The following is a 144,179-nucleotide window of genomic DNA, read 5'->3' as shown; positions in this document are numbered from 1 at the left end:
TGCTCCAGCCCAGATCCTGCCCTGCACCCAGCCTTGTTCCTGCCTCAGAACCAGCCCCGCTCCTGCCTTCCCTGACTCCTGGTAATCTGGTTCTGACCCTTGGCTCTGACTCCTCACTCTGCATCTGCCCCAACCCTTGGTTCCGGCATTGGATTCTGAGTTTGGCGCCGACCCTCAGGTCCGATACCTGACTCTGACCTTTCTTGACCTTTCGCTCTGGCATTTGGACTCTGATCACTAGGCCTGACTGGCTATGACCTGGTCCTATGACTGACACTCTGAAACTGTGAAGCCAGTTTGGAGGGATCGCCTCCTGCCTATCAAGAAGGCCTATCAAATGGGCGATTGTGGGACATCACAATACAAAGACTTTAATTGCCCCCTTTACACCCACAAAGAGGTTACATGTAAAAAGGCTTGACCTATCAGCTCGAATTGTGGAAGAATAAAAATAGTTGACAAGAATTTTTTTCTGTGCAGTGGTGTTGTAACCATGTCGGTCCTCACCCATCTTGTCTCTCTAAGAAATGTTTTCATCCTTTGCTCTTTGGAGTCTCACAGGGCCGGAGCTACAAATGGAAGCAGAGCCAGTCTCCAGGGTCAACCTGGGGCTAGCCAAAAAGACATTCAGAGCTGGCATATTACTGCAGCTCTGTCACCTTTTGAAACCATAGACTGTAACTCATTTGTGTATATGTGCATGCCTGGTTTAACCATGTAATAACACTCTAATTTCTTTTCTTAGCTGGTAAATCCTTAGTTTACTATAGGATTGGTTACAAGAGTTGTCTTTGGTGTGAGATCTAAGGTACAAATTGAACTGGGGTAAGTGACTGGTGTCTTGGGACAGGGAGCAACCTTAATATTTATCTTTGGTGTAGAGCAACCATCTATCGCTAAGTCCAGCTTGGGTGGCAAGATAGACTGGAATGCCCAAGGGAACTGTCTGTGACTCCATGGTACAACTGTTATAGTACTTAGGAGTTCATACTTGTTGCTGGGTTGGTGAAATCTAACTATGGAACATACTAGCAGTTTGGGGTCTCTGCCCTGATTCTTGACTGTCTGCCCTGATATTGGCACTCACGGTTGTGCGGCACTCCAGACAGCATGACACCCGGATCCGACACTTCTGCATGAATTTTCGAAAAGTTTTAGATCCAGATCTGAACATTGTGGCTCAGATCCATCTCTAGATTTTGAGCTCTAGGTTTAATGCTGAGCACAGCTAGAACTTTGAACTTCCTTCAGGGGAACAGTCATGGCTTGATTGGACAGTACTTTCCATCAACTAGCCCCAAATCCTGAAGTCCTCACTATTAATTATTTAGAGTGCAGTAGTGCCCAAAATGGGATAGTCCTTTTATAAATAGAGGGAAGAGACAGTCCCTGCCCTGAAGAATGTACAATCTCAGGCCCCAATCCTGCAAGCCACTCCATGTGGGTGGCCTCTTCTGCTCTCTTGGAGAGCCATTGAAATCACATGCTTGATTACCTTGAGCAGCTTGTAGGATTGAGTCCTTCATTCTCGCTCAGGCAAAACTCTTATTGAAGTCAATGGGAGTTTTGCCTTAGTAAGGGTGTTAGGGATTGGCCCATTTTTATTTAAAAAATAAATAATTATTTTTATTAAAAAAACACTTAAAATCCCTGGGCTGGGTTCTGATAGTGTGAGTGAAGCTGAGTACCATTTTGCTTCTAGTGAAGTCCATGGGACCAGTTGTAGAGTAGGATGCTATTCAGTGTCAGTAAGGCTACCAGAATCTGGCCCTCTGGGTAATCATTCTACATTTTTCTGGGTAATCAGCTGTTGTAGTAGATGTCTCTGCTGGATTGAGCAAGCCAATGGCTTAACTCAAATGTTCTTGTTTGTTTGTTTGCTTTGCTTGACGGAGCCTGAGTCTTCGCGCCAACATGCCAAAGAAATGGTATGCCCTTCCTAACACCTACTAATGTGTTTTGCTACATTAAATCTCATTGACATGAAGACTGTAAATAGGAAAAAAAAATGTCCTGGAAAGAAATTAAGTTTAAGCACTTCTGGAAAACGTTGCTCTTTGCTCATATGCAAATATAAGATTTGCTTTTTAACGTTATTCAATAGAATCCTTTCAGATAAGCAGTTTTTAACGTTCATAATTCTAATTTGTAGGGTCAGTTTTAGTTGCAGAAGAATCCATGGACATAAGCTGAAATGTGATTATATGTACCGAATCAGAGCTATGCGGCCACAGGTCTGAACTAGGAGTCAGGACAGCTGGGTTCTGCTCCTGGCTCTTTTACTGACTCATATGATTGCATATACATTTTCTGTGCCTCGGTTTCCCACCTGTAAAAACTGAGTTAATGCTTATACACAATGCTTGGAAATCTACAGATAAAAACCACCAAGTACTATAAAGACTTTACTTGCTTGTTCCCGTAAGAAACAGGGTGCTGCAAAACCGCTAGTAAAATACATGGTGTGTCATGCATAGCTCCTGTTCCATTTGCTTAATATACAGTACATACATCATTACCATGACAGGTGTGCTATTATTGACTAACAGAGCTCTGCCTTCAATATATCACATACACATGAGAGCTTTGCATTATGAAGTCATTAATATAACATGATGATCCCTGGCATTGTTTAGCACATTTGTTTTAGAATTGCTTTGATGGCATAGTCTGTTGTTGATAGTTATATCTGCCATACTGTGTAATTCATGGTGTCCTCCTCCTGAACATTTACTACATTTAGGGGAAATGAATGGTGATAAACTGGAGAAATATATTTAACCCTAACTGTTAAATTGTCATTCATTCACTGTTTCAGCTGTCACTAGCCGAACAGATACTTGCTAATGACTTCTGCTTTTAAAGTACAGTTTGATATTCCTTAAATCCATCAGAGACAGTGATTCAGGCAGTCACACTGACGTTTCTTATGGCAGTAAAAGGGACGGGAGGGAGAGGAATGAGCTTTTAAAGATCACATAAGAGTAGGGTGACCAGTTAGCAACTGTGAAAAAATGGGACGGGGTCAGGGGCAATAGGAGCCTATATAAGAAGAAGTCCCAAAAATGGGACTGTCCCTTTAAAAACGGGACATCTGGTCACCCTACATAGGAGATGCAAGCATCAGCAGCAGTTCACTTGCAAAGTCTGCTACTCTGCTCCCCTGAAACTGTGCTTTGGGGGTGGGGCCATTGATGATTGCTTAGGGGTGGGATTTTAGTCCATGCTTATCCAGGGAATGCAATGGGGCTTTCTGTGATATTTCTTGGGGTACCCAGGACTGTGAGTCATCTTGTTACCCCTGCCTCCAGCTAGAGATAGTCATTACTGTGTTGGGCTAGACTTGAACAGGGGACCTAGGGGGAAAGACTTCACCAATTTTTTTGTCCATTCAGTTCCACAATATTTATTTTTATTTCACGATGTTCTCGTATTGGTAGTTTTCTTATAGCATTATTTAGTACTAGTCTTACCTACCTTGCTTTCACTCAAAAGATTCCTGCTACAAACCAGCCATTCCTGCATCTGTTCAAAGTAATCACAGACTTACTGCTGATATAGGAGGTCAAAGTGTCACTCTGTTGCTGCTTTGAACAGAAGACAAAAAGACTATGTACCTGACAATGGGAAAAGCAGGAAGGGGATGAAGAATTTATCTCTGTGACTTGAGTGGTGGATTGGTGAAGGGGACCTTTTGTAAAGGACAGAGGGGAGAAACCTATAAATCAATATTTCTCTGTTCCTTCTGCTACTGTTTATTAAACGCCATTTGTTTTTCTGACATATTTCCCCTGTGGTTGGAAACGTCGTTTCCTTTGATAATATCAGCAATTGATGCGTTACGTTTGTTGAACAGCTAGGCAAAACCCTGGCAATGACTGACATGTCACTTTGATTCGTCTGCTGTTCAGGGCTTTTTTTTTTTTTTCCTAAATGTGACTTTTCACTTTCATCTTCCAACGGTAGCAATAGTGTATGTTATATTCTGAGCTCCATTGTGCAATGATGCTATTCCTGGGAAGAATGGACTGGCAGATAGAGAATGACTGAGGTATAAACACTATTTTCATTGCATCAAAGCTTTGACATTTCACTTGATACACGGCATCTTTTAATGAATGTCTTTAAAATCTAGCAGGTATGTTGCTGGTGCTCAGTGCCAAGCAGTGTTAGGAAAGCGGGAGCATCAGTAGTTATGTGTTGCTCTAAGAAGCAACAAAGTGTCATCATAATCCTGAGTTGTGTGTACACAACACAATGGAAGTAATATGATGAAATGATTAATACATACAGACTGAGATTTTCTAAGCCTCCTAGGCGATTTGGATGCCTGAATCCCATAAAGCTAATGGAAACTGGGTGTCAAAAACTCAGTTTTGAAAAAGCAATGGGAACAAAGTCATCTTTGCCACAAGAGGTGTAACTTCAATGCCATCCATAGAGTTCAACTTGCTGTTGCCAATGCTGAATTTAGCTCAGAGTTTTTTTATTTACTGTCACAGGATTCACTGCTTGTGGCCACATCTGGGGATTAGATTTCTCATGATCTAGTGTCCCTTCCTTTGGTTGTTCGCGCCATGGTGTCTCTCTGGACCAAGGATGATCTCTTTTTGTGACCCAGGTGCTCCTTCTTGGTGGCTTGGCCCTCCAGTGAGGTCAGTAAGCACCCTTCCTGTAAAATAAATAAATAAAATTGTGCCTTATTTCTAACTTGTGCCTTTTTTCCATTCATTGACAATTCATTGACTGCAGTGGAATTACACTAGGGGCTGATTTAGCCCAATATTGTTAAAATAAACAAAGAATAGAATGCAGGAATGAGGGGATAGTAGTAGAATGAAGTTTTGGAAATATATAGAAACTACATATATTGGCAATAATGGAAATAACATAGGGTTTTAAAATATGAGCTTTGAAAATATAGTTTAACTAGACCTATTCACTTGATGATCATCTACATAGGTATAAAGTACCAGCCATCATGGCCTTTTCTTGTGGGAGTTGTGGTTAATTGGTTAGTTCAGAACTGGATTCTGAAGTGTGTTTGAAGAGTAAGAAGGGAGGATAAAGTTCCTTTTCAGTATATTTTCTGAAAAGATATAATATTAATCCTAAAAAGACAACACATGCAGTAATAATTTTAATGACTATATGTCTATTTATGTGAAAATGTATCCCAGTTTCACACACACTCTCTCTCTCAAATGTGTAATTGTGGCTGGAAGAAGCAATTATAACTATTTTTTCAAGATACAATACAAGAAAAGCTTTCCAAAAATTTAGTGTATAAATCTTTTAATCCTGGTTTTGTAATGTCAAAACAGAACTATTTGTGTGGCATAAATCTTTTTATTGGGGGGTGGGTGGGGGAACATTTCCCTTGTGCATCTCTTGTTTTCAGTGACCCAGAAATATGTACTTTTAGCCTTTCCCTTAATTACTGGAATATCCATTTTTTCTTATGTTCAAAAGTGGAACCAACAGGAGATCTACTCAATACTTTGTCAAGCCTGAATCAGTATCAGGAGAAGAGGAGTGGGTTCTTTTCTTTGAGAAAATGGTCTCCCATGGTTGTTCCTATACAGCAGCTGCCTCAAAAGAGGACCTTTTAAATGTAATCCTCTATTTTCAGGAGGTGCTTCTGAATAAATCCTATACCCTCCCTAGTTGGATACCAGCCTCTTAAAGGGAATTCTTTTCTTTTCAAAATGAATTTGGTTGGATTGCAACCAGGAGTAACAGGAGTAGCAGCAGCTGCTGCAGATATTAGTTATTTCCTCAATTTGAAGGATGCTACAATAAGTCGATAAAAATGTAACTTATTGCCATTTACTTAGGCTTAGTGCCCACTGCTCCATCTCCCAGTGGAATAGTTAATCTGGTGTTCAGGTGTGTTAAGTCTGTGTTAATAGAAATATACCACATTCCACATCAATACTATCCACTGCCACTCTATTTGTCTGTTTTGTCTACCTCTTATTTCCTGTCTGCTACCTACCTGTACAGTAAGCTCCAGAGGGCAGAGACTCTCTACTTGGTTACTTGTCCAGTAGCGACTAGCGCAGTGGGGGTCGTGAACCTTGGTTCAGGTTCCTACGTGCTACTCTAATGCAAATAATCAAGAAGACTGTTATTCACTTTCCAACTATTCTCATGAAGCAGCAAAGAATCCTGTGGCACCTTATAGACTAACAGATGTTTTGCAGCATGAGCTTTCGTGGGTGAATACCCACTTCTTCGGATGCAAGCAGTGGAAATTTCCAGGGGCAGGTGTGTATATATAAGCAAGCAAGAAGCAAGCTAGAGATAACGAGGTTAGATCAATCAGGGAGGATGGGGCCCTGTTCCAGCAGCTGAGGTGTGAAAACCAAGGGAGGAGAAACTGGTTCTGTAATTGGCAAGCCATTCACAGTCTTTGTTTAGTCCTAAACTGATGGTGTTAAATTTGCAGATGAACTGGAGCTCAGCAGTTTCTCTGGAGTCTGGTCCTAAAGTTTTTTTGCTGTAGGATGGCCACCTTAAAATCTGCTATTGTGTGGCCAGGGAGGTTGAAGTGTTCTCCTACAGGTTTTTGTATATTGCCATTCCTAATGTCTGATTTGTGTCCATTTATCCTTTTCCTTAGAGACTGTCCAGTTTGGCCGATGTACATAGCAGAGGGGCATTGCTGGCATATGATGGCATATATTACATTGGTGGACGTGCAGGTGAATGAACCGGTGATGGTGTGGCTGATCTGGTTAGGTCCCGTGATGGTGTTGCTGGTGTAGATATGTGGGCAGAGTTGGCATCGAGGTTTGTTGCATGGGTTGGTTCCTGAGCTAGAGTTACTATGGTGCGTTGTGCAGTTGCTGGTGAGAATATGCTTCAGGTTGGCAGGTTGTCTGTGGGCGAGGACTGGCCTGCCACCCAAGGCCTGTGAAAGTGTGGGATCATTGTCCAGGATGGGTTGTAGATCCCTGATGATGCGTTGGAGGGGTTTGAGCTGGGGACTGTATGTGATGGCCAGTGGAGTCCTGTTGGTTTCTTTCTTGGGCTTGTCTTGCAGTAGGAGGCTTCTGGGTACACATCTGGCTCTGTTGATCTGTTTCCTTATTTCCTCGTGTGGGTACTGTAATCTTGAGAATGCTTGGTGGAGATTTTCTAAGTGTTGGTCTCTGTCTGCGGGGTTAGAGCAGATACGGTTGTACCTCAGTGCTTGGCTGTAGACAATGGATCTTGTGGTGTGCCCGGGATGGAAGCTGGAGGCATGAAGGTAGGCATAGCGGTCGGTAGGTTTTCGGTATAGGGTAGTGTTAATGTGACCACCACTTATTTGCACCGTGGTGTCTAGGAAGTGGACCTCCCGTGTAGATAGGTCCAGGCTGAGGTTGATGGAGGGGTGGAAGCTGTTGAAATCATGGTGGAATTTTTCCAGAGTCTCCTTCCCATGGGTCCAGATGATGAAGATGTCATCAATGTAGCGTAGGTAGAGAAGGGGCGTGAGTGGACGGGAGCTGAGGAAGCGTTGTTCCAGGTCGGCCATAAAAATATTGGCATATTGTGGGGCCATGCGGGTGCCCATAGCGGTGCCACTGATTTGGAGATATATATTGTCATTAAATTTGAAATAGTTGTGTGTGAGGATAAAGGCACAGAGCTCAGCAACCAGTTGTGCTGTGGCATCATCAGGGATACTGTTCCTGACAGCTTGTATTCCATCAGCGTGTGGGATGTTTGTGTAGAGCCTCTACATCCATGGTGGCTAGGATGGTGTTTTCTGGAAGGTCACCAATGCATTGTAGTTTCCTCAGGAAATCAGTGGTGTCACGGAGATAGCTGGGAGTGCTGGTAACATAGGGTCTGAATAGAGAGTCCACATATCCAGACAGTCCTTCAGTGAGAGTTCCAATGCCAGAGATGATGGGGCGTCCAGGATTTCCGGGTTTGTGGATCTTGGGTAGTAGATAGAATAACCCTGGTCGGGGTTCTAAGGGTATGTTGATTTGTTCCGGTGTTAGTGTAGGGAGTGTCCTGAGCAGATGGTGCAGTTTCTTAGTGTATTCCTCAGTGGGATCTGAGGGAAGTAGCCTGTAAAATTTGGTATTGGAGAGTTGTCTGGCGGCCTCCTTTTGGTAGTCAGACCTGTTCATGATGACAACAGCACCTCCTTTATCAGCCTCTTTGATTATAATGTCAGGATGGTTTCTGAGGCTGTGGATGGCATTGCGTTCTGCACGACTTAGGTTGTGAGGCAAGCGATGTTGTTTTTCCACAATTTCTGCCTGTGCACGTCAGCGGAAGCATTCAATGTATAGGTCCAGACTGTCATTTCGACCCTCAGGAGGAGTCCATGTGGAGTTCTTCTTCTTGTGCTGTTGGTGGGAGGGTAACTGTGTATCAGTGCGCTGTTCAGTGTTGTCCTGGAAGTATTCTTTGAGTCGGAGACGGCGAAAGTAGGCTTCCAGATCGCCGCAGAACTGTATCATGTTGGTGGGGGTGGCAGGGCAGAAAGAGAGTCCCCAAGATAGGACAGACTGTTCTTCTGGGCTGAGTGTGTGGCTGGATAGATTGACGATATTGCTGGGTGGATTAGGGGTATCACGGTTGTGGCCCCATTTAGACAGCTTACAGTCCTTTTTCCTTTCACTGCAGTTAGCCGTATGGAGTGGAAATCCATCAACCTCATGAAGAAACTTGCACAAATACAGACGGATATCATCTTCCTTTCCAAATGTAAACGGATGGACATCATACCTAATGAACTAAAGGTAAAAAATCCACTGCTATCTACATACTACACAGACCACAGTGAGAGATTATGCCGTACTCTATCTAAGAAACTGAGGAACCACCTGATCAGCATCCTATACAGCAAACAGGAAAACATCAAAAAAGAGCTCTCCAACCTAGAGACTCTCATCAATAACCAAACTTCCATACATACGGACTTCACTAAAATAAGACAGGAGATCTACATTTCCCACTTCACCTCTCTAAAAAGGAAAAAGGACTGTAAGCTGTCTAAACTCCTACCTGCCACATGGGGCCACAACCGTGATACCCCTAACCCACCCAGCAATATCGTCAATCTATCCAGCCACACACTCAGCCCAGAAGAACAGTCTGTCCTATCTCGGGGACTCTCTTTCTGCCCTGCCACCCCCACCAACATGATACAGTTCTGCGGCGATCTGGAAGCCTACTTTCGCCGTCTCCGACTCAAAGAATACTTCCAGGACAACACTGAACAGCGCACTGATACACAGTTACCCTCCCACCAACAGCACAAGAAGAAGAACTCCACATGGACTCCTCCTGAGGGTCGAAATGACAGTCTGGACCTATACATTGAATGCTTCCGCCAACGTGCACAGGCAGAAATTGTGGAAAAACAACATCGCTTGCCTCACAACCTAAGTCGTGCAGAACGCAATGCCATCCACAGCCTCAGAAACCATCCTGACATTATAATCAAAGAGGCTGATAAAGGAGGTGCTGTTGTCATCATGAACAGGTCTGACTACCAAAAGGAGGCCGCCAGACAACTCTCCAATACCAAATTTTACAGGCTACTTCCCTCAGATCCCACTGAGGAATACACTAAGAAACTGCACCATCTGCTCAGGACACTCCCTACACTAACACCGGAACAAATCAACATACCCTTAGAACCCCGACCAGGGTTATTCTATCTACTACCCAATGAGATTACCAGGCAAATGGTTGAGAACGTGTGAACAAGAAGGGGCTTGTTCAGGTCAGCTTGTGAGCAGTTTTGGTTGGCTCAACTTTACTGCATTGTATAGAAAAAGATTTCTTGCTTTGGATGCATTGGTATCATTTAATCTAATGAGCTTTTGTAGCGAGCAGTGTACTCTAGTAGACTGAGGCGGTATATACTCTGGGAACCAGGGCTGGTTGGAAACTGGGGGAAATTCACAAAAATGTTGTTTTCTCTTCCCCTTCCCTCCCCCCATTTTTGGCCAGTTTTAGTGGGAGCCAGAGTTTCAACCCTGGTTCTGACATCCAACTCCATTTGTGGCTTTGAGCGAGCTACCCGTCTGCCTTTGTTTCAACTGCCTCTGAAAGGAGAATAGTAAAACTTAGTTCACAGTAGTGTGGTAAGGCCCCAGTTCAGCAAAGCATTTAAGAACACAATTAACTGTAAGCATGGGAGTAGTCTCATTGAAGTCGCCTCATGGATAAATTTGGCTCATTATATGGGTGGCCAAGGTATCTGGAGGAGTCTCAGATCTGAGCCATATTTGGACAGGTGAATGCAGGAGACACAATGCGTGTTCTAGTCTGTGCAGAGAATAGGTGGGGTACACTGGGTTCTCTGAGATACAGTGGTTAGGAGAGTATTGTAACTGTTGATACTATGTGAGGTGTGATCTCTGGCCCATATCAGAAAGGTGAACTGTGGAAGATTGGCTTCAGATGCAAATACTGTACAGTCTCTCTGGACTGTATATTCCACATTTAAAAGAGATCAGAATCTGACTCATTTACTTTATTCTTCAGGTCTATTCTTTACATATTTTGCTTATACAAATAACCCAAAAGAAACCTAGAGTCACTTTTGTATTTGAAGCCATTCCAGCTGGCTGCATAAAGGCTGCTTTTATTAAGTAAATACTTTATTAATAGTGTTTGGTTGAATTCTGTGAAACAAATTAAACCCATAATAGTGATTTTTGCAGAGCAGTTAACTTATTTTATAAAGCAGCGTGTAGAAGTTCATTTACACAGTATGATACTTCACATTTCACCTCTGTGAAGAACACTTTAAGAAAGCCACATTAAAGATAATTAGATTTAATTTAGATTTCCTGCTACTACAGTAACTAGCCTGTAAGTGTTGGGTTTTTGTTTTTTTTTGGTATACTCTCCATCAATTGCAGCAGTTTTCCTGAAAAATTGTCATACATCTTATGCCAAGCAGGTAATAATATGTTATTTTTACTGCATTTTTCCAGGTGTCCAGTTGTTCATAGTAAATAGGGCCTTGGTGTCAGAATAGGTTTTCTTTTGTTGCTCTTACATTGTTTTCCATTTACTCTATTATTCTGCACTTCTTAATCCCAATTTTGTATCTTCTGTGATACTAACCTTTTCTTGAGCCACATCCTCAGGTGGTGTAAATGATTTTCAGTGAAGCACCAGTGAAATCAGTGGCTCTCCACTAATTTACACCAGCTAAGAAGCTTCTTGAGACTTCAGTGCTTTGCCTCCCAGAAGGTTAGCACTATTGAATTCTGTAATTCAGCTAGCAAAGGTTGCTTTAGAAAAGAGTGCTGGTTTGCATAGTTCCATTAAAATAAATTTGTTCTCAAACCAAAAACCACAAACTTCCACCACATATATGCAAAATGGGTTATTTTTGCCAACTGAATTGTGCTCTGACATCAGATGGGACTTCTATAAAGCCAAGGTGATAGGATACTTAATAAGAAACCAAATCTTTGATGGTAAATGATTCTTGGAGCCCAGCATGTGGCAGGAATGGGGAGAAACTCCGGTTGTCCTACAGCATATTTTGCTAACGTTGAATTGATTGATCAAACTATGGGTTACTAGTTTTAGCACTACAAGTCAAATTACTTGATGTCAAGTTGAATGACACATGACCCTAAAGTGTAACTTACTTTTTGTCATTTATGCTCTTTGTTTACATTTTGCATTTGTTAATCTTGGAAAATGAACTAGATTAGTCAATTTCACTCTCTTGCTCTCAGAAATTAGCACAATACGGTAGTTTCAGCGCTGTGGCAGAAGTGTTCTAAGTGGAGGAGGAGGGTAACTGTTTTCAATGGCATAAAAATGAGGTTTTTTTTCATATTGTAATCTCTTCTGCCCCACCCGCACCAACCCAAAAGCATCTGAAAAATTTTAGGCTTAAACTTCTTGACATTGTTCCTTTAAATAAATCCTATTTACTAGACTCCAAAATACTACTGGAGTTAGTTGTATTGTAAATCCTTTCAGAATTTTTTTCTTTATATAACTTTAATTGTTTTTGCATCCAAAGTCCTTTTAAAATTTTAATTGTTAGATTCAAAGAAAAAAAAACTGGATCTACAAAATAAAGAACCAAAATCATAGTGGTAAAGTGCTGGCAGATTCTCGGAAAGAAAATCTAACCTAATTTATTCCATGATTAAACTTTATTTTACCAGAACCAAAGTTGTTAGTTAAATGTTCATGCAAATCCTTCAAATAAGTGAGAAAAAAATGAAAAACATAAAGATACAAGAAAAAAAATCCTGTGTTCCTGGGAAGGCTAGGGTTTCCTTTTTGCTTTTAGTCAAGAAGGACTTGAATGATAAATGGTGTGCTTTTAGAAAGCTTACAATAGACTGGACACACAAATGAAGGTTTAGTAATGGCGAGGGAGATTACCAGGAGATAATGAAGCAAGTCACATTAGAAAACATGATGAAACAGCAGAAAATTTACATACTGTTTTGGTTGTCCCCCTGGGCAAAAATAAGACCACGGACATTATTATGTTTGTAGCGTTATTATACAGGAAAAAGCTGTGTTACTAGTTTCTGGCTGCTAATGACCTACAGAGCAGTAGCCAACCCCGCAATCACTCTAGTGAAATATGTTTATGCTTAATGTTAGGCCATAAAAAACAAGGTCACTTGGAATTTTGAAATATCATCTGTGGTACATTACCACATAAAACCTGCCAGGCTTTCATAAAGAATCTAAATTTGTGATGGGAGCAAAAATGATGTGTATATATATATAGGTTGGCCTAAATGAAAACACATTGGTGCCAATTCAGTTCCTCTGGAACACAGGTGGTGCATATTATGCAGTGAAATCAAGCCAACTCATTTTGATCAGGCAGGAGTGGGTCTAAGCCAAGCTTCTGACAGGCAGCTAGCCTTTCAGAATGGAAATCTGAATGAGAAACCTACAGCAGACTTGGTTTAAAGCTACTGATTTAAATAAAGTGTGTATGCAAGTTGCATAATGTACCTATTTTCATTTTGTATAAAGATGTTTCATTTCAGTTGTGAAACATAATGGCCCCCTGGTGGCAATGATTGATAACAAAAAATATGGAGCATGCTTTATAGTAGTCTAGTATTGCTCCACTGTCAATACGTTTGAGTTGAGTGTTTTCATGAAATATTTAAACCCGTTTTTAACGTCCAGCATGTTAACAGATATATTTGATCTTATGTTTTAAAAGAACTTACTATAAAGGACTTTCACTTTGTCTGATTATGCAGAAACCAAGATGGACACTCTGCTTTCAGCTATGAGCAATACATTGGCAGTTTCAAAAGCTTCCCCTCACCCTTCTTCACTTCAAAGCCCCAGAAGATCCCTGACCTATTACATATTCCAATCTTGGGCTCAGCAAAAAGGACCCCTGTGAGAATAGCTTTAATTGTTTTTGTATTTCTTTTTTATAATACATAAGCACTGATGTGCACAAGATAGCCTTTGAATATTAGGTTTTCACATACTTGATAAGCACTCAGCTGCTTTTGTAATTTATTGAACATGCCATGACTTTTCAATGAGTCCACTTTACTGCTTGTATTGGTCCAGTACAGTGGAAAGACAATATTTGTAATTTTTAATTATTATTAGGGCTTGTGGCAATGGATCTGTGTGTGGTTGATTAAGTGGCAAGATTTAAAAAGATCCAGTTTGTAAGAAATTAAAGTGAGATTAACAATGAATTAAACAACAAAATGTACTAACTATGGGCTTAATCCAAAGCTCCTATGAAATCAGCCTATGGGACTGAATGACACAGGAACAGAGGTGTGCAAAATATTTACAGCAAAACAGCATGTACTCTAAATACTAGAGCTTTTCACATTCCATTATAAATAAGAAAATTCATAGCTTATTCCTCCAAAAAAAGAAAAATATTGAGTTGAAATTAAACTATTGGAGGGCGGGGAGAGCTAATTTTCAAGTGAGAATTGAGCTTCTTTTTGAACAAAGGCAGATTTTGCAGTGAAAAGATCCTAACATCTTCAAAGGAGTTTGATATGAAAAAATAACCATTTTGGTGAATTTTTACAGAGTAGCACAGTTCAGAAGTAAACTGTGAGAACCTAGTGTATACAAGGCTACAAAATTAGCCTACAATGCAATGGCAAAAAAATTCACAAATATTTTTAACTTCGTATTCACACTTCTGCTCAGGAATCTGGCAAAAGGGATTGATATTGGCCTGAATACTCAGTTATGCTAAGGCCCCTTTGTGTTGCTGTGGTGGTGTGATGGGCACCCAACTTTATACCAGTGAAAAAGGATTTTAAAGGAGCCTTAGAATAAGTGAGAATCAGGCCCATTATATTCAGCTTAGCTTGGTTGTGAACAAAAGTTATCATCTGCTGGCATATGTGAAATGAGTTTGTGCAGTTCAGATCCACATCATGAAGACTCACCAACACACTTTGCACCCCCTGCTAGCAGTCTCAGCAGAGAACTCAGAGCTATAGACTAAGGGCTTGTCTCCACTACAGGAGATTGAGGCAATTGATGCAGCAGGGGTCGATTTAGCGGGTTTCCACGAAATCGACACTAGAGCGCTCTCTGGTCAGCCCCGGTAAGCCAGCTCTCCGAGAAGAGTAAGGGAAGTCAACCAGAGAGCGGAGAGCATCTACCGTTGACACAGCGCAGTGAAGACACTAACTAAACTTTCACTTCTCCTCACTACCGGGGTAAGTCGACCTAAGTTACACTACTGCAACTACGTGAATAACATAGCTGGAGTCGACATAGCTTAGGTCAATTTACCCCGGTGTCTTCACTGTGCTGTGTCGATGAGAGATGCTCTCTGGTCGACTTACCTTCTCTTCTGGGGGCGCTGGAGTACTGGAGTCGACCGGAGGGCACTCTGTGGTTGATTTAGTGGGTCTTCACTAGACCCGTTAAATCGACACCCGCTGCATCGATTGAGGCAGCATTGATCTTCCCGGTAGTGAAGACAAGCGAAGAGCTGAGGCATGCTGGCAGGCTTGGTGTGGGGAAACCTGCACTTTTACTGCCTTTGCTGTACTTATTCTGTGGATGAATTGAGGGTTGCAGTCTCTGGGGCTATCAGTTGGGTATCTTTCACCAGGGGCTCCATCCTCATCTTGGAGGTTGAAAAGACTGGTACTAAATTCACCAGTACTAAATTCACCACCCTCCAACAAATCTATCTCTCACACATATTATAGGTGGGGCTGGTAGCACCTCTTATGACCAAGATTGCCCAACACTTTATTTATAAGACCCTGTTTTCAGTTGATTATTACTTTCCCATTCTTTAACTGTTTGGGCTGAAATTTTCCATGCTGGATATCTGTCCCAGGCTGAATGCTTTTGGAAAATTTCAGCCAAAACAGTCCAGCCATTTATGAGAACAATGTTAGAGAAAAATATATTGTTTTGCAATGATAAAAAAAATTCAGATGACCTTTTATTTTGAGATGCTCTAGTGCCCACATGCTTTGGACCAGGGACTTGAATCTTCTCAGGGGAAGAGGATGACTTTGTATTAGGGATATGCCTTTTGCTGTTATTGTGAAAAATTGGCCAAGTTATAAACCTTTGAAAAAAAATCTCAGTTTGCACATGCTCAGGAGAGACCTCTTAGAGTTTAGCAGCTAAAATCGCCAAAGATTCCATCCTCACTGAGCATGCTCCATCCCCTCACAGCTCCTTTGTATGATCAGAGTGCATGTGCACCATGCCCACAGTGCTGAGTTAGCAAGCTCCAGACCAAGGCTACTGGTGTGAAGCCAGACTTTCCCTGTAATGGTTGCTCCTGCTGCTCTGGGCTGGGCACTGGAACTAAGAGCAGGGAGCCTGTCTCTCCTGTGTTCTCAATGACTGTTTTTTTCCTTCAGTTTGCTTTCTTAAATACCTAGGTAATTGTGTGTGCACACACACACTTCAAAAGACTACTTGAAAAGACTATTATTAATGTTGCAAAGCCAGACACTCCAAAGTCAGGAAATTCCAGGATTAAGGTTGCCTATGCAATTTGTTGGGCCAGTTATGCTCTAAATTTCCAAACAAATACAACTGTGGGCTGTGTGACAGTATGAAAAACCTCACCCCAAAAGAAATTTAAGAAAAGAGAAAATCAAATAAGGTGTTCAAAATGGAAATTGGAAGTAAATCTTAAGCACTGTGGGTCCTATAATACGCAACAGAGCTGATAGAGTAATCTCATTATGACATCCTTGGGTGAATGCATGCCAGCTGATGTGTGCCTCAGTTTTGATACTTGTCAAATAGGAATAATAATTATCTGCTTCACAAAAGGAACATGTAGCTCAATTCTTTAATGAACTGCTAAATTACGGCTAAATCTTATTAGTAATTCTTCTGTCACAGGGCTTGTCTTCACGAACACTTAGTTTGTGGCAAGCTGAGGTTTAAAGATATCCCGCAGGAGCCTGCTGCACACAAAATGTCTGTGTGGGCCCGCACTAACACTTCCCTAGTGTGATTTAATTTACTCCCATTTCAAAGCAGGGGTAGCTCAAAGTGCACGAGGGAACTTTTAGCGTGAGGCAGCTGGGTCCATACAGCCACTTAGTGCATGGCAGGCTAGTGTTGGGTAGAGTTACACCCCAGCTTGCGGCAAACTGTTTGTTTGTGCAGACAAGCCCTTACTAAGTCATAAACCAATTCCAAACTACAACTATTCCTTCATACTGGTGAATTTAAGTAGAGAGAGGAAATAATCCCTATGATTGATTATGACTGAAATAGGGGGGTTACAATGGAAGCTGGAACTCCACCCTTACTGTAGCCTCATTTTCTGTTTGTGAATCATCCATAGATAGTGCAGATAATTGCTGTATGCCCAGATGGAAACAGAAATCCTGTGCCCATGGGGCTGCCTAAGTGTGCTTAAGTGCTTTCTGGATCAGGGCCGCTGAGAAGAGAATAGATTTCTGCTGAATGAACCAGTCTCACTTCTGGATTAAGAGATTCAGTCACTCAGATAAGATGTCACTGGAAGTACAGGCAAGTCTCATTTTACGTGGGGGTTCCGTTCCACGGTTAGCGCGTAAAGCGAAAACCGCATATAGTGAAACATTCATTGAGTTAAATGGTGGGTGGAATCGCCCAGTACAGATGCAGTTTTTATATTGTTATTTTTCTTTTTTCCCCGTTTTTGCCAACCGCGCAAAGCTGAATTCGCGCATGTTAAATGTGCCTAAGATGCGACTTGCCTGTATTACATATAGTAAGCACGTGGCACATCTCAAGAGGGGATACGATTGCTCTTTGTGCTCTTCTGTCTCAGGGATGTCCCGCTGCCCCATCCATTCCAGTTATGGCAGTCAGGGATTGCTGAGGTACAAGGACTCGCATCCTGGCACGTGATAATCCAGCCTCAATTATTCACTGCTCTGTCACTTCTTGGGTGGACTATAGCAATGGGATATAGCGAGGTATGCAGCCAACTCCATCTAGTACAGCACACTGCAATGTATCTCCTCAGCAATACAGGCTACACAAGGACATCAGACCTGTTCTCCGCTCTCTGTACTGTCTTCCCATAGAATCTGAATCAAGCTCAAGGTCTCAATCCTTATTTTGAAGGTGTTCTATTGCCTGAGCCCAGGGTACCTGCCTAAAGCTCCAGGATGAAGACTGCGGTCAACAACTGCACTCCTCTGGCACAATGGAACTTTCTCTACAATAAAGGTGAAGTTCGTCGGTATAGGAGAGAGAACTTTTCAGGGAACTGCTCTGAGACTGGAATGAACTTCCCTAGGAGCAAAGGACCAACTTAAACCTTACCACTTTCTGCTCAAAGTTCAAGGCACATTTCTCTGACCTTGCCTTCTCTACATAAATACGTAGCCACACGTATAATGAAACAAAATCACCCCTCCCCCCAGATCCTACCAAAATAAGATGCCCCACTACACATGCTTCTCCACCTGGGGAGACTATGAGAGAACAACCACCACATGACAGGTGTGTGGTCATGTTGCTTATAGTACTGCTGGAAGGCATTCAGATAGTACAGTGATGAGTGCAATATAAGAGCATATATAAAATAGACTATATTAATATCAGCTCTAAAGGACAAGACAACATTTTTGTTGTATAGAGCTAAACAAGCAATGATATATCTATAGCTATCCATCCACACACACACACACACACACACACACACACACACACACACACACACACACACACAGAGTCTGTCATATCAATTTGTCAACAATGACAAATATTTATTTTTAAAGGCACTGTTCACCATAAGTGATGTGGTTTCTAGCCAGTTGGTGAACTAACATGTCAGTGTTTTCTCTTTATAAATTTGTGAAGGGACTTTATTCCTGGAAGTAGCTCTTGGGGCAGGAGAGGTCCCGGGCTCTTTCTATTGTCTTTGTTTTGCTAAGTTTAGTTTGCGGAATATTTATCTTTCTATGGGATAATAAAGCGGCTATTATCTTCAAGGAAGAGTAAATTAACAAAAACATACATGAAAAGGAATATCTAATGGAAAGTACTCCCCCGAGTGGATGCATGTATAAATTGTAAGAAAATAATCTCCAAATGCAGCCCCTGGGACTTGAATTATTTACACTCTTTTAATCCTCTTAACTTCAAATCAAGATAATTCATATTGCTTTAAAGTCAAGCTTTCAACTGTGTGTTCACAAATAATTTCCTTGTCATTCACTGCATTGAACAAACTTGTAATCCGCTCATATTTTCAACATGGAATCATTTGTCTGTTTATCCTACAGCCTAACAACTCTCATCTTCATCCCTACTTACTCTTCTCAAAGTCATGTTTTCAAGTTCTCTGCCCAAATTTCTTTATGCATGAATAAAACTGTCAACAGTAAATAGGAAACTAAATGCATTGCTTCTGTTTTAACCACACCTGATATGAAATAGCTTTCAGGTTGTAACATGTTCAGAAAATAGCTCAGGAATTCAAAGTTGGATTTGACAGTCTACCTTAAGAAAAGAAGCATTTTAGGGATGGTTATAAATTTGTATTGCTTAGTATCTGACAGTCTGGAATAGCCCCCAAACTGTTCTTGTTCACCGGCTAAATATGTTTCGAGGGGGAAAGATTCCTCTTCGTGTTTGGGGATTTGCATGTATAATTCCTCACACATCCAAGATGAGAATATGCCCTTTTGGCAGTTTTTACTGATTATTATTTATCAGAGACTAGAGTCTTTGATTAAATATGTATTTTAACACTTTTAACTACATTAATCTTAGAATGATTCTGGATGGTTAAATATATGATTTTGTAAGTACATATGGATTAACTGTTGAGTTATGCAAACATAAGTACATAAGACAAGCAGTAGGTGTACTAGGATTATACAAAAAAATCTCCTTATGTGACATAATTACATCTCACATATATAGCAGCTAGTTTTCAGACTGTTTGCTTTCCATTCCAAAAAGACCATATAATGTGCTTGCTTATCAAACAATGTGTTCTTCAGCTGTGAAAAAAGCCTCTTGAATAAAGAGTTCTTAAAACACTCACATAACTCAGAAACGGCTAACCACAGACTGTTTTTTAAGTTTGGAAAAAAATCATCGGTACTGGTCTCAGATCTGACTGCTATGTTTTGGGCTAAAGTGAAATGCTGTATTCCATATATAAGCCAGTTAGCTCACATCTTGCCCACAGCTGAATGAGTCTCAACTTCCCAATAATTTCAGTGGGAGTTGAGGACACCTAACCACCTTGCAGGATTATCCTCTCAACAGTTCTGAAGAAAAGAACCAACAGCCAGAGCATCCCGGCTGACTTATGCTGCCATAAGGAGACATGTAGTAAAAGATGGTTTCTTAGATAATTGAGTCCTAAACTATTCAGGGCTTCATATATAATCAACAATACACTGAATTGTCCCTGGAAATTAACAGAAAGGAAATATATATATTTGAGCACCAGTAATCAGTTTATGCCAGCATATCCCAGGAAGGAGACAGGCACAAATTTTGAAGGGTTTTCAAACTCAGTTTTAAGTAGAATGCATTGGAGTAGTACAGCATATAGGTAACAGGAATAAATAACTTTTGTGAAGCCTTCAGTAGAGAGGAATGGTAATACCACCTTGACAGCAGTAAACAATCAAAGGCATTATGGACCATTATCACTATCTGAGAATCTAAGAATAGTGGTGGATCACTAGACTTGCACACCATTTTGGCAAAAGGAAGGTATACATCAGGGGTCGGCAACCTCTGGCACGTGGCTCGCCAGGGTAAGCACCTTGGCGGGCCGGGCCAGTTTGTTTACCTGCCGCATTGGCAGGTTCGGCTGACCGCGGCTCCCACTGGCCATGGTTCACCATCCCAGGCCAATGGGGGTGGCGGGAATTGGTGCGGGCGAGGGATGTGCTGGCCGTGGCTTCCCGCCATCCCCATTGGCCTGGGACAGCGAACCATGGCCAGTGGGAGCTGCGATCGGCCGAACCTGCCGACGCAGCAGGTAAACAAACTGGCCCGGCCCGCCAGGGTGCTTACCTTGGCGAGCCATGTGCCAGAGGTTGCCGACTCCTGATATACACCCTCAATAGTTGGTACATGCCCTCTTTCAACTTCTTTATTAAATGCCTCCCTCTTCTTCCCACTTAGCAGTATTAAATCTTGTCCCTTTTTACTTACATTTAGATATCTTCCTTATTCGGTCCTGGGGGAAGTAGACTGTAAATCTGAGTTTGAGGGAAAGGAGACTTAGACCCAAGTATCTGCATGTTGATAACAGTGAAGCTCACAACGTCTAACAATCTCTCACAGTAGCTTCGCATACATGTTGAATAGGAGTGGTAATAAAATGGAACCCTGTGAAACCTCAAGCTTGAGAGCCCTTGGGGGAGGATTGCTTAGCATTAACTCTGGGGTCACTCAGAGACGAAGGACTAAATTCATTGAAGGGCCGTTCCATCCACCACACAGGAGAGTGGTCAATATTTCATGATCATGGTGTCAAGAGCTGCTGCTACATGTAATAAAAATCTAAATAGGCACCTTAACGGGGATCTATCAGTAGGAGGAGATCAATCACTGATATAAAAACAGAGTCTGTTCTATACTCATATGAAAAAAGCAAACCAATGGGAATCCAGGAAATATGCAGAATTCAGACGCAGATGGAGGTACCCCTTCACACCTTTTTTGTTACCTTCCCCCAAAAAGGAGGTTTAAGATAGAATGGTAATTAGCAAATTTATTAAAATCAAAAGATAATTTCCCAAGCAAGAGCCTAACTATGACCTGGTTAACAGCAGCTGGCATTTACCCTCCACAAACATGGTGGTAATCTTCATCACTCAAGCTCCCAAAGACTCTCCAGTGTCTTCTGCAAAGACAACAATACCAGGCATGTGCGAAAAGGGAAAATGATCTAGAGAAAAGAAAAAATCCCAGGAATAAATACATTTTGGGCTTGTTTTCATTTTTCACTTTCCTCAACATTGACAAGACAATTTATAAATAAACAGAATAAAGAAAAAATTATGCTGAGGACAGATATATTCCTAGTGCTCACCTTGGCTCATAATTTTTAAACGCTTGGCATTAGATCTGAGAGTGTTTAGCTAGATCAGCAGGAGAAATGACTTGATCTGCAGGGTAACAACACAAACACTTCCTAGTAGCAATTAAGATGTGCAAACATTATTTACATATCTTTATGATTACTAGAAAAAAGACACACTAATCTAGTCTAAAAATTGTTTGCTGATTTAGATTTCACCATAACATTCATTATAAAAGGTTCTCTTCATATTAAATATCACACACCACCTGCTGCACAAAGAAAGCTGTGATACAGAGACACAGTTCAAGTTAACAACAAACAAAGTAAATGATCAGTCCTTCATTTTGTTGTGGTCAAGACATAGCAACAGATCACCAAAATGGCATGGTGGGAGAGGGACCATTATCTATCAAAACCAACAAGGAGTCCGGTGGCACCTTAAAGACTAACAGGTTGCATCTGAAGAAGTGTTTTTTTTACCCATGAAAGCTTATGCCCAAATAATCTGTTAGTCTTTAAGGTGCCACCAGACTCCTTGTTGTTTTTGCGGATACAGACTAACGCGGCTACTCCGTGGTACTTGACATTATCTATCAGTAATCTGAGCTCTACAAGAGATATGCCAAAGCCATGTTTGGCCTTTGAATCAGGCCATGACTCTGGGGGAAACAGAGAAATTCCAGAAAGCTGCAACTACAGCTTATTGAACTTTGTTCTGAACAAAGCCTGATGGAGTCATTTTTATTTCTGCCAAACTGATTATACCTAGATCAGATATATAACAAAAAAACATCACTGAATGCATCCAGACCTCTCACAACAGGCTGGCTCCAATGGCCATTGTAGTCTAATTTTTTCAATAAGCATGGATCAGACCCAATGTCATTTAGGCCAAAAAAATGAATGGGCATGAATCCTGAAGTACCTTCACACCTCTCTAGAGATTATCTCACCAAGTTAGGATTTACATCAGTGACATGACAGTCAGGGGCGGCTCTAGGCATTTTGCTGCCCCAAGCACGGGAGGTCCTCCGAAGCCGCGGGACCAGCGGACCCTCCGCAGGCACACCTGCGGGAGGTCTGCCGAAGCCGCGGGACCAGCGGACCCTCTGCAGGCAAGCTGCCGAGGGTAGCCTGCCTGCCGCCCTTGCGGCGCCAGCAGAGCGCCCCCCCCGTGGCTTGCCGCCCCAAGCACGTGCGTGGCGTGCTGGGGCCTGGAGCCGCCCCTGATGACAGTGAGGAGCTGTTTGTACTGCTGCTGTTTGTGCTATATTTATTTTGTATATAAATAGGGGGCTTGCGCTTTTCATGTTGTCAACATGGACAAGCATTTAAGCAACTAAAAACCAGTGCTACTGAGGAATCATTATAGCAGGTAGGCATATATTGTATGTAATATTATTTATTAGAAGAATATTATAGAAGCTTCTCCATCCACACACAGTAAGACAATTCCCTCAAATAATACAATTCAAATAAAGACAAAGTAGGTTTCTAATAGAGATGCTAGAAAAATACCAATTGTTTTTCCATGGGAAATTTTGGGGGAAGAAAAAAGGGGGGTTCCTTTTTTTGGTTTTGTCAAACCTTCCCAAAATGTTTTTGGTTGCTTTTTCAGTGAAAAGTCAAAAAAAAATCATAATGTCTGCAGCTTTGGATAAAAAAATTATTTTCCAGTTTTCCACTGAAAAACAGAAATGTATTTGAAAGTTGATTTTCAATTAAAAATTTTTTTTTGCCAAAATTACTTTTTGACATTTTTTTTTCACCACTTCTAGTTTTAGCTCAATCTTCAAAGAAAAGTTCCAGGGTGCTCTACAATTCAAGTCCAAATACAGATGATTTGATGTACAACTTTTCTTTCTCATTTGTCTGATGTTGACTGAAGCCAACGAGGATCTGAAATGCAGTTGTGCATAAGCTGGTAGCAAAAGACACTACCTCACACTTCACCGCTGGAAACCAGCTTGTCAAGTACATCCTGAGAGATTCTAACAGAGATAAGTCAGTGGCACGTTCAGCCATGTCAGCAAAGTGAGTTTGGAGTCAGACACAACAACTAACAGCATCATGCCCTCACTCATTCATAAAGGCCCTCACCCTGTCTCAAGTTGGTGGCACAATTTGAATGACAGAGATTGAAATTTTCAAAGGACATGATCAACATAAAATGACAATTCTGTCTGAAATGTTTTACCTCCTGTCATTACTATGGCCATGTCTTCACCTACAGCGCTGCAGCGCATCTGGTGAAGACGCTCTATGGCGACGGGAGAGAGCTCTCTTGCCCGCATAAGAAAACCACCCCTGCGAGCAGCAGAAGCTATGCCGATGGAGAGAGTTCTCCTGTCGTCATTAAAAACACCCCCTCATGAGCAGCAGAAGCTATGTCAGTGGGAGAAGCTTCTCTATTGGCATAAAAAACATACCCCTGAGAGTGGCAGAAGCTATGCCACTGGGAGAAGCTCTCCTGCTGACATAGCACTGTGCACACTAGCGCTTATATTGGCGTAATTTATGTCAATCAGGGGGTGGAACATTCACACCCTAAGCGACGTAAGTTTTGCCGACATAGGTGGTAGTGTAGACATAGCCTTAGATTATAAACTCTTTGGGGCAGGGACTGTCTTTCTCTTCTGTGTTCGTACAGCACCTAGCACACTGGGATTCTGGACCATGACTGGTGCTCCTAAGCGCTAAAATAATATAAATAAATAATAATAATTGCAAGTAACTCCTAAGATTACTATAACTGAAAGAGATTGGAGAATGTTTTCTGTTTTGCATTGGCCAGCACTCTGTACATAGTCAGTGTCACTGTATCACTATAATCAGTTCCCAGTTATTTGTGTGGTTTTTTTAATATAGTAATATGGGAGTGGGGAAGAAAACATTAAAAAATAGGAATATTTTGAAGAAATGTTAAAATCACAAAAATTAGGAGGGAGACAAGCTGGGTGAGGTAATATCTTTTATTGGACTAAGTGGGTCCAATAAAAGTTATTACTTCAACCATCTTGTCTCTAATATCCTAGGACCAACATGATTAGAATAACACTGCATACAAAAAAACGGTAGGGGCTGTCTAAGGCTGGTATAGCGCCTAAAACTAGTTTAAACTCCGTTTTTAAAACGGACTAGATTTCAATTTCTCATTTCAACACTTACATAGAAATCATATGCCACCAGAGGGCAACCTTTCCAAATGGCCTGAAAATGAATCCAAAATGAGTCTTTTTGCTTCTAAATAAATGGGTTTCTGCAGGTCTTGAACTGATAAATACTGCTGGATCCCAGTGGGTGGAACTGAAAGAAAACTCCTGAAATTTTCCCTTTCCTCACCTTTCAAGTTAAAAACATAATTTCTTAGTTAACGGAGAAATATTAACCACCCCCCCAATAACTAGAGAAACCTTATGCTGCAGCTTGGAAAGGCTCTGAGCAGCAGCAAGGGCAGTGAGACTGTTTGTAGTCTCTTTAAGACAGTCTGCAAGTAGGGTTGCCAACTTTCTAATTGCACAAAACCGAATACCCTTGCCATGCCCCTTCTCTGAGGCCCCACCCCCACTCATTCCACCGCCTTCCTTCCTGGCTTGCTGTACCCCACCCTCACTCACTTTCACCATGCTGGGGCAGAGGGCTGCGATGTAGGAGGGGGTGAAGGCTCTGGCTGGGGGTGGGCCTGTGGATGATGGGTTTGGGGTGCAGCAGGGGGCTCCAGGCTGTGGATGAGGCGGGTGGGGTGCTTTAAGAAAACCACCCAATATTGTGAGAGGTGTGTTGAAATTGAGAGTGGGCAACACTGCATCTCTTTTGTCCACCATTGTGTCTTAGCGGGAAGCTAGGTTTGTATGCGCTCTGAAGCAGATAGCGCCTAGCCACAATGGGGACCTGATCCTTGACTGGGCCCACTAGGCACTACTGCAGTGCAAACGACTAATCATTGGATTACACTCCGTTCACATTTGGGAGGTTTTCTCTGCGGCTAGGAGGGTTAGAAATCCTTTTTAAATGACAGCTGAAATTCTGCAGCGGCTAGCACCCCTGGCCCAGCATTTCCTCCTCCAGCAGATTTTTCAAGCTATGTCCCAGGGAAAAGCACAAAGCAAAGCCCTTCCCAGCAGAGAGCCCTCCAGCAGATGGCCAATGGGGCGCGTCTCCCCCAGAGTAACAATCTCCCCACTTGGGAAAAGAGGGCTCCCCTTCCCCACCCATCACAACAGAAATAACTTGGCTCCCTGACATGGGGGGGGTCTCCCCTGCACAGGGTCTGTCTGTCCCCCAGTTCACAGCGAGGGTACCGCCCACCACCCCGGATGTGAGGCTGAGCAACTCCCCCTGGCCACGCCTTGGCCCTTTGCCTATAGTGACATGGCGTCGGGAACAATGCCCGGAGGCCACGTCACGTGATCCATCCTACCGCCTGCCCGGCCTGGTAGACTACGATCCCCATAGTGCCCCGCGGAGGCTCCGCTTCAGCCGCCGCAAAGTGTCGCGGCTTTGGAGCGGCGCTTTACGGCTGAAGCTTGAGCTTGCTTTTCCGCCGCTTTGCCCTGCCCTGCCCTCCTGAGCCCTGGGATGTAACGTGCAGGATGGGAGGTCGGTTGTGAGCCCCCACCGCCCCCAGCCGGACCGAGCGGGGCCCCCCTCCCCCGGGCAGGATGGAGGAGGAGAGCATGGAGGAGGAGGGGGGCAGCAGCAGCAGCTATGAGGCCATGATGGACGATCAGAACCATAACAACTGGGAGGCCGGTGTGGATGGCTACAGGCAGCAGCACCCTGCGGGCCATGCCCAGGCCCCCCTCGGGGACAGGGCCCTGCAGCTGCCCGCGGATAGGAAGGGCCACAGGGGGCAGCAGCAGCAGGAGGAGGAAGAGGCCCAGATGGTGCCAGAAGCCAATGGCCTGATGAAGGGCTGTGACTCTGCAGGGGCTGCTGGCAAGGGAGGAGCCGTCGCTGCTGCCATCATCAACACCTCCACCTCCAAGTTCTGTGAGTGACAGAGCCTGGCCTGCCCCTCTCCTGCACCCCACCCCGAGGCTGCCCCTGGGTCCCACCAGCTTCCCACCTATACACCCTGTGACCAGGGGGCCCTGGCCTGGAGTCTGTACCTGTGTCACCACACACACGCTCTGCCCCTCACATACTCACACTCTGGGCCTGGGCTCTCCCACCGTGTCCTCGTATTACACCTGCGAGTCTAGCCTAACTGCCACTCCCCCACCCCCTTCTGAACAACTGGGCTATAGCTGGGTCTTCACCTGTGTCTCTGAGCTACCTGTCCCTCCACTTTCTTGAGTCAAGGCTGAAACTGTCCTCTCTCCCACCATGTGCTTGCCTCTCTCATCCTACTGCTTAGCTAAAACTGTCACTGTCTTTCGCTCCTTCCTTTTGAACATGCTCTTTCCCCCACATACCTGGATAGGCCTTGAGTCTGTTCTCAAACTGGTCCACTTCCCTGACTGTCTCAGCCCTTGCCTGTATGTGAACTAAGAACAAAAATATTTGAACGGTTGACTGTGTTGGAAGTAGAAAGCATCCCTTCACACTCATGCTTCCCACTTGCCTCAGAGCTGGGACTTCCCATGCTGCCTGGCTCCTCACCTGGTGGGCAGTTGGGGCTCCAGGTAGTTTGGTATCAAGTATCAGAGGGGTAGCCATGTTCGTCTGTAGCCACAGAAACAACGGGGAGTCCAGTGGCACCTTAATGACTAACAGATATATTTGGGCATAAGCTTTCGTGGGTAAAAAAACCCACTTCTTCAGATGCAGTTGAAGAAGTGGCTTTTTACCCGTGAAAGCTTATGCCCAAATAAATCTGTTAGTCTTTAAGGTAGTTTGGTAGTTTCAGAAAGGTCAAAATGGAATGTCATTTCAGCTTCTTCTGAATGAAATTTAGGAATTCTGGTTCTGCAAGAAATCTTGGAATTTAATTTTTCATTCTATTTTGGAGCAATTTTGTTAAAAACAAAATTTCAGAATTTTCTGTGTAATGTGAATTCCAGTTTTCAGATAACTCTATTTTTTAGGTTTGAGGGTGAAGGAACTACTGTTTGCTTTTGTGTTGTGTGGGTCTTCTAAAATATAGATCTGTCATTAAAATGGTAGATTTCTTTTTTTTAAACATATTTGAGCATTTGTTCCCAGAGCTCCCATGAAATAGCTATGTGCTAGAAGGTATGCAGACCTTCACTTATCTTCAGAATTCCCTTATCCAGTACAGTACTGCTTTGTAAACTAGTGAAATGGTTTAATCGTGTTTGGTTCATTAGAACGCCTCAGTGTCATAGATCAGTGGTTCTCAACTGGGGGCCTGGGGCTCCCTGGGGGGCTGCAAGCAGGTTTCAGGTGGTCCGCCAAGCAGGGCCAGAATTAGACTCGCTGGGGCCCAGGGCAGAAACCCAAAGCCCAGTTGCAGGGGGCTGAAGTCTGGGGCCTTGAGCCCTGCCATCTGGGGCTGAAACTGAAGCCAAGGGGGGCCCTGTGGCATGGGGGCCCAGGCAATTGCCCTGCTTTCTATCCCCTAATGCTGGCCCTGGCTTTTATATGCAGAAAAACAGTAGTTGTGGTACAGGTGGGCTGGGAGTTTTTATAGCATGTTGGGGGGAGGAGGGGCTCAGAGAAAAAAAAAAGGTTGAGAACCCCATGAATAGAGCACCTTGGCCTGTCACAGAAAAACCTTGGTGATATGTGTACATGGTCAACATAGATCTTAGCCTCTGCAGCTGCTGCTGCTGAATTGGCATAATCTATAGAGGCACTGTGATCTGAATGCAGAGCCAGGGACTCCTGTGTTTTAATCCTGGCTCTGACACTGACTCCATTCTTGGCCTTGGATAAAGCATTTAATCTCTCTGCCTTAGTTTCCACATCTGAAAAATGGGGATAATAATTACTCCGCAGGTGTGTCCTGAGGATGTTTTGAAGAGATAAGTGTGTGGGAGTGAGGAGATGGAAGAGGAGAGACAAACCAACAGTTTTTCTCCTGCATTCCCCACCTCAGCAGCAGCTTACTGTCTAAACCAGGGGTTCTCACAACAAGTTTTTTGGTGGCCTCAGAGTGCGGCCACTAACTCTTGCTGGTGGCTGCTCTGACAATTTGTCCTAAAATACTTAATTAACTTTAGGAAAAACAAATAAATATGCACATATACACGTCCAAATCATTGTAATTTATTTATGCAGTAGGAAGGCGGTAGTAAATAGAGCTCCCCATTCAGCACACCCGGAGTGTGTCCAGGAGCGGGAGCCCCTCACCCTGCCGGGGAGCTGCCAAGCCTGTTGAACAGCTGTGGTACCTACAGCAATGTAAACAGTGAGTGCGGCCCCAGGCGCCGGAAGTGCCAACCCGTCTCTCTGTTCCTGCTTCCTCTGGCACTTCAGCGAGAGCCTTCCCCGGGGAAGGTGGGCTAGGAACTCACTGGCCACCGGTGGAGTCCCAGGCTTCCCGTGCCCCAGCTGGATGGGAGCTGCCCAGGGGAGTGCCCCAGCCACTGTGTGCCACAGCTGCTTCCACTGATGAGCTGCCTCCGGCACTGGCCCCACTTGTCTCCAGAGGTGCTGCCCGGAGCCCCCAAGGAGGTTGCGCAGTGCAGGGCACCGATCCCTGCTGGCAGCACCAGCATAAACCCCAAAGTGGTGCATCTCGCTGCCCTTGGTAACAGCTACTCAGAAGCAACAGCTGGGTGCTACAGGGAGGGGCTGGTTCTTTGTTCCCCTCCCCCCCTTTTCCCCCTCTGCCCATACTTTGGAGGCTGTCATGGCTGCAAAAAAAAATCCGCTGGTGGCAGCATTTGAGAAATGCTGGTCTAAACTACTGTTCAATATTGCAGTTTTCAGCATGAGTGCAGTTGGATCCATTGCTGATCCTCAAGAATCAGAGGGGTAGCCGTGTTAGTCTGGTTCTGTAAAAGCAGCAAAGAATCCTGTGGCACCTTATAGACTAACAGACGTTTTGCAGCATGAGCTTTCGTGGGTGAATGCCCACTTCGTCGGATGCAAGAGGTGGCCATCCTCCAGCAAAAAAAACTTTAGGACCAGACTTCTAAGAGAAACTGCTGAGCTTCAATTCATTTGCAAATTTGACACCATCAGTTTAGGATTAAACAAAGACTGAATGGCTTGCCAACTACAGAACCAGTTTCTCCTCCCTTGGTTTTCACACCTCAACTGCTAGAACAGGGCCTCTTCCTCCCTGATTGATCTAATCTCGTTATCTCTAGCTTGCTTCTTGCTTGCTTATATTTACCTGCCCCTGGAAATTTCCACTCTTGCGTCCGATGAAGTGGGCATTCACCCACGAAAGCTCATGCTGCAAAACGTCTGTTAGTCTATAAGGTGCCACAGGATTCTTCGCTGCTGATCCTCAAGAGGCAGTTTTCCAAAGGTAGACAAGATTTTAAACAGACTACTCCCAGGCAGCAGAGTAGAACTGACTAGGAGCATGTTAATTTCACTCTTCTTGCTCTTGCCCTATACCGTCTCAGTCTCCCTGTGAATGGTTTTTCCATCTCTTGATAAATTTGAAGTCGGTAACATTTGAGTAGATCCCTCCCTCTTGTTTCCTTCCTGCAAAATAAAAAATGACTGGTGGTGTAATATTAATTTACTTGCAGTGCGTTGGTTTTGTTCCTGGTTTAGTTGCAGACCAGTGTACTTTTTTGCCTAACTACTCCTGCAGGCTTGTAGGGGGAGATGTTGAAGGCTGCCCCTTTTACATACATATAGGAGGTCAAATCTCATTTAATATATAAATGATATTCTGGTAGAGTCGGTAGACCTAAAACTAGATAGACTTGATATTGCATATTTAATTTCACGCTGTCCTCCTTTTGTTCCCATAAAAGATTTAAAATAAATTACTTCTCTGGTGTAAGCTATGTTGTTCATCGCCAGATACATGATTATAAACCTAACATTTATAGAAGCTGTTCATTTAATAGGTTTTTTTCTAAGGTCATTAGAGAGTCAATTCATGTTGTTTTACTTAAAATATTGAGAATTTATCTATTGTGTTTGTAATCATATCGTAGGATAATTGTTGAGAAAATGGGTAAAGCGCAGTTTGCATCAACGCTCAGTGTGGCTGTAAACTGTTTTAAGTTAGGCGTTAGCCCTACCTGCAAACATGGCCAATATGGGTTTGTTGCTCAGCTTAATAAATCCTTGTTTGGCAGTGCAGATAGCAGCATGCATGATTGTCAGATATGCTGACGTGTTTACCCAATTTATGTAAGAACTTAGTTATAAAGCATTCGGTATGTTCATTTTTCTGTGTGAACAAATCCATTGATGTAGACAAAAAGTTTGAAATTTACTCTTGGTAAGCATTCGGAGTGGGAAGTAGTGCTGTGAAATGCGACCACAGAATGGATTCATAATCTTGCTACATTATGCCAGGCCGCAGCTGGGGGGAAAATGCCATTGACATTCTTTTAACTTCCTGTAACTACTTTGTTTAAAACCAAAGGACAATACGGAATGGTCATTGTATGAAAAGCAACAATTCCTACAGGTAAACTCTTCATACAGCATATGACAGAATGTTTTCCAAAAGCATTCATTCTTAGAAGTAATTTGTTATAGTTGTGAATGGTGATTGCAGGAGGAAAACTAGAGTTACTTTTCTGTTATTGTTGAATGAATAAAAATATGAGATGCAAGGTGTGCTTGGATATATTGGTATATTTGAATGACACTATCTAGCAGGCTTTGCTAATTTAGTTGGAATTCTTTCAAGTGTGCTTTGCAATTGCCTAGAATGTAGTTTCTTCCAACTGGCTCTTCCTGATCTGAATTACCTAAGACCTATTAAATAGGGCTTGCACTGTAGTTGAGAATAAACATTTACATTACTCTTGGCACTTCTGGATGATCTTGCAGGAAAATGTGCTGGTTGCTTTCTTGCTGAAAAATGAGTCAGTTCTGCCATTGGCAATATGGAGGCCCTGTGCAAACCAGTTTCAGTCAAGCTTTCACCTCTCTCATTTAACACTGCTGATGAATCTTTCTGCATTTTCAGCTTTTCCCCTCTCTTATGTTGAGTTTTCTTTGTTTTGGAATAATGCACTTCACAAATCCACATGGACTGTGAGACCGTTGTGAACTAATCAAAAGACACAGAACATATGATTTAGCATTTAGCCATCATGACAGTTTGCAACCACTGTTTAGATGTTCTCTCTGAGAAGGAGTGGGTCCCTATAGGTGCTTTAGAAACTGTAAAAGCTCTGCTGTTGATTGCAAAGTCATCTGAGTATAGGTAAGGTTGGATATGCCTTTGGAACTGATGAAAAAGCTTCTTTAAATTTCTATAGAGCTGCAGAGACCAGACCCATAATGGTAGCCACAAGCTGATGTGATTGGATTTTGTATCAGGGAATCTGCAGGGTTCTGTTTGAGGATAATGGTGTTTCTGGAAGAATTCTTGAGTTTTCACAGTGTGGTTTAGGGTTGTGTTAGGTATTACTATTTTCTCAATATGATTTAAAAAGTGTGCTGTACGTCCTCACATCAGAAGTTTGGGATTATTCCTGCTAAATTCGCTCTCTGCTGTCATTTTATTTTTGTTATCTGAATAAATGACAAATAACCCCTTGTCAGACCTTGACATGCATAGGCATCCTTGGCAATTAGGACACAATATTCTTCTGTTGTACTTTCAGATGTATAATTAATAGCAATAAGTAGGCACAGGTTTTTTTTCTACATGGATACATGTAACTATTGTTGTTTCACTTTTCATGTTAGACTAATCACCTTTCATTAATGTCCAGGTTAACTCTTAGTTTTTCCTCTAAAATTTCTTCGCTTAGTGGATCTGTGAATTTAAATCTATCTGGAAAAGAGTGTTCGGGGACAAAGTGCTTCAGTCTTTTTTTTTAATTTGTCACTTTGTGCTATACAGGAAGTGATGTTAGCATAAAAAGAACACTGCAGCTTTCTTATCAATTTCAAGTTTATTTTAATGACAATTATTGATTGCTTTTTGTTTTTTGGCATTTGGACGGCTTCTGAATGAAGTTGATGTGGAAAAGTTCATGGAAGGCCTGAAAGGCCTAAAATGAATATTTTTTCACTATATTTCAATTTTGACCATGACACTTTAATTAGACAACATTTAATTCAGTGGCACATTTGACTTTAGGCTCTGAAGAAACTGAATTTCTACATTTTCTGAGATGAGCACAAATTCCTTCCATCTTGCTACTTTTCAAATCTCGGCAATGTTTACAATTTACCTGGGAAGAATTGTTTGGTTTACTTCTGTCCCTTCAATCACCAGTTTTCTACCACTTGTTTCAACAGTAGTCATAGTGCGTCAGATAAAATTATACGGTGATAGCTGGTAATTGGTAGTTTGCAGGATTGATCAGCGGCTTTCACATTTACTGTGGTTTGAATGTGAAATAGCCACTGGATGATTTCAACACTGAAAAAATAAAGAAAGAAAGGTTGCCAGATTTATGTAGAACCATGTTATCAGCTGCCCTTTGGAGAATTGTATAGAATTTTCTTGTAATATTTTAGAATGTTTTCACTTACAGATTGAAACTGGAGCCTAATGATGTTGGTTTTTTAAAAACAAAATAAAACCCTCAAATCCCCTACTTTCAAATATTTGTGATATTCATAAACAAATGGAAAAAATACAAATAATTCCCCTAAAAACTCACTATGTTGGTCTCCCCACCCTCCACTCTGCCCTTGCTCTCGATAAAACTGTTTTTGCACAATCTTGATGTTACCCCCACAAACCTGATCATCGGGCAGTATTGTGCTAATTCAGTATTTATTCTGTGCTAATAGATATGGATGGGAAAGAAAGGGATGTGAGGTATATGAGAGCGAGAGTTCTTAGAACTCTGGAGTAATTTATTTTTTTTAAAGAATAAAATGAGCAGGAATTGAACAGTTTATAGTCTTTGGACTGTTTGATATATAAACATTTTGGTTGGCTTCGGTTCAAAGCTCTGTGGTGGCAATCAAGTGCACTTTACTCCTGAATGGAATAAATAGTGTTTGTAATAGCTTTCTAATTAAAATCTACTACACAGTACTTCCAAAATCCATAATTCCAGCCAGTTAGTACACTGCAACCGCTACTTTTATCAGAGGTTTATTTATAAAAGTGTCACTTTACCCTTTCCCTCTTCAAGACTGAATCCGAATAGGTTTTCGGGATTCTAGTGCTTAATTCTTTGTGATGCCACAAAAAAATTGATAGAGCTTATCACTCTGTTTAAAAATTGATTCCATTTAGTTCCAAATTAGTTCTTAGGTCACTCATTTTCTTTGTCACTATAGCTTAGTTAATTACACTCAAATCTACACAAGGATTTGGACTAATATTTAGTGTTGGCTGCATGGAGGCATTATCTTTTGGATGAGACTTTAAAGTCTCTTCTTCCTCTGGTGACCAAATGGACTTTAAATATCCAAACATTCTTTTTAATAAAAGCAGATCAGGCTGTCCAAAGCTACATGAATTTTAGGGCTAGATCCATAAAGCAGTTTAGGTACTTAAATGCCACTTCGAGCACCTAAATCCAGAAATTAACTCCTCAAAACCCCTAGTCAGCTGCCACCTAACCATGTAGGTGCCTAAATTCTCACCTGTAAAGTTCCCCTGGCTCCTAAATTTCTGTTGCTGGCCATGTGCTCAGCTGCCTTAGTCCTCACACCACTGAGCAGCTTGGTGACTAAGCCCTGGAGGATGCTCAGACTAAATATTTCCCTGCCTGTCTCTCCTGCAGGGCCAAGTCCTGTAGGCATGCTCCGAGGCATCCTACTGGATCAGGCTATGCATAAAAATCCAAAGAGAAGGAGGTGGTCTCCCCCTTACGCACAATAACCCAGTGGTTAGGGCATTCGTCTTGGATGTGAGAGACCTGGGTTCAAATCCCCTCTGTGCCTGATTTCAAGAAGGCTCTTGAAGCTACGTCTCCAACCTCCCAAGTGAGCGTCTGAAGCACGGGTGTGGGTATTATTCTGTCAAGTTGAAGCTGTTCCACTTTGTATAAATTACTTATATTCGCTGTGCCAGAGAGAGCGAGACTGATTCTCCAGCACAGCAGTGCAGGCATTCCCCTGGGAGGTGGGGACTTGAACTTGGGTCTTATGCGCCAATGACTATTTAATTATTTATATTGCCCTCCTCAGCATTTCCTGTTGGCTAGCTTAGGCGGCTCCCCACTCATCTTGCTGGCTTTTGTGGATTCCATTCTTAGATGCCTCACTCTCACCAGGCATTGCATAGGGAGCCCGTGTGCCCAGCTTGGGGCCATGGATTCCACTAGGTGACAGGGCACCTAAATGTTACATGTTGTAATGCTGAGCTTGTCCCCTTTGTGGCTCTAGGCCCCTTTGTATTAACTATCTGGTGTCTTTGGGTTAGCTGGAACTTGTGCTCAAGCTGTCTGAGAGCAAGAGCTAGCAAGATGGTCCTGCTAATGCAATACACTGTGTGTTTTTGAGGAAAAAGGTGTTGTCCATTCTAGAATTGTTCCATGGGTAGCTAATCAAGTTTTCTTGTCTGAGAAGAGCGAGAGAGCTTTAATTTCAGATGTTAGGGGCTTGACTGTGCCTGTGTGGATGCACAAAGTGTGTTGGGAAAAGGACGCAAGGAACAAAAGCAGGATGGTGGTGGAGCTCAGTAGTATATTTAGTCTTAGGTACTTACGTCCCCCATTACCATAATATCTGAGTGCATTGCAATCTTTACTGTATTGCTCCTTGAAACATCCCTGCCAGGTCTGGGTGTACTATGCCTCTCTTGTAGAAGGAGAACTAAGGCACTGATAGATATAGGGCTTGTCTACATGGTGCCTTACTTTACACCCCAGCCAGTGGGGACTAATGTTCACCAGTGTGCTGTGCACTAACGGGCTCATATGGCCCCTTGCTGGCATACACAAAAAGTTCCCTAGTGCATGTTAATGGTCTACATCAACACACACTAGGGAACTTTTAGGGTATGTCTACACTGTTTTAAAACTGGTGGCAGTGAGTCTAGAGACTTGAGCTCATGCTATGGCACTAAAATCAGCTGCGTTAGATGTTCAAGCTTGGGCTGGAACTCGGGCTCTGAAGCCTGGGGAGGGGGTGGGTTTCAGATCCAGAGCTCCAGCCTGAGCCCAGATGTCTACACAGCTTACATTTAGTGCGGTAGCATGAGTCAGCCTGTAGACCTGGGGTCTGAGACTTGCCACAGATTTTGAAACACAGTGTAGACATACCCTGAGTTTGCACCAGCTGGGTCCACATAGGCCAGTTAACACACAATATGCTGGTGCACATTAGAATTCACACCCCACTTAGTATGGACTAAGGCACCAAGTAAACAAGTCCCAAATTGTAGCTGCATTGACCCATGAACCCTGTAGTCAAGAGAGTTGATGGTCTCCTTTAACATGGTGGTGGTTTGCATACCAATTGAGAGGGATTGATCTGGGAAACTGTTGCTCCCAGTCTGCCCTTGTTCTTCTGGTGTGGGAGAGCTTAGTGTTCATCTTTAATTCTGGTTTCCAACACAGTTGCATAATATGTTATATGCCAAGTCACTGAGCCACTTTCTGTTTTGTTTCATTTTGTCATTATTGGAGCTTCCAGAGTGGTGGTTTTTTCCCTTTCACAGCAGAATCGGTAACTATTTTTTGGGGCCACAAAACACTGACTTAGCAACCTTTCCATTTCTGTAAACATCAGATACAAATTAGGGTATAACCTCTGTTGTGAAAGATGGGTGTGTCCTAACAAAGATTAAGTGCAGTTATTCATATGAAGTTCTTTGCCTGCTTATCAGGTGTGATCTTAAATTGCTGACATTTCCTCAGCCTCTGAGTACCTCGGCTAAAAGTGCAGTAAAACACAGCTTTGTCTTTTTTTCTTTATAGTAATGAATGTTATAACCATTGAAGATTATAAGAGCACATATTGGCCAAAGTTGGACAGTGCCATAGATCAGCTTTTAACTCAGAGTCCTGGTGACTACATCCCCATCTCCTATGAACAAATATACAGGTAAGGAAACCTTTAAGCGCTACATAGCTTCCTTTCAATTGAACGTATGTGGAAGATCCTCCCTTACATGCTTCATATGTCGTTGATTTTGTCTATTATATAAAGTGCAATCCATTTAGTACTGATGTGGTTAGAATGGGAAAAAATAAGCTGTCCAGATACCCTTGCATCTCCTGTTGGGGATTATATGCATTTATGCTTGATCTATGTAGATCAAAACCATGATCACCTCGAATAAGTGAAAACTATAAAAATAAAATACGGTGTCCCCACAGAATTTTGGTATAATACACCCAGAAGTGTGTAACACACCATTAATTATGGCAGTTGAGGGAGGCGTTGTTGGAAGAAGTTGAGTGAATACCTCAAGTAACCTTTTTGGGGTATGGTTTACACTGCAGAAAAACCCCATCTTAACAAGTCTCGGAGCGTGTGTCAACTGACTTGAGCTTGCACTTCAAGGCGGAAAGTAGCAGTGTAGACATTCAAGCTCGGGCTAGAACCCAGGCTCTGAGACCCTCTCCTCTCGCCAGGCTTCAGAGCCCAGGCTCCAGTGTGAGCCGAAACGCCTACACTGCTAATTTTAGCTCTGGAGCACGAGCCTAAGTCGATTGACCCGGTCCTGAGCCTCACTGCTGCGGGTCTCTTTTTGCGGTGTAGACATACCCTTAGAAGCCTGATCCTGCAAGGTGCTAAGAGTTCCTCTAGAAAAGGATTAGTGATTTATATTTCTAAACCTGGGATGAAAGGGAGTTTTTGTCCTGTGGGTGGCAGCTATTCAGGGAGTTGGAGAAAAGCTGGTGGGAGGAGATGCAGTTGCTTTTATTGGGTAAGGGGCTGACTCTTGCTAGTGACACCAGCAGATTAAAGGCACCTTCCATGTTCCTTAGCAGAGGACTGGGTTCTAAGCATGGGTGCCAGGAATGCAGTCCTATTTCAGCTCTATTTCATGGGGCTTGTGGCCTCTCAGCTCTTGTCTACTGCTGCCACTTGGACATAGCTTTCCACTTCTCCCTCCCCATTTCCCCAAGCTGGATCCCTAGAAAAAGGAGCCAGATGGGGAAAATTAAATCACCTGCCACGTTGCATCTTGGGCACTGCCTGTTGCTGCCCTACTTGTTTAATAAAAAGTATTGATAAGTTTTCAATAATTACAAAATTAATCACCTCTACCTTGCTCTTCTCTCCCCCTGCCCTGCAATTAGAAAATGCCCTCATCAGTCTCTGGACTGCAACATCTGTATCAAAAATTAAGAGGGATAAGTTCACTTTAATTCATTAGATGGTTACTGAATCTGCATTCTTCAGAAGTAACAGATGTTCTCCCCATCTAGAAATCTCAAATGAGCACAAAGCCAGCAACAAAGACAAGCTTAGCACCTACCAGCATTGACCTATGAAACAATAGACACAGCAAATCCAGACTGTTCCCCCCCGCCCCATAATTAGATTCTTTACTCCTTTAGAAATAAAAATAATTGGTCACAATCATAAAATGAATGATCTATTTTCATAAGAAACTAATCACAAGGATAAATAATTTTAAATTTCTCCCAAAAGATTTTAATCTCAGAAGCAACAGTTAGTATTCAGATTGTGATAGCGCCTACAGATCCCAACAGAGATCAAAGCCTTAGTGTTCTAGCCACCATACAAACACATAGTAAGAGACAATCCTTGTCTCACAGAGTTTACAAGCTAAATAGACAAGATAGACCAAGCATAGGGGAAAGGAAGTATATATTTTTGTATACTGAGAACACAGAGAGTTGAAGAGACTTGCCCAAAGAGTTGCAGGAATTCAGTAAGAGAGCCAGGACTTGAACCCACATCTCTTGTTTCAGTCCAGTGCCTTAACCAGAAGACTGTTTTTCCTCTCCAAATCTACAAACAGCTACACATCTTTGTTTTTCCTATCTGTTTCTCAGACAGTGAGAAAGATAAAGACCTTCTGGACCTTAAAACCTAAGGTGTACTAAATAAAGGAGCCAATCCTCCTCTCACACACAAAGTAGTTTAATAAGGTGTGCCTATACACTGATTATTTTTCCTGTATTCCTGAGGAGTTAAAAAGAACAGACACAATCTGTAAAGAGCACCTTTCAGAGGAAGAAAATCTGAGGTAGACGGATCAGTTGTAGTTCTAGCACTTTTTGTAAGATCTCTTTAAATCTAATGAAAAATTAGAATTTCAATCACCGTTATTAGAAAATTTACAAATCTCAGATTATTTTCCATTCAATTATCTTCTAATTGTTCTATTTGGGGAGTTGATAATCTCTCATTAAAGTGTGGGACTGTGCCAAAAGGAACAGCAGTCTGGTAGAATTCTCTTTCAGCTTCCTTAGAGTAATATCAGAGCAGTGATGACTCAGACTCAGCCTATAATCGGGAAGTGGAAACAGGATCTGAAAATGGGAAATAAGTTCTAAAATAGAAACGTTCAGATAAAAACTTAAACACACAAACCTATATGCATATACAAACATTGCTGTCTAAATACAGCTGTTTGCTGTTTAACTATGTAAAGAACTGCAGAAATTCAGGACAGGAGTAAATATAGCAGCAGTTTAAAGTGCAGACCTGCAGAATGTCACGTAGAACTTTGTAAAATGACATACTATTTCAAATGAATCAGTCCACTTCACTTATTGTGGGAGTGGCCATATATTGTACTGTGTCTGAACAAATAAACCCCACAGCCATGTGCTGTCTTTATCTAAATGTAAGTTTAAGAGGTCACAAAACCAATCTCATTAGTCTTATTCTACCTCCGTCTCTCTTGATCCAAATTACACTGTTGTTTCTGACATTAATGTATTGTATGATATATTTCTACCTGGTCATTCCCAGTACAGTTATTTCTGTCATTAGAATTTATGCTAGACAATTGAACTCCTCAGTATGGAGGAGTAAACATGAGAAACTATAGGGAGTTGAGTTGAAAACCAAATATATGTAAAAGGATGAGGAGCAGTTTCTAAAAAGAGACCTGTTGGATAGGGAAGTAATAATTGGAGATATACAAATATCCTAGAACTGGAAGGGAACCTTAAAAGGTCATTGAGTCCAGCCCCTTGCCTTCACTAGCAGGACCAATTTTTGTTCCAGATCCCTAAGTGGCCTCCTCAAGGATTGAACTCTCAATCCTGGGTTTAGCAGGCCAGTGCTCAAACCACTGAGCTATGTAGGTGGCCTAGAAGGGAATGGACAATATGTGTTCTATAGTAAAAAATTGTCATGACTTTGTCTCTGAAGGAGCTACTAGTCTGTCATGATAATTCTACCAAAATGCCTCTTCAGTGGCCTGAGAGCATGATATAGTTACTGAGTGTGCTTCTCTTTTTTCATCTGTGAAACTGTGAGGTTAATTCCTAACATGTCACCAGTGTTAAAGTTCTTGGAGGTCTTATCCTATGATTCATTGTGTGATCCATATTACATTTTTATTGGCAGTGTTAGCCTCTGCTGAGGAAGGGGAAAAAAAACAAAGGAAGGAATTGGAGAGTTGTATACGCCTGAGGGCATTCTGTGCCAAAAAATTTAAAATTCTGCAACAAATACCATAAAATTTTTGCGCACAATATTTTAAAATTTTATTTGTCAGATAAATGTGGATGCTCCAGCATGGCATTGGGGAGCACAAGACACTGGGTACACAGAGGTGGGAGATCACATGTGCAGCTCCACCCCCAGGACATAGACTCAGCGGTGAGGCTGCACCGAACCCTGACAAGTGCAAGGACTGGGCCTGCCCCAGAAACACCCCCGGGCACTGCCCCTCCTTGCCAGGTGTGGGCAGGCAGGCTCAGCAAGGCAGGATCCAAGTGTGGAGGGGCTTAGTGTCAGGGGATTCAGGTGTGGGTTGAGAGGGTTCTGTGTGGGGCAGTTTGCAGGTGCGTGCAGCTTAGTTGGGTGTGCGGGGGGGGGATCTGGATGCACAGGGGCTTGTTGGGGGGATTCTGGGTGCAACAGTAATGGGACTCTGTGGTGGGGGGTCCAGGTGAAGGTGATTGGGGCTCATCCGGGGGGGTCTGGGTGTGGGGGGGATAGAGCTCTGCAGGGGGCTATGGGTGTAGGGGGCTCAGTGGGCAGTCAGATGCTGGGGCAGGTGGGCTCAGTGGGGTAGAGATCCAGGTGCAGCTGGTTGGGGCTCGATGGGGTGGGGATCTGGGTGCGAGTGGCTCATTGGGTGATCCAGGAGCAGAGGGAGTGGGGTTTATCGGGGGGATTCTGAATGCGGGGTGGGTGAGGCTCAGTGGAAGGGTCTGGGCATGAGGGTGTCTGGCTGCATGGGGGTTGGGCAGATGGGGGAACAGCTCCCTGTACAGGGATCCCTCCACCTGCAGATGAGGAGCGATGGGTGCAGGTAGTCGGGGAGGTGGAAAGGGGGTTGGCAGAGCTTCCTGCAGTCGGTGGAGACATATGGGGGTGGGTCTGACCCAGCTCTGGATGCCATGCAGGGGAAGAGGAAGTCCCATCCTCCCCATTCCAGCCAGGACTAGCAGCTGAGCCTGATGCAGGGTAGGAGCCACCAGCCGGGTCTTTCCCAGTCCCACCTCCTGCCCCACAGTGATTTACCTCTCTGCCGGCTGCCCTGGGCCACTGAAACATACTGCTGGGGAAGGTCGCATGACCGCTCTTGTGGCTTCCCTTTGCTTCCCCGTCAGAAAGTCATTTTTCTGTGGGGAAGCAAAGAAATCTGCAGGGGACATAAAATTCTGTGCATGTGCAGTGGTGCAGAATTCCCCCAGGAGTAGTTGTAGTCGAGATTTTGGCACTTCAGCAGAGGTGTAGAGAAGGTTGTTTATAGTTTGGCATTAGCTTGTTATAAATTTGTGTTTATAGTAGTACCTAGAGGCCTCAATTGGGATCAGAACCCCATTGTGCTAGGCACTGTACAGACACACAGTAGGAGGCAGTCCCTACTGCAAATTGTGTGCATTCTAAATAGATACGATGGACCAAATGTGGGGAGGAGAAACAAAGGCACAGAGAGCTGAAGTGATTTGCCCAAGATCATACAGCAGGTAGTGGCAGAGATAGGAGTAGGAACCAGAGTTCCAGTCTGCTCCCCTATCCATTAGTCCATGTTGCCTCTCAGTACTAGAGGTGAAAACATTATCTAAAAGTTAACTTTCAAAAGAGCCAAATTCACATAATTAAAAAAAAATACAAGTTGTATTAATATAACCGCAAAAGTTTTTGGTAGGGTGGATTGATTTTTAAATCATTGATTTAAATGAAGTGGGAAGCCTTGATTAAAATCAATGATTTAAACCAACTTTTCCATTTGTATGTTAGTTATTTTCTAGAGAGAGGTGCATTCTTATTAATTAATTTAACCATTAAAACATGTTTACAACTAAATGAGCTTTTATGCTAGAAATGGTACATCTTTTTGCTACCAAGGAAGCAAAACTGTATACTTTTATAACGATGATATACATGTATTTAAGCAAACATATATTTTAATATTTTCAGATTAATAATTGTACATTTTTAGTTTTAGAAGATGGAGAATGACATACTGATTTACTAGCTAATTAACTTTTTGCTCATGATTTGTGTCAAGTTACATTAAGATGGTAACTTAAATTTAATTAAACACATAAAACAGAGTATAAAACTTAATTTGATTAAACAAAACAACCTTAAATGTTTTAGATACATAAACTTCTCTTATCAAAACATGTTTTATGTTTACAACTAAATGATTTATTAAACAAAGGGATAAAGTGTAGTAAATATGCCTAAATTAAAGTGACTGAAGCTTATGTTCCTACTCACCTAAGTCTCTTGAAAATGACATCAAAGTTACATAGGCTTGATCTATTGTGCCATTTTTTAAAAGCTTGACCTCAAAAGTTATCTATTTCCCCCCGATTCTTTCTTAATATAGAAAACTCAAAGTTTGATTAGAGGCTCATGGATTCAGCATATTTATTTTTTATTTAAATGTTTTAGGAGATTATAATTTTAGCCCTTAACATATTTTGTATTAAATTAAAATTTCATTTTAAACAGGTTTATTGTTAGAAAAACTTAATTTAAATAACAAAATAAAAAAAATCAAATTTAAATTAAAAATCTGATTTTTAATTTTTAAAAAAAGAGGGCTGTCAAGCAATTAAAAATTAATCGTGATTAACTGCGTGATTAAAAATTAATCACTATTCATCGCACTGTTAAAAATAGAATACCATTTATTTAAATATTTCAGCTGATTTCTACATTTTCAAATATATTGATTTCAATTACAACATAATACAAAGTGTATAGTGCTCATTTTATATTTATTTTTGATTACGAGTATTTGCACTATAAAAAACAAAAGTAATAGTATTTTTCAATTCATCTAATACAAGTACTGTAGTGCAGTCTCTTTATCATGAAAGTTGAACTTACAAATGTAGAATTATGTACAAAAAAACCCTGCATTCAAAAACAAAACAATGTAAAGCTTCAGAGCCTAAAAGTCCACTCAGTCCTACTTCTTGTTCATCTAGTTGCTCAGACTAACAAGTGTTTACATTTACAGGAGATAATGCTGCCCGCTTCTTGTTTACAATGTCCCCTGGAAGTGAGAAGAGGCATTCACATGGTGCTGTTGTAGCCAGCGTCACAAGATATTTACATGCCAGATGCGCTAAAGATTCATATGTCCCTTCATGCTTCAACCACCATTCCAGGGGACATGCGTCCATGCTGATGACGGGTTCTGCTTGATAACGATCCAAAGCAGTGTGGACCATTGTATATTCATGAGTCAAATGCCACCAGCAGAAAGTTGATTTTCTTTTTTGGTGGTTCGAGTTCTATAGTTTCCACATCCGAGTGTTGCTGTTTTAAGACGTCTGAAAGCATGCTCCACACCTCGTCCCTCTCAGATTTTGAAGGCACTTCAGATTCTTAAACCTTGGGTCTAGTGCTGTAGCTATCTTTAGAAATCCCACATTGGTACCTTCTTGTTGTTTTGTCAAATCTGCAGTGAAAGAGTTCTTAAAATGAACAACACGTGCTGGGTCATCATCTGAGACTGATATAACATGAAATATATGGCAGAACGCGGGTAAAACAGAGCAGAGGACATACAGTTCTCCCCCAAGGAGTTCAGTCACAAATTTAATTAACACCTTATTTTTTTAATGAGCATCGTCAGCGTGGAAGCATGTCCTCTGGAATGGAGGGCAAAGCATCAAGGGGCATAGAAATGTTTAGCATATTTGGCATGTAAATACCTTTCAATGCCAGCTACAAAAGTGCCATGCAAATGCCTGTTCTCACTTTCTGACATTGTAAATAAGACACTGTAAATAAGAAGAGGGCAGCATTATCTCCTGTAAATGTAAACAAATTTGTTTGTCTTAGCGATTGGCTGAACAAGAAGTAGGACTGAGTGGATTGGTAGGCTCTGAAACTTTACATTGTTTTGTTTTTGAGTGCAGTTATATAACAAAAAAAAATCTACATTTGTAAATTGCACTTTCACGACAAAGATTGCGTTACAGTACTCGTATGAGGTGAATTGAAAAATGCTTTCTTTTGTTTATCATTTTTACAGTGAAAATATTTGTAATAAAACATAATATACGCTTTGATTTCAGTTACAACACAGAATACTATATATATATATATATATATGAAAATGTAAAAAAAATCCAAAATATTTAATAAATTTCAATTGGTATTATATTATTTAACAGTGCGATTAAAACTGCAATTAATTTTTTATAACGATTAATTTTTTTGAGTTAATTGCATGAGTTAACTGCGATTAATCAACATCCCTAAAAAAATCAATTTTTATCCACTCTATATTTTGGCAAAGGTAAGCAGTGTCTAATCTTCAAGAAGTTTGATTAGCTTAGGGCGTGTTCTTGCTGCAAGTATTGTATTTGTTTTATTGCTGCTTAAGTATATTTCTAATGTGTGATTTTGTTGCCATGGGGGAAAATAAGATCTTTTAAAAGAACTAATGTTGATGATTTGACTTAAACCAACCAAATCCTAAAATGAGCAGTTAAGGTACCATTTATGGCCTCCTGAATTCATGTTGCTGTGGAGATATGGTTTTATGTCAAAAGTCTTAGACCAATGGTTGGCGATTTGTAATATGCTCTCATTCTAAGGCAGTCAGCCAAGTTTTATCCTGGGCAATAAATTTTGTAGCTTTTGATGGTTTAAAACCGATTTTTGTGCTATTTTTATTTTTATGACTGGTTGACAGTGCTGTATATCTTATATGAATTCTAGAGGCAGAAATCTTTTAAATGTATTGGTAATTTTAGTGGAAAGATTTTATTATGAATGTAACTTGAAAAAATCGTCAACTGAGTACTTGATATGGTAACTTTAATGCTGTGTATGGAAGGAGAAATATACAAAGTGTACTGTTGACAGAATTACTAATGTACTTAGAAGTGCAAAATTACTTCCTAAACAGCATTAAGTTCTGATCCTGCCCTGAGCTCCATTATGGTGGGTCTTCATTGAAGTCAATGGGGATCCATGCTGAGATTTCAGGATTGGGGCCTTAGTCATTGGCTTAGTGTACAAGCTGTTAACGTGTCATCTTGTTGCCCTCTAAGTTGAGATTTAAAGCAGTATTTTAAATGTTCACTGCCCTCCATTGCAAACTGTTGTAAATTCATCATTGTTCCTATATTTGTTTCTGCAGTTGTGTGTATAAATGTGTATGCCAGCAGCATTCGGAACAGATGTATAGTGACCTAATAAAAAAGATAACTAACCACTTAGAGAGAGTCTCAAAGGAGCTGCAGGTAAGAAGCTGCACAATCTAATTTTGTTGTTTTCCTGGGATCTGCCATTGTACTGGAACCAGCATTTAGGAAGGGGTTGCTATCAAGATTAGTGCCTGCAATTCAGTAAATTGATACATAATTAACAGAGATTTAGACAATAACACAATTGTAGGAAAGTTTAGATTGTACAACACTGGTTTACACTTGGTTCATATTTGGCAAGTTGTCATTGCAAGCATAAGAGCTGAGAGTTAATATATATTAAAATGAAAGCTTTGATAGTGGGGAATCTGAACATAATGCAGACAACAAATGCATCAAACAAGTGCTTGACTCAGCTTTGCTAATCTAAAGCACACAAGGTCACTTACAATCCACCTAGATCAGAAATTGGAGACCATTGTGCATATTAAAAGAAAAAGCTTGGTGAGTTATGTATGAGATGGTAAAAAGTAGGTGTAAATTGTGTACCGTTAAATACGAATTCTTGGAGATAGAGACAAATGTGCATTTTTCTTACCCATCCCTAGATGTCAGTGGTTTACAGCAATCATAATACAGCTTGTATGTTCCTATCGCACTCTGCATTTCTGATAGTTGTACAGTGTCTTTCATCCATTTGTTTTGTGTGTTGTGTTATGTTTGGAATCTCTAACATGGAAATGATAATGTAGCATTCTCCAAATTGTTATCACTTAGTCAACTGGAAGTCTAGAGCAGCCGGAAAGTTTTCAAACAGCAGGCTCAAAATGGAAAACTATAGCTGTACTTTTATTGCTATGCTGTAGGTAGTTCTGTTCATGGTCATTTTGAGTGAATGTTGCACTGACATTAGTTGTTAACATTTAAACTAAAATTACAACAGAGTCATGTAATTGACTTTAATCACTTTTGAAAACTGATATTATAGTTACTTGCTGACTTAAAAGTCAAGCAGTAACACGAAACATATAGGAGTCTTCAAATATAGCAGTTCTTTGTTTTCACTTGGTGAAAATATAGTACCTAGCCTATAAACCTCACTTTTTTTCCCACAATGCTTCAAATTAATGACAGGGGTTTTTGCTGCTTTTAATTAAGATCTGTTTTTGGTTTTTAAATATAAATGAACACATCAAAATATGTAATAATGTGATCATGCCGATGTTACCCTCATCTAAATTAAGGTTCTAAGCATTTTGGGGCAGGGGCAGATTCTTTGTCTACTGTGAAGTGCCTAGCGCACCTTTCTGTGCTGTAAAGCAACCAAGAAATAAAAATAATTCTCTTACAATGTTTTACATCCCCACATAAGAGCCACCCCAGCAGTTCTACAACATTAGTTATAGTTGCTGGTTGCAATATCTAGAATTAAGTCTTCAGCTCAAGTCCTGCTGAATTGGTGCAGTATACACGTTTTTGCCTCCATTTGTATGAGAATTGACAATCATTGCACTGGTTCAGCTAGTCCTCCTAATTCCATCCTATGATGCAATGCTTTGTGTTTGGAAATTTCCCGAAAATCCCTTGCTCCCTGCTGTAGTACTGGCTTCTGAGATAGTTCCTTCAGGAATTTAAGAATTTACTGTTTTTAAAGACGTCTGTGCATGGATGCACTAAATTCTTCTTCTAAAAATTGCTGCTATAACCTGTTGCAAGAATAAGTGAGACAACTATTTCGTGCAGTCTGTCTTTACAACAGCTTCTTTGCTTAGATTGAACACACCTTCTGACAGGTGATAAAATTATTATGGTATGATATAATGACATGACCTTTGACTCTAGCTATATTATTTTGTTTCATATACAACAAATCATATAATTTCGAACATGCATGGGCAAAGATTCCTCACTTAGCCTGGGTTCCTACAAGAAAATCTCAGTAGAATAAAGAATGGCCATACTGGATCAGACCACTGGTCTATCTAGCCTAGTATCCCGTCTTCTGACGGTGGCCAGTGCCAGGTGCTTCAGAGGGAATGAAAGAACAGGGCAATTATTGAATGATCCGTTCCCTGCCTTCCAGTACCAGCTTCTGGCAGAAAAAACTAATTGGCAATAATTCTAGTAGGCAGTTTTGTCCATGTCTGCCAGGCCCATACTTGCACACTGGCATTTTGGAGAATGCTAAATTCTCTTGCTAAAACAATTCATTCTTTTTTTTATGTACTCATAATGAGGGAGGTGGGACATTTTGATATTTTAATCATGCCTTCTTATTTTCACAGTTAAACTCCACCAGTTTATACTTGCATGTTTTCAAAATACCTCTTTATACTCTCTAATGTAGAACTACACGTTCAGTAAGTGATCAAGAACCAGTTTAAAGATGTATTATGAAATAAAACTGAGCATCTTGGTTTCTTGTTAGGACAACAGTCTTGTGTTTTTTATACTTTCCAAAGTATTTAATTGCAAAACTGACTTTTGGGGAGTGACATTTCTGCTGCTTACCCTAAACTCTCTTATTTAACTGAAAAAATTCTGGCTTAACGTAACATAAATCATTGTCAGTGCCTTCTTATTTTGGTTTAGTTTCATACATTAAGGAGCTGACTTTAACTAAAACAATGTAATCCAGCTTTAAATTGGTTTTAAGAATGTCCATACAGGAATTTGCACAAGGTTTAACTAAATTCACTTTTTAAAAAGACGTTCAGTTTAAACCACTGCAACTCTGTTTAGAACAGGCCTTAAGTGTTTAGATTATTTGTCAGGTATCTCTCTCTGAACCTGTCTAGGAAACCTCTAGCACGCCATTAATGCTATACAAATAATTAAAAATTATCGCTGTTTAAATCTCAAGATTATGGAATGTAGTATTCATAAATATAGTTCTAGCTTTAACTTCAGTGGATAGAACTCCCTGTTGTGGAATGGTTACCTGTAGTTCAACTCATACATAAAAGCTTTCACACTGTAAAATGATGGAGTGTGTGTGAAAGGATTCTAACACTCACAACTTGAGGTGATGTTAAACAATTTGCACTGTGGGTCTGATTGTGTAAGTTCTCTGCAGGTGAACTCACACTGAATTCATGAGAGCTTTGCTCACAAAAGGCTTCCAGGATTGGACCTTGAATGTGACTTTAGTAAGCTGACGATTTTGTGCTATAAGACTGTCTTGGGTTCCCAATTTTAGCATAGTAAGCTAGTAGCATTGTACAAAGATTTTTGCCTGCATCAGCCAATTTCAGCTGCCTCTCCTTCAGTTTTGCTTGCTGTAATCTGCACTGGAGCTTGGGTTACTCCAAATGACAGTTTCACAAAGCAAGTTAGACTGTGTACAACTCAATTGTAGGTGGGTATCAGCGGAGTACTGGGTCCAGAGCAGACTCATCATAAACGGTCCACTTGAACACCTATTGAAATAAATGAAAAAACATCTACTGGTTTTAATGAGGGCTTGCTTGTCTCAGAGTGCAGATCAAAGCCTGAAATTGTATCTAGTAACAGGTACCAGATGTGTGAGTGGGACAGGAATTGGTGTGGCATTTATAAAGGGAGACATGGTTGGGGGTATTTGTAGCTGCTGCATAGCATGTAAACATTGTTCTAAAATACTAAGCAAGATGATTAAGTTTTAAAGTACACCTCTACCTCGATATAACGCGACCCGATATAACATGAATTTGGATATAACGCGGTAAAGCAGTGCTCGGGGGAGGGCTGCGCACTCCGGTAGATCAAAGCAAGTTCAATATAACGTGGTTTGACCTATAACACGGTAAGATTTTTTGGCTCCCGAGGACAGCGTTATATTGAGGCAAAGGCGTACCGTCAGTTTTTGGCAATTTTTTGTTGCCGGCTGCCAATCTGGCACCAACCCTCCTCTTTTTCAATTGGGCTTGGAACCATCTATAGCTTACTCTGGCAAATGAGTAGGAGCAATTGAGACCTGAAGGAATCTGCACTCTACAAGGATGTAAAGAAATTGGTCAGGAATGTAGTTGCAAAAGCAAATATATTCGAGGAACTTTACATAAGACTACGAACAAAGACTTGACGCAAGCATGGGACAAAGGACTAAAGATATAAAGGAAGTGAGGTTCGTCAAAGATGAAACTGTTGTGGTGTTGACTGATGGTAGTTGCATAAAGATAAATGGAGAAGGTGTTCTGAACAGCTTTTAAATGAAGAAAACCCAAGAGAGTAATGCAACTTTGAAATGATGAACTTAGGTGTAGTGGAGCCTATCACACCAATCTACTGTGATTGGAAAATTGTTTCCATGCCTGACTGAAGAGAACACATTTACTTTTTCTATAAAAGGGGGATATTTAAAGTTTTTAAAGGACTATGTGTCATTTAAGTTGGAGCAGGACAGATTGTAGTCTGGAAACTACCTATTACTCTCTAACACTTAAAAATTCTTAAAACATGTAGTATTTCAGTGCATAGATGGCCCACAGCACGACAACTATTCTGCAGTGCTGTGGCTGAGCAGACAAACCCTTGCCTAACTGGTGTGATTTCATAGGGATAGATACAGAAGATGGGGCCTTGTACTACATGGTAATAGTATAATTGTGTGTCAAGAGAGTGGGTGATAATTGCAATGGCAGGCATGCAAAATGTTGTCTACTCAGCAAGCAGAGTAGTTAACAGCGGTTGTGTAACAGCTGCATTACAGAGCATCTGTGTATAACCAGTATGCCAGAACAATCTGGTCATCGTCACATTGAAATTTCCTAGTGGGAACACTGAACAAAAAAAGTTGTAAAACTGTCAAATATCTGAACATAATGCTTGAGCATTTGATATCTCTGGACAGGCTTTTTAGTTTTGCTGGTTTCTAGTCTTATTAAAACCTATCCTCTGTCTGTAGTGGGTTCATCACAGAGATGCTTTTACTAGACACAATTCCTTCTAGACTAGAGAATGTTCGTCCCATGTACATGTTTTTTTTGAATACTGCATTAAGGGACCAGTCCATCATCCACTGAAGTCAATAGAAAGACTTAATGATTTCAGAGGGGTTGAATAGAGCCCTAAAAAAGCAAGAGGAAATGGTGTTTATAAACTTAGAATCTTTAGCTTTCCTAATGTCCAATATTACTCCTGGTTATCAATTTGAGATTGATGAAGTGGTTGCTAGCCCACGAAAGCTTATGCCCCCCAAAATGTGTTAGTCTCTAAGGTGCCATGAGGACTCCTCGTTGTTTTTGCTAGTACAGACTAACATGGCTATCACTCTGAAATTTGAGATTTATAACTTGTACTGTAGATGGCAGTAGAATGCAAATAAAAGTTTAGTTGCAAAGTAGCTTAGACTTTGCAGAGGGCTATATTTTAATTTTGACACAGGAAGCAGTTCTGTCTAGAATGAATACTGCTATACTAATTGCAAACTAAAAAAAAGATCAATTAACTTTTCTTCTTAACGTTAATGGATCACAGCCACTTCTACACCCCCATTAAAGTTACAAAACATACAAAGTACAATGTATTGCTTCTGTATACATTGCCTCCCGTCTTCTCTGTTTCAAATTGATTGCCAGGCTCCCACTCCATACATTCTTTGCTGGAGAAACTACAGTGTAAAGGGGTGGATGTAAAATGAATCTACAAGGCTGAATAACACTTCGTTAGGTGGCACTGAAAAGTTAACAGAAACAGAATAGGAAAATATTGCTTAGTTTGAAAGAGTGTATTCTTGGATATCAATAGTAGGGTGGGCTGGTGAGCAGCCCAAACCACAAACAGAAGCCAATGTATATTTAATTAAAATATGTAATGTATGTGCCACTTGTCATCATAGATCATAAACTTTATAAGGCAGGGACTGTCGTCCTGTTTGTGGAAAGTGCCTACATTTTGGGTACTACTAGAATTCAAATAACATTTCTTAATATTGATTTATTGAGAGGAGAGAGTTGAGCACGGGATGGCTTCCCAGCTACTTATACTGCCATAGGGGTTCTCACCTCTCTGATCACCATTTATTGGAGTGAGTGGGTCTGTTGAATGGCCCTTCTCTTTCGGGTCCTCTCTGTTGCATCTGTGGAGAGACTCTGGGCAATGATTTCTTTGTCTCATTCCCCCTTCCCTCCAGCTAATAGGCAGAGAAGGTGACTGTGTGACCCAGTAAAAATGGAGTATGCTTACTGAACCCTTTTCCTAAGAGCCAGATTGCATGTGTGTGGTGAGTGGGCTGAGCAGAATTTCAGAAATGAGGCAGCTGAAAAATGGCTAATTTGGCATTCTTTAGGCATTAATAGAGATTTCCTTCCGGTCTGTCTAGGCAGAGGGCTTGTGGGGTTCCTTTGGCCTGGCAGCCCTGGGTTCAGTTTTCTGATGGACTTAGTCCCAAAAAGCTGAAAGAACTAAATTTAATCTCATGATTTTTAGTGGATATTTTGTTGGAAAAAATTTAATGGATGTGGCCATGAAAAAAAAAATCAACACATCTATTTCTGTTGTAGAGGCTTGACAGATGAATTTTCCCAGTGTGAAAAACAGCAAAAATTATTAATTGCACTTGTGGATGTGCCTAATTAGACTGTGACAGTGAGAGATGTGATCATTCCTGGTATTGCACTTACATAAGTTGCTCTAGTTGGGGAATTATTTGTTATGCCATGGGTAGGCAACCTATGGTATGCGTGCCAAAGGTGGCACGCGAGCTGATTTTCAGAGGCACTCACACTGCTCGGGTCCTGGCTAGGGGGCTCTGCATTTTAATTTAATTTTAAATGAAGTTTCTTAAGAATTTAAAAAACCTTATTTACTTTACATACAACAATAGTTTAGTTACATATTATAGACATATAGAAAGATCTTCTAAAAACGTTAAAATGTATTACCGGCACACGAAACCTTACATTAAAGTAAATAAATTAAGACTCGGCACACCACTTCTGAAATGTTGCCAACCCTGTGTTACGCTTTCCTTTTTCAAACTAGTAGTCAGAATTTTATTAAATATGAACATCTCATTTTGAAATCACTAACTTGCTGTTATGTTGGTCACTTACTTTTCATCATGATTCTCTGTAACACAGAACCACCCCTACTTATCAAAATGGGTTTATTTAGTAATTTTTTGGTAATGTTTTATCACGTTGCTCTAATGGCTTGCACTAGGTTTTAAATCTGTGTGGAAATAGATGAGTGGTGTTCTAGCAGTTAACTGTTTCCTTGTGGTAAGTGTGCAAACATCTTTAGCCATGACATGTCTGTCAAGCAACTAGCTGTCAAACTTGGAAACACTCTGTGCATCCATCTTAATTTGAATTTCCATTTAGTATCTCAGTTTAACGAAGAGCCATATAAATAAGAAGCTAAATTCTTAGAACTACCAAATAATTTGTTAGTGTTTGTGTGGAGTCCAACACTGATTATTAAATTATAAAATTTAGTTACGAAGAACTTTTTTTGCAAATATGGGACCTTAAAATTCTAAAGTGCAAGAAAACCATCTCAAAATAGTATGTCTAAGTAATGTTCATATGAAAAGATCATTGCTTCTATCTTTTCAGTTACAGCCGTATACATTTCTAAAAATGGTCAGAATTACTTCTAGTACTAGGAAACCAAACCTCGTGTAGCATAGAATTATGCTAATGAAATTTTAGCTGTTGTATGTCTTCTGCTTTCAAAGCGTCTGTGCTCTATCACTATCCCAACCTCAGAACAGGTCTCCATACGCTGCCCTAAGCAGTCTTTTCAATCCATGAAAACAGGGGTTTAATCATTAAGGTCATTGAAAATCAATTAAAATTAGTGGGAGGTAGGTGTCTAAATACCTTTTGAGGAGCTCTGCCTAAGGCCTTGTCTACACTGGCAGGTTTCTGTGCAGTAAAGCAGCTTTCTGCACTGGAACTCCCAAGATGTACAGACTGCCAAGCCACTTAGTGCGCAGAAATAGCGCAGGTGCAGAGCTCTAAAAAACCCAACCCGATGAGAGGCTTTCGGCTTTTTGCGCCGGGGCTAGAACGCAGCCAGTGCCAGTGTAGATGCCCTAGTTGATTACAGTGCTGTGATAGGCCTCTGGGAGGTGTCCCACAATGCATGTTCTCACCTCTCTGGTCATCGTTTGAACTCTAGTGACCTGCCCTCAGGTGACCAACTGTCATCCCCACCCTGTACATTCCTTTGCAAATTTGGAAGTCCCCTTCCTGTTTGCTTGGTGATGCATGCAGTGGTCTCAGCGCATCTTTCCAGGTGGCCATGCCTGCTCCACGCACCAGGCGATCCCCCGCTTGGAGCAATGCCGAGCTGCTGGACCCCATCAGCATTTGGGGAGAGGAGGCTGTGCAGTCCCAGCTGCACTCCAGCCGTAGGAATTACGATACCTACGGAGAGATTTCATGATGCATGATAGAAAGGGGCCATGACTGGGACACATTGCAGTGTAGGGTAAAAGTGAAGGAGCTGTGGAACACCTACCACAAGGTGCGGGATGCAAACCACCGCTCCAGTGCTGTGCCCATGAGCTGCCGGTTCTACAAAGAGCTGAATGTGATACTCGGTGGTGACCCCACCTGCACTGTGAAGGCCCCTAGAATACTTCGTTGGCTTGCATGCCAGTCAAGAGTGGACCGAGTCAGGAGGTGGAAATCTTGGATGAAGAGAGGAAGGGGGACCCAGAGGCAGAGGATGACTTGGAGGCCAGAGATGTATGGAATGATTGGTTTTGAACATATTAGAAGTAGCGTTAGTGTTTCTTTATGAAAATACTGGCAACAATGAAATTACCTTTTTAGAAGTTAGAATTCTGGCTTGTGAAGATGAGGCAATATTTGAGGTGTGGCTAAATGACTGCACACCTAATCACAGGAGTTAATTTAATACAAACCATTCTGAGTGAGCACTAAGAGTCAGTGTGGTAGACCCGCTTGAGAAATGTGCATCTCTCTCTGCCACTGCACAGGGTTCAACCACTGTTGCAGTCCATTTCTGGGGGGGAAACTGGGTGTTGTAGGCTAAGGCCTGGTCTACACTAGGGGACGGGGTCGATGTAAGATACACAACTCCAGCTACGGGAATAGCGTAGCTGAAGTTGCAGTATCTTATTTCAACTTACCTCCCGTCCTCATAGTGCGGGATCGACGGCCGTGGCTCCCCCTGTCGACTCCGCTACCGCCACTCGCCGTGGTGGAGTTCCAGAGTCGACGGGAGCGCGTTCGGGGATCGATATATCGCGTCTAGATGAGACACAATATATCGATCCCCAATAAACTGATCACTATCCGCCGATCCGGTGAGTAGTTTTTGCTGGGTGTCTTGGTGGAGGTTGTTCTAATTCTAATTGGAAATAGGAATTCTGGATTAATATGTGACTTGCCCCTCTTGGACTAAGTGTTGCATCCTTTTTAGCCTTGGGAGTTTTGAGTTGAAAGTGTCGTCCATGGTGTCCTACATTTGTGTCTTCCTTTGTGTTAAAATTACTCCTTCCCTTTTACCATTTCCTGCAGGCCAGCCCTCCAGATCTGTATATTGAAAGATTTAACATAGCTCTTGGACAATATATGGGAGCATTGCAGAGCATTGTGCCTCTTTTCATATATATGGTAAGTTTAGAACATTCCTTTTTAATAGACTATGTCCATGCACATTGAGATGTTAACTGAAAGTGGAAAGAGCTAAGTGCAACTTTAATGACTTATTTTCATACAGAATTTAGTATTCATTGTTGCTTTTGCTTTTGCTGCTGGTATCACACTTATGATCAAATCTAGAAAGATAAGAAAAGCAATGCAATTAAATTGAGAGGAGTTTGGTATTTTTCTGCCTCGCCAGTGTCTTCATAGCAGAAAGACTGATTTTTTTTTCTTTTTGTATTGACAGCAAAAAATCAACTTTTGTGTAATTTTTTTAAATGTACTGTGAGTTTGGCCAGCTCATAGGCTTGTTGTATGTTGGCCTGGTAGGTTGGGTGCATTATGGAGAAGATGATTTCTCTCTTTAGGTTGCACGAATTCTCTAGGCCTACAATGGCTTCTTGTAGTCATGTAAGCGGGGGGAACCACACAAACAAAAAAACTAAAACAACCAACCCTACCATATGGTCTCTTGGAAATATAAATAGCCGTATTGATAATGGAATTCAGCGCATCAGTTGCACCAAACAAATTTGTTTACAAAGCTTACAGTTTGCTAGTATTTTTGCAGAAGTTCTAAACTCGTTGAACTGTAACTATTGGTCTTCTAGATTTTCTAAATTCCTGCCTGTGGAGTTTATAAACTCTTTGATACCTATGCAGAAGCTTATAATAATTCTGTGGGAACCTGTTGGAGCTCCAAGATTTATATTTTTGTAATGAATAACTAAAAACAAAAATAGCATGTGATCTCATCAAAGATAGTTTATGCATTGGACTTCACTCAAGAATATGAATAGAAGGAATATTTCATATCTAGATCAAGAAAACTGTTAGTTAAGATTTTCAAAAATGTCTTATACTTTTAATCTCAAGCTCTGTTTAAAAAAATTCCCTTTCCTAGATGCAAACATTTTTTGTTAGAAGAAGGGGGAGTGCGTGTACGCATGTGTTTAATTCATTTGCCACAATTTTAGCTAAGGGGTTACTCCTGTATCTTTATTAAAATCCTGCCAATTATAAAAGGAGATGGGGATTCTTCAGTCTCCTCCATGTGGACCAGTGAATAGTAGAGCCAGGGAGCACGATGAGGAAGTGAGGATTCTCCAGTCCTCTCCTTGGCAGCTAGCACTGTCTATTTTGCCCAGCTTAATCTCTTGTACCAACCCCATTGTGCGCTCCCCCCCCCCAAAAAAAAACACCACCACCCCCAACAACCCCTACCCTAGATTCCCCAGAGATCTACTTGCTGGTGAAGGGATGAGTCAGTTTAGTCCCTTGAGATGGGATATGAAGAACTAGGCAGAGATAGCTATACCTCTTGATTTACCCATCTTTGTTGCGATGAATTGGCTCTCCTCAGGAGCATGCAGTGCTTTGCTTTGTTTCTGCGTGCTATGTAAGAATCAGTTGCATTATCTGTATATGCTTTGAGTTGTCCTTTATTAATGATTTAGAGCCCATATCTAAAATAATATGTTCTTAATGTTCAAGTACATGCTTTTATCACCAGGAGGTAGGTTTATCGTGTAAAATCCTGGTAAAAGCTCTCTTTAGCCGATTACATTTGGGCATTGCAGTAATTGTATTCTCTTATTCGGTATTATTTCAGCTTGGTGTTCATTTCTTGATGTGAGGGGAAACTTTTTAAATTCTGTTAGTTTCTTGATAGAGTTTTTGAGAGTACAGTTAACAGTGTCTGAAAATGGTGACAACAGATAAGAAACTGTAATTGTAAATCAAACAGAACTCAGAACTTACTGATTACACATTATACATGATGGCTATGTAAGTAGTAAACAGGCAGATGCTAACAGAACCTGCTTTTAACTCTGTTTAATAAGAAAAATATAGATTCTTCTTAGAGTAGTGTCCTTATGGGTGCTCCACTGAAGGCGTTCTTGCATCCCGGCACTGCTAATCTGAGAACTTCAATAGCAGTGTCCATTGTGCCCGCACATACACTGTCTCTCCTCATGCTGTGCCAGGAGGCTAGCCAGCATGCATGGGCTAACCCTCCTCAGTTCCTTCTCAATCGCCCCTGGCTAGAGATGGAGCCACTAGTAGTCCATTAAGACTATCATCTTAGTTCACATACCTATAGTTACTAGTTGTTTTTCTATTTTTATTTTATCCTTAAAAAAAGAAAATACCTTTTTTTCTTCTGGCCTTTTTTCCCCCGTTTTGGACCCTTTCCCCCAACGGGATCTGCCCAGTTGGCTGGGCTTTAAGAATTGCCTCACTTGTAAAGAGGTGATTCCAATCGCAGATAAGCATTCTCAGTGCATTCACTGCCTTGGGGAAGGCCATGTACAACAAGCGTTGCCTTCGCCAACAACTCTGGCCAAGATCCTGCAAAGACAGAGAACTCTGCCAGAAGATTATCTTTGTGGAGGCAGCTCTCCGACCCGTTTCCTGGTAGACCTGAGTCTTCCCCACAGCCTTCTACATCTAAGGGCTGTGGACCCCTCTCACAAATCATCTAAGAAGAGAGCAGGAAGCCCCCATAGTGAGCGCCGAGATAGCTGCAAGTGATCACCATCTCACTCAGTATCTTTGGCACCGAGGCCATCAAAGTCTGGTGCTCATGGAAACCGACAGCAATTGGTACTGCTGACAGACCCACGGACCCAATGGGCATGGGCACTGAGACATCGGCACCAAAAAACAGGAGTAAGCACTGTTCTAAAAAGACGCTCTAAGCCTTCATCGATACCGCCAGTGATGGCTCGCCAGGCAGCCAAGCGACTGGTGCAGAAAAGATCTCTGTCCCCCCTGGCACCACTACCATTATTGGCACGATCGGTACCAGCGGAACTCCGCCATTCAAGATACATCCACATCACGGATGCACTGGAGTCCCCTCCTCTCAGTACCGAGATCTCTGCACCCATGCTTGGTAGAGACTCGGAAGTATCCCCACTCCCATGCCATGCCCCTCTGCTCTCTAGCGAGGGTTCAAACAGTGAGCCTGAGGAGGTAGTGTTGCAGTACTCCTCCCAAGCTCCATATGGTGCTTCCTAGCAAGAGAGCCCAAGGATATACCCACGGATGGTCCCAACACCACCATCCTGGTATGGCTACCCATGGGTTCTGTGCCACCACCACCCCAATGGCCATATTGGGACGCTTGGGTGGCGCACTGCTAGCATGCCTCTTGAGCTCCAAGCCTCGCCTTGAGGCACAGTCCCTTGGGGCACAGTCCCTTGGCCACACTATCCAGGCTTCGGAATTACCTCAAGACTTAAAGGAACAGGAAGCCAGTACTGAAGAGGAAGTGATACCAGAGACCATATCCTCCTTTTCTTCAGAGAAAGCTGTTATGCCTTCTCCACAATCTTTGGCAGACTACTTTTGTCCCTTCAGGAGCTGACAAAGAGGGTGGCTGACGCTCTCTAGATTCCATTGAAGGAAGTCAAGGATACCCACCATCAACTCCTTGATACTCCATTCTTCTGCCTTCCCAAAGATCACTTTCCTGATTCAGGCCATTTTAGACCTACAGTTAGAAATTCCCTAATCGCAAACCACCTGGCTCACAATCTTCATCCTAGCCCTCTATGTCTAAGCACCACTTTTGATGGGCAGGTTGAGGCACCGTTAGACCACTCCCCCCGACTGACACAGTTGACCATTGTTCTATACCCATTTGGCCACTAATTGGCAGCATTCCAGCCTAGGAATGCATAACATTGGACCAATGGGTCCTAGAGATCATTCTAACTGGGTACTCCATCCATTTTTACCTCCCCATTCCTCTCCACAACACCCTTCCCCGTCCTTCTTCAGGGACCCTTCTCACAAGAGTTTACTACGGCAGGAGATAGATCACCTCCTCCGGTTAGGAGCCATAGAACCAGTACCTAACATCTATGAGGCAAGGGGTTCTATGCTAGTTATTTCCTAATACCCAAAAGGAAGGGAGGTTTGAGACCCATACTAGACCTCGGAGCTCTCAACAAGTTTGTCAAGGCTCAAAAATTCAAGATGGTCGCTTTAGCAATGACAGGAACAGGGAGACTGGTTTTCGGCCCCAGACCTCCAGGACACCTATTTTCATATCTCAATCCTACCAGCTCACAGACGATTCCTCGGGTTCACTCTGGATCACAACCGCTACCAATACCTCCCCTTCGGGCTGTCATCAGCCCACAGAGTATTCTCCAAGGTTATCAGTGGTGGCCGCTCATTTACATTCTCAAGGGATACCGCTCTACCTCTCCTTGGACGATTGTCTCCTCAGAGCCCAATCTCCTTGAGAGGCTCTCCCCATCACCAAAGCTACAATACACTTTACAGAACTGGGCCTACAGATCAACACCCAGAAGACAATCCTCACTCCAGTGCAAAGCCTGGAATATGTAGGGGCTGATCTTGACTCGTCACAGGCCAAAGCCCTCTTATTCCAACACAGGTTCCTATCTGTAGTCACACTCATAGACACTGCTCAAAGCAGCCCACAAATACCAACCAGACTCTGCTTCCAACTCATAGGGTGTATGGAGAGCGGGGAGGGCAGTCATACCACATTCCAGGCTTCACATTTGATGTCTCCAAATGTGGTTCAGCTCAGTTTACAGACCAAACAAGGACAGACTGGACAAATCCCTGTTATTACCCACCAGGATCAAAAACTCGGTGGAAGGACCCAGACAATGTTTGCAAAGGGATCCCCTTCTCACAAACATCACCACCATTACTCCTCACCACCAGCACTTCACTTATAGGGTGGGCCGCGCACCTAAACGGCCTCACAATGCAAGGCAAATGGTCGCCTTCAGAGATATCCCTCCACATCAATGAGCAGAAAGCAGTCAGGAAAACCTGCACCCATTTTCTCCCGCTGGTCACAGGATCACACACAAGCCATGTTGTCTTCAAGGATCTTTATGTACTACATCAGTTGGTAGGGGGACCTAGATAGCCCTCTCTATACACAACAGTGATGAGCTTATGGAATTGGTACATCTCCCACAACATTATAGTGTCTGCAGAGTACCTCTCGGATACACAGAACTTGATAGTGGACAGTCTCAGTTGCAAATTCCCACACGACCATGAGTGGGAGATACACCCGACAGTACTTCACAACCAGTTCAGGTGATTGGGGGGGACATAGTCTACACACCTGTTCGCCACTCACCTGAACAAGAAATGTCCACACTACTGCTCCAGAGCGGGGATGGGACAGCACTCCATTTCCCCTGCTGTCGATGGTCCTGCTGAAAATAAAAAGGGATGGAGCTCATGTCATTCTGATTGTGCCTAGTTGACCGAGTCAGACCTGGTACCCTTACGTGTGTCAGCTCACGACGTGCTCACCAGTCTCTCTCCTGGCCATTCCGCACCTCTTCTCATAGAACAAAGAACAAACCTTGCATTCCAACTTAGGAATTCTCCACCTCAAGGCATGACTCCTGCTTGGTTCCAAAACCTAAAAGCTCCTGTTCAAGGGAGATACAAGAGGTTATGTTACACAGTAGAATGTCCTCGACATGATGTACTTACCTGCAGAAATGGTCCAGGTTTCAGATTTGGTCCAGGTCCCAACAGATCTCCCCAGCATCCGTGGCTCTTCCACATATTCTAAATGATGGGGGAGGAATAGCTCAGTGGTTTGAGCATTGGCCTGCAAAATCCAGGGGTGTGAGTTCAATCCTTGAGGGGGCCATTTAGGGATCTGGGGCAAAAATCTGTCTGGGGATTGGTCCTGCTTTGAGCAGGGGGTTGGACTAGATGACCTCCTGAGGTCCCTTCTAACCCTGATAGTCTATGATTCCATTATTATTTTTTATCCCTAAAACAGTCCGGACTATGTCAGCTCTCTGAGGGTTCACCTAGTCTAGTGGCTATTACAGCCTTTCACCTACTTTTAGAGGGATACTCAGTGCTGTCACACCCAACTATAAAAAGCTTCCTCAAGTGTACAGTAAACCTCTTCCCTCAGCCACGACTTCCTATCCCCACGTGGAACCTGAACCTTGCACTGAAAGGACTGACTAGGCCCCCCTTCAAACCCATGGCCACCTGTTCACTAATGTGTACCTATCAGTGACAACGGCTTCCTGGTAGCGATTACCTTGGCCAGGAAAATAGGAGAGAGAGCAGTTCTGATGGCACATCCTCCCTACACAGTATTTTTTCCGGACAAGGTTATGCTCAGACTGCACCCAAGATTCAAAGCCAAGGTAACCTCTCAGTTTCACGTGAATCAGTTGATTCACCTTCCAATTTTCTACCCCAAGCTTCACCAAGACAAAAGGGAGGCTATGCTGCATGCCCTGGATGTCAGGCCTTCTACCTGGACAGGACAAATGCCTTCAGGAAGTCCCCCATGGAGGAAGGATTCAAGGGCTCAGCAATATCAAATTCACTATCCATTTTGGTCAATTTCACGGTCATAGGATTTTAAAAATAATAATTTTTATGATTTCGGCTATTTAAATCTGAAATTTCACAGTATTGTAATTGTAGGGATCCTGGCCCAAAAAAGGAGCTGGGTGGGGGGTGTCACAGAGTTGTTGTGGAGTACTGCTATCCTTACTTCTGTGCTGCTGCTGGTGGCAGCAGTGCTGCCTTCAGAGCTGGGCAGCTGGAGAGTGGTGGCTGCTGGCTGGGATCCCAGTTCTGAAGGCAGCGCTGCCGCCAGCAGCAGCACAGAAGTAAGGGTGGTAATACTGCAACCCCCCTAAAATAACCTTGCGACCCATTCCTGCAACTCTCTTTTGGCTCAGGAGCCTCAATTTGAGAAATGCTGGTCTCCCTCGTGAAATCTATAAAGTATGAGTAAAAGCACACAAAAGACCAGATTTCACGGTCCGTAATGCTTTTTCATGGCCGTGAATTTGTTGGGGCCCCATGCATAAAATGACATAGCTTTGCTTCCTAGTTATGATTTTCTTCAAATATTTGCATCATGGGCCCTGATTCTGCAATCTGATCTGTGTGGGAATGTTCTAGCACCATGCAGAACTCCAGTGACGTCAGTGGGACTCTGCATGGACGGAAGGGTCCACTTGCATGGATCAGATTGTAGGGTTGGGGCCACTCCCAGTGGCCAGTGTTTAAAAGAAGGTACTTGTAACTTAAAACGGGAACAAACTAATGCTTAGAAAGCTCCATGTGTATAGTATGAACCTAAGTTACTGTTTAGCTTTTACTTTCCTGCTTTGGATTTTCCCTGTCCTGCATCATTTTGGGTACAAAGCTTCCTTGTTCGATGACGGTCATATATCTTGCCATTCCTGAGCTGGTCCATATTCAAATTTTATTTTGTAGATTTTTTTTTTCTTAGATCTTGATATGTATTCCCTTCTCCCCCACCCTAAGAAAAGAAAACGCTTATGTATCAGCACCCCCTTTTAAAATAAAGTAGTCTGATTCAGATGCAGGTAACAAGCCCTTGTACTTAACTGTACACTCTTATAGTCTTTAAATACATGTAGCAAAACAGTTGGAAAATATGTTGTTCCAGAACTAACTGTTCAGCTAAGTGGTTAGTGCATTGAAAAATTTAATTACGACCATGAATTGCCTTTTCTGTATTGTCAAGTTGCGTATTTTGAAAGGATTAACGATATTCATATTTAAAAAAAAAAAAACCTGCAAGAAGTCAAACAACCTTTTTTCCTGAGACATCTGTGGTACATCTTGAACGTGTTTTTGTTCCTGAGCTCCTTGGCTTGTCTCAGCCTCCCCTCTCCCTTGTTTCCCCAGTACTGCCAAACAGTGTATTTTGCTGTGGTTTGAATGTGTGTACTCACTGAAGTCAAAAGCAAAACTCCGATTGACTCCAGTGGTGCAGAATCAGGTCCCATGACATGTATGGGAGGATTGAAAATGTAGGAAGTATGTATGCTTGATCAGCACAGTGTGTTGACCAGCATATGCTGTAAGGCTCATTTTTATGAGGTGGTGGTGGTGGATTTCTGGAGAAGGGATTGTTGCAAGACAAGGAATTCTCATTTCTTCCTTTTGCTAAAAGCTGTCATTTATGGTTTTAAGGTTGCTCCTGATCTACTCTTTGTTTAGGTGTGCTTTTAGGCTGGGCTTTTCTAAGGATCTTAAAGGAGCTAAGCCCTTATCTTCCACTGACATTCAGTGGATTTAGAATCCTCTGAAATTCCAGCCTTTTTGCACAACTAAGCAAAGATCTAGCCAGCAGCAACATACATCTGAACTCTTCTGGCTCCTTTGAAAATCCCAGCCTTAAATAATTATCCAGGGCACCTAGAACTTAGGTGCATCTTTTTTTAATAAATCCAAATAAAAATATGATTCGCTTTCTGGATGCTTACTAAGTGTTTACTCCACAAAATGCTGTGGGACATAAACTGTGGAATTCCAGTTAAACAAACAAAACATTTCCTATTACTCCCTTAAATTGATCACTTTGGAATATGCACCTATTTTTGTCTAGAATTTAATTATTCCTTTCTTACGTGGGTTTGTCCAAATTATGTCATGGCTGAGTCCCAGCAGTTGAAACCCCGTTACATCTCATGTCATGAAGTCAGTCTAAACAAATGTGTGGACCCTTCTGGTTTTGACTGCTGAATTTCATCACCACTGCAATTCTCCACATACCTTGATGCTCACTGGATGGAGAATATATTGCATGGATGGTAGTAAAAGCGCTTTTCTTTCACATTCCCTGGTTCACCCTAGTAGCACTAACTCAGGTTCATGTTTGACATTTTAGTTGCAGTTATCTTTTACAAAAAATCTGCCAGTCTCTCCACTAAAGAGGGTTGGGGGGAGAAAACCCTCCTCCTTGCCCTTTCTGCACTGAAATATTTATCACTTACAGGATAGCTACATTTGTGAGAAACAGAAAGTGGCTATAGCATGTAAACAGCATTTCCATGTAAACAAATAGGTCATTTATACTCTGTAATATTGCCTGTATGACAGTGTACATAAAGTAATGTTTTCTGTCACAGCATCATGGAAATTAGAGATACCAAAGCCCTGTAAACCATCTAATCTTTTCCCCTTGTTGTTTCAGCAGTATTCCCTACGCCCCACTATATTCTGTGTTGCTTTTCCAGTTATAAAACTTTAGTGGGATTTCCACCACTTCCCAAAGAGTGAGAGAGCATGTTGTCTGTCTAATTTGTTTAATCTTGGCAGAGACAGACTTATTAGAATCCTTTGACTATCTCTCCCCCACTGGCCCAGTCAAACCTGTTGTTTTCTCAGGTAGGTGTCTCACCCCAAAATAGTCTAAAAAATTAGTTACTGCTGTGCTGGTTTCTGGCTGTCAGACATCAGCTGCCTGAGTTGGCATGGGAGGGAGGCTCTGTAGTGACAAATCACTTTGACTGGCTCTAGTCAGCTGGCGAAAAAGACGGTAAATCTGACATTGCAAATACCATTAATGTAGCACTATGTGTTGCATCATTGGCTACATAAGACTATTTATCAGGGAATTTCAGGGAACAAGGAAATAAGGTCTGACAAAGAGCACACTTGTTAGAACGCGAATGCACCAAACTCTTTTACAGTTCAGCAAAGGGTACATTTGAATCTAATTTATGCATAATTTCTGCACTGTAATGCCATGACTAATATTAATTCCACCAGTTTGCACTATTAATTAATGTATTTAGGAATGTTGTATGGGATGTGCCAAATCATCTCTCTGAAGTTATAGATTTGATAAATACCTTGATGGTACTAAACCACCTGGACTGTAACAGACATTACTGGACCTATTTAATAACACTACATCATTTTTCAAAACTAATTGTGACACCTACTAAAATTATAAAAATAATAGGATCAGATTAAAGTTATAACACCTTTTTATGACGTATAAAAGAAGTAGTGATCTCTTATCATTGCTAATCTAATTAAAAAGAATGAAAATGCCAATAACTATAGAGAAATTCTGAGTGTTTTCCTTAGGAAAACTATAGAACATAATTTATAGTCCAAATCAAATGCATTGTCTTCGTGCAGTAAGAGGACCAGAAAAATGCCACCATGGCTGAACAGCAGAGTAAAGGCATTTAGAGGCAAAAAGCATCCTTTAAAAATTGGAAGTCGGATCCTACTGAGGCAAGTAGAAAGGAGCATAATCTCTGGCAAGTCAAGTGTAAAGTATAAGAAGGGAAGCCAAGAAAGAATTTTGAAGAACAATTAGCTAAGGACACCAAAACTAACAGCCCATGGTTTTTTAAATACATCAGAAGCAGGAAGTAGGGTGATTGGATGACAGAAGAGCTAAAGGAGCATTCAAGGAAGAGAAGGCCATTGCGGAGAAGCTAAATTAATTCTTTGCATACGTCTTCACTGCAGAGGATGTGAGGAAGATTCACACACCCAACCATTTTTAGGTAACAAATTTGAGGAACAGTCACAGATTGAGGCATCAGTAGAGGAGGTTTTGGAACAAATTGATAAATTAAACAGTAGTAAATCACTAGGACCAGGTAGTGTTCACCCGGTGTTCTGAAGGAACTCAAATATGAATTGCAGAGCTACTAACTGTGGTGTGTGTAATCTATTGCTTAAATCTGCTTCTGTACCAGATGACTGGATGGTAGGTAATGTATTGTCAATTTTTAAAAAAAGGCTCAAGAGGAGATCCTGGCAATTACAGGCCAATAAGCCTAACTTCAGTTTCAGGCAAGTTGGTTGAAACTATAGTTAAGAACAAAATGATCAGACATGTAGATCAGTGGTTTTCAAACTTTTCAGTTGTGAACCCCTAAACATTTTCAAATGGAGGTGTGGATCCCTTTGGAAATTCAACCTGTGGTCCACAGACTCCTACCATAGGTATCTTGGACTGAAAACTGACTGAACAGAATTCAGCTATAAACATTTCATGTGCTCGGCACAGCATTTGACATGACATGCCAGAGGGCACTAAACTGTGGGCTTTTATGATGACATCTAGAGGTCAAAACCCACAAGTGGTGTTATGGGTAGTCACATACTTTTGATCAGAAGAACAGAATGCCTTTTCTGGGATCTGAAACTTGATTTTCATAGTCACATTTTGCAGACCCCTTAGACATAGTCTGTCGACCCCAAGTTGAAAACCACTGACATAGATGAACACAGTATGTTGGGGAAGAGTAAACATGGCTTTTGTAAAGGGAAATCTTGCCTTACCAATCTGTTGGTATTCTCTGAGGGAGTCAATAAGCATGTGGACAAGGCTGATCCAGTAAATACAGTGTACTTGGCCTTTCAGAAAGCCTGTGACAAATTCCCTAACCAAAGGCTCTTCAGTAAACCAAGCAGTCATGGGAAAAGAAGGAAGGTCTTCTGATAGATGAGTAACTTCCTAAAAGATAGGAAACACACTGGGATCTGTGGTGTTCAACATAGTCATAAATGATCTCGAAATGGAGGTGAACAGTGAGGTGGTAAAGTTTGCCAATGACACAGAATTAATCAGATAGTTAAGTCCAAAGCTGACTGAAGAATTACAAAGGGATCTCACTAAGTGTAGTGAATAGATGACAAAATGCCAGATGAAATTCAGTGTTGATAATTGCAAAATAACGCACATTGGAAAACATAATCCTAACTATATATACAAAAGGAAGGGATCTAAATTAGATGTTACTATTCAATAAAGAGATCTTGGAGTCATCATGAATGGTTCTCTGAAAACATCTGCTCAGTGTGCAGCAGCAGTCAAAAAAGCTACCAATGTTAGAAACCATTTGGAAGGGGACAGATAATAAGACAGAAAATATCATAGTGCCAATATATAAATCCATGGCATGGCCACACCGTAAACTGTGAGCAGTTCTGGTTGCTCTATCTCAAAAAAGGTATTAGAATTTGGAGAAGGGCAACAGAAATGGGGGAGGGAGAGCTCAGTGGTTTGAGCATTGACCTGCTAAACCCAGGGTTGTGAGTTCAATCCTTGAGGGGGCCACTTAGGATCTGGGGCAAAATCAGCACTTGGTCCTGCTAGTGAGGCAGGGGGCTGGACTTGATGACTTTTCAAGGTCCCTTCCAGTTCTGTGCAATAGGTATATCTCCATATACTATATTAAAAATGATTAGGTAGATGGAACTGTTACCCCCCCGCACATTCCTCCTCACTGCCCCCCACTTTTTACCTGCTCTATATAAACAAAACCATATGACTCATCCGTTGTTGCACAAGTTGAGTGCATCTTTACTTGCATCTTTCCTCCAATTTTTTTGAAATCTTTCAAGGTAAAAATTAGGCCTCTATATCTAATGGCAAAAGGGAAGAGAGAGGCTTTTTCTCTTCATCTTGCAGTGAGTCAAGGGCAGCAGTGCTGCTCTTGTCCAGGCCTCTTTCCTCATGGTATCCCTGGCTACTGCTCCTGGAGCAGGAGGGCAAGACACCTCACCCCTTGCCCCACTTCCCGCCCCACCTCTCCTAATTCCCTGACTCTGGGTTCGGTGTAAATACAACTCTTATCCCATCCCTTTCTGCCTCTTGCTCGGTGGCTAGGCCTTCATTAGGAGGAGAGGTGTGTTCTTATCACATTGCCTAACTCATGGTAAAATCCTAATGAAGTAAAAGCAGGTTGTGGTTTTAATGTGTGTTAACAGCTCAAAACACTAGATCCCAGGTGTTGATCTTGACCTGTAAACTGCCTTGTCATCACTAGGATTTTACCTTTTGCTAGTTACATATTAACACCCTTTCCCCCCAATTTCTGTGGGCGGTAGCCATGACACAGGGGACGTGGTCAGAATTGAAGGGGAAAGCTACTAAATTAAAAAATATTGCTCCCAGTAGAATTCAAACCTCTCTCCTCCCCCTTGCATCAGTGACTAGACTTGTTTCACCTTGTGTTAATTCATTGCCATGTAACTCCAGGTACGTACTACATTTGTAAAGGCTGGTGTGGATGTTCCCTTGCATTTGTTTCAGGTTATAAATGTTTGTTGCCTTTATCAAAATCAATTGGATTTAGTCATTTTTGCAAACTTTGCCAGCATTGTTTGAGCAAGGAACCAAGGTGCTTTAAAACACGTAATTATATGGTAAATTAAATCAAAACAAACACTTTAATGTTTCAGTTTTTTTCCTAAATTCATTTCAAATTTAGCACTGCTGTTAACATAAATTACTAAACAAAATTGGTGTTTCTGAAATATGATAGTGCAAAAGAAATCTGTGTCTGGTCTATTTAATGTATTGCAGATTATGATTAGAGAATGGCAAGTGTATTCTGCTGTAGTATTTCACATTTCCTTTCATCCCTGGTTCTACTGGGAAGAACATTATGGCTTCTGTTTTGGCATGTACTGCACTGAATGTTCTTACACTGTCTTCTATGGTTGGTTTAAACTCCTAGTTATCTGCAGTGAGATTTATTCCTGGGAATAGGGTGTGTTGATTGGTGCTCTTTGACTGCCTCTTTGACAGCAAAGCAAAAATATTGTAAAGTTAAGTGTAAATAGTGGTTGTGCAGTGGTTGTTTTCTCTTGGAATAGTGAATTAAAAACAGTTTACAAAAAAGACTAAACCAAAAACAAATCTGCAGGACCTTTCCAATCAGATTATAATTTCAAAGTCAGTCAATTTTGCTCATAAACTATTTGACAATCTTTAATGAAGACTTGTATAATCCTCATGAAACTACCAGTGCTGGGACAAAATCTGTTAACATTCCCTTGCCATGAAGCTGATGAAAAACACTTCAGATGTTTTTTACACATGCGCGCACCCTTCCCCCCTCAACACACACACCTCACTCCCATCCTTCAGAAACAAGTAGGTGAGTAGAATTTTGCAGATAATAAATCACATCTTAAACATTTTGATGCCTTTGATAAACACATCATTGCTATAAACATGATATCCACACCTATTTTGGTATTGTAGTCTGTTCAAAACTATCATTAAAATAAAATGCAAACACGAATATGCTTAACTTTAAGATGTCTCATTGGCTTCAGTGGTACTACTCATGTGCTTAACTTTAAGCATGTTGCATGTTTGTAGAATCAGGGCTGTTTTGTGTAATATGAAACAATAGCATTATTACAATTTTTAAATTTGAACTCCCTTTGGTGGTAAAATATATTTGCTTAGTCTGCTATTGTAAAGTCAAATATAAAAACCTCTGTCTGTATTGTTTTCCAGAATAAATTTTACATAGAAACCAAGCTTAACAGAGACTTAAAAGATGACCTTATAAAGCTGTTTACGGAACATGTTGCAGAAAAGCACATTTACAGCCTAATGCGTAAGTAAATTTATTGGACTTTACTTAAAATGGGGGGCAGTCAGATTCTGTCACAATTCTGGGAAATTATAATATTTTCAAGTGTAGGTTTTAGGAGAAAAAGCAGAATAGGTAGGAACAAAACGGTAAAGAACTAGAGGATTTAAATATAGATTCCAAGAACAGTACTTAAAACTAGATTTAAAGATAGGGGAAAGGGTGCCATACTGTGGGGGAGGAGGGGTTGGTTTCCCAGTAAAAATGCAATGTAATAAGGTTGGTTATTTATAAAGCTATAAATTTAGTAATGTTTTAGGAGGAAGAATGAGGCATATTAATGGCAAAACAACAATTACGCTTTCACAAACATTATTTTGTGTAGATGTCGCTGTTGTCCAAGTACTTCATATCAAAGATGTCCACCTTACGATTACGAGGACATAATATTTTATTGTCCAACTGCCTATGGTCTTTTCTAGTTTCAATATCAAAATGCTAAGTAAAATGTGACTGGTGTGGTTGGAGGAATCAGGTGCGCAGATGTGAAACATGGTTCTCGTCTTGCTGTACACCCTATCTCCCTTCCCACCCCACCAATTAAGAAAAAGTTGGGGGATGGACAAAGTAGTGGCTAGTGTAGCCTTCATTTTTATTTAAAGTTAATTTTAGTGATGTTATATTACACCATTGAGGTGTAATGGTGGCTACAAGTTTAACAGAGTTATTTAGGTTTGTTTTAGATCTAGAACTCATAGGAACACATGAAACCATAGGCAAATAACACATAATCACAAGAACAAGGTCCACTATCTTTTATCCATTTTTATTAAAGTTACCGACAGTTATGTCAGCATATACAATTCCTAGGTATTTCCAAGTTTCAGACTAGCAGCCGTGTTAGTCTGTATCTGCAAAAAGAACAGGAGTACTTGTGGCACCTTAGAGACTAACAAATTTATTTCAGCATAAGCTTTTATGGGCTACAGCTCACTTCTTTGGATGCATAGAATGGAACACACAGAGAGAAGATATTTATACATACAAAGAACATCATTGATTATAACTACAGAAATACTCACATCCTCCTAGATATTGTTAGGGTCTGGTGGGTCTCGCATAAATTGATCATCAGTAGAGGGATGGTTCCTGCTAGAATTTTCCCATAGGAAGCTCAAAACTCTGGACACTACATTTTTACAATGTGATTCTGCTTATACCAACATTCTGCACATGTACATGAAAGTTTCAACTCTCCTTTTTTCTTATTGGTCTAATGTACCCTATGAACTTAAGGGACCCCGATTTCTATAGGTTGTGTAGGTTTCTCTTTATTCTCATTAGCATTGATGCACAACCTGTATCCTGTGATTAAGACACATGTTGGAGGCAGATGTGCCTCTGCAGCTTTTTTGTGATTTAAATTAAACCTCCGGCTAATTTTTCACAGTATTATCGCTTGGTACCTCTTTTTCCACATAATCTTAGGGCATCAGGTTATTCTTTGGTCACTTATTTAAGAAATGCTAACACATCTCCAAGGCCTAAAAATCTTAAAAATCTTAAAGGCTTCAGCCTACAGGTCTTGTGTTTCAGCCTTCCTTGCTTAGACATCTAATATATGGTTATACCTTCTAAATACTGATCAGTCTTATACTTCTATAATCTTACAGATTAACTCTATTTAACATACAATGATTATATATAACATGACATGGTAATTAATCATAACATCACACAATAAATGAATAATACATTAAAATCATTGGCTATACTAGCCAAATGAACTATGTAATACTGACAGACCTTTCTCTCTAATGCTATTATGTTAATGCAGGTGCAATATACTGAAACTATCCGATGACTTCCAAGAACTTTGGGCTGATTTAAACCCCGATCCTGCAATTAACTCCATGTGGGTGGGTACCTGCACTCCATGAAACCCTACTGAAGTCATCAGCCCTCCCACATGGCAGAGTCAACTGCAGGATTGAGGCCTTATGAAAGTCACAGTTAGCTCTTTGAGTAATCACAAGAACACTGCTTCAGCTATTGTTCCTACTTGTCTCTGTCTGCAATGGAAGATAGGTTTGCACTATATATGTATGTTTAAGGCATTATCTTGGTTTAAGGCATATAATATATAAAAAATAAGATCCCAGGACTGACCCACTGAAGCCTATTATGTCTGCTGAGTCATTGAAGTGATGGAAGCAACTACAAGTGTGGCTGAGAGCTCTTGTTCAGAATATCGCTGTCTAATCATCACTGGGTTTTGTGGTCTGTTACCGTTCAGTTTAAGTTCTCATCCATTTTGACTTTACGAAGTACACCCAGGCACTGTACAGCTACAGTAAGATATGTATCTATGATATGTAAAGAGTCCTAGACCATTGTGATATCATAGGTAACTGAACCAATCACCACCCTTACTCTACAGCTAATTTGTATGCTATAATTTCATTAGTTATCTGAGAGATGGAGGATTAAGTGGGTGAACTGCTACCCACATAAATCTCCAAGCACAACCACTCTCCCCACAAGATACAAATCAAGACATCCACCCATACAACACAAGCAGCATACTGAATAACCTCAGACACACACAGTCCCTTATGTTAATACAGACCACTCATTTGCCACATGAACAAATCCACACAACTCTCCGGGCATAACACAACCAGTATAACCAAACATCACCCTGAAGCATAAAATGTATGAGTCCGCATGTAGCATGGAAAGATCTACAAGCGTGGGTGACAGCTCTTTTTGTTCAGAATATCACTGGGTTCAATCATCACTGGGATTCATGGTCTGTTACCATCCGGTTTTTAAGTTCTCCCCCACTTTTGGCTCTTACCACACATGACTTTACAAATTACACCCATACGACAGCATGGGCTCTCAGCTACTAGTGTGATTTAATTTAGTATGACCTTCTGTAAGGAAATAAGTTCTGTAGCACACTAGTTAAAAATATTAGAAGATAAGAAATTCCTGATCTCTTTTGCCATATAATTTTTCTGTGAATTATAATTGCAATATACAAATAACAGAAAAAAGAATTTACCAGGTAACACATGTGACTTTTTCCTTTGATTACCACAGGCTATCTCTCTTTCTTCTCTACTGCTTTGTGATGACCTGCAGAAATCAAATTAAAAGAAAATATTGGAAAAAGATAAAAAATAAAAAACTGCAGGAAGTAGAGAAACCTACTGTATGGCTTTGTGTGAAATAGGGTTGCCAAACCTGCAGAATTGTCCTGGAATCTCCAGGAATTAAAGGTTAATCTTTAATTAAAGATTATCATGTGATGAAACCTCCAGGAATACATCCAACCATAATTGGCAACCCTAGTGTGATGTGCACTGTTAATGGACACCCTGGTATGACTTCATTTATTTAGTTTCACCATTCAGCTTATTAGAACTAAGCCATTTAACATCTTGTGTTGTATTTTTAAACCTTTCACAAACTTGTTACTGTGATCTGACTTTCTTATATCCTGATTGTAATAGTGTTTTCTAAAAATCAAAGGTTAAAAAGTGGTATCTTAACAAAATTTTAAACTTGCTAAAGTATCCCTGGAAGTAACTAAGTGCATGCAGCACATATTATACTACAGTAGGGAAATTGAGAAACATCTTGCAGTAGCCTTCTCAAATAGTCATTCTAAAATTTAATGCCAGAATAAATGAATTTCTCTTTTATATTTTAAAGACTGTGTAACAAAAACAATATTATATCGTACCCCAGTGACTACCTATGGTTTGACTCAATATCTTTATATAAATTGCATTTTTTAATTTAAAAAAATAATTTGGATGTCAGTTCAGTGAGACAATATCATGAGAATAAATGTTCAAAATAGGCATCTACTTAGGCAAATAAGGTAACTTTAATTTGTGGGCCTCTTGGAAGATTGAATTTTCCAATATATTTGAAAAAGTTTTGATAAGATGTTGAAGCTGTCATTTTTTTTAACACCTCCCTAACCCCCGCCCCCGAACGAACACACACACACACACACAACGCCAATCTATCCGTATGAAAAACGCTTGGAGATTATATATTCTAGGCTCAACACAAAGGAATAACTTTTATTTTTACTTTTGAAATTTGTTCATCTTTTTAATGCATTTTTGTTGATAGTATCTTGTCATCCTATTGAAGGCTAAAAGTTGAAATTTCTATTTCAAATCCCATTCAAGGGGAAAATGAGTATAGTTTAAGTTTAATTGATTTGTAAAGTGCTCCTGCACAAAGGCACTGTCAGAGAAAGGAGAAATGGCATGGAGCTTTCCGCCTTTAATATGCTGTAAAGGCAAAAGTCCCACTGACTAAGGCAGTCTACACTAGCACTTTTGTGGGTAAAACTTCTGTTCTGAAAAAAACATAACCCTGACCGTGGGCAGCCGGTGAACCTGGTAGCCCCCAGCCCCTCCCCTTCTGCCCATGGTCTCCCACCCATCATCCTTCCCTTCTGCCTCCTCTGCCCCACAGGAAGCAGAGCACCCCTGTGGCCCTGCCGCAACAGCCCCGGGAGCCCGAGCACCCCTAGTTTGGGCGGGCCCCCAAACTCAGCCTCAGAGTGCCCCCAGCCCCGGAGCGCTGGGCGGCGTGGCCGCAGTGCCCTCATTCCTGTGCTCTGGATGGCACACCAGCCGGCCCAGCCCTAACCAGCCTTAGCTATTAAAGAGTGGGAACCGGGAAGGAACTGCAGGAAGGGGCCTAGGGGTAGAGTGTGAGTGGGTCACACCAGGCTGTTTGGGGAGGCACAGCCTCCCCCAGCCTATGATACCCACCGCCCATGCCCCTGACCAACATAAGTTTCACCAACAAAAGTGCAGGTGTGGACAGCACAATGCCAACATAGCTAACACCACTCGTTGGGATTGGTTTAATTGTGCCCACAGGAAAGCTGTCTCCTGCTGGCAAAGAGTGGCTCGACAGGACACCGTACAGTGGCATAGCTATAGTGGTACAGCCGTGCCGCTGTAAGTTCCACAGTGTAGACATTCTGCTCCCTTATTGTTGGGGGTGAGAAGGAAATAATTAGAACTCTAATCTTACTTGGAATCCTCTAACGCACCTAGGCAGTTGGGGGTGCAATGGGTTCTGAGTTAAGGCCTATGGTTGAGCCAGGGGTTGAACTTGAGCTGCTAACTAGTGTTAAAAGCTGAATTTCTGTCTCTTCGCTGCTATTTTAATAAGAGTTATAAACACACCTTTTATATAGTATAGGTATACCCTGAGTTGTTGTTTGTGGTGGGTCTGAATTTAGAGTCACTGAAGGAAAAAAGAAACACCGGCATATGGCACACCGTCTTTTGTGACCAGTGCAGGATGGGGCCTACGCTCATCCTTGCTTTGCAGAAAAAGCATAAAATAAATGAGCTTTATGCAGATTTCTAGCCGTGTTTTGCCTGTGCTCATACCTGTTCAACCTGATTGTCTTTGCAAAAATACATGGGTGTAACTGGTTGCAGAACTTGGCCCTTAGTGTGCTATTTCTGGACATAGTATCATAATTTAAAAAATATTTTATATAGATGTGCACACACAACTGTGTACATATGTATGGAAATATATATAAAATCACACAAACAGAAATAATTGTCATGTCAGAGCTCTTTAAAGTAGAGCCACATAAACTAAGTGAATATAACCATATTATTTTTCTTATGTGGGCTAAAGCTGGCTTCATTTGATAAGGCAGCTATATTAAATGATTAGTGGAGCATTTACTAAATGCAAAACTACTTAACTGTGTATAACAAGGAGAGATGCAACATCTGATTTACAAGAATTTTTGGTAATATTGAGTGATGCAGATAATTCCTTCTCTTTTTATTTCATGAAAAAATCTTGTTTGTTGATAGGATTTTACGCATGAGATTATTATAAGTAACAAAATCCAGAAATAAGTAATAGTCACTAATCTAAACTACAATCACTTTCTTTATACTGTAAACCTAAATACAGGTCATTTGAAAGGCTTAATGTTGTCATTCTTTTCAAACATACTAATATACAACTCTACAGTCATCCACTTTACAATTAACTGAGGTAGAAGATAGTTTTGTTCCTTCACGCTCTGTGTGAGCGATATGTCCCATTTGAAATGGTAGGAATGGAATGTTTTCTGATAATAGAACACCTATTATCTCTCCCAATTTGCTCATTAACATTTAAAGTGGATTGTAGTTCAGGAAGCCAGGCTTTTCTACTGTCTAGTTGGAGACCTCTCCAGAGAGTCGTGGCTCACACCTGTGCCTTGTGTCCAGAAGAACCTTTAAAAAACGATTACTTTGTTGGGTGACATCACAGTTCACTGATGGAATAATAGCTACCTGAAATTCTATGGTTCATTTGCAATGTCTTATATCTGCAAACCTATCCAGCTGCCTTCTTTAGTGGCAAAAGAAGGTTTTTAAGTAACAATTGAGGATTCTCATCTTTGAGATGAACAACTCCTTGGCACCTCCAGGAAGGGCTCACTACAACTCTAAAGTAGAAAGCTCAGTTGAGGGTCTGATACCCAAAGAGCATAGTGTGTTTTCTGTTTATCTGTGGATAGACCAGTGATTTACTATTATAAAGACTTGGGATGACCCCTGTTCTCACTCCAGAAACTAAAGAAAGTCAGGTGAGTCCTGCCAAGAAGATAATGTGGTCCATGCAGCATCTAGATACTGAGAGAAATAGCTGTACTAATTTCAATTGGTCTACTAAAGAACAAGCTAATAGGGAACAAACTGGATTTGGAAAAGTATCTAAGGAAAAATAATTCTGATTATTCTCAGTCTAGAGCAGTGGTGCTCACCAACTTGTTTGGCTGGGGTGTGTTAGATTCTATCCTTGGGGCAGCACCAAGAGAACTCCGTAAGTGTGGGCATCATACACTGCAAAGCTGACTTTCACCATTCCTGTTTTCAAGTACACATTCTCCCCTTTCCTCCATGTCAGTATTTGAGCTGAGGAAATTTCAGAAAGTTAATTGGAGTTGGGGGGAACCTACTCTTGTAAAACATATGATAATGCCTGCTGTTTGGTGCAGTCTGGTGATTTCCAAAGATGAAAAGAGTACCCTTCAAAAGCATCATTTTGATCCAAAGATATAGCACTCCTGTCTTGAGCAGGAATCATTTAGCTGTAACTAGAGGAGGAGATCAGCTCCACCAGAGGAAATAAATTAATTTCTTCCACGTAGCTTCCCAGTTGCCACTTCCCTTTTCCATGGCTGCGGTGGTTTGGGGGGATGGGACGGAGGCTGAATCTTCATGCTTTCCCTTCACTCACCTGTCCTCTTATATGAATGCATGAGAAAGGGAAACCTCCAGCTGCCTGTTAGTACAGACACTCTCCGACTTACGGAACTTTTTCCGTAAGTGTGGGTTTGTGTAAGTCAGGTTTGCGTAAGCCAGGGAGCGTCTGTAAAGGTGTGTGATAGAGTGTATCACTCATGCTGAGGAAGTACTATAAGGAAAAGAAGCACGCTGGCTGCAATAACTCTTACTGATATAAAACCCTTTAGTCAGATTTCAAACCAGAAGTGCAAGATCTGAATAAAGATGGACCCCAGAAACAGAGTCCCATAAAGAACCAGAGTCTATGCATGAAAATACAGGCGGTTTACGATATAGTTCAACATTGATTTTTTTTTCCTAGCCCCACACTTTTTTAGTCTCTGCTTTCCCAAGTCATGTCATATACCTAGACAGTCATACAATTAGCTAATTGAAAGCTACTCATTTATTTGACAGGTTTGTTATCTACTGGCTGGCTCACTATAATAGCAAGCAGGCATTTGGTTTATGTAGTACTCAGGTTCTAGATTTAATTTACTTAAGTGCTTTACCTGAAAAGATAAATCTTGATATTGATCAAAAGCCGAAGCCAATATTTCTGTCAGTATCAGAGGGGTTGCCGTGTTAGTCTGGTTCTGTAGAAGCAGCAAAGAATCCTGTGGCACCTTATAGACTAACAGACGTTTTGCAGCATGAGCTTTCGTGGGTGGGTATTCACCCACGAAAGCTCATGCTGCAAAACGTCTATAAGGTGCCACAGGATTCTTTGCTATTTCTGTCAGTGTTTGTCACAAAAATAACTATGGCATTGATTTGTGTGATTTACATTCTGAAGTCTGAGAGTCTGACATTTCGCTCTGTCAGGGGTCTGTGGTTTTGTTTTGTTTTTTGCCCTGACACTGGAACCACCTCCCCATCTCCCAGAATTCTTTCTTGTGAAACATTTAATTGGTCCTATGATATATTTAAGTCAGAGTTGTTTTTTTCATAGGACAGTATTGTCTCTTTCCCCCCAGACTCAGCAAGGGTCTAAAGCTGCTCACTGTTTCACATTTAAAAAGGGCAGGATTTCTTTCATAATCGCATATGAGAAAAGGGTTTATTTTAAAAGGTCTCCTTTGACAAAGATAGGGGGAAAGTGCTTCAACTGTAAAAATTTCAAGGAGGAAGCAGAAAATTTGACCCGGAAGCTGCATAAGTTCAGCGATGGCTCTTTGCAAAAGAAATCCACTCAGATCATCCTTTCTTGCTTCTGATATGGAATTAAAAAGCATAAATGCCATATGAAAACACAGAAAAAACTAAGGCAGTTGGTGGCTGGTACATGTTGCAGGGAAAGGGATTTTATCTGCAAGAGTGTTTTTTTCCCCACCTTTTCATACCTCAGTCATACAGGCAGGAGAGGGTGTGTCACTTGATTTGCACTCAAGTGTATTACTAACAGATGTGTAACTCTATACTGTCAGGCAGCTCATTAATGTGGAACAAAATGTACTGATTTGTTCTTTGTTTACTAAGAAAGAAGGCAGTAGTGTGACTCACTGTTTTTACACTGATGTGTCCCATGCCCAGCTTTTATATATGGGAAGAGGGACTATGCAAAATACTCCGAGAAAACTGGACAGTACTTAATGCCAAGATCGATGCCTGAATGGGCTGCTATGGCAGAGAAGCTGGTGTCTTCCCACACCTCACCTTTTGGAACAGGCAGGCAGAACTCAAGATTAATAAGATTGAAGGATTTTGCTACCTTCCAATGATGACCTCTCTTTATTTCTCCGGTTTGACTCTTCCCTCTCAAGGGGTCAGCTACAGGAAAGCTACCTGCAGCTGCACTGGCAAAGCAAACTAGAAAAAGGGCCTGAAAAGAATATCTACGTTTTTGGTTTCCTGGCTGCCAAGAGGGATGGGGAATGCACAACAGTCTCATGGGTGCCCCCTTGTAAAGCCCTGCAAATCCATGGATATCTACTTTATGTTCGTAGATATCCGCATCCATAGATGCAGATGGGGATATCCACGGACCATTTTTGTGGATTGGACGCGGATACAAATTTTGTATCTGCTCAGGGCTATAAATACAGGATTTCAAAGGCGGGAAAGTGGCTGTCTGCAGCTCATAGTCTGTGCTGCTTCTCCATTGTCCAGAGCCCCCCCGTACATACTTACTTTGTAGAAGCAACTGCCTCCCTCTACAACTGCCTTGATAAGGCAATAATGAAGTCGGGAGAGGATTCCTAAATAGCTTGGCTGCTTAAACCATGGCAATAGGAGCATGGGGGATTTTGCTGCCTCTCTTGATCTATCACCTCCCCTTTCTCTGTATACGGGGGGGGGGGGAGAGAAAATATAGGCTGCTTCCCTGTCTTCCAGACCCCCCTCTTCCCCCCCCCCCCCCCGCTGTACAGGGAAAGGAGAGGTGATAGATCAAGAAGCAGTTGTCTACAGCTCATAACCTATGAGGCTGCTTTCTTACCTTCCAGATCCTCATAGGCTATGAGCTGCAGACAGTGGCTTCTTGATCTATTATCTTCCCTTTCTCTGTATGAGGGGGGAGGTGGGGGGGAAGGGAATATAGGATCTCGAAGGCGGGCAGGCAGCCTCAGGCTTTGAGCTGCAGACAGCTGCTTCCCTGCTTTTGAGATCCTACAGCACACAGGCATGTACACAGATGCTCCTCTGAGTGGCACTGTCACTGTGCTGCTGATTCTTGCTGATGTGGATTGGATGCGGATCCACATTTTTGTACCTGCACAGAGCTCTACCCTCATGCTTGCTTTACCTTTAAGATAGGGTTGGTACTGCTCCTACTTTCCTTTTCACTCCCACCTCAATGAGGAAATTAATCTGTGTTGTAGGAAAGGAACTATTTTCATTTCTCATTTAGATGGCTTGGGCCCAGCAGCTGTGCTGTCTCAAAATCAGTACAGTTTGAGCTAATCGTCCAGAAAAGCTTTCTTGGTGAGCTATTATAGCTTTAAGTCTGGTGCAATCTGCCTACCAAAAACAAGTGGTAAAAAATATTGGAGAGTCAAGATGTTGTAAGGTTTGGGGAGGAAAGCACAAATTCACTTCTGTTAATGAGAGGATTGATCTCCAGGTGAACTTGCTAATGAAATTTGTTTATAAAAGGCAGGTGCAGTAATCAATAAACCCACACAGAGATTACTGTTCACGTTTCTTGCCACGTATTGTGGTCTTCAAATACTACGTATTGTGGAATAGGATTATACCTCAATTTGAAAAAAAAAATGTTGCTATGGGAAAAAAATCTAAACTAGTATTGAAATACTGTAGTCAGAAACTACAATTGTGTTTAAGTCTAAACATCTCCAAGCTATGGGTTAGTCATGCAAACAGTCCTAACTTTCAGGACTAGTTCCATTGACTTCAGCGCAAGTTAAGGACTACTCATGTAAGTTTGCAGGTTGGTTCATGAGCGGTCATCTCCTATGACAGTGGGGTCCCACCTGTGGTCCAGTGTCCGCTTGTGCACCTCAAGTGTCTAAACTGTGCCCTTGGGCAACTGTGTCACTGAGGGGAAAAAAGTGTATTTTGTGTGTTCTATAAGCTGTATCCCATGATTTTTAAACAGTGTATGAATCAGCTCTGTCATTGCAGGGGGCCAGTAGGGGGCAGCACTTCTCTAGCTGCCTCCCATTGTTTCCTCAGCAGCCCCAGGATTAGCTCTGATGTGAGCTGGGAGCAATTCGAGCAGTTACTGTCCCTCTGTTAGCTTCTCTGAGGGCTTCTTGCTGCATTGTAGGGGTTGAGGAATGAGTTGCATGCTTACTTACCAAATTGTGAGAGCCCCAGGGAGAACACAGCAGTTTGACTCTGCCAGTGTCTAAGGGAAGGAATGCCTGTTGATGGATGGCTCCCCTTTCTCCTCCTCACACAGCCATGCAGGGTAGCCCAGGAGACGAAGGGCAAAAAAGCTGAGAACCTGCAACCAATTATATCTCCCTTATTCTCTGCCCCAGCCCTTTCACAGAAGAAAACAGCTTGAGGGGTGGTTCTAACTTGCACCTGGTGGAGTGCAGCATGATCCAGCTATGCTTCCTCCCTCCTTCCCCCGACATGCCTCCTGTACCATGGGCTGCGGGAACAAAGCTGTAATAGCCAACGTTGTTGGCTCTACATCTGTTAGAGATCCCCCCCCCCCATACAGCGTTTTGCTTGGATCAGATGTGCCTTAAAAGAAACAAAGATGTGTTTTGTGTCTCTGGGCACTTGGAGGCAAGATTTTGTTTTCCATAATGTGAAAGCAAATATATAAAAAGGTATGATTGGTTTATAAATTTGTTTCAGATTTCATCCCAAGAAGACTGTATCTGACTCTGATTTTATTTTATGTGGTCAGAGGCATCTAAGTAATTTGCAGCTTGAAGCATGTTTTATGCACCTGTTTAGGGAGCTTACTTTCCTAACTTCTCTCTGTGTGGCTGATAGGAACCTAACATTTGGCAATACTGTTCTTCTCTGTAACATTCTGTCTGTCCTCCCCCATTTTGTAAAATTGGCTGTGATGAGTGTTAGTCCTGCTCAAGTATGTTTAAATATCTCTGGTTGTTGCAGCCTACATGGGATATAAGATCAAACACTACAAAGCAAGATTGGCTATTGGGTTACCTTTTAATGAAGTCAGTGAATTATGTCCAAATGGTTTGAAGATACTGTCAGATGCCATGTATTCAGCTGCTCTTAGCTGTGAACTTTCTGGCTTTTGAGTTTACGTTCATTTTAATGTTTGTTTGTTCACCTTTGATGTGATGATTATTTTCAAATAGTCTTCTCAAACATTTTAAGGAGGAACTTGAAAAAGCCATTTAAAACTAAATCCAGTACATATGTTGGTTTTATTTTAGATAGATCCATTTTACAATTGCACGTAAACAGCTGTTGACTAGACTAGTGTTTTAGATGCATGGTATAGCTATAGCTTAATCTCTTCTAGACCATATTTAGATCTCTCTACACATCGTAATGCAGTTTTCCTGACTAGCCTAGGGACTGCTGCAGGGAAAATCTGTTGGGGGAAGGTTGCAAATATCTCATTGAATGCAAATCACTGTCCTTTCAAAAATTCCAGATTTAAAGGGACACTGTTCTTTTTAAAATCACACTTCTGTCTGAGACAAGTGTACCTACAATAGCTACAAATGGCACTTTGGATTACTGTAATTGAAAGATTAAAGAAAGATTTCTCTTGTCAGTTTCCACTATTTTGTTCAGGTCTTTTATACAATAGAAGAGGGAAGAACTTAAAAAAAAAAATACAATCATAACTTTTATTTATTTAAGTGCGGTGACTGCCATCTTGACCAGTATTGGGGATTGAACCAGGGACGCTCTACAGTTAAAAACATATGTTTCTAAAGTGTGAACTAAAGAGGCAGGACATTGCTTTGTGGATGGGGCAGAGAGAGGAGTGTGTAACACATGAGGACCGGTGGCTTCTAGAAACATACAAACATTGGCAAGAAGGGCTTGGGGCAGGTGTAGCTCTTTAACAAAATGGATTACAAGTAATTCATATTGTAGTTTATACAGGTACAACATTAATCAAATCCACCTCATGTTAAAAACTAATGCCGCATAATATGCTTAATAATAACAGTACCAAATCAACTATCATTACGCACAGCTGAAGAAAAAGTTATTGATAGTGTCTCCTGGTTACGTATTAAGCCAATAAGTGCATGAAGAATGAAAGATAAATATTCGCTCCTATTTAAAAAAAAGAAGGCACTCTTGCTTATAGCTGATTTTTAAAAGAAACTTTTTGTTTCAGGATGAATGTTCATGTTCGGACTTCAAATCCAAAGCAGATATTGTTGCCAGGATGGTAAATGCCTTAAAACAGTTATTAGTGGAAATTCTTATGCTTACCATAGCACTGTGAATGTTACTGCTAAAAATAAGTTGCATTTACTTCAGTTCTGTCTCAGAATCATTGAAACACAGTTACTTGCCTGTTTTTCCGTACAAGCCCTATATGCTTAGCTGTAACAGGAGAAGTATTATTTCACATTTTTGCCACATAAAACTTTATATTGTATATTGCACTTTAACTAAAAGCTTATATTTATACCTGTAAGAATGCAGTGTCTGTCACTTGGTTCCCCCATTATGAACATCAGGTGACAGGCAGAGCAGGAAAAAATAACTTACTTTCTTTAACTGCCAAAAATATATGCAGAGAACTTAAAGTATTTAACCAAGGAAATGGCTAATCAGGCTTCTCTTTTTGTTTCAGCTTTACTTTTAGAAGCTCAGTCAACACCGTTTCAAATAACCCCTTCGACCATGGCAAATATTGTGAAAGGCCTGTATACACTTAGACCAGGTAAATATTCGTTGCTTCCTTTTGGAATCTCCCATTATACTATAGTGCCAAATCATTCCACAAACAAGATCAAGAACCTCCCATAATATTCTAATCTGTCAGTCAGTGTTTAGCTGTGTTGTGTAACGTCACAGCAAAGCCTTGGTTATGAATGCAGTAGATCTGTGTTGTGACCTGCAGGAGGACTGATTCTTGCGTTGGGCTCCCACCTTCACTTAAATAAGGTGGGGGAAACAAGCATGAGCACTGTGCTTCTTTGTAGTACTATAAGGGGATGAGGCTGCTCGATAGGACAATCATGGCAGATATTCAAAAACAAGATAGATAAAACAGTGGGAATGATATGGCCTTCCCATCTAAATGGCCTTTCCATCTGTGATGCTGTGGTGATTAGAGAAGTAATTTTGCTATAACAAAGAAATAAATAATTCATTGATTTCATGGTAAAGTTTTATTTTGCCCTTGGGTAAAATTTATATATTGTGGGCTTCAAGTCCAACATCAGTTATCTCAACAAGCCCAGAAAATTGTTGTGTGTGAGGATATGTCTACACTGCAATAACAAACCTTTGGCACTGTTGCAGATGGCCTGCGTCAGCTGTCTAAGTGCTCTGGCTGTGGGGCTATCAAATTGCAGTGTAGATGTTCCCATGAGTGGGGAGGGTCTCAGAGCCTGGGCTCTAGCCTGAGTGTTTACACTGCAGTTTTCAGCCCTGCAGCCCGGGCTCTACCTGTCTAAGTCAGCTACCCAGGCTCTAAGACTCGGTGCCATTGGTTTTTTATGGCAGTGTAGACGTACTCTGAGAAGGTCCTGTAAAGTATAATTTGGAAACTGAAAGGAGCCTGTAGCAGAGTGGAACCCTGCTCCTGCCCTGAGGGGTTTAAAAGCAGCCTGGCAGGGCTTGAGAGCTGCTGCTCTAGGCTGGGCTGATTGGGGAAGTGGCTGCAGCTGGGGACACGCCCCAAACTGAGCCCAGGGCCTTATAAGAGCCAGAGAAGCCCAGGACAGTCTTCTTCTCCCTGAAGAGGAAGAAGGGCCTGGCTGCAGGGGCTATAGGCAAGGTACCTAGGGTGAAGCAGGGCTGGGGAAAGGCTGAGGAGCTGGGGAGCTCCAGCCTAGAAAGCCCCAGGCTGCGGCCTAGCAGTGGGCCAACAGGTACTGGGGGTTGCAGAGGGCAGCCCAGGGGTAGGCCAAGGCAGCAGGTCCAAACCCCTTTGCCTGTGATGAGTAGGCTGATACTGCAGTCTGCCCCAGAGTGTGGGGCTAGACAATGACTGGCAGTAGCCAATACTGAGGCAAGGTGGGGATAGAGGGTGAGGGTTCCCTGAGGAGGGGAAACCCAGAGAGAACGGGGTTACTGCTAGGGGGCAGCACCCCATGTAAAAGGGCACCGGGTCCAGGGAGGGACACGGGGGCCAGAAGACAGGCAGATCACCAGCCTGCAGAAGGCGCTCCGAACGCTGGACTGAGCTAATTCCTGGAGTGACCAGCAGGAGGCGCCGCAGGGGTGAGTCCCAACCCGGTTACAGAGCCCTAGTCAAGGGACAGTATTCCCAAGGAGTTTAACAGTGCAGCAGCAGGTAATTAAAATAACCATTACTCACTGGTATGTGTAGTTTGCCATGTGGTGAGCGCTGCAGTTGTTATAAGACTTACTAGGCATATAATAAAATCTGTAATTTTAACAATATTTTAATGAACGTGTATTCATTATGCTTTAGTTAGTGACCAGGTATAGTCTCTGCTGTAAATCTCTACTGTCAACAGCGTCTAACTGGTGGTGAGGAGAGGGAATGTTTTGGGCACCCTGTGAAGTTCCTGGAATGTATATTTGTCATGCTTCTTTAGTTTTTCTACTTCAAAAACACAAATACCAAAATGGGCCTGGTTTTCCTCTTACCTGCAATGCCAGTTTTAGCTCAGTGGAGTTATTCTTGTTTTGTACTGGTGTAACTGCAAAGAGGATCGTATCCAGGTGCCATCACATCTTCTTTTCTATGGCATTGCCACTCAAAGAACCAGAAATGACAGAGGAAGCTTTATGAAAATTTCAGAGTCTGGCGTGTATGAGGGCCAGTAATGTGGTGGTCAGACTGTCTACAGAATTCACAGATTAATCACTCTTTGCAGGCATGTCTTAATTTAATCAAACATTAGAAAATATAAGTGATAGGAGGTAGGGGAAGGAAACTAGTGATGACTTTCATCTTTACCCTCTTTTTTTTACTTTTCAGTGCTGGAGAAGGAGAATGTATTTGAAAAGAGCACAAAGGCATGATTTCATTCTAAGTTGAGCCGATCTGGAAGATTTTGATATTACTATCCTATTTTATATCCCAAAAGACAAGAGTATTGAAAACCTTACAAAGCCTGTCAACATTGAATGGAACTTGCCTTGCCTTTTCCTTCACAGACAAAGTTTAGGTTGGTTCAGTACTGTCATTCCCCTCTCAGATTTTCAGTATCCTTATTGTGTTCTAAAGGATATTTAAATAAGACTGTTACCAGGTCATGACAAATCCACTGGCTAGTGTTGAATAGGAACACCTAAGCCATTGATTTCTTCTGAATTTTAGCTTTCCCTTAAAAACTAGTCTGCTCGTGATACTTGCTGTCAGTTACCAGCTGCTCCAACTCCTGTGGCAGTGCTCTTGCAAACCCCTCCCTCAGTCCTCATTGACAGATTGCTCAAGCCTTCCATTTGACCCAAAAAATGACAACTAGACGGGATTGTACAAACCACCTTCGCTCTGCACCGTCCTAACATGAAGCAACTGGATTTTGTATTACCAGACATTTGAAAATCATAAGTTGTTGTCACGGTGTCACCGAGTGGTGCTCTGGAACTACTCCATATGAAGCCAGTCAGGACTCTTGGGGAGCATGCCTCCTCTCTCTGACCATACTGTTGCCAGGGCAAGAAGCTTACACAGCTTCGACCTTCCTGGATCTGCCCTCAGAGCATTCAGCATCCCCTTCCACACCGTGTACTTCCCGCAGCGAGTCTGCCTGGGCGGGGCTCCTGGGGAAGCCAGAGGGCCCTGCACCCCAACTCTGCAGTCAGACGTGACTCTCAGCCAGCGTAAAATGGAAGGTTTATTAGTCGACAGGAACACAGCATAGAACAGAACTTGTTAGCACGGAAATCAGTGACTTTCGGCCATGTCCATCTTGGGGAGTCCTGGGCCAGAAGCCCTGGACTCCGTCTCTTCCAGTCCCCCCAAGCAGACTGCCAGCGACCCGACCTCAGACACCCCCATTGCACCTCCTCCTTATCTTTGTCTCGCTTCCCGAGCAAAGAGTCACCTGGTTGTGACTTGGTTGCATCCCCCTCCTGGGTCTCAGGTTACAAAGAGCACTGGTCATAGCATATGTGCAGGCAGCTGGAGCAGCCTCACCTGCCTCTGAGGTCACACCCCTATTCCCACCACCACCAAGGTATTGGTGCAGCGCACAGGGAAACTGAGGCAGACAAAGTATTCATCCAGATAGTAAAACTCACATAGGCTCAACAGTAAGACTCACATACAACATAACAAGGGAAAATCCCCACTTCATCAGTCATGTCCACAAAAATGAGATTTTAAAAACTGGTAAATTTGGAGTTCTTTTTATTTGCCTTTGGTGTCTGAGCTTTTGGACTTAACCATCTTAACTTTTCAATCCCGTCTTCACAATCCCGAGGGATAGAAAAATGAAAGCTGAGATTCTCCTGTAATTGCACAACTCCAGAAGTGTAGGCTTTAAGAAAAACACCAAACAGCACAAGACTTGCAATAAAATCGTGAGAGTTGGCAACAGTTTAACTATAACTTTGAATATCTTTTATTCTAAATACACCCGGTAAGCTGCATACTTGTTGACTTTGACTAGAAGTACATAGTTGTCTGAGTAATCTTGCTGGACACTTCAGAAGTAAGCATTCAGATACATTTGTAACATTTAGAGTGGGCACTGTGAAATCTGTGAACAATGCTTATGCTGTGGAAGAGAACAGAACGTCTTTGGTTAGCAATTAAGGAAAGAATATTGAGTTTGTGGTATATAACACATCAAATTCTTAAATTCCATCTGTCAAACATTCACCTTGTCATGGCTTTAGTCAATACCAATATAATAAAGCTAATTGTTTGGGTTGAAAAGATGAAGATAAGGAGACTATGTGAATGCCGTTCTAGCCAGACTGGAAGTGCTCTAAGTCTGTACCAAGAACAATTCCTCTGTATTGAAAGATGTTCCTTAGTAGAGTCGGTCCTTGATGACTTAGATTCTAACTTGTTCAGAGGAGCAGGCCCCTGGGAGGCTGTGAGACCGTCTCAAAGGTGGGAAGCTGTTCCAGTTGTATATGATTGCTGATGCCACTCAGTCTGGAAAAACAAACCAAGGGAATATGAGCTTCAAAAACTATCTCTTCTCTACGCTCTGTCTCCAAATGTTCTCTGAGACTAGGCGATTGACAGAGTAATAAGACAGGCTGGCAAAGGGAGGAGAAGAAAAGTAGTGCGATTGGAGAAACTTGCCAGGCACTTAAGTACTCTGATCTGGGCTGAAGTCAGGGAGCAAAATATGTCCTGCAGCTGAGTTCCCTGTAAGCTGCGCAGTAGCCTATTTAGCTCTGCGAAGGTGCTCAGGGAACCAGCCAGCGTGGACCCAGCCCTGGTCCAGACCTGCCGCAGCTAGGGGAAGGGCAGCCCGGACCTGCCGGGGCGCCCCTCCCCCAGCCCCAACTCAGCCCTGGATCTGCTGAGGCTGGGGCGCTCCTCTCCCAGCCCCAACTCAGCCCCGCCCTGGACCTGCTGTGGCTGGGGGAAGGGTGGCCTGGACCTGCTGGGGGAGGGGTGCCTATCCCGTGGCCCCAGCCCCGGAGCTGCAGCGGTGGGGAGAGGTGCCTCCCCCCCACCAGCCCAGGGAGTCCTTTCTCTCTCCACTGTAGCTCCGGAGAACCCTCCTGCACCCCAAACCCCTCATCCCTGGCCCCACCCCAGGCCTGAGCCCCTCATCCCAGCCCTACCCCAAACCCATACCCTTAGCTGGAGCCCTCTCACCTCTGCACCCCAACCCTCTGGCCCAGCACTAAACCTCCTCCCGCACTCCAAAATCCTCGACCCCATCCCCACCACGTGAATTTTGTTATGTGCACCAATATGAAGGTGATGTGTCACATATCACCTCATATTAGTGCACATAATAAAATTCATTCCGCACATATGTGGGAAAAATTAGAGGGAACGCTCTCCAGCAGCTCCCCTTAAGCAACTCAATCTGCTTCTTTTCATGCTCTCTTTTCTACCTACTCTAGCATTCCTTTTCTGGGGGAACACAGAGACACTAGTAGATTCCTCTCCAGATCTCCAGCAGCAAAATTTGCTTTGATTAATGTTGGGGGTGGGGAGGGCAAAGGGTAGAGAACGGAAGCCACATAGTGGAAGGAAGGAGACAGAAGAAGGAAAGAGAATAGGGGCTGGGAAAGAGAGGAGAAAGAGGAAAGAGGTAAGACTATGAATGAGCAACATGCACAGACAAAAGAGATGAAGGGGTGAAAAAAGAACAACATGAAAATGGTAGGGGTGGGGGCAGGGAAGAGAGGATGGAGAAAAACAAGTCAGATGCAGTGACCAGCCAAGGCATGAGGTTGAGGTAACTCACGCTCGAAGCTCTTGAAGATGTGGGGGTAAATGTGGGTTTAATCCGTTGTTCTAAGAAAATATGTAGCCATTTGCACAGTGCATTTGGCTGCTGTCCATAACTTTCCTTAAGTGGTTAGGAATTTGTAAGATACTGATCTCTGATGCTCCTCACCATTAGAGGATTTATTGTGATAGGTTTAAACACTTTTTATGTCACATGTTCAGTGTCAATGGCAATGGCACAAAAGAGCTTGTCAGCAGTATTTCATGTTGAGAAATTAGCTTGGGCTAACTTGTCCGATGCTAATAGTCTCATTGTGTGTGTATTCATTAAATGGTACAGAACCTTTAACTTACTGTGCAATGTGAAAAGTGGTATTGTTTTGTGTATAAGTTTTATTAGTGAGCCCTACTACAGTGATGAAGGTATTGGTTTGTGCACTGGAGTTCATGTGTAAGGCCATGTCTACACTAAGAACATGGTGTATTTTTAACACTTTAGGTAAGGCATGTTCAGTGGTCAAGTAAACCCTATGAGGGAGCCTAGGGTTTACCTTAACCAATGAACACATGCTAAAAGTACAACTTGCCTTTTCTACACTAGGATTGCAACAGTTGTTAGCAAACATTCCCTTCTTCTCCAAGCAAACTCAGCTATAGATACTTGCACTGTTTCTTTGTGGTACTTCTCTGTTTCTCCATGTCTCTAAGGCAGGTGCTGTATGCTACATTATTTTTGCTTTGTCTCTTCTGAGAGTCTATGGATCAGCCTGGAGGCATGGTTGCTTTAGTTAAGAGACCCTTTCTGTGGAGTTGCCTGCTGAAGGATGTACCATTCAGACTTAGTATGCAGTGTAGTTGTTTAAAAGCTTGTCTGTTTCACCACCAGAAGTTGGTCCAATAAAAGACATTACCTCATCCACCTTGTCATTCTGACTTAGTAGCATTTTATACCCTCTTGCTCTGGTTACAGAAGGTACAGGGCAATAAAGTATGTCTCGTACTATTTACAGCTGTAGGTGTCTATGGCACCATTGGCTCTTGATGGAGAAGCACAGACTCTTGGGCCAAAAATGTGTGTGATTTTAAGACTACCTAGTCTTTTAATTCAAACTATTAAACAATTTATATACTCTTTTAAAAAACCTTCAGTCCTCCTTCAAAATAATCATTGCTGATTTTTAAAGGAGAAATTACTGCTCCTAAGATTTTTCTTCCTATTCTGCATGTTTCATCATTATTATTTTTCCCTTTTCACACAGAGTGGGTTCAGATGGCACCAGCTTTATTTTCTAAATTCATCCCAAACATTCTCCCCCCTGCTGTGGAATCTGAGCTTCAGGAATATGCTGCTCAAGACCAGAAACTTCAAAGAGAGCTTATGCAGAATGGATTTACCAGGTAATAATTATTAGCCTTCAATGGCAGTTGCACTAGACAGTCCTGAAACTACTAAAATGCATATACTTTAAAAAAAAAAACCTGTAAAAAAATTAAATATTGTATTATATTCAATAGAATATTAAATATTATTCTAAAGACTTGAACCAGAATGTTCAAATCTGGGTATTTAGGCACCTAAATCCATAGTTAAGCACCTACCAATGTGGCCTAGTTTTTCAGAAGTTCTGAGCACCCACAAATTCCATTGAAGGCAATTAGAAGTAATATGTGATCAGAATCTTTCAAATACTTTCAGATAAAACTGAGATGGTTCTGATTTGTTTATACCCTCATGGTATTTTGATTTATTTATTAGTGGGTGATAATCTTCATTGTCCTTTGAACATCGCTTTTCCTTAAACTAGTAAAAGAACACCATCAGTCTGAATTTTTGTTAGTTTTAAAAAATGTGCTGGGGCCTACTGTGCACACCTTCTCCTCCCCCTCCAGTCCATGCTCACACATCTTACCAGCCTATTGTCTTTCAGTGAACTTGGCAGGCTGCAGTACATGACTGCCTCTCCTGACCCAGTACTCCTGGCTCCCTCTGCAGGAGCCAGAAACACTAAGGTTAGGCTGAGGAAGTTAGCAAGCCCAGATCCGTTCACAGGAGCATCACTGCAGAGTAAAGCAGCTAATGCACAAAGCAGGAAGTGAAAGTCACCCTCAACAAAGTATTGAAACTGATTATACACAAAGTACTATCAAATGCACAAAGTAAACAAACTGAGTAAAAGAGAATTTTATTTTTCTCTAAATGTCAATTATTCTAATCCTAGCGACTGCTTATAACAATAGTAGGTATACAATATACTCACAGAAATGGGAATTTATAGATGATAGTCTTTCTTAAGGCCTTCAGTTATCACCTAGGTCAATATAATATTTCAGTTGATGATCAGTATTTCTGAGAAGCTCATTCTTTTATCTCCTAGCTAGAATAACATCGTGTCTTGTATGTTGGCTGTCAGGACAGTATGCAAGGAGACAGAGAACTTTGTTCTCTCCAATCATAAAGAATACACATAAAACAAAAGGTCAGGTCAATCTTCACACGTTGCTGTTGACCTTCAGATCACTTTGTGATCTCTAGCTGAACACATCCGAGCTACTTTTAAATATCCCTGAAGTGTGCATTCCAGTTACTAAAGTAGAAATGTTACTAGTAAATATTCTACTGTTCAAAGCATCAATGCTAAAGAATAATCATCTGCCTGTCTTTTGACACAAAGCCAGCACTCTGTATTTAATATTGGCTTCTATTGATGGGCAGCATCCTGGTGTTAAGATTCATGGGAGTAGGATTGGGTAATATTTTAAGTATTTCTTATGTGCCCACTGCCTTGGTATCTAAGTGGTAATTTGAAGACTCACATGATAGCTCAGTGGTTTGAGCATTGGCCTGCTAAACCCAGGGTTGTGAGTTCAACCCTTGAGGGGGCCATTTGGGGATTTAGTTGGGGACTGGTCCTGCCTTGAGCAGGGGGTTGGACTAGATGACCTCTTGAGGTCCTTTCCAGCCTTGATAGTCTATGTTTTCTACCATGGTTCATTAAATACTGCTTGTGTATATTGAATAGCCTAAGAAAATGAGAGGGTGTTTATACTTGGAAATTTAGTCAAGCCTTTTAAGTTTTGACACACTCCATTTCAAAGACCATAGATAGAGCAGAATTTATTTAAGTTGTGTTTGAGAAAAATTGACATGAAAAAAATCCCCCTATTGGTCTCTTGAATTATGGTTTGTTCTCGTTATGGGGTTGTTCTTGGGGAGTGGAGAAGTAGAGGGGAGATTGATATTGACCACAGTATTGTCCACACAAAATGAGCATCCAGAGTGAATTGTTGTGCTTATTGATTCAGCTAAGAAAAGTAGAAAAAGTTCACGCTGCATTAAAATCCTCATTAAGAATGTGTGGTTAAAAAAAAAAATCAAGTTTAGAAAAGACTTTAAGGGCATTTATCTGCAAGATGACTTGAGATTTCTAAAACTTCATTTTTGCCAGTAAAAGTATTTGAAATGATACAATTACATCTAATCACTTAAACCTTGAAATCTGATTATGAAATATGTCTATTTTTAATTGAGAAGTTAAACTATATTTCCTCAGAGACCATTCGTAAGCAAGCTTTGGGCTGAGCTTTTTAAACACTGGCAATATTCCAAGTGCTAATAAATTTGATTTGAAAGATCTTTTTCCATGATGCCATAGGTCAATAATTAATGATTCATAGTTTTATCGTAAAGGGTTTAACTCTTCCCCATCAAACTATATTGCTAACACTTTGAGTGGAAGGAAAAACTGTGAAAGCGAGTGTCCTGGTATATAGCTATTTAAGCATAATTTCTGACATCACCACTGCAACACAGAGCTTTATTTAAAAACCTGCATAAAAATTATGTAGATAACCCAACCTTTGTTCTTATTCTATTGGTTATTCATGTAAATCTATGTTCCCAGAAAACTCTGTATTTATTTGGTCAGAACAGTTTGATAAATTCTAGAGTGTATATTCAGTCTTGACTGCAGCACTCTTTCTCTTTGATCCCCTAGATTGTCACTTTGCTCCTTTCCAATCCACCCCCAAAATTGCTGCAAATTTCACCTTTTCTCACCATGCCACTCTCCTCTTCCTATCCCTTCACTGGCTTCATCTCGGCTTCCATATAAAATTCTAACTTCTTGTCCATGTTTTCAAGTCTCTTTTCTGTTCTACCCTACCTCCTCTCTTATTTTCTTCTCCTCTTTGCCTTTACCAGCACATTCTCTCATTGTTCTGCTTTTTTTCCTATGCTGCTCCTTTTCCTGGAATCTTTGCCTGGGGTATGGACTGTAACCTCCATGGCCCTGATCCTACACTGGGATTTACATGGGTGCAAGAAAATACCTTTACCTGTTTGTAAAGGACTGATGATGTTGGTGCATTTAGTAAATAATCCTAGTTTTTTCCCACTGACTTGTGGGGCCCTTGGGCTTTAATATCTTTGTCTTCATTTTCTATCTGCATATGTGATGTTGGATAGTTCTTGGGTAAAACTGTCCCAATGTTGTCTGTGAAATAAAAAAAAGTACTTTGCTATCTATTAATTGCTACCTGTGGGGGGAAAAAGCCAATTCTTTGAACAAGAAATACCCACAATTTGGGTTTAGCCTTTGAACTCTAATATAATGTAACTGATTTTATTCTGTAAATATCAATATGCTATATGGAAAAAAGAAGGTACGGTTTGATTTGGGCATTTGGAATAAACAGCTGTTATGCTTGAAAGAGCAGTATTAGAGTATACTATATATGCTTAGATAGTGCTTTGCTGGCAAGCACTGGTGTTAATTTACAAAAAAAAAATGTAATTTTCTTCTTTCCATTTTTAGCATTTAAAAGAGCCCCATCACTGGCTCTGAGTGCCCTAGCAGTAATTTAAATTCACTCTAGTTAAAAGTGATTGACAATAATACTAGTATTACTCAACAGTATATTACCAGTCCAAAGATATAAAAATAAAGGCCTCTAGTTTTACCATCTACATATAATCATCTCCTTCCTAAATGCTTGAGAGAGGCTTTACAATATATGGCTGGGAAGTTGCCCAATCTATATGCTAACAGACTAGTGAGGGGAAGTATGTTCAAGAGTCATGGGGCCCTTGTGGGGAACAACCTACCAGCTGTCTCCTATGGACTCCACAGCAAGTGCTTTGAACCACCAGGGGTCTTTGAAACATAGTTTGTCAATTTCTGTTTTGTACAAAAATAAATAATTGCCTGTTCCTAATGTTACTGACCACTGTAGCCCAGTTCCAATTCACGTTGTCTCAATATATTACTTTTGGTAATGGTGGTTATTTGGGATGGGAATACCCAGGGTCTTCTGCTGCCAAGTTTTGGTGTTCTACAGTGCTTAAATAGAGCCAAGCATTGATGGCTGGTTCCTTTGAAGAGCAGTATTGGTGTCAGCCTGGAAACAGGCGATCTTGTCCTTTCTCTTACAGTTCTGTCTGTGACCTCATAGGAGCATAGAGGCAAGAGGTCATACAGAAAGGGGGATGGTAGAACCTAGAACAAAAAAAAGGTGGATGATCCTCAAGACCTCTTTTGAGCAGCCTTTGGTCAAATGCACTATGAGAAACCACATGCTCAGAATTATATAGTAAATTTAAAAAATTAATTTGTATTAGGCTTTTATATTGAAAACTATAGGCTTATATTCAATTAGCAATTGGAGCTGCAAAGTTCCATATTAGTTCCTCTCTAATTTAATTGTATATATGATTTGCTTATGTAATTTACATTCATGCCGATGAAACAGTTATGCTGCTAAATTAATTCTAGAGTTGCTAAAATTCAGCTGAGTTTCAAAAGAATGTGCACTGGGATGGAGATAATTTCCTGCAATTAGACTAAGCTTCTGGGGTGCTGTTTAGTACTTAAAATTACAGATTAACTCATTTATTAAATATAGATTTAAAAGCCATCAATTTTAGCAGCCTGATATATAAATTATGAAGTCAAAACAACATTCCTATTTCCCAAATGAGACTTTCTCTAAATGCAGCAGATTGTTGATATTTTCACTGCTCCACATCTCACACCAAAATTAACCACAAGGAGACTACATTGAAGAGTCTTCAGCATCACTAAGTACATGACAGGCACCCCTCTAGAAAGTTTTCAGCAGTGATAATCAAATGACTAGTGCAACTGAAGATGGTGGGGGAGTTACCTAATCACTCAATGGTGAGTCTTGCATTAATGACCTTAAACAAAGTGCACACCGCAGGCTTAGCCTCAGAGAGGATGGATTTTATTAAAGTGGTTGACTGCTTCCTGTTGTGTCACATGAATGCCTGATCTGGATTGTCTGCTAGCAGAGAAGTGTCAGATTCTGGCTAGCATGAAGAAAATAAATAACATTGAGACATCTCTCCTGCCTCATAATGGTCAATTATTGCCATCTAACTTCAAATAAAACTACAAAGCAGTAGAGTTTTCTGCACATACTAGTTAATAAAGTCAAAGGGGTGAAGAAATCCTAACCCTTTTGAAGTGAATGAGAGTGTTGCTGTTGACTTCAGTGGAGCCAGGATTTCACACAGTGTTGTTTTTTTTTAAATCCTCTATTTAGAGGAATTGTTTTTGGACTCAGTAGATCAGAAGAATAAGATGATTTTGGCAACTGCTAAATCTAAAAATCTTTCAGACCTTCTAAAATAGCTTTATAAAACCGGTATAAGGAATTTGTTTTAAGACAAATTACTCAACTATAGTCTGGTCTCAAATCAGACTTTAAATAGTTTTATTTAAATCCAGAGGATGAGCTTTTTATTTATCATCAGAATTATTTTTTAAATCAATTTTAAAGAAAAGGATAGAGTAACTAAACTATATGATTGTCCGATCACACTTTTTATTGCATTTATTTGTATTGATTCTGGTGTGGGTTTTTCCCCTAACCATATACTTCGACTGTTGTTGTTATTAGCATATTTGCATACTGTTTAATTTCTACTCAATTTCTGAGTTTTTCTTTTATAAATTAAATGTGGTGACTTTGCTGTCATTGGTCTCCACACTGGTTTTCTGTCTGATTCAGTGACCATTCTTTTCTCCCCATTCTTTCCCAGAGGTGACCAGTCACGCAAGAGAGCTGGAGAAGAGTTAACTTACAGTAAGTAAGAATCTGCTATTGTTCATTGTTTAGTTTAAAAAAAAATAAAAAAATAAAACTGTCTTTCATCTTCTGTGCTAGTTGAGTTATGGGTCTCTCAACCAGCAGGTGGAGACGATATCATTTCCCAAGTATATGAAGGCGTAACCCTCCAGCAGGGGGAGGAATGATTCCTTTCCATGTGGAAATACTCTGCTTGAATACAGAGAAAAGGGTGGGTCTCTGAGGTCTGGGAGTGATCAGAACCTGCACTCCAATGTGTTGCTGTCTTCCAGTAACCACTGCTAATGGGACCAACTCTAACAAGGCCTCCCGTGTTGCCTCTGAGACAACAAGGTGTCCGTGAAGATAGGGGGCCAGATTCTCGCACAGTTATAGCCCTTTGCACTATTAAGCCCATGTAAAGGGGCCATAATTTGGCCAAAAAATGACCAACAGACAACTCTGTCTATTTGTACAAGTGTATCAGATCTGGGCCCTATACCTGAGTTTCCCACCTTATTCCCTGCCCTGCATAAGGGATATATGAAGGGAGGGAGGGAGGAAAGTGGAGCTCTGCTACAATTCTTTGCTGGCTACCCTATCCCAAAGGCACAAATTACAGCTGCCCAACAGGTTGCTCTAACTTGTGTCAGGGCTGGAGCTGGCCTGCTGAATCAGGGATTGATAACTAGGTCTTTGGTGTCCTCACCTCAGTAGAGCTTTGGCACAGGAGAGAGGCTAGTCCCATATCTTTTACAGTGAGACTTAAAAGCAAGGTTCTGATCACTCGAGACTAAACATCCCTTGGATCCTGTGGTAACGGTTAGTAGCATCAGCTCTTGTTGAACTTTGACTGCATTCTGTCTACCCAGTTTCTTCCAGTAATATCAGTGGAATATGCCCTTCTTAATTTCCTTCTCTAGACTGATATGCAGCATTGCTCGGTGCTGCCATTCTTCTGTGCAGAAGTGTGGTGGATGAAATGACTATAGAGCTGGCATATCAGGTTCTGTGTATACACAGTTCTTTAGACTCTGTCAGGATGGAAGGCACTACAGAAGTGTGCAAGTTATAATGAGAATTTCTGATTAATCGTTTCTCTTTTATGTACATTTCAGATGGCTCATCAGCATGTGCAAGCTCCAGAGGGTACAGATAATGAATATACCGGATGTGCTTTTATTCCTAGCCAGAACAGACACTGGAGGAGCACAGATGATATCCAGAGCCTCAGCTGGGGTCTGCTGATATTCAGGAGCTCAGTCACAAGTTATACCTGGAAGAGGAGTTTGGACTTTCTTCGTTATGTAATAAAATGTCAGTTGCTGCTACACTTGGGATAACTTTGAAAGACATGACTCTTTGGTTTGGTCTCTCAGCAAGTTCTTATTCTCTGATTCCGTGAGGAATGCGCCTTGAAAAACAGATAATTTCTAAGTGAAAATTGGCAGCCAAAATCAGCAGCTTCCTCCAAAAATGTTAGAATGGAAGAATCTTTTTTGCACTCATGTTTTTTTATTATGGACATTCTTTAAACTAATTAACACATCAGTGTATTAGTTTTAAAACTTCAAGGTATTTTCTGAAGCTTTTACTTAAATAATAAGAATAAAGATTTGTTACTTTGCAGTATTTATTATTCAGTACAAAGTGACAGCAGCTTTAAGAGTTGGTCCCTTCTAAATATAATTCTGACAATGAGTTTTTGATTCCAGATTTTTCTTCCATCTGTTTTTCCTAACTTCTTTTCCTTTTTTTGTATGTTTTTTGACTCTGTGCCTTCAGCTTGTGCACTTGGCAACTTTACAGACCATATTTGGTGAATGCAAAATGTGTTCTTAAGGAAAAGCTTGTGATATTGTGAACAAATATGCTGCAAAGTCACAAGTTTCTCCTGCATTACTAGGATATGAATTTAGAAAGGAAGAAAAAGGTTGACCTGACAATGTCACTGATAGCCCCCTTCCCACTTTGTGTTTTTCAAGTGTTTATTTAGTATTAATGGTGGGACCAACTCTTGTAGAAACATCCCTCTGCCCCCTCCCCCCTCCCTTTTCTGGTGAGTTTGTTGGCCTCCATAGTAATTACAATAGATCAATGTGAACTCCAAAATGAATGCAATGCCATGTTTTGTGTTGTGTGTTGTTATTTTGGAACAGTAGCTGCCACTGCTGAGAGTTGGATTATGAGCAAGATTCTCCAGTCTGTTAAATTATGCGATGTGCCCCTCTGGCAGCACTGAGCAGACTTAAACCTGCCGTAGTTGGTCAGTGGATGACAGCACCCATGCAGGGCTGCTGGAGTGGCTCTGACAGGCTACCAGCATAGGGAGTGTGACTGGGGAAAAGGGATATGGCCCTGTATCCAAACAGCCGGAGTGTAAGATACGCAGCACCGTTCAGGATCAGGGAGATACCAAGGTGATGTAATGCATATGTGCATGCATACACCCTCTTCTAGACTTGTGCCAAGCTCAGTTGAGCTGGTCCGGTAAATCCTGGACCTGTAGTCTTAATCGTAATGGTTAGGAGATGAGTTTCAGTCAGCAGTATGGGTAATTGAATCCAATTAATTTAAATAGGGAGAGAAATGTACTTGCAAAAGTAGTTTTGATTCCAGATTCCTTTTATCATCTTTAGTTAAGAAGAAAAAAAAACCCCTTAGTGATATCAGAAACCTTTCTGAGCTGAGGCAGAAGTGTATCCACAGTTCTGTCACACACAGCAGTCGTACCTTTAGTGAAATTCTCTAAGCTTGCATGAGTTGTCTATAGATTTCAGGAAAAAGCAACATATACATGTGGCAGTGACAAAAAGTTGTTTTCTCCCAGCTTTGCTTTGTAAACAGACTGTATTCCCTTCATGTTTAAATTGAGAGTCAGAGATTCCAAAGCCAGAGGGGACTATTGTGATCAAGTAGTCTGACCTCCTGTAGAAGACAGGCCATAGAACTTCTCCGAAATAATTCCCAGAGCAGAGCTTGTAGAAGAACATCCAATCTTGATTTAAAAATTCAGAGATGGAGAATCCACCATGACCCTTGATAAATTGTCCCAGTGCTTAATTAGTTTCATTGTTTAAAATTTACTCCTTGTTTCCAGTCTGAATTTGTCTAGCTTCAACTTTCAGCCCTTGAAAGGTGTTGTACCTTTCTCTGCTAGATGAAAGAGCCCATTATTAAGTATTTGTTCCCCATGTAGATACTCAGACTATGATCAAGTCACCCCCTGATCTTCCTTTTGTTAAGCTAAATAGTTATATCATCCTAAGGCATGTTTTCTAATCCTTTAATCATTCCCATGGCTCTTCTCTGAATCCCCACCAATTTATCTATGTCCTTGAATTGTGGGCACCAAAGCTGGACACAGTATTCCAGCAGCAGTCGCAGCAGTGCCAAATACAGAGGTAAAATAACCTCTCTAGTCCTACTCGAGATGTATGCATTCCAAGGTTTCATTAGCTCTTTTGGCCACAGTGTCACACTGGGAGCTCATGTTCAGCTAGTTATCCACCATGACCCCCAAATCTTTTTCAGAATCACTGTTTCTCAGGATAGAGTCTCCCATCATGTAAGTATGGCCTACGTGTTTACATTTAGCTGTATTAAAACACACATTGTTTGCTTGCTCCCAGTTTACCAAGAGATCCAGATTGCTCTGAATCAGTAATCAAAGACAAACCATCAAGGATAGGGTTTTCAAAAGCACTCAGCATTCGGTGCATCTCTGTTTTGACTGAAGTCAATAGGAGTTTTATCGTTGGGAGCAGAGTTAGGCCAATGTCGATTGTTTTTTGTAAATCCTACCGTGAGTGAACACAGTGGAGGAAGTAACAAATGCTGATAGAGAATGGCTACTGATTTTAATTTTTCCAAGTTCCAAAATTTTATCAAGAACAGTTTAAAAAAATCAGATTTCAAAATAAAAACCTTTTGACAGTGTCCTTAGTTGTATAATTACTCTGTATACTGTGACAGCAAATATTCTTGAATTAAGAAAATATACAACTAGTTGATTTATTACATCAGTACCATTCTAGTTCATATAATAGTGTGCAAGCTCCCAGCTTTCTCATGCCGTTACGAGTTTGCTCTGTTTTTTTTTTTTACAAAGGGTTTACTGATCTAGGGTTTGTAAATAACTTGTAGGACTTAGGCCTCATATTTGAGGCAATGATTTTAATTTACTCCTTTATTGTTGCATTACACTTAGGACACAGACTTTTGAAACAATTCTATAAGAAGGTAAAATAAAACATTCCTCTTAGCGTGGACAATATTATATGCACTATAACAGTACTTGAATGCTTTTCACCATGTGGCGTTCTCGTTTGGCCAGCGGACATGAGAACTCTCCTTGTAAAGCATTGTATTATGTTGTAAATTGGCATTAAAATTTCTGTATGTTTTGGCATTATTAACCTAATGCAGAAGTATTGTTTATCTTGTCTTCTAGGGTTTTACCATTGTGAGCTGAGCATGAAATGGAGTATAGCATAATATGCTAAATTATTTTGTTTCTTTGTAAACTTGAATTTTACTTACAGTAAAACTAACTCAGCCAATTTGAACATTGATGCTGTAAAACCATGACTACGAGGCAGCATGGTCCTAGTTACACTAGTAACTCTAACCAAATAACAACTTTGTGGTAAATTTGCATCTGTTGCTTACCATGAGACTAAACAGTAAATTTGGTTATACATCGGGTGTCCTCTTCTATGTCGCACTGGTTCTCTAGGCAAACTTGCTATATTAAAATATTTTTAGATGACTTTCATTTCTTGCTTCTGAAAGTTGAAATATTTATCTTATTCCTGTTAAGAGTTGTGTTTGTAGGAAGTTCTTGACTAAACAATGTTTAAGGCAGTTTTGGACACAGATATAGTCTGTGGTACTGTATGTATATGGCCCAGATTGTGCAGGTGCTGAGCGCTCAACTCTGGTATAGACTTTGAACCTGACTCAACATCTTATGTAGTCATTGTGGAAATGTAATGCAGCTAAATGGAAAAGGTGCAGAGAAGGGCAATTAAAACGATTAGGAGGATGGAAGAGCTTCCATACCAGGAGAAAGAGAGAAAAGACTGGGACTGTTCAGTTTAGGAAAGAGATGACTTTGGGGGGTATGATAGAAGTTTATAAAATCATGAATGGTGTGGAGAAAGTGACTATAAGAAGCAGCAGGTTTGCAACAAACAAAAGGAAGTACTTCACACAATGCACAGTCAACCTGTGGACCTCATTTCCAGGGATGTTGTGAAGGCCAAAAGTATAAACTGGGTTCAAAAAACAATTTAAGTTCTTGGGGGACAGGTCCATCAATGGCTATTAGCCAAGATGATCAGGGATGCAAATCCATTCTCTAGGTGTCCCAAAACCTCCAACTGCCAGAAGTTGGGAGTGGACAATGGGATGGATCACTCATGATAGCCCTGATATGTTCATTCCTTCTAAAGTATCTGGCACTAGTCACTGACAGGATACTGGGCTTCCTGGATCATTAGTCTGACTCAGCATGGTCATTCTTATGTAAATATTTGGGTCTGTCTCTCTGGAATAATTACTGGGCAGAAATACAGTCTATGAGATTCATCCTTCAGTGGAGTCAACCAAGGTGAATTTAGCCCAATATTTCCTTTTCACACATCAAATACAAGATCCAGTTTTACAAGGTGCTCAGTGCCTCTTTCTCCTTTTAACTTGACCAGGCATGATTCTTCATCATCTTTCATGTTGAGAACTCCCTGACCTCAAAAGAAAAATTACTGAGTTCTGAATGATTGAAAAATGATTCCCATGTATTCTGTGACATTTTTCTGTGGAAAGAATAGGTTTTATAGGACTAGCGTAACTTAAGTACTTGCAAGTGCACCCCTCTCCTCGGGTCTGGCTGACTTGTGCTCAGTGTAGACTCCAGTCAGGAGAAAGATAGATGGCTTTACACCACCTTTGTACTCCCCCAATACTTGGGGCTGGTTCAGCCCCCAGTGCAAGTTATAGCAGTCTCAGGGTTGTTCAGATTTACCAGCAGTGGCTCCCAAGGGCCCATGGGTTATCTTACAACACTGTGTTCTCCCTTTAACATCCTCCTGGCATGTTCCTTACACCAGGGGCTTGTGAGGGTGGTGGCATATTTGTCGGCACTGACACTGTGCCACCGGGGCATTGCCTTAGGCTAGAGGAGGTGCCTTGTTGATCACATAGGCCAGGTTTAAGACTGCTTGTAACTACTGGAACAGTGTGAAAACAGTCTTATTGGGGGCTGAGGGTTTGGCCCATACTGTCAGTGTTTTTTGTAGGTGTGGCTCTGATGTTGTCACTGGGCTCCTTGTCAGTGTCTGATTCTAGTCAGGGGGGATAGCTCAGTGGTTTGAGCATTGGCCTGTTAAACCCAGGGTTGGGAGTTCAACCCTTGAGGGGGCCACTTAGGGATCTGGGGCAAAATCAGTACTTGGTCCTGCTAGTGAAGGCAGGGAGTTGGACTCAGTGACCCTTCAGGGTCCCTTCCAGCTCTGAGATAGGCATTTATCTTATCTATCTTAGTCTCTTGTCATCTTGGCTGCTGAGAGGGAAGGGCCTCTCCTGAGCTCTCTCTCCCACTTCCAACCTCTGCTTTCTCAATGCTGCAAGAGAGAAGATACGTGTTGTGTCTCATCTGAAAACTCCACACAAAGGAAACTTGCAGTGTTTTGTAGGGGTTTTTGCTACTATACCAAGCAATGAGGAAGGATTAAATCAATCTTGTCCAGATTTTAATTTGAGGGAATCCAGGAATGTCATAGCTGATGTGTAAACCATTGAGCCATCCCTCCTGGCTCTTCTTCCATCCATCTTTGGAATCCTGTTGGCTAGCCCCCTGGTTCTGAGCTTCTGCTAAAGGATTTTAATTAGCATAACATTGGAAGTGCTGAATCCTGTACTAATGGGATAAAAATGGTGGCAGCTACTTCCTCTCTAGTATTGTTTAAACTTGTTGCTTTTAGACCCAGAATATGTAACTTATGTGAGGTGACCTGTGGGGGCATTTCCCCAGAAGTTCCTCCAATCTCTGTTAACAGACAAATGGTAATTTAATTGATAGCATTGCAATCTACCTCTGCTTGCTATCAACAGGAGAGCTGCTGTTTGCACAAAGGGAACTACTCAAAATTGAAAAGCACCAAATATTTAGTTGGTGTTATCTGAGTTGAGGCGTTAGTGATGTGGGCTGCACAAGCGAGTAAGGAGGAATAAGAACCTCCCTTAATCCCCTGCTTCTGCCCCCAGGCCTTGGTCTGGCCACACAGGAGTAAACAGTAATGCTGTGTGCCTGCTTACTACTGACTGGAGCAGGTGAAAGAGGAGGGATGGGGAATGGGTGGACACTTGGTTTCAAACCTCTCCCCCGCCCCTCCACTGGCCAAAGTGAGGAGGAAGCAGGAGAGGGATTGTGACTCTGGGATATCTCTGAGGCACAGTGCTTTCCAGAGCTTCCCTACAGGGTTAGGGGTACAATGTACGCACCATCCCTTGCTCAGGTTTGTACCTAAGGGCACAATCTAGCCCTTAGTAGCTGTTGTTTAATGGTCTTCTCCATGCTGTACATCTGAGGTTTGGTGGAGTTTGGAGGACCGCTATGCGTATGGTGGTCCTATACACCACTCCGTTCTAAATGGCTACCCAGACACACCTTGTGAGAAATGGTTCTGCCAGAGTTCCTTGTGACACTTTCCTAATCCTTTAACTCTGTTTAGCTTTTGAACCCTTCCCCCATGTGAACACATTTCTCTCAAATCTCCTCTCAAACACCTGCAGTCATTTCATAGACTCATAGAATTTCAGGGTTGGAAGGGACCTCAGGAGGTCATCTAGTCCAACCTCCTGCTCAAAACAGGAACAATTCCCAACCAAATCATCCCAGCCAGGGCTTTGTCAAGCCTGACCTTAAAAACCTCTAAGGAAGGAGATTTCACCACCTCCTTAGGTAACCCATTCCAGTGCTTCACCATCCTCCTAGTGAAAAAGTTTTTCCTAATATCCAACCTAAACCTCCCCCACTGCAACTTGAGACCATTACTCCTTGTTCTCTCATCTGCTACCACTGAAAACAGTCTAGATCCATCCTCTTTGGAACTCCCTTTCAGGTAGTTGAAAGCAGCTATCAAATCCCTCTGCATTCTTCTCTTCTGCAGGCTAAACAATTCCAGTTCCCTCAGCATCTCCTCATAAGTCATGTGCTCCAGCCCCCTAATCATTTTTGTTGCCCTCTGCTGGACTCTTTCCAATTTGTCCACATCCTCCTTGTAGTGAGGGGCCCAAAACTGGACACAGTACTCCAGCTGAGGCCTCACCAATGTCGAATAGAGGGGAATGATCATGTACCTCAATCTGCTGGCAGTGCCCCTACTTATATAGCCCAAAATGCCGTTAGCCTTCTTGGCAACAAGGGCACATTGTTGACTCATATCCAGCTTCTCGTCCACTGTAACCCCAACGTCCTTTTCTGTAGAACTGCTGACTAGCCATTTGGTCCCTAGTCTGTAGCAGTCCATGGGATTCTTCCGTCCTAAATGCAGGACTCTGCACTTGTCCTTGTTGAACCTCATCAGGTTTCTTTTGGCCCAATCCTCTAATTTGTCTAGGTCCCTCTGTATCCTATCCCTACCCTCCAGCGTATCTACCACTCCTCCTAGTTTAGTGTTATCTGCAAACTTGCTGCGGGTGCAATCCACTCCATCCACCACATCATTCATGAAGATATTGAACAAAATCGGTCCCAGGACCAACCCATGGGGCACTCCACTTGATACCAGCTGTGAACTTGACATGGAGCCATTGATCGCTACCTGTTGAGCCCGACGATCTAGCCAACTTTCTATCCACCTTATAGTCCTTATAGTCTTTAACTTGCTGGCAAGAATACTGTGGGAGACCATATCAAAAACTTTGCTAAAGTCAAGGAATAGCACATCCACTGCTTTTCCCTCATCCACAGACCCAGTTACCTCATCATATAAGGCAATTAGGTTAGTCAGGCATGACTTGCCCTTGGTGAATCCATGCTGACTGTTCCTGATCACTTTCCTCTCCTCTAAGTGTTTCAGAATTGATTCCTTGAGGACCTATTCCATGATTTTTCCAGGGACTGAGGTGAGGCTGACTGGCCTGTAGTTCTCCGGATCCTCCTCCTTACCTTTTTTAAAGATGGGCACTACATTGGCCTTTTTCCGGTCATCCGGGACCTCCCCCGATCACCATGAGTTTTCAAAGATAATGGCCAATAGCTCTGCAATCACATCCGCCAACTCCTTTAGCACCCTTGGATGCAGCGCATCCGGCCCCATGGATTTGTGTTCATCCAGTTTTTCTAAATTGTCCCGAACCACTTCTTTCTCCACAGAGGGCTGGCCACCTCCTCCCCATGCTGTGCTGCCCAGTGCAGCAGTCTGGAAGCTGACCTTGTTCATGAAGACAGAAGCAAAAAAAGCATTGAGTACAATAGCTTTTTCCACATCCTCTGTCACTAGGTTGCCTCCCTCATTCAGTAAGGGGCCCACACTTTCCTTGACTTTCTTCTTGTTGCTAATATACCTGAAGAAACCCTTCTTTTTATTCTTAACATCTCTTGCTAGCTGCAACTCCAAGTGTGATTTGGCCTTCCTGATTTCACTCCTGCATGCCTGAGCAATATTTTTATACTGCTGCCTGGTCATTTGTCCAATTTTCCACTTCTTGTAAGCTTCTTTTTTGTGTTTAAGAACAATTTCAAAGCCTCTTCTCTTCCCCGCAAGAATAAGCTGAAGTCTTTCCTCCTAACTTATAATCATTGTATCCGGTAACGCCGAGCCTCACCATGTCCAGTGCATCCTGTCTTGGTGACATGATGGTCAGCACTGAGCACAGCACTCTAGACAGAGTTAAGAAATTAATTTATTTCTTGGCATTACTCTGGGGCTCATCACAATAGAATCTCTGCCCCTTATAGTGTCTCTATAACTATAACACTTTTATTTTCTTCTCTCCCTCTGCTAAGTCGCCGCCCCACCCCTCTCTCCCCCTCAGTGTTCTGGAAGATTGTTCCATTTAGCACATTTGGGCACTTTCCTCTCTGCTGCACAGGAGGGAGCAAAAACACGGAAATTCAGAAGAAAAAGGAAATGCAGTCACACAACATGGCTCCCTCCTTAGATTTCTTCTATGCCTGTAACCGACAGTTCTGTGTGAATGGGGGAATATATGGGCAGCCGGGGGGGAGCAGTTGCCCTGAATGGCATAATCCTCTCTGACCTAAAAAGTGACTGGCTGCCCTGAACCAGCCATGCCCTCAGTGTTCTGGGAGAGGAGCTAGATGGTACATAGGAGGTTGGTTTTGCAATTTTGGAGCTCGATCCTACTCCGTGTAAAGTCAATAGCACCAATTCCATTGACTTCAGTGGTGCAGCATCTAGCCAGCGACTGGAGATCCCCAAGGTTTGGGTATTGTGTTCCTGTGGATAGCCATCCAATGGGAACATTTGTAGGCCCTGCCTGTACTTCCCACCCGACCTCGCTAAGGGGAGCTTGCAGTAGAACTTGCAAGGCAGGACCTCCCTGTGCAGGAGGAGGAGGATGTGTGTCTTTTGGGTCCTTCCAGGACCAACTTGATTTATGTTTAGTTTCCACTGAAATGTATTTCCCATCTGCTGCTTGTGCAATCCAGCTCCTTTTAGAATGTCTGTATTGTTCTTCCACTATCCCTGCCCCTGCACATCTGAAGATACTGCTTAATTCTTTTGTCTGAACCACATGGGTAAGTGTAGGAGGTGAATGTGTGTTTAATTAACATTTTGAGATGTCTCTTAGCCCTTTTATTCTTGCAGTTGCTATTATGGGGGACCAGTGCTCTTATGCTGGCCGCTTTCCAGTCTCCTGGAATCTCTCACTTAAGATTTTATAATCCTGCTTATTAATTTTCTTTAAAACGTAAGAATCTACAATTTCTGGTGCTTAAACTATTTATAATGCACACAATCTTATAGTATTTGTTCACTCAATTACAGCTCTTCAGAGAGCTTTCTAAGAATCAGAGAAGCAAGTGGAAAGCGCACAGCTTGCTACTTCATGGCCACTGAGTGTTACAGGGAATACTGTGGTATTGAACACATGCAGTTATATTTATGTTGACCTGTAATTTGAAAATGAAAATTCATTCACCACAGATTTCTGTGCTCGGTGTACCTATTAATTACACCTCTACCCTGATATAACGCGGTCCTCGGGGGCCAAAAAATCTCACCGCCTTGTAGGTGAGACCGCATTACAGCGGGTTCAGTCTGATACGGTGTACCGGCAAGATCTGGTACGCTGTGCCGGACTGGACTGGCTTCCCCGGCGGTGATTTAAAGGGCCCGGTGCTCCAACTGCTGCTGGGAGTCCTTGGCCCTTTAAATCGCTGCCAGAGCTCTGGCAGCGGGGCTCGGGTGGAGATTTAAAGGGCCCGGGGCTCCCCACATCAGCTGTAGCCTCTGGCCCTTTAAATCTCTGCCCGAGCCCCGCTGCCAGAGCCCCAGCGGGGATTTAAAGGGCCCGGTGCTCCAGCTGCTGTGGGGAGCCTTGATCCCTTTAAATCACCACTGGAGCTCTGGCAGCGGGGCTCGGGTGGTGCATTAAAGGGCCCGGGGCTCCCCGCTGCTTTACCACGTTCTATCTGAATTCATGGTCTATCGGGTCACGTTCTATCGAGGTAGAGGTGTAGTTTTATGCAGTAGGGGTGCTGGAGGGAACATTCAGCACAAAAAATAAGTTTGAGCTTTATTAACATTATTTTCCTAAATTATTTTCTCTTTGTACTATGTATAAACCCATAAGAGCTGGCCCCTGCCCTGAAAAGCTTCCAATCTAAAATAGCCAAAGACTGGAAAAGAGTCACAGGAAACAGAGACAATTTACCTAAGATCACACAACAAGCCAGCAGCCAACCTGAGTGACTTGTTAGTGAACCAGGGAATACAAGGATTATTTCCCAAGAGCAAACAAAGTGAAAGAATGAGTTACTTTGTGTGCTCACACATTGCTTCAGCATTCTCTGCTTTGATCCGAAGTAAATGTTGAAATAATTATTGAATTAGCCCTCTACCATTTTTTTTGTCTGAGTTGATTTTAACCTATTTAATTTCTTAACATCTGCTCTTTCAAAAGAAATCTTTATTCTGGCTCTCTAATCCTGAGGCTTGTGCAATACCAAAGAAACTACTGTACTGCTAATCTGTACTGGCCTAGACTGTGCCCTGGCCTCATTTAACTGAGTATGGAAGCAAGGCCTCCCTGCCTGCCAGTCTCTTACCTGATTAAATCTACTTGGGTCTAGGTCTGGTTCAGAGGAGTAAAGTCCTTGCTGTACAGATCTTCCCTTCAGTGAGTTCTGGCCCAGGCATGGATGGGAAGAAGTAAACTGCATCCTTTAAGGAAGGAATTATGCATCAGAGACACCCTTGTGAGGCACCACGCCTTCAGTACTGCTTTAGGGCTGGTGCATTTACACCGCAGTCCTTACACAGGGCAGTGCCTATAGGGATGGTCATGCCCCGGCTAATTTAGCCAAACTACTGCAGATTATTTTTCATGAGCTGGGGGAAAGATAAAATTTCAAAGCCGTTTCTTTTAAATTATGTATTGCAGAACTTGGAGAGAGGTGGTGACCTTGGTCAAAGCCATATGCAAAATTCTGCATTAACACTGATATTTCAGTCACAGCTACTGCATGAAATGCAGAGGATAGATCCCCACAGTGGCACTGTCTCCCTTGTACATACTATAATGGTCTGTTTTTAATTAACCTGATCATACAATGTATTGGCAGGAATACAAATTGCAGATAAAATGTGAAGTTTAAACCTAAACCATGAATATTTGTTTACACCAATTTACCAGGAGTGGGGTGGAATCAGTATTAAAATTCAGCTTAAAATGTAATTATCAGAAAAATGAGTGGTATCTGCTTACTATTAGGCGACTTACCAATGCACACGTTTCACCAGTTTAATCATTTTCTAAATTGATTTAAACTGCTGCAAGTCCCTGGTGTGGATGTTTTTAAACTGGTTTAAAAATGATGTAGATTTTTATGCTTAATTTATCACCACAAATTACTTTTTACAGCTGTAACTCCTTGTTGAAACTAACTCAGCTACGGAATATGTATTTCTACTGCAAATACGTGATTTATTTCAAACCCCACAGATAATGCTCCTGATCATGGTGAACTCATTAATTGAATAAAAAAAATGCCCTGACCACCAGTAAAAATTATTCCTTTCCCCCACTTTTCTTTTCTTTCCTCCCCACCTCTCTTTCTCCCTCCTCCCCCGATAGAGAGATGCAAACTAAAACAGACCTAATCTGCTGTTAGGTGGGACCATTGAGACTAACCCACCCCTCTTGTCACAGCAATGCACCACGGACCAAGGAATGATTTTTTAATTATTATTTTTAAGAGAAAGTAGTTCTGATTGACAGGTAACGAGATAAATTCCAAGGAATAACTGGCTCACAATTCAGTTCTTCACCATCATGAAGAACTAATTCATAATTTAAAAGCAAAGAAGGGCACATGAATATGCCAATTCATGACAAGTTTTGTTGTTGAAGGAGTCAGGGGCACTCCTTCCTGGGGGTGACCTTGTCACTGCCTGAATCCCGAGAGTGTCTAATGCTGTTGTAAATGTACGCTCTGATCAGCCACAATTTCCACATTCTCCCCCTCAAGGAGCTGGCAGAACAGGAGCAGAGCCCCCAGCATGGCAGGAAACTGAAGCAAAAGCTTTCCAGCTTGGATGCCAAATGGTAGGCACCTAGGTACCCTTCTAAATAAGTAGCCTTATTCTCAGAAGTACTGAGCACACATACAGCTTCCACTGACTTCGGCATTAGCCAGTAGCTCATGAAAATGCTGGTCTAGGCACATGGAGTTGGACTGTCCCTGGATGGGCTCCCCAGACCTGGGTCCAGAGGTGGTAAGTGGGTGCTTACGGGTAGGGTTACCAGATAGCAACTGTGAAAAAACAGGATAGGGGGTGGGGGGTCATAGGCACCTATATAAGAAGTCCCAAGACTGTCCCTTTAAAAACAGGACATCTGGTCACCCTACTTACAGGGGATGGATCACTTGATGATTACCTGTTCTGTTCATTCCCTCTGAAGCACCTGACATTGGTCACTGTTGGAAGTCAGGACACTGGGCTGGATGAACCTTTGGTCTGACCCAGTATGGCTGTTCTTATGCTTTGTGCAGGAGTATGTGGGAGCTACATTTTCCTCCCTCCTGCCAAGTAAGGAAGGGAGGAGAATAGAATAGGTGGAGTTTTGTCTCAGACCCTTCCCCATCCCTTCCTCCACCCCCTAAAGAACTGGGGCATGACCTGGGGCTTTCCCTGTACCCCAGCAATCCTTGGCTGCCTTAATAACCCCTTGATAACCTGTGTAATTTTGGTTGCCCTAACTCACTTTGTGGGGAGAGCAAATGTGCATTAAAGCTACCCTTGCAATCCTCTTTGAGTTGCACACCTTGGCCACAGCTGAAGATTTATAGGGCCCAGACCTTAGGCAGTACCCTGGTCACAGCAGGTGAGTTAAGGATGGTGTGGCAGCTTTAATTCTGATCGCCTTTGGCTGAATTAAAACAACTGCCAACACATTTGGGTGCTCTATCTAATTTTTGTTACTGGGTGCTACAGCAGCAAAGATGAAAATATTGATGCCTTAAAAGTGCCAAAATAGTGCCAGATACTTCTTGTGTTGACATAGGGCTCTCTGAAGTAGTGACGAAGGGGAATTAATTTAAATGTATTAAAATCTTCCACTGTCAGTGCTGGTTCATGATTCCCTAGGTGTTGCTATGCTGTCATTCAAATACTCACGATTCACTGATTCTTACATTATGCCATTGGTCTCCTTTCATAATTCACTGTACTGCATGTCTGATGTCAGTGACTCAGATAAAAAGGAACTGAGCAGAGGTGGGTTTGCAGCAGTTCCATGATTCAAAGTGAAATACCTAGGTTTTTTTTTTTATTATTTTTGTTGAATTTCTTCAAAAGCCATTCAAACCCAGGACCTTTTATTCTGAGCCAGAGCTTTTCAAAAAGGCCTGTTTTAGTGCATGATAAATCCCTGGATTTATTTATTTAAACAACTAACTGTTAAGTGCAGGAGCCTTTGGCCATAGCTGCAATATCATCACAAATGAAGAAAAGATACGAAAACAATCATTTTAGTGGAACAAGTAAATGAGAATCTGCACATGGCTCATTAACAAGTTGGGTTAGCAGCCAGTGTTTAAAGGGTTTGAAGGCTTGGTATACCCAGCTTCTGTACTGGTATAACTATGTTGCTTTGGTGGGTCTGCCAAAATAGTTATACCAGTGTGGGGATGTTGTGGATATATACTAGTGTGGATGTTGACTGGGCCTTATGGGCATGGTGATTTTGAGTGATAGTTCTGGCATGTTCTCTTAGTGAATGGAAAGTCCCCACTTTAATGTTTTTGAGGAGTTTAGACACATAGCCAGGCTTGAGTTTAGTCCTTTTAGTTGCCTCTTTCTGGTCACAGCTTTCAAGCAGTGTTGCAAAATATGCAGTCTTGGCCAGCTAAGCCAGCCTCTTATTAGACAGAATGGAAAAGGAGAGGGATAGGAAAGAAAAAAAATTAGGTGGGGAAAGAAAAGGACACCTGGGGGCAGAAGGGGAGAGAGATGAAGTCTCAGATCCCAGGTGGTATTCGGGATTTAACTGGAGCTGGTAAAGGTGGCAATGTTATCTTGGTCCCTCTGCCTGTGCCAGTCTGGTGAGGACACATTTTAGGATTAGAACAGAGAAAATCTAGGGTGCCAGGAGATGGTGGTGTGGCAGCCATGATAGTGAAGAGGAAGGACTGAGCTTCACTGTCTTTCAGTCAGCCAAGATCACAGTAGCCTCCAGCTGCTTGTCCATATCCCCCAGAGAGAGAGAGAGAGACACACACCCCCAAAGGAGTAATGGGCAGAATAGTCTAACCTCTCCTTAGGTTGTCTGCCATCGGCCTAATTTCTAACACACTAATTTTGGTACGTTGACTTTTGGTCTCATGTTGTCTTGTTTACCAGGCATGATCTTAACACAGCCCTTGTGTTAGAGCAGTAGGCCTTTTTGTTTATACTAATTCAGTCTTTGTCTCCATCTTGCAACTTTTCCCATCAACATTTATTGTTATAGGTTATCGTGACACTTTATGAACTTTCACTCACTTTTCACAGTTGAGCTCACAATTTGGGTAAAATTGTAGGCCCAGTGATCGCAACAGGCATTTTAAAATAAATGGGAAGGTTTTGATCCTTTGGTAATTTTACATTTTGGCAACTGCATCCTCTTCATTCTTCAGCTGTATTACCCCCTTTTTCTGTGCCAACAGCCATCAGTGTCTGCTTTTGAGTGATATTAAACTGGATGGTAGTGGGAGCTGATTAATGCTCAGCACTTTTATCCTGTTTGAGTGCAGAAGCTTTTCCCAAACCAGTCATGTTTACAAAGCTGATATCCATCACTGTGCAGCTCTCAAATGTGATAATGCATTTGACTCATGTATTTGACTTCTCTCCCCAAGGTCTGTTGTGCTCTTATAAAATCACATTTTATGTACATGAACTGGCAAAGGCTTATTTAAAAAAAACAAATAGGCAATGTGTCAAGTTTTCCTTACTCTGTTATATCTATTTCCCCGTAGACTAAATTTTAAAAATAATAAAATATTACTCTGCTGACTTAAATGACTAGCCAAGGTGACCTGCCTTAGACAACCACATCTGGCTTCAGTAGCTAGCTGACCTATGAATTCAGAATCAAGCTGGGCTATGAAAGCTGTTTCTTCTCCTTTGACCTGATCCAAAATCCATTCAAGACTATGGAAAGATGCACGCTGACTTTAGTGGGCTTTGAATCAGGGCCTTAATAATCGTCAAGGCCAAACAGAACCTAAAGCCCCAATTCTGTGGTTGTTGAGAACCTTCAACTCTCACTAGAGTTTCTGAAGTGAAGGTTTAGTTTTAGATCAGTTGTCTGCTTAATGCCCCGGCCGGGTTGGGACTGAGGCGATCTGGATTCAGTTCTATACTTTGCTACATACTTTCAGTGTTCTCTTGGATAAGACCGTTTCTCGTTTGTAAAATGGGGATGATATTTCACTACTTCAGGCCTATGGTGAGGATAAATTTAATATTTAGATACTGTAGGGAAGAGGCCCATACAGGTAGATGGATAGATCTAACAGCCTACTGTGTGCCTCAGAGCTGGACAAACATGTCTGCTTCTGAGTGCCTCTCTAAATAAGCTATGAAAAAGGCGTTAACTACCTTCAAAGAACAGATAAAGGGAATGGTGACTGAAGGAAGCCAAGGTGTTCTAAACAGCTGTGTTACCACTTAAAAATGAAAGCAGCAGTTTGACTAATTACCCCTTCATCTAAAGCACCAAAGCAAATATTTAAAAACAATTCAAAACTGTTTGTTCCCTGGGTGTATGTTTTCCCTTTGATACTTCAATGGCCTCATTATTACAGTGCTTCACAATCTTTAACGTTTGTAGCCTCACTGTACTGCTCTGAATAGGGGAGTACTGTTGTGCTATTTTAGAAATGGGGAACGGAGGCGCAGAGAGACTGTGACTTGCCCAGGGTCACCCAGGAGGTCTGTAGTAAAGTAGAAAATTAAACCCCCAAGTTTCTTAAGTCCAAGGCTTGTGCCCTACCTACTGGACCATCTTTGCTCCCCTTGGTCAAGTGCTATCTTCTTCCCAGCAGGATCAGCTATTAGGCTTAATCAGCTTGGAAAAGGGAGAAAATACGGAGAGCTACACACATGGGAGTCAAAATGTAGTAGTGCCATCCTTCATTGAAATGGCTATGGAAAAGCTCTACTCCAGACATGCCTCTAAAATAGACTTCTGCAGTCCCTGGGGATGGTAGTGAACCTGGGGTCAGTAACCTATCATTACAATACCTGGCTCTTTAAGCTGTATTTACATTGCTCATAGACAAGCCTCCACTGAAGCAGCCACTATATCAAACAATCTTTTGAAATAGACAGCTTTGAAGAAGTCATTGGAAAAATGTAATGTGCACGTAGCACCTCTGTTGTGAGGTAGGAAAGGCCAACTCCTCAGCTGGTGTAAATTGACATGCTTTAGAGTTCAGTGGAGCTATGCCAGCTCATACCAGGTGAAGACTTGCTCCAAGTGGCTGTAGGTACTGCTGTGTATTAAACAGATGTCTAGGCAGAATCACTGTAATTACTTTTTTACCTTGTATTCAGCACCAGTGACGTTACCATATGCTGCTGCATTCGTGTTCCAGGCAGGGGCGGCTCCAGGCACCAGCACTCCAAGCGCGTGCCTGGAGCGGCAAGCCGCGGGGGGCTCTCTGCTGGTCGCCGCTAGGGTGGCAGGCAGAGTGCCTTCAGCGGCTTGCCTGCAGAGGGTCCGCCGAAGCCGCGGGACCAGCGGACCCTCCGTGCTTGGGGCGGCAAAATATCTAGAGCCGCCCCTGGCTCCAGGAGCTGGCAAGCCATTATAGTTCACCGCTGTTCTTGGGTAGGTTCTCTGGTCCATATGTCCCCATTAATTCCTTGCTGCCCCTATGCTTTGGGGTCTCTGTTAACCTCTAGATTGCCACCCATGAATATATCTGTTTCTGAAAAATCCAAAGTTGTTTCTTTCCAAGGTTAATTTCTCATAAGGAGATTGTTATCTGACTCCAGTAGACTTCTTAAAGGGGAACTGCTTTCACCTGCTTCACAATAATAAGAACTTGGTGGGAAATGTCTTCTAGATTCTCGAGGCCTGATTTTTAAAGGATCCTCGAGCCAGCCTCCTTTTGTGAGGCCACAGGCCCGGATCCTCACAGGTATTTAGGCTCTTAACATCAACTGAATCCATAGATGTTTTGTCCCTAAGTGCCTTTTTGGCCCTGGACCACATGTCTACTGATTGCTGTCTAATTACCCAATCTGCAGGTGCAATAAGGTGAGCATGGTTAATTGCAGGCACACACACACACACAGAGATTAATGGTGAAACCCAAACTCCAAATTTATAGGCCAAGATTTTTAAAGATTGGTGCTTAACGTTAGGCTCCTAATTGGCTTTATTTTATAAAGCACTGAGCACCCAGCAGTACCCTTAAAAAAAAAATCTCTGCCTTGCTTTCTCAGATCCATCAATCTGTTGATAATTGTGTTTGAAGCAAAGTGTAATCACCATTTTTATACATGAGTGACAATAACTGTTCAGCTGCTTGCAAATCGCCCTAGGAAGTAGATGGAGTACAAATTAACTAAAACAATCAGGGCCCTCATGCTCCCAGTATTGTTGTTAAGTCACAGCTGAACCCTGCCAGCTCATGAATAAACTCTAATAGTTCAGAGAAGAAATGTTTGTTAGTGTCATCAGGCTCATAGCCCCAGAACCTGCAGGAGTTCTTGTTCATCTCCCATTTTGCTGGCATCTTGAAATGTGCTGAGATGTCAGGTTTGTACTCTAACGAATATCAAAGCTCTCCTCACCTCCTGAATATTAAATTCTTCTCCGCCTGTAGCGCTTGCAGAGTTGTGGGGATATTAGTGTGATGTTATAGACATAAGCTGTGACCGTATAGATCATTGTTGCAACCAGGGTCCTATGGTTGCACCAGTTCTTGTACAGAGGAGGCCAAGTGGGGTGTCTATGGGAAGGTTGTAGTTTGCTGGTTATGATTATGCTGTCTGTATGTGTGTATCCTTTTTGTATTTGAAGTTATGAATATTGGCTATGTACTTGATTCTAAGTAGCCTCAGTGAAGCATTTGGTCAGCTTCTTGAGGAAGGACTATTCTAAGTGTCCAATCAAGAAACACAGCTGACAATGGATTTTGGGAGATGCCAATCCACATCTAAGCTTCCCTGGGAACGTTCAAACTAACATGTAAACAATGGTGTTGGCCTGCAAAAAGCTGAATCATTCATAGACATGTGACTTGCCCAGGTGGCTACAGACTCCATCTTGTTACTGTGATTTTGCACAGGAGAACAAAGGGGTTTCTGCCCACAAGAGAGACTATAAAAGGGCCTGGAAACCCCTCCATTTTGTCTTGAGCTGGCTCAGAAGATAGCCTCTCCACCCCAAAGAGTTGCCTGAAAGAAACTGGAACAAAGGACAGTAACTACTGGGGTGTGAGTGATTGCTGGACCCAGACTAGAAAGGAGTCTAGTCTGTGACAGAATCTTATTGGAACATCTCTGAGGGTGAGATTTACCTGCATTTAGTTTCCCACTGTATTAGGCTTAGACTTGCATGTTTTTGCTTAATGTTGCTTGGTAATTTATTTTGTTCTGTCTGTTATTACTTGGAACCACTTAAATCTTACTTTTTATACTTTTTGCTTATTAATTCAACCAGAGCAAATAATTAATACGTGGGGGAGCAAACAGCTGTGCCTATCTCTCTATCAGTGTTATACAGGGTAAACTCAAATTGTTCGCCCTCTATAAACTTTATATAGAGTAAAAAGTATTTATTTGGGGTTTGGATCCCATAGGAAACTGGGTGTCTGGGTGCAAGAGACAGGAGCACTTCTTAAGCTGTTTTCAGTTAAGTCTGCAGCTTTTGGCGGACATGGTTCAGACCTGGGTCTGTGTTTGCAGCAGGCAAGCGTGTCTGGCTCAATAAGACAGGGCACTGAAGTCCCAAGATGGCAGGGAGAACGGGCTCAGAGGTCGCCTCAGCACATCAGGTGGCAGCTCCCAAGGGGGGTCTCTGTGACTCAACCCATCACAATCAGCATCAATGAAGCTGTTTAATGCCTTCTGTCAAAGAGACCAGCATGCTGGCTTGTGCTCCCTCAGAAATGGGGAAGTAGAACGGCGTGGGTGGTTCAGTAGATTAAGCACAGGAGTGGGTGTAAGCCATTCTTTACATTTAATCCTGGCCTGTTACTCTCCAGTGCCTTCCCCGGGCTGTTGCAAGTGGAGCCTGTTGTGAGGTCCCACACGCAGCTGGAGAGTAGAGTCTAGTCACTGTGTCTAGCACTGGAATTCTAGAGCACACTCCATGCTCAGACCTTTTGTCTGATGCCATACCTGTGTCTGACACCTCCCTCAGCCCCCTCACCAGTCACTTACACACACATTCCTTCAGAGTTCCACCTAGTGGTGGTCAGTTTGGGCTTCTAGTTTAAACCCTTTGGTGACAGTGTGGCAGGAAAGCAAGTAATGCAGGCTTAGCATGGAATTTCTTAACCATTATCACCATTGCAAATCCCCAGGGACATAGCCTCCTTGCAGACTGAGCACCACCCGTATCGATCTCTAGCTGAGTTCTTAGGATGCTCCCCCTTGCCTACCCGCATCACCTCCATCTTGACTGGATTGAGCCTTTAGCAGCCTTTCCCCTCCATGCCCCAGCTACTACCAGACACAGAGAGGAACTTAGCAACACTCTTTGGGTCAAAGAAGATGGAGGGAGAGAGAACTGAATGTCATCAGCATACTGAAAGGACTTTAACCCACACCTTCCCACTGGCCCCAGATATACATTGAAGAAGTGGTCAGTCTGGGCTATTTCAGCCCAAGACACGGAGAGGGCACTTCAGAGTTGTGGGCCTCCCCTCACATGTTCCACTCTGGGTGGAAGAGAATGTGAGAGAGCCCTTGGGGCAGAAAAATAATGGTCCAAAACCCACCTACTGGGATATGTCTACAAGAGAAAAGAACTAACTTCAAGTCAGCAAGCCAATCATCACCTAATGATCAATGACAGCTAAGGCACCTGCTAGTCCAAAGGTAAGATTTAATGGGATCATGACAAAATTGCCAAGCTTTAGATAGCCGACGCACAATTTAGCAATTCCATATTTATGCAGCTCTGATTATTCTCTGAACGCAGAAGAGAGAACTCAGCAAGTCTAAACAAAGGAATGGATTGATTGTGAAGTGTTGAAGATGCTTGGTCCTTTTTTTCTAGATGTCTGCCCTACACTGCAGAAGGAAATCTTTTTTTTTACATTTTCCTAGTCTTTTCATCACTCTCATCTCCCTTTCCTACCTCACAATATACACGTATGCAGTAATAATAATAATAAAAAAATTCAGCTGAAGGCACATTAAAAATATCTATTCATTTTCCTTTCCAGTAATTGAGCTCATTTTCATCATGTTACACTGGATTTGTTTTTGTAGCATGATTCTTTAATGAGTTATTAATGAGTCTATGTAAATGAGAGGTAATGTATATCACAGGACTGCACTGAATTAAGAGACTGCAGTCAGAGAATGCTAAAAAATTATTCCAGGAATTTAGTTTCTTTCTTTCCTTTCTGGACTATTTTGAAAGTAATAAATATAACATTAAATTTTCTGTTTTGGTCCAATGACAATTATTTTAGACACTCAAACATTTTGCATGAAGGGAAAACAGAATAAACTGGTAAAAATCACAAGGCTAAGAATATAATCTTCCCACTGCAGTAAATAAGGAAGTACAGTGTAATCAGATCTTTATCTGATGTGACCCACATGGCTCCATTGAAATCAACAGAGCTACACCAATTTACATCTGCTGAAGATTTAGTTTACTTTAGAGAATATACACTTACCTTAACAATTCAGGTCCCAAACACTTATGTATAGGAGTAACTTGTGATGAAAATTGCATTATTTTGCCCACAAACTAGAAAGTGATCAAGTCATACTTGAGAAGTATGTGCATCAATTTAAATGTCACTGATGTTTTTGAGGGGGAGGGATCTGAACACTGTACTTCCAGAGGTGAAAGTAAGCTGGTACGGCGTACTGGCAACAGCTGGTACGCCGGGCCAGACTGGACCGGCTTCTCTGGTGCTGATTTAAAGGGCCCAGGGCTCCAGCCTCTGTGGGCCCTTTAAATCAGCGCTGGAGCTCCGGCAGCCAGGCTCGGGTGGGGATTTAAAGGGCTCGGAGCTCCGGCCCCTGCGGGGAGCCCCAGGCCCTTTAAATCACCGCCGGAGCCCTGCTGCCGCTACCCCAGCCCTAGCCCAAGCCCTGCTGCCCGGGGTAGCGGCAGCAGGGTCCTGCGGTGATTTAAAGGGCCCAGAGTTCCGTGGCGGCCAGAGCCCTGGGCCCTTTAATTCACCCCTGAGCGCCAGGGCTGCCAGCCGCCTCTGCAGCTGGTAACTTCAGGGTGATTTAAAGGCCCTGGGTCTCCCAGCCACAGGCAGAGCCCCAGGGCCTTTAAATCTTGAAAGCCTCCGCTTCTTTCCATTGAGGCCCCGCCCTACCCAGGACTCGGGCGTACTGGTAAGTCCTTTAAGTTACTTTCACCCCTGTGTACTTCCCCCACCTCTCCTTTTGAATTGGCTCATTCTCCTCACTGTTACCAAAGAAAACATTGTAACCATGCTAGAAATGACTGAAAATTTCTAAGTTAAAAAAAAAATCCCATTGGAAAGTAGATTTCCTATAAAAGAAGCACAATGGAATGATGCCTACCTCTGGAGACACTGGCTTAGATGAAACTGCTGGGACAACAGGTAACTCATTGATTTTCCAGAGGAGCTATGCCATGTAATTTAACACAGCTAAAACGTGTGGGTGCACAGAGAGGTGTGAAGATGAAGGACATGGCTTCAGACCTGTCAGACCCATTTTCTTTCCTCCTGTGCCTCCATGTCAGGCATTGCTTATGTGGCTCTGCAGACATATTCACTTCATTTTCAAGTGCACAGACTCTGAGGGATGTGACCTGGAACTGGTGTACCACTGAGCCCTCTGCTTTACCATCCTGGACTCCTCCTCACCCTGTGCTGCCATGACAAGCTGCAGACCGCTCCTGATCCTGCACTCCCACCAACATTCACACAGGCAGGGACACACCCACCTGTAAGTTACATGAAAGCTCTGCCAGCCACTGCATGAACCAATGATAGGCTGCAGCCAAAATACCCACCAGCTCCTTGGCCTAGGACACTGGACCTGTACTGTTCTGGTCAAAAGCCTGACTAGTAAAGATTATTACAATTCCCCAGTCCACCCCTCCCTTGATGTGGAGAGGAATATGCATAAACTTCGTTAACTGAGCTGAGATTTTTCCCCAAACACTTCACTTACACCACACTGTTTTAGGTAAAAATATAAAACTGATTAACTACAGAAAGATAGATTTTAAATGATTATAAGTGATGGCAAACAGATCAAAGTAGATTACTTAAGAAATAAACAAAACACAATCTAAATCTTATACACTACACAGGATTTGAATCAAAGAGTGTCTCACCCTGTTAGATAGTAGAAGCAGTTTGTACATGTTTCATACACAGGCAGGGCTTTCTTCTTTCCTGCCTAGGACCAGCACTTTCCTCAGTTCAGTCTTTGTTTCTCAGGTGCTGAGTTGTAGAGGGAGCGAGGACTTTTGGTGATGTCACTTCCCCTCTTTATAGCTATTCCATAGGGCGGGAAGCCCTTGGTTCCAAGCCAAGTTCCCAGGCCAGTTTGTGGAAAAATACAGGTACCAAAATGGAGTTCAGTATCATGTGGTCTAGTCACATTCCCTTGCATGCTTTGCTGAGTCATAGCAGGGGCCATTACCCATATTCTAGCTAGAACATCCTCAGGAAAGTCTATTAAGTGTGGATAGGAGTCTTCCATGGTCCATTGTGAGTTAAGTGTTCTTTGATAGGCCATTAAACTTGAATAGTTCCTTCTCCATGTGCTGGCCAGACTAGAAGTAAAGCTTTGTGGGTGTTACCCAGAGCAAGCACATTTGAAATACAGATGCATAGTCAACATTCATAACTCCAGACACAAAAATGATACATGCATGCAAATAGGATAATCATGTTCTCCATTGACACCTTACTTGACAAAGTGCATCATAATTATGTCATAATCATACCACTATGGTGAACATGGGGTGCAGAGTGTCACAAGGGGTATTTCCATTTGTTCTATAAAGGAATGGGCATGGCTAGGAAGGGAAGCTGGGTTAACTGGTGAGGCAGTTAAAAACAGAAATGTCTTCTGTCTCCACCAGCCTGATCCAAACTCCTGTGAAGTCAATAGAAAGACTCTCATTGACTTCAATGGGATTCGGATCAGCCAACCCCCTAACTGACCCTTCTAGCTGCACCACTCCCAACGTTAGGCTCCTTTAGACAGCTAAGTTAAGAAGCTGAATTGGGAAGTGTAAACTATATCCCTTTGGGGGCCCCTACTGTTAAAGCTTCACTTAAATCTGGCTGCTGCTGCAGCCCATTAAGGCCATAGCTCTGAATTTGCCACAGCCCAATTGCGGGGCACAAAGTGTGAAAAAGACCCTAGCTGAGGGGGACACACGGAGTATTTGGGCAGGAAACTGAACATGCCATGTGACTTGTTCCTCTGATGTGAATTACTGTTTCCATAACCTTCAGTAAATGACACAGTCTGTCATGAATCATTTTTAACAGAAGTGTGTGGAGGGCGCAGGCACCAAATTGCTATGGAATGTAACTTGGAGACTGAAAATGGCTGACACCCTCCTCATGTAGGACACTTGAGAGACATGATTCTAGCTGGCTAAGGAGCAAGAGACAGTTTGTCTTTGAAGTCTCCCTGGTATTGTTCCTGCTGGCTTTGAAGTGAATAGTGCCTTGTGTTTTTAAAACGTATGGTGATGTGCGGTGGGCACTCAACTTCCATGGACCCACTTGAGCCCTTGGATTGAAAGCACCTTTGGGGCCTGGGTTATGCTTGAGACAGTCATTTAAGTTAATGAAAGTTGTGTGGTTAAACCCTCAGCTTTGAAAATCTCAGCCTCTGGGGTCAACATTCATGTTCTGTTGTGAGCTGAGCACACTTTTTGTGTTTCATAAATAATACAATTCCAGGCATGTTACCGAAAATGAAATAGGAAGGGGAGAAACCCAAAAGCCCCTCATCCTATAGTTACCATAATGGCAGTAAGGATTTTCCCTCTCTTTGTCTTCTCCCCATGTGATGAGGTTCAGACTGTTTAGTGCTAGGAACTGACCCATGCTGTGATATCAAAAAGACGACATGGCGAAACAGAACATGGCTCGGGGCAATCAATATCTCCAGTCATACTCCACTCTGTATGGGCTAATAACCATTTCATTCTCAGGTAGATTATTTTCCCCCCAGATTAACTGTCATCTTTTTCTTGTAGAGATTACTTTCCACATGTCTATTTAATAACAACAACAATACACCCTTACATCCATAGTGTTATCTTAACCCCAAACCACACTCCCCACACACTGTTTAACACTGAAAACACAGCTTCCTTACAGGTGGAATGAAGCAGCTGCTTAAAGAAAACAGCAAAACTAACCACAATTTAGGACATGAAATATCTACTAGAGAGTAAGTCAGTTGGAGCTTTACTATTGATTTATGGGGCCAGGTTTTCACGCTGAGCCTCCAATTGAGCAAAGCGTTTAAGCGTGTGCGTAAGTCCATCCCTATTCAGCAAACTAAATGGGAGTTAAACACATGCCGAACACTGAGCACTGGCAAAGTACATTGCTGAGTCAGGACAGTCTACTGAGTCATGGCCTCAGTGACGAATGAGATTGACTAATTATGTTCTGCCCATCTGGCAAGGGTACTGGGATTCTCTCAGAGGTCTTTAAAGGGGTGGCGGTTAACTATTTTTCTTAATGTACATGGGAGATTCAGTAAATACTACCACAAACCAGTGGAAGATACATGCAATACAACAGAACTCTACTGCACCCTAAGAGTATTATGAAAACTATGAAGGAGAAAGAGAAGACGTGAGAATGATTCTAGGGAAGAGGTGATTTGGGCGATTCTGATCAATTCTGCTATTTTGTTAGCTGTACTGATTACAGTCACATGAATCTTTCCTCCATGCTTGGTCAGCCAATTGAAATAGGAGGACATGGAAGTAGAGAGCTAGTCTCCCAAACTGGTGTGTGTAGTCACAGGTACCAGATAGCAGCTCTGATGTCCACAAAGGATGAAATTCCCCCATCACCTTGGGGGCTGTGGATCCATGATGGGCTGGAGTGATTGATTGTTGAGCAGGTACACAAGAAGACTTGATAGCCCCTGCCAAGTGCACACAACCCTTCCTAGGGGGGACTTTAGGGACAGGCTGGGCATTGGGCATTGGGCATGGCTGCTAAGTCCATTACGTCACTGAGCCAATAGCCATGAAAAGGGATCACTTCCTTGCCTGGCCCTCCAGGTGAATTTCATCCCATGCACAGTTCCCAGCACAAAGCTCATTTACTTGGGCTTTACGCAGGTGCACGTGTTTAACTCAAACTCGTTGCAGGCTGTTGATTTCCCAGATTAGTGCAAAGTGCACCCCTTATTTCCCAAATGGCTTGTTGCATGGAGAAGTTAGACCACTTTGACTCTATCCTCACTTTGCTGTCCTATACTTAAGACTTAATGTGTTTTCATCAAGCACAATTAACACAAGAACATTTTTTTAGTGCAGGAGCAGGTGCGGGAGGGATTGGCACTTTGGCTGATTAAAAACCAAACCTCTCAAAAAGGCTGACAGAAAATAGAATAACAATTGCCGTCAGAAAACAATTGCAAAGAAATAAAAGCTATAGCGACATAGCTTCAGCTAGTTTATATTGGCAGTGCTCCAGTAAAGTCAGGGGAACTACTCTGATGTACTCCAGCTGAGGTGTTGGTCATAGGTTATAAGAAGCCTGAAAATGATGTTTCCATTTAAATGATAGGGCGTCCATCAGGGATCCATGAGGGTTAGGTGGTGTAAGATGACTTTATCCTAAGCACCTGACCACTTCTGCTCAACCGGTGCCAAGCAATCAAACAGCAGGTGAGTAGTAAGTTAGAATTGAAATGTGTTGGCACTGGTGTGTGAGAATTCTCCAGCCTGGCCAGGTTCCGCATCTACCTAACCATTGCAATTAAGCCTGATTTTTTCCAGACGAAAGCTTGCTTCATGAAGTGATAAACAAGCTCAGTTTGAGTATAATAAATGTGACTTAACATTGTGCATGGGTTTTAGCTCGGGAAAAACGATAACATCAATAAGTTGAAATGAAAATTAATCATTTGGCAATATAAACAGTCAATGCGCTGTATCTGCAGGATACACAGTACGTTTGATTGCTAGGGGCTTGTGGCCTATTTGTTGTGTCTTGACAAGTGCTGTCTTGCAGAGGAATAAATGCACACTTGGTTTATTGGTACTGTTTGCTATTTCACCCAAATCCTGTGAGGAACCTCAATTCCATAGTGTATTGATTTCCTCCTCAGACAACAGTACTGTCTGTTGTTAGGGAAAGCATGGTTGAAGCTGGTGACTTGCTGTTTTGATTGACTGGCAATGTGGTAATAGCACAAAGTTAAGTCTTATCTAATATAGGAACATAATGTAGCACTGAAACCTGTGCAAGTGACTGCTGGGGCATGCTAGACCTGTCATAATATTGGAGAATACAGAGAGTGACATGCTTTAAACCAGATAATGCCTTTGAGAATTCTTTCATTATTGGCGAAAATCTCAGATTACACAACCTGAAAAACTCGGCTTCTCTTGTTTTAGTTAGTAGAAACCACAAGGTTAAGCACACCGAACAGCTATTTAAATACTCACCTGACTGTGCTTGTATGTAGGGGGAGGCAGTCATGCTTTTCACAAATCTGATGCTGCTTTCGTAGATTATAAGGCCAGAAGGGACTATTGTGGTCATCTAGTTTGACCTCTCCCCATAGGACTTCCCTGAGTCAATTCCTGTTGGAACTACAGCATTTCTTTTAGAAAAACAACCAAGCTTAATTAAAAATTCCCATTGATGAAGACTCCACCATGGCCCTTGGTTAGTTCTTCCAATGGTTATTTACTCTTGATTAAAAATAGGGCACAAGTGTTTAGTCTGAATTTGTCTAGCTTCAGCTTCCAGCCATTGGATCTTGTCATACCTTTTTTGCTAGCTTGACGAACCCTCTATTATCAAATTTTTGTTCCCTGTGTCATACCAATAGACTGTAATCAAGCTTTGATGAGGTGATAAAAACATAGCAGTTTATAGGTTTGTCTAAAGTGGGTGGCTGTTTGTTTGAAGTTCATAGAATCATAGAATATCAGGGTTGGAAGGGACCTCAGGAGGTCATCTAGTCCAACCCCCTGCTCAAAGCAGGACCAATCCCCAACTAAATCATCCCAGCCAGGGCTTTGTCAAGTCTGACCTTAAAAACCTCTAAGGAAGGAGATTCCACCACCTTCCTAGGTAACCCATTCCAGTGCTTCACCACACTCCTAGTGAAAAAGTTTTTCCTAATATCCAACCTAAACCTCCCCCACTGCAACTTGAGACCATTACTCCTTGTTCTCTCATCTGCTACCACTGAGAACAGTCTAGATCCATCCTCTTTGGAACTCCCTTTCAGGTAGTTAAAAGCAGCTATCAAATCCCCCCTCATTCTTCTCTTCTGCAGACTAAACAATCCCAGTTCCCTCAACCGCTCCTCATAAGTCATGTGCTCCAGCCCCCTAATCATTTTTGTTGCCCTCTGCTGGACTCTCTCCAATTTATCCACATCCCTCTTGTAGTGTGGAGCCCAAAACTGGACACAGTACTCCAGATGAGGCCTCACCAATGTTGAATAGAGGGGAATGATCACATCCCTCAATCTGCTGGCAGTGCCCCTACTTATACAGCCCAAAATGCTGTTAGCCTTCTTGGCAACAAGGGCACATTGTTGACTCATATCCAGCTTCTCATCCATGGTAACCCCTAGGTTCTTTTCTGTAGAAGTGCTGCCTAGCCATTCAGTCCCTAGTCTGTAGCAGTGCATGGGATTCTTCTGTCCTAAATGCAGGACTCTGCACTTGTCCTTGTTGAACCTCATCAGGTTTCTTTTGGCCCAATCCTCTAATTTGTCTAGGTCCCTCTTTATGCTATCCCTACCCTCCAGCGTATCTACCACTCCTCCCAGTGTCATCTGCAAACTTCCTGAGGATGCAGTCCACGCCATCCTCCAGATCATTAATTAAAATATTGAACAACACCGACCCTTGGGGCACACCGCTTGATACCGGCTGCCAATGAGACATGGAGCCATTGATCGCTACCTGTTGAGCCCGACGACCTAGCCAGCTTTCTGAGCGTCTAAAGGAGGAATTTGGACATCAAATTACAATATGAAAGTTTGGGCCACAATCTATATAATTTATATTTCCATTGCTATGAACATAGAGAATGTTTTGATTTTTTCTTCTTGCCAAGAGATGACAGGTACTAATGTTGAGAACAAAAGACTGGGTGGGAGGATGTAAAATATCAACTTAGGTTTAAAATGTCCCAGAAAAATGAAATGAGAAATTGTGTAATTCTTGTTTCCCTATCTGCCAGTGCCCAAACTTGGAGCACATCATGTGAGAAGGAATGGGGGTGGGAGGATTTAATTATTTGAAGAATTAAATTTAAAATGCTGCTGGATTATCCCTTCAGTGTAAATAACTTTCTATAACCTTAGCTTTGTGATTCTTTATATCTGATTTTTACCGTGATGGGACGGGGACACACAAATCATTTGGTACTAACTGAGTGATGTTCATTGAAATGAGAGACATTGGAGAGCTTGGCACTTTATACCAAATCTGCTTCTTACGGTTTTAAATTGAAGGGATGAGGGAGAGTATTTCTCTGTCTCCAGTGTTGTTCTATCCAACTTAGGTACTTATATGGCTCCCATTCCTGGAGTATCTGAGCACTACACAATCTTTGATCTTTATTTACCCCCCTCACAAGGTAGAGATATAAAATTGTCGCTGTTGTACACAATGGGGAGCTGAAGCCTAGAGACTTGCCCAGGGGCCACAGGAAGCATGGACTTGAACCAAGGTCTCTAGAGTCTAATGCTCTGACTACTGGACATCCTCCTTCTCTGTAGCCTGCTAGATTATCTCAGATGGGGATAACTTTATCCTAGCTCACAAAATTACCTCAGATCAATTTTTTTTGGCCTTAAGAGTATACCAGGTTACACCAGATGGTGGGTATTCTAACGAAAAAGGACACAGGGTTAGATACAGCTGGGCCTCCTAATGTGGGTTTTATCCCACTTTGCAATTTACTTAATTTCAACACTGCATCAACAATTTCTCTCTGATCTTTGCTCATCCTCTGCTGTGCATTTGCTTGAGAATCTGAATGTTCTGTGGGTAACTTGAAATGCAGTTAAGTAATGACAATGCCAATTGTTCAAATTACCATCTCCAAATTGCAAACTGATTGTGTTAACACCATTATATGAGAATTTGTTAATAATAGAACATTCCCATGACACCCAAAGGCCTCTCGATTTAGAACTTTATAGCTTTTTACAAAAAGCCTCTTCTCTGATGATAAATTTAAATCTAATTTTCTGGTCTTCTTAACATAAAGGGGAGGGAGATATTTTATCCTGGTCAAATTATCCGTTTCTTCTTTGAAAATCAAATATTACTCAGTATAAATTCATTAGAATACGAAAGGCAAAATACCTCACTAGCATCAAAATAAAATTAACAGTAGAGTAATGCAATTTTATGATGCTTCCCTTAACTTTGCACACTATACAGTCAATAGGACTTCTCACAGTGCCTAAATGAAGCACCTGCGTAAATATTTACATAATTTGGGGATACTAATTAATAGTATCAACTGTAATGTACTGGATATTTTCATATATTTGTCGATTAAAAGGCCAAAAGGGACCATTGTGATCATCTAGTCTGACCTCCTGTATAACAGAAGCTATAGAACTTCCCTGAATTAATTCCTGTTTGAAATAGAGCCTATTTTTTTTTTTAAATGTCCAGTCACGTTTTTAAAATTGCCAGTGATGGGGAATCCATGGATAAGTTGTTCCCATAATTAATTACTCTAACTGTTAAATATTTGTATATGCACCTGCAACTAGGTGGAATGAGTTTTTCTCAAGTGTCTCCTTCTAAGAGCTGAAGTCTACAGAGCTGTGACACCCTGTACCTCAAAATAGCACCCTGGAGCCCTCACATTCACCACTGATTTGATTGATATTTTTTTTTACAAAGTATGCCTTATGAGGTATCATTTAAAGTCTTGATCTGTTGAACATTACTATCTTGTTGAGTTGTATGCAAAGTTATGAAGTATTACCACATATTTTGGTAACAAATATATAGTAAGTGGAAAACGCCCACACTAATCTTTCAGTGGCAACAAAGGAGCAACAAACACTGACAAGACAGATTTCCATCAGGACCATGTGTTGATGGCCGACCAAGAAGAATCCACTCTCCCAGAGACTCCTCAGGCATGTGCACAAATGGCTGCCTAATGCCCATTTCACAGCAAGGATCTTTTTAGCACCTAGAGAGAAAGTATAACTGAGGGTCAATGACATCACCCCTGGGCCTCTCTCCTCCCTGCAGCTCAACATCTTTTCAATGCAATAGAAATTAGTCACCCCACAGCACAAGGGGTTATGAACAAATGGCTGATGTTTCCTGAGTGTTCTGCACAACCTAGCAGGCTAACAAGATATCATCTAATTCAGACATTTGAGTCTCCATGTTAAATACACAACATGCTGCCAGCGCTGTCAGATTTAGCACAGCTAAGGGTACGTCTTCACTACCCGCCGTATCGGCGGGTAGCAATCGATTTCTAGGGGATCGATATATCGCGTCTCATCTAGACGCGATATATTGATCCCCGAACGCACTCATGTCGACTCCGTAACTCCACCAACGCGAACGGCGGTAGCGGAGTCGACATGGGGAGCCGCGGACGTTGATCCCGCGCCGTGAGGACGGTAAGTAATTTGATATCAGCTATGTTATTCACGTAGCTGAAGTTGCGTATCTTATGTCGATTTTCCCCCATAGTGTAGACCTGTCCTAAGTCAGTCCATTAGTGTTAGCAACACAAGTGCTTGAGGCGACACATAGCCAATCACTTTGTGGGCCAATTTAGTCTCCCCTCCAACAGCAGGACTGGAAAGAGAAGGGATTTACTGCTAACTTCCCTTCCCAAGTCCTTAAACTGTCTGACATCCAGCACCATTGTCAGAGGCATCTCATCACCTGATCTTCACCTTGATCAGCTTGGAGGACTGGCCAAATCACAAGTCTCACTTGAGCCCAGTTTGATGTGAGGGGAGTGGACAGAATATCAGTTGGTGTAAATCAGCATTGTTCTGATCTTCCATGGAGAAGCACCAATGTGCACCAGCTGAGGAGGATCTGGGCTGGGGCATTTCTCCCCTGCATAAAGAAGAACAGCTCAGTAGTGTTCTGAGAAGACACAAAAGCCATTGTTTATACTAACATTAACACACAAGCTACAGAAACATCATGAAGCCAGGGAACCTTTGTTTTATTTCTCCAGGCATTTGCAGTTCCCATTTCAAGAAAGTACATTCCTCTAATTTCCTCTATCACTGGACTGCTGAGCAAAGCAGAGATTTTTGTGCACATGTACTTTTGGCGCTTTAAGAATAACGTCATGGAAAATATCTAATCTGCCATTGGTCCCACTTCTCCATCCCCTACCACCCAATCACACACTGTCCTGCTGAGGCTGCCAACAAGATGAAGGATGCTAATTAGTGCCACCTGAAATGGTTTGTGGTTGGCTGTGGTTTTTTGAGGGGAGGGTCATGAGCATAAAATAATTCACTAGACTATCTTTTTCTCTGTTAAAAAGAGATGGACAAGTATAATTGCTTCTGTTCTATAGACAATGAAACTGTCTATAAGTTTAGTCGCTTGCCCAACATAACCCAGAGGGAGTTCAAGGCAGAACAACCTGACTGTCCCGATGCCCAGACCTATGGACCTTGCTACCTCTCAAATGTTGTCGGAAGTTATTGAAGTTGTCTGTTAATAAGGATGTTTATATCAGATTGATCTAGGTCAATTCAAAGTGATGTCCTGGAAGCAGAAGGCTACTTATCCAATTGTGAGTCACCAGACTCATCTAGTTGCAGTCTGTAGCAACAACAAGCTGTGCTTAAGCCAGCACTTTGAACATTGAGTGGTTCTTTCTACTAAACCACTTCATTTCAAAGAAGGAAAAATAACTGTTGTTCTGACTTAGAAAGGTACAAAGTTTCCATTTACGTAATTTGTTTGGGTCATCGTTCATTACTTTTGTTTTAAACAAAATGCTTCTAACTTTATTTCCCCAACACATGGACTAAAAGGCTGAAAAGGCAAGAGAAAAATACCACAGTGTGCAATTTGTTTTGCATCCCTAGAAGTAATTTAGTAGTAGTATGAAGGACAATCTTCATTCATAGCTGTACTTGCTTTTCACAATCAACTCTCTATATAACTTTTTCATGAGTGATGTACCTGAATATTTGGATGCTAATAACTAGACGGTATCATTACATTTATTAATCCGAATTTGGGTTATTGCGGATTATGTACTATATTTATTGTATGACTTTTAAACCAACCTTTGTATTTCTGGATAATTTAAGCACTATATTCAAATATATGGACATTCTTTTCTTAACCTATGTACCACATAATTTTAACATTACCTTTAATAATTTTTTAATTATGAATACTACCACCAGTTTACAAAACACAGGCTTTAACATTCAATTTCCTTTAAAATCTTTCCATGATCCCCCTCATTGCATTCCGGTAGCCCCCAGAATTATAATTTAAATAAGGATGGCCAAACTACCTAATGCATTTGTTTCTTGTACCCTCTTCTATTCACCTGTTGAATTCACCACTGAACTTGTCTCTCTCTCCTGACAGTGCTATCCATCTATATTTTGTCCGAATTAGATTGCGGTTCGTTAAAGCTTGGTATTGAGTGAGGAAAAACAGGCAGGACCAGAATAACAGTGAAAAGCCAAGTGGCTGCGTTTATTTAGGGGATAATTACAACTTGGGCTGGGGGAGTAGGCAACTTTGGCTGGGATGGTATCAAAAGTACAAACACACCCCAAAACACAGTAATAATATACTTTATACTGCTCACCACACCACACCAAATAGGCAGACACACCAATCACACAAGCTAGGAATCGGGTTCGTCAGAGCGATGCCCGGTGCTACACAGAGAAAGAGACCCACGGGCCACTGCCTCAGCCACCCTTGCTTTCACACTAAGGGTAACCCAGAGTGTGGTGCGGCTGCAGCTGGGCAGATTCCACTCAGTCAGACCGCGGGGACAGGAACCCCTTGGTCAGCTAATCTCCAGGTGGAGACAGCTCCCAGACTCATTCACTCCGGACAAAGACAGAGCAGTGATTCAAACACATAAAACAGTTTGCAATTAACAATTCGATAACAAGTAGAACAATTATACAAGCTAGCTAAGCAATTGTGCAATTCTGAGCTCACTAATACAATCCTGATATCCTGAGTAGATATTTGGTACCAAGTTAGAGAGGGGAAAAAATAAGAGGCTAGATAAGCTAACTGTCAGATATCAAAAAGCAAATACCGCACTCCAGGCGCAGCTGACCAGCAGAACAGACACCAGAAGCATGACGAGCTGACAGGGATCGGGTCCAAACGACGATGAATCCAAATGATACGACACGAGTGCACTTTACCGGGAGGAGACCCTGGCCGAACGAGTGATCAGGTCCTTCAGCTAACACGCGGATGCTCCACACAAATTTTGGGGGGGACCTAGTTTTATAGAAGGGTCTCACTCCCTGTGTCAGCATCTGATTGGCTCCCTGGTCCCTCCTCCCTTCAGGTTTCGAGCTGTTGCCACCCCACGTCGGAAGGATTTGCACACGGCACACTGGAGTTGACAAGTAAACAAACCTGACCCTTAGATGACTGGGTCCAAAAAGAGCGGGAAAGTGAGTCGCTGGGCAGAACTAAGGCTCTGTATACAGTACTCTGGAGTTGCCGGGCAGAACTAGCCTGACCTCCAGACGACCGACCCAAAAAAACCAGGTTGCCGGGCAGAATCAGGCCTTCATACACAGAACTAGCCTGACCTTTAGATGGCCCAGCAACAGAACAAAAAAACAAAAAACAAAAAACACAGGAGAGCACAACTGACTTGGTTGTGGATTCCACCTACTACAGCAGTTTTTACCAGAGTTTTTTGCCCTCTCCTATACAACAAGAATCTGGTCCAAAATGGAGGCTGCCTTGTCCTTTTAGCAGGGCAAGATGGCCGTGGACCGACAATTGGCCATACAGAGCCATAACTATGAATCGGATTGCGACATATTTATCTCTCCATTGTTATACACTTTAAACAGTTCTTCGTCTACGTGATGCAATACGACTGTGTCTTTAACCTATTTTCCTTTACCGTTTGTTTAGGGAGTTCATATTAGGGAGTCACAAGATGAAGTTAAACTTTAATCTGAGCTACACAGGTTAGCAATATCTATCCAAATCATCAAAAGTTTTAGGATAAGAATGGACCCTAGAAATGGTAATCTTTGGCTTCTTCTGCAGAGCGATCCAGCGATCCATCCAAGAACTGTGCAAAATCATTACAGTGTAAGCCCTGTAAAAAACATTTTGGAGCATTTGGTTTTCTGTTTGGTTTCTTCTTCCACCAAATAACCCTTATATCCCCTCTGAATTTTCCCCACTGTTGTTTGCATTAAATTACTGTAAAGGAAAACGCCAAACAGATCTCTCTACTTATTAAACCGTAAGTGTCATGACTGTATTAGATGGGTTTAAAAAAAACAGATTTGCATAATAACAATGTTAAGTGGTATCTATCTATGACAATTGGTACAGTGTGTAATTGTCTGCGGTGTCTCCAAGGGCTCTTTGGAAATGTGGTCTGTGACAATTATTGTCTTGGTATAAAATATTTCAAGAAAATGTTGCTGTTGGTTACCCTCTGTTCAGGGTGGTTTGTTTTATTCTTGAAATGAAATGTCTCTCATATAATGATTCGGAGAGCAAGTATTTACCTACCAGAATGATTTTGTGATTAACCCATTGTGTGTATGATTACGTAGCTAGAAAAGCTTTCATCCTTTCTTGACTGCAAGGTTATTCAAATGTCAGATTTTCAAACATGACTAGTGATTTTTTTTCACATTGTTTTTCAGAATCTTTTAAGGTATCTGTAGTTGGACATCCAAATACTGACCCCCACCCCATGGCCATAGCTTGGCCATAGCTCTTCTGATGCCACTTGTTTTTTTTTTAAAGGCTAGTATGATTTTTCAAGCTCATTTCATACCAGTTTATATCATTCATACGTCTTAATTAATTCGTCTCTTATGGTGATGAAAGAGGAGACTTAAATGATCTTCTACAATACATGTGGGGTAGAACAGGTTGATTATACATAACTGTACACCTCTTGCCTTTTGGACCCTGGTAGCATGGCATATCCCCTTGACAGTTGCTTGGACGACACTACTGGTTGACTGTATCACAGTTGCCTTGACTACAACCCAGGAAAAACCAAAACCTGGATGGTGAATAGGGGTTCTTAGCAGGAGAAACTCTCTCTTCCCTGATGTTCTGGCACATGGAGAGGGCAAATTCTGAAGCAGCAACAAGTTAAGGAACTTAGTATTCTCAGAATTATCTTGCCACTTCCCAATCAATCTTACCCAGCAAGTAGGATTTAAGTCTGCAACAAGTTAGAAGGAAGTGTCACACATTTCCATTGCTGCGACTCCACCAGCTCCAGTGCTCACCCCTTTTTCATGGTGCTCCAAAGATATTAGCTGTCTCAGAGTCAAGATTAGTCTACACAAGAGCAGGAAGGTGTAATTTCCAGCTTGGGGAAAGATACCTGGGTTAGTTAGTTCTGATCTAAAAATAGAAGTGTAGCTGAAGTGGTGGGAGGGGCTAGCTGCTTCATGTGGGATCCTTTATGAGGCCCTACGTGTGTGCTCAGAGTAAGATACCCCCTAGTGCTGCGGTGGCTGCACCTCCATTTTTAGCATGCTAGCTATACGAGAGCTAGTTCAGCTACGTTTCCTCTAGCTGGAAATTACACATTCCAGCGCCATTGTACATAGATCCACAGAAAGGCAAGTGAATGGAACAAGGGTAGCATCAGGACATTTCTGCTCACCACCGGCTCCTCTCCCTCAGCCTGAATCGATGAGCCTTCCATGTCCCACCCGCCCCCTAAGTAGATCCTCAGATGCAGGAACAAAACATAGTTCTGTTGGTTTTTTTCCTCCTTACTAGTTCCACTTTGGGTGGCAGGAAGACAATATTTTCTTGTTTAAAAGCTACTGTTCTGAGCTCCTTGGTGTAAGAGCTGGTCAGATTTATTTTTTTCCCCTGTGGAAAATAGCAGCTTCTTGTTGAAAAAAGGGTGGGTTGGTTGGCTGGTTTGTTTTGCTTTGCCTGACACTGAAACTTCTTGGTTTGGGGACAGAAAATTTTGGTTTTCTGGTTTCTGTACTGTCAATAAAAAGTCAAAAATTGTTGCAGAAAGCAAGTGATTTTAGCAAAAAACTTAGGTTTGCTGAAAACCCAATTTTCCTTTGAGAAACAGTTTCAATGGAAAAGTGTAGCTAGGCCTACTCAATGCATTATTTTCCTCTCAAGAAAACTTTTTTGATTTACTTGATTAATTTAAAAGGAAGCAGTGACTCTATTAGCACTTGTTATGCTATCAGTTGATTTGAAATATATTCCCAAAAGATCCCATTACCCCATAATTGCCTGGATCGTCAGAAGACGTGCTGAGAATGTGAGCCAAAGCCCTCTGAAATCAGTAGAAATACTTTGATTTCACTGGGGTTTGGATCAGGCCCGTAGTCCTGTTGTCAGTCTAATTCACTTTGCTGAAGGCAAGACATTTTGTCCTAGTCTTAGCCTGTTGGAAAATAGTTTAATGAAGTGGAAATAAAGCTTCTGAGAATGTGGAAGCTCTGACAAAGATTGTCACAATCTACTCTGGACACTGCACAGCCTTTAACAATTTTTAAAAGGAAGTTTAATAAGATGAATTGGAAAAGAAAATTGCTTTTTTTGTATGAGTTGTAAGTATAGGGACCTGCACAGAGCCATGCCCAGCAGTAGGTTTTGTATCATTACTATTATTTATTATGTTTTCTGTGCACAGAGAGTGCTAGGTGCTTTATGGACAAATATAGAGATGCACCTTTTCCCCAAAAGCCAGTAAGGGTCAAACATCAATGGGAGTTTTGTAGTTCACTTAAATAGGATCAGGTTCTATATACAATATGTACAGCTGATGGTAATTGGCAAAGGCCCACAAACTAACAGAATGGTGGAACAGATATGTGTCTTGTTAGTTCTGTGTTTTTGGACCAGACTCTTTAATGAATTCATAAATCAACCTTAAATATTTAACACATAACATGGGGAGGACTAGGATCACTACCCCTTCCTGCTTCTCCACGTGGGCACCAATGATACTACCAAGAATGACCTTGGGCAGATCACTGCAGACTACGTGGCTCTGGGAAGAAGGATAAAGGAGTTTGAGGTGCAAATTTTGTTCTCGTCCATCTTCCCTGTGGAAGGAAAAGGCCCAGCTAGAGACCACCGAATCATGGAAGTCAACAAATGGCTACGCAGGTGGTGTCGGAGAGAAGGCTTTAGATTCTTTGACCATGGGATGGTGTTCCAAGAAGGAGACGGGCTCCACCTAATGAAGAGAGGGAAGAACATCTTTGCAAGCAGGCTGGCTAACCTAGTGAGGAGGGCTTTAAACTAGGTTCACTGGGGGAAGGAGACCAAAGCCCTGAGGTAAGTGGGGAATTGGGATCCCAGTGGAAGCACAAGCAGAAGAGCGCAAGAGGGGAGGACTCCTGCCTCATACTGAGAAAGCAGGATGATCAGCGAGTTATCTTAAGTGCCTATACACAAATGCAAGAAGCCTGGGAAACAAGCAGGGAGAACTGGAAGTCCTGGCACAGTCAAGGAATTATGATATGATTGGAAGAACAGAGACCTGGTGGGATAACTCACATGACTGGAGTACTGTCATGGATGGATATAAACTGTTCAGGAAGGACAGGCAGGGCAGAAAAGGTGGAGGAGTTGCATTGTATGTAAGAGAGCAGTGTGACTGCTCAGAGCTCCTGTATGAAACTTCAGAAAAACCTGAGAGTCTCTGAATTAAGTTTAGAAGTGTGAGCAACAAGGGTAATGTTGTGGTGGGAGTTTGCTGTAGACCACCAGACCAGGGGGATGAGGTGGACAAGGTTTTCTTCTGGCAACAAACAGAAGTTACTAGACCACAGGCCCTGGTTGTCCTGGGGTACTTCAATCACCCTGATATCTGCTGGGAGAGCAATACAGCAGTGCACAGACAATCCAGGAAGTTTTTGGAAAGTGTAGGGGATAATTTCCTGCTGTGAGTTCTGGAGGAACCAACTAGGGGCAGAGCTCTTCTTGACCTGCTGCTCACAAACAGGGAAGAATTAGTAGGGGAAGCAAATGTGGATGGGAACCTGGGAGGCAGTGACCATGAGATGGTTGAGGTCAGGATCTTGACACAAGGAAGAAAGGAGAGCAGCAGAATATGGACCCTGGACTTCAGAAAAGCAGACTTTGATTCCCTCAGGGAACTGATGGGCAGGATCCCCTGGGAAAATAACATGAGGGGGAAAGGAGTTCAGGAGAGCTGGTTGTATTTTAAAGAATCCTTATTGAGGTTGCAGGAACAAACCATTCCAATGTGTAGAAAGAATAGTAAATATGGCAGGCGACCAGCTTGGCTTACCATTGAAATCCTTGCTGATCTTAAACAAAAAAGAAGCTTACAAGAAGTGGAAGGTTGGACAAATGACCAGGGAAGGATATAAAAATATTGCTCAGACATTCAGAAATGAAATCAGGAAGGCCAAATCACACTTGGAGTTGCAGCTAGCAAGAGATGTTAAGAATAAAAAGAAGGGTTTCTTCAGGTATATTAGCAACAAGAAGAAAGTCAAGGAAAGTGTGGGCCCCTTACTGAATGAGGGAGGCAACCTAGTGACAGAGGATGTGGAAAAAGCTAATGTACTCAATGCTTTTTTTGCCTCTGTCTTCATGAACAAGGTCAGCTCCCAGACTACTGCACTGGGCAGCATAGTGGGAGGTGGGGGAGGGAGGAGGTGACCAGCCTTCTGTGGAGAAAGAAGTGGTTCAGGACTATTTAGAAAAGCTGGATGAGCACAAGTCCATTGGGCCAGATGCGCTGCATCTGAGGGTGCTAAAGGAGTTGACAGATGTGATTGCAGAGCCATTGGCCATTATCTTTGAAAACTCGTGGCGATCGGGGGCAGTCCCAGATTACTGGAAAAAGGCTAATATAGTGCCCATCTTTAAAAGAGGGAAGAAGGAGGATCCGGGGAACTACAGGCCAGTCAGCCTCACCTCAGTCCCTGGAAAAATCATGGAGCAGGTCCTCAAGGAATCAATTCTGAAGCACTTAGAGGAGAGGAAAGTGATCAGGAACAGTCAGCATGGATTCACCAAGGGCAAGTCATGCCTGACTAACCTAATTGCCTTCTATGATGAGATAACTGGCTCTGTGGATGAGGGGAAAGCAATGGATGTGCTATTCCTTGACTTTAGCAAAGCTTTTGATAGGGTCTCCCACAGTATTCTTGCCAGCAAGTTAAAGAAGTATGGGCTGGATGAATGGACTATAAGGTGGATAGAAAGCTGGCTAGATTGTCGGGCTCAATGGGTAGTAATCAATGGCTTCCTGTCTAGTTGGCAGCTGGTATCAAGCAGCGTGCCCCAAGCGTCGGTCCTATGTATATGACTGCTGTTTGATTTATTGCACCAAATCCCATAATTGCTTCCTAACACCAATGACCATATCCTGAATCTCATATACTGCTTACTGTGAATTCTTCTTCTCTTTCTCCCTCTGTTTGTTTACATTTTTGGTAGGGGATTTATTCTGAACAGCCAGAGTCTACTTACTGTCACTGTTCTTCTTTTTTAATGAAGGCATTTTAAAATGGAATGATTATAAAGTGCTTGAAGTTTCAGCTTTGGATATAAAGTTGCTTTCCCCTTTAAAAATATCTGCTTCCAAATCACTGCCTTCTTTACTCAATTCTAGTTATGTACACTGTTTTGAAAGACTTGTAAGGTTGATTGGCATTCTCAGCACAGTCTGCATTCACTCTAAGGACATGTCATGGTAATGAGACTTCTGCCGTTACAATAAACATCTTATTAAAACCTAATTAAGGGCCCAATTCTGCAAGGTGTCATTGCTACTGACACATCGCTGAGTACCCACAAATGCCAATTTGGGAACTTTAATTGAAAACATTAACCCAAAAGGACATCATGTACATTGAATGCCTCAACATAAGAGCCCTATTCTGTTTCTGTAATGTCTGTGTATTCCAAATGAATTGACCTTGGTGATATCCATTGGCATGAAATGGCTACTGTTATTACCTGGCCCCAACAGAGACTAGCATCCATTTCATTGTTATACTGTGCTATTCATGCTGCAGCTAGGTATATTAGGTTGAAACACATCATTTATTGTCTAACAGTCTTTTGAGAAAGAGAGTTTTCCTCATTTCTATGTGCCACTGAAGTTGCTTTAAAACAGGATGGTTCATCTAGGCCAATCGCGTGGAAATTTGACATTAGCTAGATTTGTTTCATTCTGAAAAAACAATTCAGTTTCTTCCCCCAAAGGCTGGGAAACATTAGTTCCTTCAGAATTTAATCTCTAAATGACCTTATTGCTGCCACATTGCTATCCAGGGGAGTTCAGCTGCTCATGAGGGTGGAAGGGGGACTTGTTTGTTTAGAACTGATAATGCAACATGGATCCTTCACCCCTAAATCAGTGGTTTGAGGGCAGAGGCTGCTGAAGTGATGCAATGCTGCCCTGATGATGCCCCCTACCTGGCCATCAACACCCAAGTCTGGGTCTATGCTGGAGCCCATGAGCAAGTTCCCCAGTCACAGGAATGCTGTGTTTGCTTCCCCCACACTGTGTAATGTCCATCATGAAGGGCCTCTGTCAGGCTTGTCTGATCTATCTCACAAGGACGCTGTGAGGGTTAACTAGAGAGGCTGTACAGTGCTGTGCAGCTGTAAAGCAATGTGCAGGTGCTAAGCAGTGCTAGCATTATTATCATTGACGTTATTCTGCTCCGATTTATATCCTACCTCGCTCCATACCAATTACATTTTCCTTATATGTTACATGCTTGCTTACCTAGAGCAAGATCCTAGAAATGTAGGGCTGGAAGGACCCTTGTGAGGACATAGAGTCCAGCCCCTGCTCTGAGACAGGGCCAGATAGACCTAGACCATCTCTGACAGTTTGTCCAACCTCCAGTGATGGAGATTCCACAAACTCCCTTGAAAGCCTCTTCCAGAGCTTAACTACCCTTATAGTTAGGAAATTTTCCTAATATCTAACGTAAATCTCCCTTGCTGCAGATTAAGCCCATTATTTCTTGTCCTCTCTTCAGTGGACATGGAACCAATTGTTCACTATCCTCTTTATAACAGCCAGCAACATATATGAAGACTGTTATCAGGTGTGTCTCCTCTCCCCTCAGCCTTCTTTTCTCAAGACTAAATGTGTCCAGGTTTTTTATTTTAACCTTTCCTCATAGGTCAGGTTTTCTAAACCTTTTATCATTTTTGTTGCTCTCATCTGGATTCTCTCCAGTTCATCCACATTTTTCCTAAAGCGTTGTGCCCAGAACTGAACACAGTACTCCAGCAGAAGCTACACCAGTGCTGAGTAGAACTGGACAATTACCTCCTGTGTCTTTCATATGCCACTCCTGTTAATATACCCTATGGTGATATTAGCTTTTTTTTTTTTTTTTTTTGCAATTGCTGACTCATATTCCATATGTGATCTACTAGAACCCCCAGATCCTTTGCAGCAGTATGACCACCTAGCCAGTGAGTCCCCATTTTGTCATTGTGCATTTGATTTTTAACTTCTTAAGTGTAGTACTTGTCTGTACTGAATTTCATCTCATTGATTTCAGACCAGTTCTCTAAGATGACACTACACTTATAACATTTCCTGCCACCTACAAGGTAAGATTGCACCACCTCTCTGGGTTTTCTAACCTCCAGCTAGAATGAGAATCTGACTATAATCTTGTCTGCACTAAGGAAGGAAATGGCTGTAAGAACACTGGTTTCATGAAATACTTTGTTACATCACTGGCCCTTGAAGCAGGTTAGTGCAGCCAGGCACCTGTAGTGTTTTTGGTGGTACTATTGTAGTGCTTTCACATAGGGTCTGTTTACAGTACTTTAAAATAAACCATGCCTGACAATAATTGTCAGCAAGGACTTCTCCCCAGGCCTCCCATCAACTGGAAATGAAAACAATTTGCTGCTTATGTAGACAGGAAAAGAATTGTTTTCAGCCCCTTTGAACAACCTTTCCACAAAACATTGGATCAGTGTCCCTCTAGCAGAGCATTCAATTAAAAAACAAAAATTAAATTTCTGATATGCCTGTCTTGTTGCCTGTATTAAACTAGGAGTGATATGATCTATGAGTATGAACAACACTTGCAGCAAAATTATTCCTACCTCCTTGCCAATGTTAGCGCTGATGATTTAGGCCGTCGTCTGTCTTGGAAAAAGTCTTTTCTTTTAAATTAGATGTCCAAATGGTCTTTCTTTCAGTTTTTTTTTAAAGCTGTTTTTCAAAGCAAATTGAACACTAAAATTTCTACTTTGTTCCCGAGTTACCCTGAAATGAATATTTGGCTATAGAAAAGCCCCTATCAAATGACTATCTAACAGAGAAATTGGCTCAGAGCTATGGTTCATCTAGTCCAATATCCTGTTTATCACAGCGTCCAGTATCAAATGATCTAGACAAAAGGGCAAAGAATGCTTCCCAGAACAGTTAATCCCCCATGAATTAGAAATTGGCTTATTCCCTGAAGCATAATGGTTTATCCTCTTTAGTACTGCATGTTGTCTTTATCCATGTAGAGGATTCTATTAAGGACCTGATCCTGTGAGATTTTGAGCATTCTTAACTCAATGGGAGCAAAACATACCTGTTGGGTAGAAATATCCCTCCTCACCAAAGGGTATGTTGTAACTGTTATCAGAATTGCCTAGTGGTTCTCTCACCTACTCAAAGAGGAAGCTTACCGAGTAATTGACTATTTACCCACTATTTGAAAATCCTGTGGGTTGCTCCTTTAAAGTCATTTCCAGTGGAAAGTGCAACTCATCTTTCTATGATTTTTCAAGCTCCCGCCTCTGTATTTTAGCCCTGAACAAAATGGAAAATCAGACACACACTATATCATACTTTCTAGATATGAGCTTGACATCTTTTCTTGATGCTGTTCTTTAGAGACCTGAAGATCAGACCCTGAAAGTTAAAGATTCTTTGCACTGTTTCAGTTTTGCTTGATTGTTAGCAACATCCAGTAGAAAATTAAAGCATTTCAGGGTAACTGATGCTTTGTTTGCCATATTATTTTGGAAATATCATGTCCCTTACAAACTTAAGTGGGAAATAGATCGTATTTAACAGTCAGACTGTGAGGTTCCTCCCCACCGAAGTCTGACAACCATTTTCTTGAGTCCAGAGAATTACTGAGATTTCTCAGTGTATGTATCTGACCCTTCCTTTTCTGAAACTAGGAACCCCTCCTTTTGATCATTTATATGTCCACCATTTGGAGTTGGCCTTATGGCTCATAGTAAGAGATGGCACAATGATTCCTATGTTAGGCTTGCAGATGAGTGAGGAAAAAATAAGATGTTTCTAAGTGTGTGGTGCATTATATATTAACATGATGCAAATCACCTTTCTGGGAGGAACAAATAAAGTCTGGCTCTAAGCATTGCTCCATTTTATATTTCATGCCATGAGAAATTCATATATGGGCTGTATTTTGATTTTTCTAAAAATATTTAAGGAAACCTTTATGCCTGTGCTAAGTGAAGGTCATTGCAAATGCATATATTAATTTTCATATTTCTATTTGTAAGCTGCCCTTTGAATGTGATGCTAATGCAAATTTATGTTTTTTTTTAAGGTAAAGCTAAATCTTAACATTTAAATACAGAGTAATCCCAAGAGTTCAATTCTCATTCATTTAATAATTCAAGGATTTTTTTTTATACTGTGAAATTTGAACAAAGCACTTAGATGTTACCATGGTAATCAGGCTTTAAAGTATTTTGAATTACCTAGACTCCTAGTGTACTGGCACAAAAGGTATTACAGGAGACTTCTATGAGCTTTTAATTTATTCTGTGGAAAATCCTGCTTATTTGGTGGCTTTGTCTGTAAATATATGTTTTTGACAGATCATATTCTAAGCATTTTCTGCTTCACACTGCACCCTCCCTATATATCCTTTAAAAAGCAGGCCCATTAAAGGCAATGGGAAGTCTGCCATTAACTGTAGTGGAGCCAGAATTTCACCTCAGATCTTTATATTTTTAATGGATATTGGTGTTTTCAAGTTGCTGGGGTTTATGCTGTTCTAAGACAGAGCAGAGTTAGAATGTTTTAGTCTTTGTCTTGTTTTGCAAATGCTGACAATACAGTAGAAAACAGAACCTGATGCACTAAAGCTTAGCACTAGTTAGGTGTGTATGCCTGGCCCCATGTTGGGTACTGGACATCTTTTGCTACACACAGACAGTTCTTAGATTGATTAAAGAAAATTCAGAGTGAGATAGGCCTGTTCTGAGAATAGGACTGCGAACTGAGAACTTCTGAATCTGAGGTGCTACAACATGGGATCTTCCGGGCCCTCATGTTGGTCTTCACTAAATCTCTTCTAAGGGACAAGCACAGACCACAAATAATCAAACATATAGAAGATCACAGACTCCCAGTTTACTTGGAGAACTGTCTCTGGAACAGGTTCTGGCACAAACAGCTGGATGGCACTTCTAAAGCAGAAGGCTGTTTAGGCAACTTGGAGATCCATTCTCTGCCCCCCTTTTGGCTCCAAGGAATCCCCTTGCTAGCCCTCCCCCAAATCCCCAGGACAGCCCTGTGCAAAGTGGGTTGTGTGATCACAGGGTACAAGAATTGCTTATGCTGGGAGTGGGGTGAAAAAAATTAATAGGTTCACTCAGAAATACTGAGGCTGGGCCAGGACTCTTGCCTGCTCTGAGTCCCACCAGATCTGGACTCTTCCCCAGACAGTTCTTTTCCTGTCGTCTGCTGTTGGGTCCCACCTTTCCCCACAAGCTAGAAAGCAGCAAGTGGTGGGACGTATAGCGATTTAAAAAATGAAGCTATTATGGAGACTAGGGAGGCGAGGAAGACATTACGCTAGTCAGCTAATGAGCCAGTTCCCTGCCTAGAGCAGGATGTGAGACCTTGTCCAGATGTTATTTTTATAGGGTACTATTCTGCAAATCACTGAGAATACTGGGCATCTTTGTGTCTGGTACTATACAACACTGGGAGAACTCAAGGGATAAATAAATAGACTCTAAATCAGTCCTTGGATAGAAAACTCAAAAAAATATAGCCCTCTCTAAAGTGGCATTAGCTTAAAATTCTGGGCTGACAATTACCCAAGATCTTCCAAACAATGAGTAATTACTCGTATTGCCCCCCAAAATTAAATAAATGCTCTACTGGATGTTCAGTCTTAATTCTCACCGATGCATTTATTAATTTTCTCATGCTGGTGCCCACAGGCGCCAAGAAAGATGGATGAGCCCATTGGTGAGGGACTGTGCAAACCAACCTATAGACATTGACTTGGTTTACCGATCTCTTAACAGGGCTGTTTCATTTCCCAAAACCTTATTCTTCAGCATAACTACATTAGAAGGCCTAGGCTGCAATTAACTTCTGTATCGTTAGACAGTTGCTGGGAGTGCTCAATCCATTAAAGCATTAAAGAACTTCCAAAGATTGATTGAGGATGCCGTCTGCTGGTGGTCTTTTTTACTTTCTGGTTGTGGTCTGGGATGGACTGTTTTCTCTTTTTCGCTCCCATATTCTGTCTTTTGCTAAATCCTGATGCTTTGTTCTTATTAATATCCCCAAATCCTCCTTTTCCTCTAAGGATCCACTGCTAAAATCTTTTGTCCTGCTTTTGTCACAGGATAGTTTCTGTAGCCTTCTGAAACCACATGCAAGGTGACACTATCCAATGTCACAACAAAAAAGTTCACTGTCCAGTAACTTTACATGCTTTTTTTAGTGAAGCATTAATACATGGAAAGGAAAAACCCTTCAAATACCAGGCAATGAGGGTACTGAGTCTCAGACTTCTCTGAATTCTGTATCCCTTCGAAGATCATGCACCTTCCAGCTGAGCTCAGTGCTGGTGTAGGTTATGGGCTGTCTATAGTATGCTTATAACTTAAATATATGAATGACTTTTTAGACCTTGTTCGACAAACCTGAAATTAAAACGTTGTGAAAATGTCTCTGACAGGATTATAAATACTGTGTTACTGTTTTTGTTTGGATTAGCATAGTGCTTAGAAGCCCTAGTCATGGCCATGGGGTGTATGGGGGATTCTAGTGTGGGGTAGTACCTCTGTTGGAGGAACACATCATGCTCCTTAGGGAGTAGTTCATCCGCTTTGGTCCCCACCTTCACCCAGCTCTCACCTGTGGCTCCAAGTAGCTATTTGGATGCAACAGCAGCCACACCCTGGTAAACCACTTCATCGAGCAGGCTAAACTGGGTGGGGGTAGCTGATAGATCTTTTGCCTTGGTGAGATAGGGAAACTGCCTTTCTCTAGCATGCGAAGACAGGTCTGGCGGGCTGGGTGGAGGAAATCAATTTGAGTCAACAGCCATGAAGGCGCTTCAGCAATGTGCTGTGGGACACGGAGAACATCACAAGGCACTGAAGTCATCCTGGTCACCCACTGCCGCTAAGGAAGTTCCCAGCCATAACAATTCTT

The 144,179-nt window shown here is 42.0% G+C and overlaps 1 protein-coding gene and 1 long non-coding RNA gene across 3 annotated transcripts; one reads left to right on the top strand and one right to left on the bottom strand.

Moving 5' to 3' along the window:
• The first annotated feature begins 25,926 nt into the window (after positions 1 to 25,926).
• Positions 25,927 to 96,720, top strand: CACUL1 (CDK2 associated cullin domain 1). 2 transcript variants are annotated; one of them, XM_039481932.1, is made up of 9 exons: positions 25,928 to 26,503; positions 36,406 to 36,532; positions 45,213 to 45,315; positions 54,696 to 54,791; positions 68,920 to 69,022; positions 82,571 to 82,660; positions 89,551 to 89,689; positions 95,355 to 95,398; positions 96,499 to 96,720. In XM_039481932.1, exons 1-9 carry the CDS (start codon positions 26,173 to 26,175, stop codon positions 96,537 to 96,539), a joined length of 1,074 nt encoding a protein of 357 aa, XP_039337866.1. In that variant the 5' UTR covers positions 25,928 to 26,172; the 3' UTR covers positions 96,540 to 96,720. The 2 variants fall into 2 exon arrangements, with proteins under 2 accessions (XP_039337867.1, XP_039337866.1); XM_039481933.1 differs by lacking the exon at positions 54,696 to 54,791 and having other exon boundaries at positions 25,927 to 26,503.
• LOC120369042 lies at positions 86,379 to 92,753 on the bottom strand. The gene is made up of 4 exons (XR_005582910.1): positions 92,627 to 92,753; positions 90,550 to 90,600; positions 86,748 to 87,028; positions 86,379 to 86,642 (listed from the first exon to the last, which is right to left on the bottom strand). It is a non-coding gene; the product is annotated as an uncharacterized LOC120369042 (long non-coding RNA).
• Positions 96,721 to 144,179: the final 47,459 nt, after the last annotated feature.

This window comes from Mauremys reevesii, linkage group 7, assembly GCF_016161935.1.
Source record: "Mauremys reevesii isolate NIE-2019 linkage group 7, ASM1616193v1, whole genome shotgun sequence".
NCBI lineage: Eukaryota > Metazoa > Chordata > Testudines > Geoemydidae > Mauremys > Mauremys reevesii.
Note: the sequence above shows the minus strand (reverse complement) of the source record. Positions and strands in the feature narration are given on the sequence as shown.

Coding starts and splice junctions, on each gene's coding strand:
- CACUL1 (XM_039481932.1), top strand. CDS start 26,173: ATGGAGGAGGAGAGCATGGAGGAGGAGGGGGGCAGCAGCAGCAGCTAT. Junction 69,023..82,570: donor GCACATTTACAGCCTAATGC/GTAAGTAAATTT, acceptor TTTTTGTTTCAG/CTTTACTTTTAGAAGCTCAG. Junction 95,399..96,498: donor TGGAGAAGAGTTAACTTACA/GTAAGTAAGAAT, acceptor TGTACATTTCAG/ATGGCTCATCAGCATGTGCA.